The sequence below is a fragment of the Gymnogyps californianus genome, chromosome 3 (assembly GCF_018139145.2).
Source record: "Gymnogyps californianus isolate 813 chromosome 3, ASM1813914v2, whole genome shotgun sequence".
Lineage (NCBI taxonomy): Eukaryota > Metazoa > Chordata > Aves > Accipitriformes > Cathartidae > Gymnogyps > Gymnogyps californianus.
The window spans coordinates 35769642-35897737 of NC_059473.1; the positions used below are offsets into that span (position 1 = coordinate 35769642).

The 128096-nt window shown below is 40.8% G+C and overlaps 2 protein-coding genes across 2 annotated transcripts; one reads left to right on the forward strand and one right to left on the reverse strand.

Annotated features, from left to right (window-relative positions):
• Positions 1–3401: 3401 nt before the first annotated feature.
• On the forward strand, positions 3402–21794 carry FAM98A (family with sequence similarity 98 member A). Its single transcript, XM_050894987.1, has 8 exons — positions 3402–3458; positions 6531–6679; positions 8285–8419; positions 11290–11474; positions 13878–13958; positions 15337–15453; positions 18188–18355; positions 19912–21794. Exons 1-8 carry the CDS (start codon positions 3406–3408, stop codon positions 20671–20673), a joined length of 1650 nt encoding a protein of 549 aa, XP_050750944.1. The 5' UTR covers positions 3402–3405; the 3' UTR covers positions 20674–21794.
• Positions 21795–29417: 7623 nt separating this feature from the next.
• RASGRP3 (RAS guanyl releasing protein 3) lies at positions 29418–93392 on the reverse strand. The gene is made up of 17 exons (XM_050893918.1): positions 93349–93392; positions 61392–61582; positions 59763–59865; positions 59060–59122; positions 57739–57870; positions 56194–56341; positions 53351–53524; positions 52776–52892; positions 52194–52469; positions 45409–45486; positions 41234–41350; positions 38835–38950; positions 37717–37864; positions 34171–34207; positions 31583–31708; positions 30680–31044; positions 29418–30177 (listed from the first exon to the last, which is right to left on the reverse strand). Exons 2-17 carry the CDS (start codon positions 61459–61461, stop codon positions 30169–30171), a joined length of 2079 nt encoding a protein of 692 aa, XP_050749875.1. The 5' UTR covers positions 61462–61582; positions 93349–93392; the 3' UTR covers positions 29418–30168.
• Positions 93393–128096: the final 34704 nt, after the last annotated feature.

A 128096-nucleotide genomic window follows, 5' to 3' on the forward strand; every position in this document is an offset into this window, starting at 1 on the left:
CCATATACATCCACATCCCTCCAGGACTAGGGTGGGCTGGAAGGGGTTTACAGGGGTCCAATGGACAGGACAAGCAGCAGCCTGGGCTGGTTTGGTTCTTCCCATAGGGGAAATCTGTATTACACAGCTTTTCCAGTGCTGGCACAGTGTAGGGAGTCATGTACGGCTCCAGCCAGGACGCTGCAGTGAAGCTGCCTGAGGACCATGTAGACTCCCAGAGCTACAGCTCCAGGGAGAGAACAAAGACGAGGAGAGCTGAGCTCAGTTCTGCAGCTTGACAAGTCTTCTGCAGAGCCTTGGGTAGCCCGTGGAAATCAGCTACCTCAGTTACAGCCCTGGTGTGAGCTGGCAGCCCGAGTGGCTGCTACTCCCAGGAGTAACCATTCTGCAAAGCCATGGATGTCATTGCGCAACAGCAAACTGCGTGGGAGAAGATTAGTTTGTTTGAGAAGCACTTGTATGCAGAACAAAAACTAACTGTACAGTGTCCAAGTGAATTTCTTCTAGAGGGGCCAGGATGCTGCACAGTTGCCATTCACACCTCCCATGCCTCCAAAATTTGGGTGGTGAAAACCCCTACCTAGCTAAGAAAAAAAAAATCACAACTGACAAGACACAGAATGACAAAGCAAAGCTCTCTTCCCTGTCCTCAGGGGAAACTGTAGCTGCCTGCTCCAGGTTAGCATCACACCTCCCAACTGTTCTTCTCCCCAGCCATGAGATTCATATGGTTTTCAAGAAACCACTGGTTCCCGCAACACAGAAAGGAAAATAAGGCAGTTGTGGAACTGAGCGATACAGACTGGAGAGGATGCCTTCCATCTTGTCCCTACCCTGCCGTATTGCCATGACTGAATCAGAGAGAGAAATAAACAAAAGGCAGATGTCGTTAGCTGAGCACCAAGCTGAATACAACCCTTGTTCTGTGCCTACGCTTATCTGAATCATCTGAGTAGTGTCAATATAGAGTTTACCTGCAGTAAATGTAGGAGATGACAGCGTTTCCATGAAATTAGCACAAAATCCTTGCTTCTCAACATGTGCAGATTCACGAGTGGATACAGAAACAGTCTCCATATGAGAAAATGAGTTGTTTCATGTACTGCTTGCTACTATGAATGCTTTTAAACCCTACGTTTAGTCCTTGTCCGTGGGCAAGAAAAAAAGCAGAAGGTTCAGAAATAAGGGCTAAACATTATTGTGACCAGAAGCAGCAGCAACTGAGGAGCAGGGGCAGGCTGTGGACATACTGCCCCACTTTGTACACTTCCAGCTGTGCAAGCAAGCTGAACCCAACCCTTACATCAAAAAAAGTGTCACAAGCCTTCAGCTGCAGTGTTGAATTTGGGAGGAAAAAGCCCAATCCCCTAAACCCCCAACTTAGACTACCCACCCAGGGAAGGCTCCCTGGCAGAACACCTGAGATGCTTTGAATAAATCCAAAATGAATGGACTAAAGGAAAAGCAGGAAATTCTTATAGCCAAGTTTAGCCCAGCAGTGATAAGGCAGCTTGCCAGGAGCCTTAATCTGTTTTTGTTTTTTAAAAAATTGAAATAGCCTATGGGTACCCTTTACCAACCACTATACAACTAGAAGCAAATACACAAAGAAATAGGAATGCCCATATTATTCCTTTCACATTAAGTTTTTAGTCTTTAGGAGGTAATTTTCCCCTAAATGTGTAGATTGACCTGTCTTTAATAGCAGAACCGGTTACTGAGCTGTCTGTTAGTGAAGAATTTCTTCTTTATAGCCCTTCGAGGTACTGTTTCTTTGTCCTCCTACCTATCTTGAGGCTAGAAGATCCCTCCTTGTTTGACCACAGCTTTTCTTCTTTATGCCTGCCAAGGGCAATTTCATGAAGTACAGCCAGCCAGGACTCCTCTGCTGGAGCATCAACTCACTGCTGGTGACGGACTGGGATTATTTTTGGCACAAGCACTTTTGGCTTTCCCTGGCACGGCCTAGCCTTTACAACATACTCTGCTCTCTTATCCATGCTTCCTTTTTAGTACTGATGTGCTTTCTGCGGGACTGCTGCGTCCCAGGCAATACGGCAATGCTGCCTAAAAGAACTAGAAAAAGCAAGCAAAATTATCCCCTATAATCCTGTAATTGAGTTTTCCATTATTAATGATGCATCTTTATCCACGTGCATGGCTTTCCTTCCGAAGGTGCTGGCCACTGAGCAACTGAAAGAAGTGAACGGTGTTACACCCCTTCCCTGCCCCCCGAAGTTTAAAATCATTTTTCGAAAAGCTTTAAGGAGTTTCGCCGTCAGCACAAAGTCGGGCAGGCTCTGGCATGGCCAGCACTGCTTCAGCACCCTCAAAAGCCAGATCACCAGTAGGACACCGAGGCACCGCTGCAGCCAGCGCCGCCGGGGCACGGGACACAGGCCCCCGCGGCCTCCGGCCCCGCGGCCTCCCAGCCGCCTCGGCAAGGACAGGCCGTCACCCACCGGTTCGCGCAAACCCGCCCAGGGAGAAACGAGACCCGCGGAAGCAACGATTTCAATTTATTAATTTTATTTTCCCCCGGCAACCGCGCGACATCTGCCACAAGCCCCCGCCCCCATCCGCCGCCGGGCCTCACCCACCCCCGGGCCCCCGCGCTTCCCCGGCGGCCCCGGCCCCCCCAGGAACGGCGGGAGGCGGCCCTACGGCGGCCGCGAGGCGTCCTGCCCGGTACATGGCATGCTGGGATTTGTGGTCCCGGTGGCGCCGCGGGGGTCCTCCTCGGTGGGGAAGCGCTCGCTCACTGACGCAGTTTGATCCTTCTGCCGCCCCGTCCCCCTCCGCCTGTTGCCGCGACACCGCTCGCCACAGCACATTCCAGCGTGGGTTCCGCGGCGCGGAGGAGGGGTCCTTCCTCCGGGCCTGCCCCGGGTGCCGCCTGAACAGAAGCGTGGGATCCTTCGCTCGTCCCGGGCTCCCTCCCCACAGAAACACCCCGGCGTCCGTCCTGCCCCCCGCGTCTCCGTTTAGCAACGCTGCTTGGCGCGACGGGTAGGCGGAGACCGCCGCGGAAGGCGGCCGCGCCGATCAGGCACGGCGGCGGGGCGGCCCGAGGGAAGCCGGGTGAGGGGTCAGGCCGGGGACCTACTCCTCCCTCCCTCCCCACCCTGACATGCCAACCCGGCAGTCGGCGGCGCAGCAGCGTGCGAGCAGCGTACGTGCGGCCGCCGGGCGCGGGGGGGGGGGACGGGCGCGCGCGGGGGGCTCCGCGCTCCCCCCCCACCGCAAGGCGGGGGCGGGGTGCGACCGTTGAGCCCTCCCGTGGGGCCGGGCCGGGCAGGGCTGGGCTGAGGCTGGGGCGGGGGGGTCGGCGGGTGGCGGGACTGCGGGTACCGGGGGCGCTGAGTCCCGCTGTCGCGCAGGTTCGCCCCCGTGCACCGCCGCAGGATGGAGTTCGAGCTCCTGGAGAGCGACGTGCTGGAGTCGCTGGAGGACCTGGGGTAGGTGCCCGGGGCCGAGCGACGCCCTGTCCCGGGGCCGGCGCTGGCGGGGGGGGCGGGGGGGGGACGGGACGGACGCTTGGCGGCCGTTGGCGGGGCCGTGGCGTCGTCAGGCGGCCGGTCTGGGCCGGGAGCAGGAGGGCAGCCCCGGTGTGGGCCCCTGGCGTGGGGAGCGCCGCTGTCCACCCCGGAGGGCTGCGGCCCAGGGCAGAGCTGCGCCAGGGTCAGCACCTGGAACGGTCTCTTTTCATCAGAGCTGAGGTGCCGGCTCCGTAGCGGGGCTGGTGCCGGTGCCGGTGGGGCTTGAGAAAAGCACCAAGCCAAACGGGCAGTTTTTTAGCTGTACGGCCTTAGCAAACATTTTACCTCTTCGTGCATGCTGATCTCCTTGATTTTTGTGGTGCCGTCTCATCAGTAATCCTTCGGTTCAATAGAGCAGTCCTAGCTGAGGTTGGGGAAAGGAGAAAGAAACCTTTTAAGAGAAGTCAGAGGAGACGAAAACTTTTAGGCTTCGTATTTAGTGGAAAATAATAGCAAAAAAAATTGCAAATGGCAGTATTGTCAATGACAATGGCAACAATTGTAAATGACAAAAAAGTATTTTTCCCTTTTTTTTAATATAATACAGCACAAGAAACTTTTGTTGTTTAAACCTGTTGCTCTGTCAGAGTCAGTAAAGGTTATGTAAATATGAAAGGGAGAGCAAGGAGAACGTGCCATACTGTAAGCTTGCGTGTCTGTAAACTGTTGAGAGTTCAGACAAGAGGCAGTTACAATTTTACCGCTGCTGGTTCTATGCAAACAGCTGTATTTACTCACATTGGCCACGTTCCCGTAAATCACTTTGTGGCTAGAGTCATGGTGCTCCAACAAAGATTATCTTTCCAGGCTAAGTTGGTGATGATAGTTCCAAAGCTTGACAAATCGGTTTCTGTTTTGGCAGGTATTTCTCTGACTGAAAAGTGAAAAGGTTTCTGCCATGATGCACATACCATGATCGGCTTCTTTTTTCTGCCATATGTTTAAAAGGGTATTAGTGGCTTGAAGGAGTTGTGATTTGTGCTCCTTATCTGTGTAGTTATAGACAGAAAGCGTTGCTGTCAATTTTTGACATAAACAAATAAAGCAAACAATGAAAGCAGATTGAAAAATAAGTCATACCAACCAAGACTGGCAACAGTGATTGAGAAGAAAATTTGGAGGGTGAAAGACATGGGGCTTCAACAGTATTGGTAACAACTGGGAAAACTACTGCATGTGACTAAACGACTTCTGTTTCCTTGTGTCTGGATAGGCTGGGGTCTTTGAGGTTTTAACCTTTTGCAATAGCTCCATGATCCTTCACAGTTCAAGTTATTTTTTCTAACCAGATACTGAAGACATTTCTAATATATTACTTGATTTTTTTTTTTTTTAAAAATAGTATTGCACATCAAAGAGTTGTTTCTTTTTGGATTTGTGCTCAAATAGTGGCCTCTTACCTTGTAAGTCAGTTTGTTGAAGTATTGAAAAAGTAAACAAACCAGACACGTAATCTTACCAAAAGAGGAGTGTAGCTCTAGAACATGTGCCATTGGCAGGAATGGAAGGAAAAAGCTGCTTGCAGTCAGGAATCTGCAAGTTTGATTACTGGCCAAATAGATGTGTAGCTGAAGTCATAATTATCAGAGAGAACACAGTCAAGATGTCATATCTGTCAAAGAAAAATTCTAGAAAAGGGGCCTCTGACGTGACCAGTGCCTTAAATCCAGATCCTGCCAAAGCAAAAGGCTTGTCATCACTTCCCTTCTACTTTGATCTATAACTGGATGTTTCTATTCTGAGTCCCAGATGTTCCTATACATGTGTAGGTCTGAAATGTCTGTGGGACAGGACTTAAACTTGCTCTAATTAGCCAGTTGGAATTGTCTAGCCTACTGTGGTAATGTAGTAGCGTTGTAATACATCAGATTACAGCTTCCCACCAGCTGCTAGTAGATTAACTCTGTGTCGCTAATCAAGCTGCTCTGTGAGGTAAAAGTTATTTTTGAGTGTGGCTTCTTCATTTTGGTTGGACAAAGTAACAGGCTGTTACAGTGAAGACCAAATCTTTTATATGTGATGTTAAGCACAAGAACAAAGTGTGGAGAATAACATTTTAATTTGCTCTTTGAGAGTTTTTTTTTTTTTTACTTCTGAGGTTTGCCAAGAGTTGGCTGGACTCACTGGGTTGCTGTGACATAGTGGGTGACTTTACCTGGAAGTTCGAAAGAGGGATTTTGGTTGATTATGCTCACTCTTGGATGACTTTCTGTTTTGGGTGCAGTGTATCAAAATAATACTGTGCATTTTTTCTTAAATACTCTGGTAAGCTCTGACTTTGTGCTTCTACCTGGTTAATAAGGCAGTCTTCTCCGTACTCTTCCTCCTCCCCCTGACAGAGTATCAGTACACAGATGTCCTGAAAACTATGACTTCGAAGACCTGATCTGTAGACTCATGCTTTCTTACACTAGGCCCGATTTTGGCTTATTCTGTTTATTTTTCTTGTGCCCATTTAAGAAGGTAATTTTTCAAGAGAGGATACTGTTTTGCAGATCACTTTTGTAACATTTGTATCAAAGGCTTTGTTTTGCATGGCAACCCTTTAATACGTGATATGAAATGACAGAAAAGATGCATTAGTTCAGCAGTAATTATTCAACATACTGTAAAGCAATGCTCAAGAATGATACTTTGAAACTGCAATTGCCCTAAATAGGTATATTGTAAGTAACGTCTTCAAGAGAGTGAGTCAGAGAAGTTGCCGCTGTATGTGATAACATTCTCCAGGGTGAAACGTTTGATGATGATATTTTGTGACACAGTCTCTTTGGCAGTAAGCTAATGTGCATGGAAATGCTGAGTTTGCTCAGATGTTTTCAGTATGCTTTTTCTTACAGTTCAGTGCAGGAATCTTACCAGTTTAGATGTTCAGCATTGCAGATGTGATGAACGTGTAGCTCTCAATATGTATACAGCATAAAATAAATCTATCACAGGACATCAGTCATAGCAAACATTAATAAATTGTGCTTTTGTTTTACTTGTCAGTTACAAAGGTCCATTGTTAGATGACGGAGCGCTGGCTCAGGCAGTCTCTCGTGGAGCCAGTTCCCCTGAATTCACCAAACTCTGTGCTTGGTTGGTATCTGAGTTACGGCTATTCTGTAAACTAGAGGAAAATGTGCAGGCAACTAACAGTAAGTAGCCATAACTCTAGCACAAATGTGCACTTAATGTGTGTTCTTGCATGCCACAAAGATTTGGGCTGACAATTGCTAAATCTGTTGTACCAGGGAGCATTGTCTGCATGGTGTCAGATTTTGGATATTTTCCACCTCAAACATGCCTAATGAACGGCTAGTAGAGGTTGAAATAATAGTGAGGATCAAACAGTCTTTCTTCTGAAATTAGGTTTTTCTTTTAATTGTTCAACCATAGAGTTTTTTTAAAGTTCTTAGGTGAATTTAAGGAAACATTAGTGGTTTGGTTTTTTTTTAATTAGATCATGCAAATACTTTTATTTCAATGCTTCTGTTTGTAATTTTGATGTAAGGAATACCTACTGTTCAAGGAAACATTCTCATGACGACAATAACCATATTTTCTTTTTATTGTTGGTTACCTTAACTCTGTGTTTACTATGTATTTTTCCCTCTTTATGAAACACTCTGTGAGAAGGAGCCTGAAAATGTTTGTTTATTGTTTTGGTGGAGGAAGCAAACCTTAGTTTTCCAAAAATGTTATTTTTGGTCAACTAGTCATGACATTCTACAGATTAAATTGTTAAATTGGTATGATAACCTGTACTTCTGAATATCTAATGTATTAACTCATAGTGCCTTTATGAGCTTAACTTTCAATCTGCTCAGTGGCCAAAGATTGCTGCCTTTCACCTCAACGTCTGTTCTTTTCCTCTTTCTGGCTGTTTTTGACATGTCCATCCTTTCTTCTTTGAGTGTATTTGACTCCCTTTCTCTGTAACAATACAGCATCTCACCTCTTGTAGTAGTATAAGGTTCCTACGATACATTTTGTGTAAAAATACAATCCAGAAGTATTCTAACACCTATTTTAAATTCTCTAAACATAGTGATAGAAACATTTTATCTGTAGTACCATCAAGTCCTACCTTCATTTTGTGTGACTTGAGTTTATAAATAACAGACATTTTGGGTTGAAGTCCCTCTTCAAAAGAAGAAAAACTGTTACCTCTCATTAATCACTATTTTTTGCACAACTTGGCTTAAAAAATTCAGATTAGTTTCACTAATTTCTGACACAAATATCAGTCTAAGCTTTGGTTTACATGACTTAATTATTTTTAAAGGATATTGATATGAAATAAGATCAATTGACAAATGTGAGCTTACAGGGAGAAGTAGTAAAAACATGAGAGCTCATAAACCATATTATTCATGACTTTGTCAGAACTATCTAATACATTTGTAGTGGGAAGAGTTAGTTGATACTTAAAATACCCCTGTAAAATTCGTGATGTTTTTAATGTCACTTTTCAGTGTAAAAGTTACCAGTGGCTGGCTGTTGTAGCTGGGAAAATTAAAAATTATTGTAATTTTACAATAATGAGGAATATCATGGCTCCAAATAGGTTGTGCTGTGTCTTTGAGAAACCCAAAGAACGCATTTGGCTTTCATTAAAAGCAGGGGTTTAATGTTAAATAGCACCTGGAGCAAAGCATCTTTTTTTTAATTATTATTTTATTTTTTAATAGCTAATTAATTCTGATCACAGCCAGAGATATATATATTAGCTGTAAAGAAATTATTCTTTTCCTTCCAAGGTCCAAATGAAGCAGAAGAATTTCAACTCGAAATGAGTGGGTTGCTGGCTGAAATGAACTGTCCATATGCATCATTAACATCAGGAGATGTGACAAAACGCCTTCATAATCAAAAGAACTGTCTCTTGCTGCTTAGTAAGTTAAAAGGGTGCTTGCAAGCAAAGCTGTTTTTGTGCAAGAATCATAGTATTGTTTCTTACGCTTAATGAGATACTCTTTTGTTTATCACAGTGTATAAAAACAGTTACCTAAAAGTATGAATTATTTTTCCTTGTAATTTACAGTGTCAGAATATTATACTTTTGGGTCTCATAAACTTAGCAGTCACTCTAGCCAGTATATGATGGAAAATATTCCGAGTATTAACCTTTTTTACATTCACTAGCAAAAAGCCTGTCCTATTACTTCTCAAAAGGCACTCTGAAGAGGGAATAATTTGAAGACTTCTGCCAGGATTTAGCCACTGAACTTTGTTTAGAAGGGTTGTAAAAATGACCACTAACATCAGATGCATCATCATTTTGGAGCCCCCACCGTGATGACTTGCAAGGTGCAATAAGACTTGCATTTTCCTATACTCTGACAAGAATTGGAATTGTGAAAAAAAAGAAAATGTTTTATCCAAACTCTCAGTTATTTTGATCATCTCCCTTAGTAAATAGCTTCAATGTTGCTTTCTGCTGATTGAAAAGAAATTAGCAGTAGCAATGGTGATGTCTTCCCTTTACTTTTCCACCCAGCAGATCCTGCTTAGGAAACGTTAGAGGAGAAGTAGTACTTAAATTTGGAAAAAGTGTGTGATGTTGATTCACATTTAAAAAAAACCAAAAAAGCTGTTTACAAGTGTCAGAGTTAGAAATTGTAATACTAATTTTAAGCTGATCTTAAATTCAACATAAATTAATGTTTTATTTGCTTCTTCAGTTGCTGCTGATTCTTTTAACTTTTCAAAACAGATATTTAGTTCTGCCCTCAGCTGAGATGTAAGAAATGAATTACAGAGTAGGCTCCTGTATTTCAACAGTAGGAGAAAGATGAGTAGTAAGACTTAATCTGAATTTGTTTTGATAGTATGTTTAAAAATGTCAGATGAAGTGAGGTAATTATTGCATTTTAAATATTTTGTAGCTCAAACAATCTGCCCTTCAGCTTATTCTCTGTAAGCCAAGCCATTCAATTAATTTAGCTTGTCTGTGACACACAGTTTACCCCAGAGGTCATCTGTGATGTACATTTTGGTAATATAAGGCCATGTTCAGAAGCTGAACTCTGATATCCCATCTGGCAGGAATACTGTGTTTACTGTCAAATGTGGAATTGAAATAGATGTCAAACTCCTTTTTTGTGTACCATGATAGTTGCGTAGCTTTCTTTACCTACATCAAGCTAACTTATTAGGTATCCTGTTGTATGTGAGCCATAAAAGCAGATTTTTTCAGGCGAAACAGAATACCCTATTTAATGGAATGCCAGGTTATTTTACATTTTAACGAAATGCAGCACAGTTTATGTCAATTGGAAGATGTAACAGTATTGCTGGGAGAGGAAAGCACCAAATGAAAGTAAGTAGTTAGGATTGTCTTGGTGTTCAGCATCACTAGAATATGATATTAAGTACTGGCATCTGCAAAAATAAAAAGTACGAGAGTTTCACATTGGTTCAGAAAAGGTCTGCAAAAAAGAATCACTATCTGGAGAACATTTATGTCTTACAGTGATAGACTTAAAAATTTCAGTCTTTGTCAGAGGAGGTTGAAGGTAGCTTGAATGTCATCTCTGAATTCTTGAAACAAAATTCTGCTGCTAGTTTCTTTTTCAGGAGGTCCTAACGGGGTGTAAATAATTGAAAGTTGAGTACAAGAAAAATCTGTATAAAGTACCTTTGAAAGAAGTTACAAAGGATTCTTCACTGCTTTACATATTTTAAGAATTTTGTAATTTATAAGGTGTTCTGTGTCTTTAGCAGAAAACATTCTAGAGACCTAGAAGAACTTCTAGGGATCATTAAAATGCTTTGTTCTGTTCTTAATCTTTTGATCTGTCCCAATTTTATAGGTAGTAAGCTGCTTTTGTATAGCTATGGATTTACATCCTTGCTCACAAGTCTGTCTTTATCAGTGCAGTATCTATTTTTCAATCCTTATTTTTAGAAATAATTATTTATGTTACTGTTATGGTCACCCAGTGTGATTCATGATAAAAGTATTGTTAAACTTGTGCATTTTTTTCAGTTAAACTTTAAAGTTGTGACAATTGCAAGCAAAGGCTGTGTGCTAAATTTATATCACTGTAACCAACACCTAATGCTGAAATTTTGGGTATACCATGTTCAGAAATTGTGATTTTAATATTTTTTTTGTTTGATAAAGGAGTTACAATGTGATGGTAGGTTCTTGCAGTTCTGATACTGAAGAGCACTGCAGGCATTCTAGCTTCTATTTCATCAGTTACTGCCTTCCTTTCTGGAATTATTATAAACCTGAATTCTCAATAGTACTTCTAAAAGTGGTGTTTTTTTCCACTCTGCATCTTGCCTGGAGAAGTAGAGGAGATTCATCCAACATTTCATTTCTCTCTACTCATTTCCTTGCTTTGTTTCCTAGAGCCTCAAGGAGTGCTTGCTTGTCTAGCTTAAAGTGCATATCCCAGTCCCTCATCCTGCTTATTTCCATGTTCCTAGTCTCCTGTCTTTGCTGGGCAAAGCCTGAAGGAAGAGAGCTGTGCTCTGTTGAACTCTGTGATTAATACCTGTCAGAATCATAGGGATTTTTTTCCAGGCTTTAATTGGTTGTACTAAACCTTTCCCCTGTTTGTTGTGTTTCTAGCGTTGGGCTCAGTGATTATTAGAAATATGAGCGTTTTGTGGATACCAAAATTATAGCCCTAACTCTTTCTAAAACAGTCCATTTGCACATTTGTTGGTTGTAAGCACTTGAGTTCTCACTGGTTCTAAAATAATTTAACTCGGCTATATCTGATGCTGAAATCTAATTTTTCTTACCCAGCATACCTCATCTCAGAACTGGAAGCTGCCAGAATGCTGTGTGTGAACGCCCCTCCTAAAAAAGCACACGAAGGAGGTGGCAGTGAAGTCTTTCAGGAGCTAAAAGGCATATGTATTGCGTTAGGCATGTCCAAGCCTCCAGCCAACATAACGATGTTCCAGTTCTTCAGTGGAATTGAAAAAAAAGTAAGATCCAAAGGAACAAAACTAGACTATTTATGATGTTACTGTTTTGATGGAAAATAGTTCTGCTACCAGGGAGAGATTTGCCTCTTGTGAAACTCCAGTGTTTGAATTGTGAAGGAGAGTTAACATGGTTTACTGAGTATGCCAAGAGTCAGGATTTTGAAAATGAATTTAAAGGCTTTTTCCATGCCAAGGCACGAGGTCAGGGACTAGTGCTATCATGGCATTACGGGGTGAGGTATTTCTTACTCTGCTCTAGGTTTTAATGTCATCACCTGTTGCAGAAGACATGGAAAATGCTGAGCTTAGGCCTCGGGAAGAACGTTAAGGAGAAACGTATTCCAACAAATACACTTAAATTTTTACAGGAACCTACTGTTTTAAAAATATTTAGGTTAAAAGGTGTTGTAACTGAAGTCAAATTTACACCTTTTCCCTGAGGCTTCATCAGTTCTTGTGGTTCCATTTATTTTTGTTCCTTTACATGTATGTGTTCTCCAGGTTGTTGTGGTTTTTTTTTTAAGAAATTTACTTTTATTTGAGTAATTTTTATAAAGCAGAGAAATTAAGTGGAATGGACTGTCCAGTGCACAGACCAAAGGTGGGGGACAGAAAGTTTTTAAGTGGCATTAAATAACTTAACTTGCAGGATAGGGGAGAGCAAAACAGCAGAAGAGAACCTTCGTGAACTTTAAAGAACAGATATGATTACAAAGCTCCCCAAAATACTTTCAGAGAAGTTTTTTGACTAACCTTTTAGTTGCATTATACTTAAACAGATCCAAGCGACTGAAAGTAGTGCCTCATTTCTTTGCAAGAAATCAGTTTGGACTTGTTTAAGAGGAGGATGGTTTTCCAGCAGAAGTCCAAGGTGTAGAATGGAAGCAGTTTGTTTTCTGATTTTGGCATTGTCATGGGCATTAAATAGTTAGATATGTAAGAAAACTGTGCTTCCATTTTCTATAAAAGGTAGAAAATATTCGTAACAATGAACAATGTTAGCAAGCTTTGCTGGTGAAAGAGACCCTATAAAAATACAGAATACAAAGTAGATCAAAATCTTTTCAATCTGGGAATTCTGTTATGTTTTACTAATTGACTTTTCTTTTACATTGTCTTGCTTTAAAGTCAAACTTGCATACACCTTGCAAAATCATTAAGGTTAAATGGATGTTACCTCATTGATTTATATCCATAGGTGGTTATACTAAAAAAACCTTGAACAGTCCTTATCACTTAATAAAATACATCAGGAATTTCTAACCTACAGGTTTTTTTAGAAATCATATATAGCTGTGGTGCTTACAGTCTGAACACTTCAGATGTTGGTAGTATTTGAGAAGGAGAAAGTAAAGCTGACTAATAACTGAAAAACTTCTTTCACTTTGTAAATGAAAATACGTCACAAAGTTGAGCAAAATGTGAAAACTTAAATAACATAGAGTGAAAATTTTATTCTTGACTGTAAGATGATAGTTATAACGAGATCACCCTGAAGTTTTCTTGTTTTTAAAAAGTGAGTCTTAGAATGGCAATATTCTGATCTGGCATGTGAAAATCAAGCTACCTTTTTCTTCGCACATAGATAGTACAGTTTGGAGTAGGATCTTTGTATAATTGACTCTCTTTGTTAATGATCCACCACATTAAAAAAAGAAACTGCTGATACTTGAATGAACTGCTACCTCTGCTATTCTGAAAGCACTTGGTTTTAAAATCTTCAAGTTAAACTAATTGGGCTCAGCACTTTTGGAAAACCAGGTCACTGAATGTGTTAAATCAATTGCTGGAATGAACAGCCAAAGAAGTTGAAAAATGTGGTTTGCAGCAGTGGAAAAGTGAAGTTTCATAACTCCAACCTGCTTTGATCCAAGTTTTTGTTGCTGTTACTCCATTTCTTCCCCCTGAAGTCCTCAGAAATTTTGCGGTGGGAAAGATAACCTAAGTTGTGCCCAAACTTTTAAAATGCAAGTTAATTTAAATTTTTATATTGATGATTTTCTCCTTGTGATTGTAAAGAGGGGTCCTTCTTTAGGTCGTGTTATATTTCCCATAGTCTTAGTACAACTTTTTTCTGAATTAAAGAGATGATGTGTAGAATAATTCCTCTGTCTTCAAGGGGAGCTGTACCTCATGGAATCTCTATTTTAACTGTAGATCTACTCTATAGTCCCTTCTCTTAATTTTTAAATAATTATAGCTGAGACTACCAGAAGTATAAAAATAGTTGCTTTCCAAAAGAAGTGTGCTTGGTTCTCTGTCCCACAGAAAACAACTTGATATTGGAGGTTGCTCTGTCATGCCTATGACTGTCCAAGAGTCCTCTCCTGTAATTTGAATCTTGAAAAGCTAATTTTTTTTTTTTTTTAGCCGATGCTTATATTTTTATATGTCTCCTAACAGCTGAAGGAAACCCTAGCAAAGGTTCCACCTAATCATGTTGGAAAACCTTTATTGAAGAAACAACTGGGACCAGCTCACTGGGTAAGTAGTTGCAGGTGTTAGAGCCCATTTCCCTTTTTCAGGTATATAAAGTATTGATCTTCATTTTGCAACATTACACACAATCATTTTTCTCATCTCTTTCTGAAGATGAGAACACAATTTCTTGCAGTATTTAACATATATGTTGGTACAACAGATGTTCAGCAACTGATAAGATCTTAGGCTCATGAATCTGTATGTCCAGATTCAGGCAAAAGTTTTCCAAAATAAAGGAGATTTATGGTGGTGGTGCTGACCTGCATGCTTGTGCAGTAGCTTAAGCCTTCCTCTCCTGCCCCTTGCCAGCACTGTCTGTGTGACCTAGCCTTGCTGAGATGGTGTCACATCCCCTCCTGTGGCTTCTTTCCAGCTAACCTGTGGGTCTTCCCGTCATTTCCTCCACTCTTTCTGTCCTGCTGGAGTAGTCTGCTGCCTTCATAGCCTCTTCTCCAAGAAGCAGTGTGCAGGTGGAAGCTGGGAGAGGCTGTACACTCAGGTGGCAGAGGCACAATCATCTCCATGTGGGTTTTGTCACCTGCTGTTCTAGAAGGATGGTGCCTGTGTTAGATGCTGCTGCACCGGCACAAAGCTATGGCTACTGCTGCAAGACTGCGAGTCTCTCTTGTGTCTCTTGCTTAAGGTTGAAGCTCATCTACTCCCAACAGTCTGCTTCCTTCAGTGGTTGTATTGTTGAGGCTGAAAGTGGGCCCCACCGCCCCCCTCCAGCCAGGCTTCAGTCAATACACAAATCATTTCCTTAATGGTGCATATCTCAACTGTTTCTCTGACTAGACTAGTGTCTGCTGCCAGGTGTGTTTCTAGTGATGGCTCTTCCCCGTAGGGCACTGTGTTGTCTTGTCTGTATGCAGATTGCACCTTAATGAAGATCCTCTTACAGTACTTTACATCCTTTACATACTTTTAGTCCTCTATCTTTGCTCTGTCTTTGTCCTTAAGCTTACTACTTTTTAAGAAGGCAAGGACACCCTGGTCCCTAGGACTGATGTATGTCCTTGCATCTCCTTCAGCTTGTTGCATGTAGTATTTTCTCACTTTTGCTTCTCTGTCTTGGTGGTTGTTGAGAAATGCCTCAGCAGTGCATGCAGTTTTTATGTCCCTTCTGAAAAACAGACAGCTGTGCTGTTAGAAATGGTAGAAGGCTGAACGTGAGGATAACAGAGCCTCTGAAGCCTTCAGGAAAATAGTGTCAGCAGGCATAACTTGCTGTGAGCCCATTTGACAAGGTAGATAATTGCGGGCTGAAGCCCTGCTTAATATCTCTATGTGTCTTATTCTCTTCCATCCACATAGTTTATTATCTTAAGTAGAAACATTTTATCTATAATCTATAGGTTATGTTTGCAAATTTTTGTTTCAGGAAAAAATTGAAGCAATTAATCAAGCCATAGTCAACGAATACGAAGTCCGAAGAAAACTGTTAGTCAAACGTTTGGATGTTACTGTGCAGTCCTTTGGCTGGTCAGATAGAGCTAAGGTACAAACAACTTGCTGTGAAGTCCTGGTTGATGGGAATGCTTTATAATAAGTATCTCTGGAGAACTGCTTCATTGTTTCATCCTTCATGAGTAAGAAATAACACAGGAGTTGTCTGGTTTGGGTTTGAGTTTCTGAAGAAGTTTATGACAATGTAAGATGACTAAAAAGATTTTACTTGAAACTGATTTGTTGGGTTTTAAAACAGTATGTAAAATGAGAAGATAGACTGTGTATAACTATACACCAAAGCCAAAACATACAGTTGAACAGGCCACTAGAAAAAAATAGTAAGAGGAGATTACTGATCCAACCGTTTGCATTCGGAGTACCATAATGTGAATCATTAAGTGCTGTGTCTGTGTGATGGTAGAAAAGCATCTTCCTGTTGACGATCCCTTAACTTACTTTGTGCTGTCCACAGTGATCAGATTTCCTTAACTCAAAGTGTGTCTGCGAGCACAACTCCACAGATGCACATGAGAAAAGCTGCTAAGGCACTACTTGTTCTTACCTCATAGACAGGGTAATATTTTATGTGCTTCTTTTGTCTTTGAACCATGCAAGTGGCTGTGACATGACATCTGTTCTTTCTGAGTATGTGATACATATTCTGCTTTTAAAAATAATTACATGGTTTCCCTATTTCCTATATTTCATAGTGAAAAAGGAATGACAAGATTTAAAAAATAGTACATATCATTTATTTTCTAGGACTAAACCAGATCTGCTAACATGCTGTTAATTATGCTGCTGGCAGTGTTTGAGACTGAGTTATTAGTGATAAACTGTGACACGTGAATCAAGTGTTTTTTCTTGATAAATTATTTATTCAAAAAGCAACTGTATTTTAATAATAAACTGTGACCTCTCCCCTTTTCTCTTTCATCACCTGAGCGGGACTTCTACTGGTATACTATCTCTTAAACCTTGTATTCTTCAGGTTTTTTAGTAGATGATTGAAGAACTGTCTGATTGTTTGAATATTTTAGTAGTGAATGAAAATGAGCAAAAGTATGGATTAAGTTAAAAACCAGGGACTTCTGATTGTGTTATAGGTTTGGCATCCAAATCCATGTATGTTTGTTTTTTTCTGGGAGAATGCTCAGATGTTTTTGAACTTGACTAGCTACATTGAATCCTTTCACAAAACCCACAAATTGTATATATGCATTTATATCTACTGAAATGCAAGTCTAAATTTTTTAGGACCATAACAATACGAAATTGGAGAATGTGGCTATAGTATTCCAGACATGCAATACAGTTTGTTTTAACAGTAACTTTTAGCAGTGCTTTAATACATGATGGTAATTTTTTTTTTATTTTAAAATTTTAAAAGTATCAGAATACAGTAGTATAACTAAATAGTTACTTCTCCAGATAGTAGAAACACCAGTAAAAACTTTATAGTCTATTATTAGGAGTTTTTTAAGTTCAAAAATTTCAAGTTTCACCTAAAAGAATAATATCATAGCACCAAAATACTGTGTTCAGAACTCAGTCAAACTTGCAAGGGAAAAACATACTACTGCTCTGGTGAATACTGTTGCTTCTCCTGTCTTTAGCCAGCATCAGGTAAATGACATGCATGTTTTCCTTCATTTTGAATAAACCCTGTTCAACTTGTAATATAAAAGTAGAAACTTTTGGTTCTAAAAACTTATCACTGAGTCACTTGGAAATACATACTCTCAGTTCTTCCCAGTTCCAGTTTTCTGCCTTTAGATGGCAAATAGGATTTTAGGATTTTAAAATCTGCTCCTAAGTTCTTGCCCTGTCAAGAGATTTGTTGGCAAACCTGGTTTGCCTGTCCCCACTGCTGTCATCTGGGGTCCAGACAAAAAGCAGCCCTTTTGCCTGTGTGCAGATTGCAATCTGGTTTATCCTGACTGCATCACACATTATACTCTGTTGATAACTGAAGATAGATGTAACTCATGTTTTAACTCATGGCTGGTAGCACAGATTTCTCTTGTGTCTGTCAGTTGGAAAACTGCTGTCATACTTTTGAGGTGTTCAAAAAAAGCCAGTACCGTTAATGCCAAAAGGCAGTAGAGGAAGAGAGATTGCATACAAGGCAAATTTGAGCGTAGGATCGTAGGATCTCGTTTCTAGCTTGGGCACTACATATGTGAGACACAGGACTGAATTAGAACAAGCACTTGAGAGCTTTAGTTCTGCCAGTACCTCTTGTTGGCTTTCGTTTGTGAAGAAGCTTACTGGAATGAAGAGTGTGAAAGAGTTAACACAGCCTTTTTCTGCTGATACAGTGTTGGAGATAGGTGATGCTAGCCTAACTGGAATGGGTGTGGGTCAGGGTGCAGGCACAGAAGGGGGTCTGGAGGCTGGACACAGATGTGTTTCACTTTCGGTATCTTTTAGACATTAGCAGCAATTCGTATAACTGTATGACACACTTCTGTTCTGTGTTTGACTGCCTGAAAGTAATACAGTCTGCATGTATATATTGTTAAAATTGTCAGAAGATCAGTGTCTTGGCAGTTCAGTCAGAATAGTGTTTCCTATATTACTTAAGAAATTAATTTGACAAATGCTAGCTTTGTTGCAGTGATTCTTAGTTACAAAGTGATTCTCACTGGTTTTATATTGATTTTTGTTCTATTTGCAGTAGTGTTTTGTTCTTCAGTGTTGATTTGATTCTTTTGGTGAGGTGTCCCATTGCTTTCCTATTACTTTAGCTGACTGGGTTTTGTTTTTCTTCTCTCCAACAGAGTCAAACAGAAAAACTGGCTAAAGTCTACCAGCCAAAACGTGCCCTCTTATCTACTAAGTGCACTATTTCCATTGCAAATCTCTTGGCAGCTCGGCAGGATCTGTCAAAGATTATGAGAACAAGCAGTGGGTCCATCCGAGAGAAGACTGCATGTGCCATTAATAAGGTACCTTTGGTGACAAATGGCTTGTTCTGTTATGAATATTTAAGTAATTTGAATGTAGTAATAAATCCTGCCTTTTTTTAGGATTGTAAGTGGAATTTGGAAATAAAGAATAAGAAATTTGGTGTTTATGTACTCCAGATTATGCATCAGTGCATTATGAGAACTGCAATTTCACCTGCTTAGGTTCAGAGTGCCCCTTCTTAGGGGCAGTAAAAAATTCCTGAAATATCTTTGATTACTTTCAGTGGGAGTAGGCCTGCTCTGTCTTATGAGAATTACTGATGTCATTATGCTGCAGCTACCTAATTCTGTCACCGTGTCTAAAATAGCACCTCCATAGTAACTGTGTTTCTGGTCTGTGTAAATAGAATTTATTAAGATCACAAAGCAAGGATCTTGCAGGTTAGATTCCCCTGTGTACACAAATAAAAGAGATTATAATCAAGTGTGTAGTTTTAGTGATGACATAGTAGGAATATGATTTAGACTAAGCAATTTACCTTGTTTCAGAAATTATGATTTTACAGGAGTAGTAGTCTCACAGAAGTACATGTGCTGAACTTGAAGCTCAGTATCTGTGTACAGTAGTGTACTTGGTACTTGAAAATTTGTGGGTGTACATGCATGCTTTTCTGCCTTCTGGGTACCAACTGTATTTCAGGTAAAGTTCTAATTAATTTAGGATAGAATGGTGGTGTGCTGATTTAACCACACCCTCTCCACCCCAAATAATTTTTGCACCTTTTTAGTGTAGTTGGAGTGTGGAATGTAAGAAATTAAGTGGGAAGACAGGTGTGACTGTATCATCAGACCATATGTATGTTTTACTAGGAATGCAATACTGCCCTGCTGCCAATCCATATTCTGTTAACTTATCTCCATTATCAATATTAAATGTTTTCCAAGACAGTAACAAAAGTAACAAAGTAACTTGCTTCCATTGAAGTTTTTCTGTTACATCATTTTAAAACTTGAAGCAATGCAAATGTCCTGTCCCATTTTTAAGTCTTGCTAAATTTGTAATGTCACAGCATCCTTAGACAGCTGAAGACCTCTACAGTCTTAGTCAACTCTAATCAGTGCTGACACTTGTTTGTTGGTGTGTAAGTTCTTGTGTGACCTTACTGAAAAATAAAAATCTTTGCACTTCGTTTACCAAGCCAATGACTTCTACAGCAATTCAGAGCACTAGTTAGGAGACAGGCTGTGTTGCACTGTACTTGTGGTTGTTTGAGATTAGCAGTCTGCACTAGTAAACAGTTTAGTGAAAGACTGTATTGATGCTGCCTCTACTGGTGTGGCTGCTGTTTCAACAAAAACCCCAGGTCTCCTGACTTGTCTTGTTAGCAGTGCTTGGAGTACTAGATGATCCCTGTTTAATTTTTATTGATTGGAGACAAAGGTCTGTCACATTCAAACAGACAAAAGTTTGTCTTGATGAAATCCTCTGGGTGTAAGAACCCTTGAGGGGCTGCTGTTTGTAGTGTGTATCAGTAAATGTGACTCTTCTGTGAGGTGTTACAGCTCCTACGGCAGTTCTCCCTTTCCCTTTGCAGGTGCTAATGGGCAGAGTGCCTGACAGAGGAGGAAGGCCCAATGAAATTGAACCGCCACCTCCTGAGATGCCACCATGGCAGAAAAGACCAGAGGCTGGTCCGCAACAAGGCGGCGGCAGAGGAGGAAGAGGTGGCTACGAATCCTCGTATGGAGGGCGAGGAGGTTATGACCATGGGGGTCACGACCGAGGAGGAAGAGGAGGCTATGACTCATCATATGGAGGGCGAGGAGGTCATGAACAAGGAAGCCATGATCGAGGGGGCCGAGGAGGACGTGGTGGTTATGATCACGGTGGCAGAGGAGGCGGAAGAGGAAACAAGCTTCAGGGAGGTTGGACAGATGGTGGAGGTGGTGGCTACCAGGATGGCAGCTACAGGGAAAGCAACTACAGAGATGCAGGTTTTCAAACGGGTGGCTACCACGGTGGTGGCGGCGGTGGTGGTGGCTACCAAGGAGGAGGCTATGGTAACTACCAGTCGTCTTCATATTCAGGAAGTGGCTACCAAGGGGGTGGTGGCAGCAGCTACCAGCAGGACAACAGATATCAAGATGGTGGGTCCCACAGTGACCGAGGGGGTGGGCGTGGAGGAGGGAGGGGTGGCCGTGGCAGTCGGGGTGGCCGTGGAGGTCAAGGAGGAGGCTGGGGCGGCAGAGGTGGACAGAACTTTAATCAAGGCGGGCAGTTTGAACAGCACTTCCAGCATGGAGGTTATCAGTATAATCAATCTGGCTTTGGACAAGGAAGACACTTCACAAGCTGAGGCTGCTAAAAACTTTTGCTTCAGCAGAGCTCACATAATAGAAACCTGGTTTTAGAGGCCTGGCTTAATCGCTGCTTGAATTAGTACCGGTTTGTACATGGCAGGTAGAATCTCTTTGGGTGGAATGTTTTGCATTGAGCAAAGTACAACTTTCTGTAGACCTCTCCTCCCCTCCCTGCCCCCAACCTCTCTGAATTAAATGCATCATCACTGCACCCTAAACATCAACTAATAGCCGTGCTTTTTAGATGTTGGACGGGTTCCCCCTGCTCAAAACACTTTTGTTCTGAAACTACCTGCTGTGTTTGCCTTCTGCTTTGATTTAGAGAAATATCAAGACCTGTCTGGTCAAATTTGTGTATTGTAATACACAATAGAACTTCTGCATTTGTCCCCCTAATCATTGTTCAATTACATGTTCTAAAACCAGTTCTGAGTATTGCTTTTCGGCTTGCTGGCCTCTCATTTTAGTCACGAAGATGTTTCACACACGTGCGCACATGCACAGTGAACTCCCTCTGACAAACAGGTTTTTTGTCTATTATGTGAGCTCTACTGTGGATGCCATGTTCAGTAGCCTTATCTCCCGCTAAACAAAGTTTTCCCACCTGCTCAACTCTGAAGACTGACTGCCGCCAAAATCTGCAAAGATCATTAAAACTAAGCTAAATTGTGAACCGATAGTGTGTGTAGGCCTGTAGTTAGGTGTAGCAATTCAAACTGACCTGCATCCATCCAAAACAAGTTGCTCCTCCTCCAAACCTAATTTTTACTTGAAATCAGCTAGAAGAAATGACAAACTGAAATTGATTTTATTTGCAAGTTAATACCACTGGCTCAGCAAATCTAGGGCAATTTGTTTTGGGGGTTGTCTTTTTAAAGAAATGCACTACGGCCTGGGAAGATTAGTTCCTGCCTGGAGGAAGCCCTTTTATTATTGCTGCAGAAAACAAAGCCTGGCTGAGTTTGATGTTCTAACGTTTTGTTTTTTTCTTTACTGAAAGCCACATAATGCTTCTTGCTGGGTTTTTTGTGTACATAAACATTGTCAAGCTGTGAAAGAAAATGGCTGAAGGTGTGCTGTTGTATAAAAGGTGAGCAATAAAAGTGTCTGTATGTTCCCTTTGCTTTAGTTTCTTTTCCGTCTTGGTAAAAAGCAGTTGCTAAGTAGCTGGGAATTCGTGGGGATTTCTGTCTGCTTCATCTATTTTACATTTTAATCTATTTTAGATGTTGTAGTTGTCCTAGCCATGCTGTGCATTCTGCCCCCTGAGAAGCTGTCAGAACAGGAGCGGATGGGAGGAATTGATCTTTGTTACTCTGAGTTTTGTTCTGTTCCTCCCTCTGAACTGGTGTAGCAGCACGTAGTACACTCTCTTGGGGGTTGCTGTGTAAAGTTATTCTTAGGCTGTGTGAGCACCTGTCTCCCAGGTTATGCTCCTGTATGCCATGTGAACATGTTGTGCTGCTTCTGGGAACTCTCCTGATGCTCTCCAGCCTTGTGGAAAACGTAGGTTCCTGCTACTGTGCTCGGATCGGTGTAGCAGAGGCTATGCTGATGGCAGAGTCTCTGGCTACCTCAAGTGCCCTTGGGACTGAATCCAGGTTGATGCAGGCAGGAGGAGTTCCTTGGATTACAGAAATAACACGAGCATTTGAGAGAATCTGTGTAACGCTGGTGTTGCTGTAATTCAAGCTAATCATGTAAATAAGCTGATAAACATTGTTTAGAACTGATTTCCCTGTATTTCATTCCATGATCAACCTGAAAATCTCCTGTTTAATTTATTGCGGCCACTAGGTGCTGCTAGTGATTCACAGGTTGGAAGTGAGGGTCTCTGTGAAAGGCACTTGGGAATCTGACTTGATGTCTCTTCTCATTTTTAATGTTTCAAACAAATTTAACAAGCCTGATGAGGGAAAAGTTTTCTGTATTGAATCCAGGTCTTTGAGGATCACAGAAATAGATCTATCTCAGCATAATACAGTTCAAATTATGAACATCTAAAAATGAATGTTGCTGCTTCACAAAGGTATTGATGGTTTCTTACAGCGGGATGCTCCAGAGACGCTATCTCCATTGTGGGAGAGTAATACCTTGTCGTGAGCATTAGCTGGTGACTAGCTGCATTCATGCAAAAATAATTAGTGGGTTTTTTAAGAATTAAGATTCCTACAACTGGGTCAGTCCTGGACTGGTAAAGGTAGAGAGACTGACAGTGTTAAAGAGCCTTTTGCTGGGAATGTAATATCTTCAAGTTGACAGCTTCTGCTTTTCTTCACACCGCTCCTCACTGTAAAGACGCTGGTCTTTTCTGTCAGTGCATTAAAGTGCTGCAAACTTGTTCCTAGCAAGAGGGAACCCAGGAGGCTCTTCAGAGTGCCTCTGGTTGGGTTGAGTTGCATCAGCACCTTCAGAGACTTCTTTCTGTGCTAGAGCTGCCAGTTTCTCTGCAAGGCTATGACTGTTGCTGCAGTGCATAGTCTCGCTTTTGCACACTGTGACATGGTGAAATGATGCTGGGGCGGGGTAGGAGCACAGAGCTTCCCCTTCCCCCTTATTCCAGCTAGCTTTTTCTCCTCAAAATATGTTGCTTCTACTCCTCCCTCTTCCAGGACTTAGGGTAAGCTGAGTCCCACTTTATTGCTGTTTGAGGGGGAAAGTTTTTTTTAAAAAAAAAATTCAGAAGAAGGCAAAACAGGAGGCTTTACTCTTCCAACAGGAAAGAAAACACTTTGCTTCTGCCAGCTGTTGTTGTTTTTCCTTACTCTATTGTTTCCTCCTAGTGTGCTGTGACTTCTTTGTTCTCCAGAGAAAACAAGCTTTGTGTATGTGGAGAGAGCAGCTTTGATTAATGAAAGCAAAGAGCCGCTGCTTTGTTATTGTCTGTATGATGCTCCGATATTTACTGTTTTCCAAACATGATTCCCACTGCACTGGAAGTAATCTCTTAACTGGAAGCTGGGAGAGGAGCGATGGGTTGTAGAGATTATTAGGCTTGTGGTGGATTGGATATACATGCTCAATTTCATTGTGCATCATGATTGACAGCAGAACTCCAGCAGATCAAGACGGCAATTAAGTAAGCAAGCATTTATACAGGGGAACAAAGTGTTCTTCCTTTTAACCACGGTTGTTCTTGCCACTCTTCTTCCACAAGCTTTAGGCATCTTGTTCTGTTTTTCCATCTGCCTGCCTTTCTCTAGCAACTTCTGTTTCCTAAAGGCTTCGCTTGCATTGCCTTTCCATTCCATCTATTAGGATCACCCTCTCTCAAGTGTTGTCATTGTGCAGTAAAATAACTATGGGGAGCGGGGGACACACTTGCTTCCCACATCAAGCACATTAGTTTGTGACTTAGAATACCATCATCTATATGCACTGTGGTCGTGGTTGGGTTTTCCTTGCAGGTCTAAGGAATGGATAAAAATTTTTCCTTACTGTGTGCAAGACAGTAATGCAACAAGGGAAAGACCATAAAGGTGAGCCTTCACCATGCGTCACTCACCCCAGGAAGCCTTTTTGCTTGTAGCTGTTCCCTGAGTAGTTTATCATGTTTAGGATTCGTGTTGGCTGGTAATCCCTAGCTTGCTCGATGATATTCCTCTACTTCTCTAGTCAAACCCCTGAAGTGTGCAGCTTCATGGTGATGTGCCATTACAGCTGGTGGCCCCCAGGGGGGCTCCTTTAGCTACGGGTTAGACTTCTCAGCCAGAGCCTGTGGGTAACCTGCTTTAACGTGGTGGAGCCTTTGACTATGTGTCTCCATTAAACTGCTATTTGCATCTGAATTAATGAAAGTGGCAAGTGCCTCAACCAACCTCTGGCCTAACTAGAAACTAGACACTTACCAGCCAAGTACCTAAGATAGAACTGGGAAGAAGGGAAGCAAGATTAATGTCAGTAGATAGTTATGAGAAGTGGCTGGAGCTTGAAAAGTCCTGTGGCGTAAGAGTATTCCCTGTAATGGGTTATGCACCTGGGAAATGAAAATTAAACTGTGCTGAAGTGGGAAGAGTTGAGTGGGGAGTAAGAGGATTCTTACTAAGATCTGATGACTCTCTTGGGTATCCAAAAGGCTCGTGTGGGTTCTTAGAGTACTAGAAGTTAATTCAGCTCCCTGTTAGGTTAATGAAGGCTAGCACACAAAAGCCCTGAACTGTCTGCTCATCGCACATGATTTAATCTTAGTTCTGCCATATTTGGGACTGCAGTAGACAGTCTCGGTGTTGTTGCTGCTAAAGACTGTCAGGCTTGTGATCCTCTTTCCTCTCTGAACTTCTGATTTTCCTTGGACAACAGGGATGCTACAGAAGTATGTATGCATTTTTAACATGTTGAGCATGATTTAGCAGTCCTAAACAAGCTGGGTCATGCTAAACTGCAAGCTTTATCAGCCTCCTAGCATACCGTTAGGTTAGAGTCACATGAGGGTTGTGATCAGAGAGCAGTACACCAAGGTGGATGTGAACTTCTGTTTCCCCTGTGTAGGCTCTCAAAATACTCATGTGCTTGTTTGTTTCAGGTTATGTGTTTTCAAAGGGACACAAACTGAAAAAGCAAGTGCTGTTACCAGCTGTAAACATTGCCTTCTCCCCTCTTTGGCCAAAAATAAGTCACACCTCTAATGGCTTAACAAACAAGGGTAGAAGGGAAAAAATATTTTTCTTTTGTGTTTACTTTGTGCTTTTTACAGCTCTGAGTGTCAGTGTCATTGTTTCCCCTTTGTTGTCCAGTAATTTCCCCTCTTGTCCACGTGGGTCTTTCCCACAACAGAGGAGAGAAAAACAAGTACAAGAAGTAGGAAAACACTATTGTAAAACCAAAGAAAGAGGGAGTCTGCCTGTGCTGTGGGCAGGTGGAAGGTCATAACTCGTTTTCACACATGAAGCAGAGATGAAGGTGATAAGGACTCTCTAAACTTTCCGGCATTAGCTTAACTCATGGAAAAAGCAGACTTTTGGCTAAATTTCATACTGCCCTAGTGGTAGCCTTTTGCTGATGGCTTTTCTGTCTCCTAGGACCAGATTTTCAGCAGCTGTAAACAGCACTTTAGGGTTCAGCACACAGATTTTCCAATGAGTTTAGCCTGTTGGCTGCAGTGCTTATTTTAAAAATCCAGTTCAGATCAGTGCTGATAACTCAAAAACTCGTTCCAAAGTTACATCTATTTCTCCAGTGTCCCTGCGTGGGCCAACTATGTTGTCAAGACTCTCTTGAGAAGTACTTGGAGCTATTTTTTTGTGCTGTACAGAGGCCCATCAGTTAGCAGGCTGATGCTGAATGAAGCAAACCTTGGTTAGATTTTTTTGGCTACGACAATTGTGAAACAGCAAGCCCTTGTTTCTCGTGCCTCTTGTGTCTCCACAAAATCTGCATTCAGATCTCCTTCCTTCCTTCCTTCCTTCCTTCCTTCCCCTCTGCTCGGTCTCCGTTGGGATCCTCTTCCATTCTTGGTGTCACGTAGAGAGGGAGAGCTCTCTTAGTATGCTGCTTCCCACGCTTACTCCCCATCTGTCTGTTATTTGTTCTCCATTTTTTGGGGTTTTTTTCCACCTGTGTCCAGGATCCTTCACATGCAGCTATTTCCCGTACAGATGCCTAAAGCTTCTGGAACGAGTGTCCTAGGCTGTGAGGACCCTCCTGTGGCTGCTCAGGCTTCCCGTGAGGAAGACCTTGGGGGCTGCGTTAGGGCATGCTTTCACTTTGGCTTCCACAGAGGAGTCCCTGAGCAACAGTCCACAGAGGTGACAGCAGCCAGTCCACTCCATTTTGGAAAACATGGATTTTTAGGCAGCAGCTGCCCCTAAACTTGCTCTGCAGCTCAGCTTTTTATCTTCTGTATTGAAAGGAAAATGGCTCACCTTTCCCAGCTGGGGAAAATCCATGCCTCAGACTAGCTCTGGTCAGCAAGCATGTTACTGTCCCCCTACCTCCCCTCCCTCAGACTTCACTTGCCTGAGGAAGGTGCCTCTGAGAAGATAGCTTCTGTCTAGGAAGATGTTTCTTTGTAAAGCTGGGATTATTCTTTTAAAGCCCAAAAGCTGGGTAAGACTGGGGGGCAGAGGAGGGCAAGACTCTGAAGAGACCTAGAGCAGAGGAGAGAGAGCTGCAGTTCAAACCTGGTTTTGCATTTCACTCTGAGGGAGCCAGATGTCCCCTTGACTCCTTACGTAGCACTCAGTGCTACTCCATAAAGTTGACAGCAAAGCTGAAGCTCCCTTACTTGCAACACGAGGCTTTGCAGAGGTTTTACACAAGCACAGAAAGTCCTAGTGGGTTTGGCTCAAACAGCCAAATCATCTCTTACAGGGTCTATCCAAGCACTTGCATTTTTCACCTACTCTTGTCGCTTGTATTCTTTGGCATTTGCAGATCAGGCTGTAAATAAGTTTTGACATAATCTTCCTTCTTTCCACTGTGTGGTGTTTTTTTGTTTGGATTTTTTTTTTTAAACAACTGCTCCTTCTCCCCCCAGTTTCTTAAAAGATCCTGAGACAGGAAAGAATGGATGTGGTGGAAGTAGCCAGCATCATTTGGGGTTGTATCTCACTTCAGCTACTTCATTAATCCATTACTCTTGTCATTATGACACTTTTTCTCCTGGATGCTCTCCTGGAATTGCTCTGCTTCTAGCAGGCAGGATTTCACCAAGACCAGCAGAGGCACATAGCTCAGTTGGGAACTGTCATGGCTGATAAGTTTTGCCTTTTAAGTCAGGGGAGGCAAACAAGAAATTCTTTGTTGCTTTGCCTAGATTGAGGAACTAAAATTGTTTTTGTGAGGTGAGGAAAAGTTTTGCCCCTGTTCAGAAAAAGACATCAACTTGAAGTAAGGAAAGAAAAAGATTTTTTTTTAATTTCATGTATTCAGGCCTCCTCCAAGGTAAAGAGCTCATCTTATACCAACTTCTTAAAATGGTTGTTCATGCCCTGTCAGCTCTCCCCACTCAGGTGCTTGCTGTGGAACTAGAAGATTAGCGTTCGGCTGCAAACAGCCCGCTAACGTGCCTTTTTTTTTTAATTATTACATTGTCTATGAAGAGTCTATTCCTTTTTGTGGGGTGGGGGAGTGGTGAAAAAAGGCTGTATTTCTACCCAGCATCTTTTTCCCAACTTTTCCAATGGCCATGAACGCTTACTGCCAGCAACACACTGTCAATGTTCCCCTTCTTGAAATGCCTAAAGCAAAGGGTTTCCAGCAGGAGCAGGTGCTTGAAATTTTCACCTAGTGTGAGTCCTTCTCCTTGGATGCTGCAGTGTTTTGCTTAGAAGGATCAGCTGTGTGAGCCTGCAGTCTATGCTTGATCTGCAACTGCTGCTGAGGTAAGCACCTAGCTGACCAAAGTTACCAGGCTTGCAAGAGATGTATTGATGAAATCTCTATGGTGGGTTGAAACTTAAGCAGCCTAATTGCTAGCAGAATGGTCCCCCAGGAAGTGGGAGATTCTTCTGTAGAAGGCATCACTTTTCTTACTTAAATGTGAGTCTACGCCTTGATAACAGTATACATGGAAAAAAAAGTGTCCTTGAAATGGCCTTCCTCTGAAGAACATAGAGCACCTACCCTTTTAAACAGTTTAGGAAAGAAGCTTGTTAAGTATCTTGGGGAGTAGGTAAGTGAGAAGATAAGATTATGTACGAGAAACATTCTTGTCCAACAACGAAATGAAGACAGGCATGGTTTGTGGGCCTGATAGAAATAGGAAAGCAGGTACCTTTCAGAGCAAGAGCTACAACTAACTTTTAAAAGCCTGCAAGAAATGGCCTGAGGTCTACAGACTAAATGCTGGTTAAATCTCTTACGTGATGTTAAGAATGAAGTTGTGCATGAACATTTCATTTATAAAGCATTAAAAGGCTTATCTCAACAGATCCATCAACAGCCTGGATCATAACCAAGTTTCTCTATTCAAATTCTCTACCACATCATTTTCATTGTGTGCAAGCAGTACGCTGTAACGGTAGCTGTGCAGTCAGCCTGTTGTGACCTGTCACCTGACCCACCACAGGAAATAAAGACCATATTTTTGCTAATGCTTGTTCTTTGCCCACAGCAGTAAGAGCGAAGGATGCTTCTGGCCCTCATCCTAGCTTGGAAATCGGTGCTCTCTGCAGTGCTTATTCCTCTTGACTTTAAAACAGTAAGAGCATGTTCTTCCCCCCCCCCCCAGATTTACCAACATTACTAGTTGTGTTGGAAAACAAAGGAAACCTGCAGAATTCAAGATGTAAACCTGAGCAGGCATCATGTAGTCGCAGTGCAGATTACAGTCAAATTACCACAGAGGAGTGCAGCTGTCAGTTTTTGTTAGGGAAGTCTATGAAATTACTCTCTGGTCTTGAGGGCTTCTAACTTGATGAAGGGTGCAATAACTTGAATTTTGTAGGAAATCTTATAATTGGGTTGCTTTAATTGAGAGTGTATGCTCCCCACACACACCTATTTTTGTGGCGAGATTGGGTAAGAAGAATAATACGTGTATGCCAATTTGGAACGCACCTTTCAGGTTTGAGCTTTGTGCTGTTTTGTTTTGTTTTTCTCTCTTTTTCCAGATGAGGGCTGTGCTCCTTAAGTAACTTAATGATTCTGAGAAATGCCACTTCAAACCTGCTTCTCAGGCCATTACAAATTCAAGTGCTAGATCCTACATTAGCAAACAGCTAATGTAGAGGTTGCTCTTCAGTACATTTAATCTTAACATGTGCAGGTTGCTAACCAGAAAAAAACATTTCATGTACACATATATACACACACACTTAAAACTAAGGTGTTTATTACATGCTAATTTTACCATAATCAGTGCTGGCAGAGATGACCCCTCTCCATTGCGGTGTAACCAGACAAACGCATAGTGTCTTGGAATTCCTTCAGTCTCAGCCACATGCTGCCTATTTGAAGGATCCCCAGTCTGGGAACTGCTATCACTGTGCTGAACACCAATACGCTCACTGTAGCAATGTAAACATGGCCAAAATTCAAAACCCCAGGTGTGCAGAGAATTTCAGCACAGAGGACTTTGTGAAAGGTTGTTGTCTGAGATTTAATCAACATACACACCTACTTCTTTCCTTAAAAGATCATTACAAGCCTCTGGAAAAGGAGTGTTATCGAACAAACTTAGATGTTTGGCTTCTGTCCTCACCATTGTTGTTGCTGGCAGACATACCAAAATGATGCAGTATATTTAAAGGAGGCCAAATATATCCTTACTGGCATGTAGAGGAAGTTTCCACAAAAGTCATACAAGAGAAAACACCGAGCGCAGAGATCCGTTCTGCTGTGTCCGTGCAATGTTCATCCAAATGGCTTACTTGTGAGAAAATAAATAGTGCTTTATAACACCTTTCAGCTAAGAAAACAGGGCAATGGTTGAATTTAAAAGTACGAGGTACAGGAAAGCTTCTCATAGCCAAATGTGGTCTGTGACAGTCCATCAACGCTTGCTGTATTACTGTTGTCATCTTCATTTTTCTGTGCTTCAGGGTGAGCAATCAGCTATCCTGTGACCAAAAGAAAATAGGCACTTACATGCTAGCAAAGATGATCAATAAAAGCATGAGGAAGCATAAACTTTATGGGTGACAGCAACAGAAATCAGACCAATATCCTGCCCTAGTTGGGACTAGTATATTTATCAGAATGCTAGTTCTTGTGAATCTAACATGGAGCCCTGAACTGTGCATTGCAAGGGTACCACAGCACAGAATTCGGTCAGATATCCACCAGGCTATTTTAATGATTTTCATAAAGAAAAGTGCCCAACTCCTAAAAGCACATACTGACACCAAGAGCCAAACCTCCAGTTACAGTGTTACAGTAAACGCACACTGCAGTATAGAAAATAGGTATCTATGGATGATTTGGCATTCTTCTGAAAGTAACTCTTGTGCAAGAACCAAGGGCAAATTTGAATGAAAAAGTGTCCTGAAATTCATAAAATAACTTTACGAGACCTCAGACTCTAGCAGATTTTAAACTGTCTTGGCTTCTTCTGCAACTCACCTCAGCTTCTTGTCTTTCTGGGAGGGTTTCTATTCCGTTGTGATCCTGTATGTGTTGTGGGGCCTCGGCTTCTAGCTCTATATCAGCCTGCACGTTGGGTTTTTCGTTCTCCCATTTTGCAAAGCCTTTGTTCTTCCCCGCTTTGCCATGGAATTTGGACTTCATTTTGGGGAAAGTATGGGAACCTGAATCATTCCAGCCTGGCTCATGCCAGAGTGGCTCTGTCTGTGTTGCTTGGCTGGTGGTCGCCCTCTGCAGCCGCACTGAAATTTTCCGCGAAGAGCCAGTGACGAGGGTGATAGCTCTGCCATCAAGGTCCTGGTGTTCTGCAGCAACACTGGGAAATTCAAATACTTCATCTTGGACTGAAAGAGAGGGTGGAATTGTTTATTTTAAATATTCTACTTCAAGATCTTTACAAAAAGATAACTTAAGCCTGGGGCCAGGGGGAGGTAACCCCCTATATGAAGCAGTGGTATAACTAGCAATATCCATATGCTGCTTGGAAACTGATTCTGGCCTTGTGTGCGTACATTTCCTTCTCCCTCCATCGGCACGCTCAGGGGATAAGGCAGAGCTAGAATTGTGCCCTATGTCTCCCAGCACCTGCCCCTCAGTGACTTATAAGGAGAAGTACAATTTCCCTAATTATAATTTTATTTCTTTTCAGCAGGGATAGGGGTACCAGTATAGAGGATAGGGAGCGTCAGACAGGAGACTAAGGCCATCACTGCAGAAAGGGATGTTGTAATCTGAGCAATGAACACAAGCCACAGCACAGTGGAAAGTACAAGTGCTGCTCTGTGCATTGATACAAAGGAAAAATTAAAAATGGCAGCAAGGACACTGGCCATTAGAGATGATTCCAGAAATGGTTTAAAATAGGAACAAAAGTGCTCTCACCTGGAGGCAGAGACGGACTGCTAGGCAGAGAGCCATGGTTGCTGCCTACTGAGGTTCCTCTGGAAAATTTCCTACATGCCAGCACAAGCAGGTCTCTGCATTGCTTATGACAGTTGGCACCGCAATCTGTAAAGAAAGGAATTGTCAAGTCACCAAATGGAAAGCCACAACTATCTGGTAATCCCTCAGGGCTATTAGCAGACAGATACCAGGAGGGACGTTGAAGGTGTGAAGGGAGTTACAGAAATGGATCATTTGGTGTGAAGGGCGTTACAAAAAATGGATCATTTCCATGGCAGCCATTAATAGAAATCTGGCAGCAGAAGGGAAGAGGGGGATGATATTTTCATCAGAAATTAGTCTCAAGGAAGAGACCTGGAATTACTGGTATGATCCTGTGTATGCCATGCATAAAGCTTCTGCTCCACTGCATGAGTCTCCAAAAAAAGGTGTGGGTTTTTTTTTTTTATTTGACCCAGCAGGGCCCGTTATAGTAAACACACTTGGTCAGAAGACACTGGAGCGTCCATACTCTGAGCCTCTGGAAGGACAGCTGGAGGTCAGTGTAGACCACTGTAGGTTAACACTAGTCTAAGTAGCTCAGCAAGCAACATCAGCACGGAGCAAGCTCTGTGGACGTGTATCATCCACCTGGATGAAACTGGCTGAGTGCCTGCACACCTAGCCTCTGCTGGGCTTTGCATCGCTGCAGATGATACACTCACTAGGTACATTTATCTGAAGTGTGACTACAGTACGGATCTTATCTGCAAGAAAGGGCCAAAGGGTGGAGGATGTGTGCCCCAAACACAGGCTCTCTATCCTCTGTGTCCCTTGCCCTTGTTTGAAAAGTTCCGTCTCCCTTATTTCTCTGTTGCTGCTCCATGACCTAACATTTTGTTCTAGGTGAGCCATTGCCAAAGTGTTGTATTTATAACTCCCTGCTAAAAGAACCATTCCACTCAGGGCAGCAGCTCTAGCATGATGGGTGAGAGTTCTGTCTTCTCCCATCACTTTGTTCATATGACTAATACAGAAGTAGCTGCTGAGCTGTGGTTTTGTCTGCCTTAAACGTACACCGCCCCCCCTCCCCCCCCCCAATACGATAAAGATCTCTCTTGGCAGTGGAGAACCTCTTTCATCACTTGTAGACCACACAGTCTAGCTTTATCTCGTTATCCACAGTGCTGAGGTAAGCAGCAGACCTGAACAGATGAACTCCCTCCCTCCCCCCTGCTAGCACAGTGTCAGAGGTTCAAAACAGAAGATGACAGCTCTGTGCTCAACGGCAGAAATCATCCATAATGGGTGCAGCACTCTAGTGATGCTGGCATATGGAGCAGCTGGTAGCTGCTGCAACAAAGGGCAGGCACTAATGATGTTTGTTGACCACTTTAAGATCTGAGCAAGCAGCTCTACTCTTACTCTCATGCTCCATTGCCTATAATTTTGACTCTACAGAACCACTTTTGTTCTCTCTCCACTGGGCCACTGTTACAAGCAATGATGCAGGACAGAGCTCAGCTTTCAGATCTCAAGTTGAGTTTACAGGGCTGCTGTGACAAAACTCTATCTTCCTTCCCTCATCCTACCAGTAAAAGTATAGACAGCAACTAGCCCTTTCGAAGCTGCTCAGATGACAGTAATTAGGAATAGCTGGATTACATATGTTAGTTTAGCCATGGACATTTTCCCCGCCTCTCTCTGAGGAAGAGATGTTCATGGGTGGAGAGGGAAACAGGAATACGGTGTATCCTAAGAAACAATACTGCCAATTCTTCACCCTTCTCCTGGGAGCCAGTGTAAGACTAAGGGAAAAGACTGCATATAAATACAACTATGGAGCTCTAGCGTGAATGTTCCCCTGTGAATAACTGAGCTGCAACTACAACTGTGAAAATCAACAGTGCCCTTCAGCCAGAGCTGGACTGAGGAATAAATAGGTCCAGGACTTTAAAGCCAATGAGGACCACTACAATGTCATTCTTAGTCTGATCTGCTCAATATGGTGCAAGTACTGCATAAGAAATTAAAACATTTTATGAAAGCAACAGAGAGGGCTGTAAGAGCTCTAGGATTTTTTTAAGTTGAATGTCTGGAGAAGATCTTGCAATGAGATCTGCTGGGCAGTCTAGGAATTAAAGTCTATTTCTAGCTCAGCCACTATTGCATTGCAAGGCCAGTTAGGCTTCACTACAGGCATGCGGATGTACATGACAGACAGCATTGCCAGCAGACCTTTTCCTGACCCCAAGTCTCAGGAGATATATTTCAGGATGTCTTGGTGTTAGGATGAGGACACTTGGTTTTCCAAGATGCAAGGTCTTTGCTCGTAGAAAGTGACGCCTCATGGAGTCAGTGGCTGCTTTGGACCTTTAGCTCAAAGAACCTGGGTGTTCCTACTGGGTGCTATGGCCCTTAATGCAGTGAGACTTCATAGCATACCAGCAGACACTGTTCACAGACAGTACCAAGTGTAGAAGCAACATTTGGATGAACAGATGTCATTTTAGTAAAAAATACAGTTGACCTACTTGTGCTAAAACCCACCACCTATAGCTTGAAAAATCCATGCAATATTTATTTACCTTTGCATTTGTAGCCTTGTTTGATTATACCCCAGAGCTGCAAAGAAAGACAAAAGAACGTCAAGGAATCAGAAAAGAAAGCCGGAAGGAAAACAAGGTCACAATGAGGAAGTACCAATGGCTACAAAAGCACAAACAGGATACAACTGCTCTTAACACCCTTCCTGTTAGGCAGATCTCCCCCTCTAATTGTGATAAAACTTGTGTGGCTTCCCCCCTATTTCTACTTCTTACAGCAGGACTACCAGAGAAGGAGAGGCACAGATGACATTTGCTTCCAGGAACGGGTGAAAAATTGCCATCATATCAAGCTTACCAAAACCAGCAGAGTACATTCTGCTTCTAGACTCACTTAATGTTATCTGCGGGGGAATTTCCAGTGTACATCCATTCTCCAGATACATGAATGACCCATGCTGTTCAAACACAGCAGAAGAAAACACCACTGGGGATAAAAATTAGGTTCTTGGTTCCTATACTGGTCCCCAGCACACCCAGCCATAGCAATCTGATTTGTCCACCTGACTTTTTCCATTAAAAAAAAGGCTGAGGGCTGAAACAGGCAGAAAAGCCCCTAAATTCCACCTTTGCCTCCTCCCAGAAGCTGTCCTTGTTGACATACATAACAACCAAATGCTAAACTTCCAGGAGGCAGTGTGTGTGGTCCCACTTTTGGGAAGCTTTCACTGCAACATAATCAGGATTGCTTGGAAGTAGGAAAATTCCCTAGCAAATTGTTATCTATACACTCAGAAGCACTGTATCGACAGCCATGGCATTATAAAAACAAGCATTTTCACTCTGAGAGGCAGAGAAAGGAAGGGGCAGTTTTTCTAGCTCTAGCATTAAAGGAAAAAAATTGGGGACTCCAGTGTTTATTTATCCTGAACTCATTCAAAACATTACCAGGGAGGGTGAGCACACCCAGGCAGTTGAAATTGTATGTGGCTCCTCACCATATTTATAAGAATCCATGCACAGTGTGTAGGGAGTGAATAGGGTCATTAAAGAAATGTTCAAACGGAAGAGCTGGAGAACACTCAGAATACAAAGGAAAGAGTAAAATAAACAGAACAGGAAGATTCTGGGGGAAAAAATCCCATACACTGCACAAAAGAATTTGCAAGGAAAAATGGAGGCTTGGAGAAAGCAAAATAGATTAGACAAGGTGGAAGAACAGTCAATAAAGAACAGAAGGGACATCAGTGGAAGAAGGGTCCATGGAAAGCCTGCTGCTTGTTCTTTTCCTGCTAATGCTGTATATATGCACAGTGAATGCAGTTGCTGTGGTCAGGCAGCGACAGTGGAGCCCCCCAGCCCCTCTTGGAAGAGCAGCAATGAGTTTTTTTCCCAGGTCTCTTTGCCAGGATCACTGTAAGAGATATGGATTGTTATTTCTTTCATTTAAGCTCTAATCTGTTCCCACTGAAGAGCTTTCTCCTCACCTTCTTAGCTCTGTACCTTCCTCCTACTCAAATTCAGCACCACTGTTGTGGTTACACACAGCAGCGAAAGCTTAGCTGAAGTGCCATGTCATGAATTCTGACCTAAAGCTTTGAGTCTGTCTGACACAGCTTTGCTGCAAAGCTGGCTTGAGCCAGCTCCAAGGTAAGAGGATCTGTGCAAATTCAGATTATAAAGCTCAGCGGGATGGCTGGTCACCTACCGTGCCATGTGGTGCAACTCAAGCTGTGGGACGGAACTGTGACCAGCCATGGGCATATCAATTTCATGCTGCTTAATGGCATGAGGTTTTAGCTTGACCTTTAAAGTTCATATCGTTTAAATAACAGATATTGTATTGAATACTGTGTGCATTGCACTGTCATGTCAATTCATCCTGCTGCACTGTCAGTGCACATTATTTTGACTGTGAATCAGTGCATCAGTTTGAAATTAGGTTTCCACCCATGGATGAGCAGCACGGAAATGCAGAACAAATACGCAGCAGATTTTGTAGTTGGTTCCTGTCCTATCAGCCCAACTCATCCACAGGACAATGCCAATGACTCAGTGAGTTGACAGGAAAAATGGCCTTATTTCCATTTCCTGTACAACCCCTTACTCATTTGTATTCCTGGACTGGATGTAATCAGAGAGACGTGAAAAATCCAACAATGGCCAATTAGCAAACTGATGCAGGAGAAACATATCTGGTGGAGAGGGCATTGCAGGGCAGTCCTCGGGCCTTGCTTTGCTATGGAAGCCTTCCAAACATGAACCAAGTGTCACAAACGCAATGATGTCTTCCTGAGGCTGCAGGCAGCCTGAAACAATAGGCTCAGGCCAGTGACCGCCCCTGCCCCATCCGTCTGCTGGAGCTGTCAGCTCAAGAGCCCACCAGCACACTCCTGAATCAGCATTGACCATGTCGCCTCCGAGGTTTTTGCAGTTCTAGCGGAAATAGGTGGAATTCCTTCTTCCCCGTGGCCTTGATCAGCGGTTGCAATAGGGACCACGAGCATCTGAACAAGACCGACGTGTCGCAAAAGAAGCGAGCGGAAGATGGGAGCACGGACAAGAGCAGGAACACCAGAGCTGGTCTGAAAGGAGGCACATTTTTGCACTTGAGCAGTGCTGTTATTGTTACTTTCAACCACTAAGAAATATTACTTAGTGGAAAAGTTCATGTAGTACAAGCTGGAGATTTTGCCACTGATAGCAGAGGCAGATCTGTGCTGGAGAGTGGGGACGACGGTCTGAGTTTACACCCTGTACATGGGCCACACGTAAACAGAGGATGGGCCCTCTGCCCTTATCGCTTTAGCTGTCTAAATGTGGACATTTGATTTCAGCAGAGTATGTGTGTTAAAGTAACTTTTAAATCATAGTAATTCCTTTTTCTTTACTATACTTGGTTTGAAGTGGAAAAGTTGGAGGAGGTTTACATGCAGCACAAATGTTCACAAAACCAATCATTTCCCAGCTATGTACAGAGCACTCTAATAAGTGGCATCTGGTAAGTTATGGCTGAGAGAAAAAGCAAATTAAAAAAACCCCAACAAATAAATTTAAAAAATTCTTATTGTACAGAACTGCTGGAAGCACTTTTGATTTCTTGACCAAATTAGAAGATCTGTTAATTCAATAGAGAAAGGATTAAGGCTGTTATGGCCATTCAGAGAATTACGAACATAGCTATGTTGCCATGTGCAATTTCCTGAGAAAGAACGGCTTTTGCTTCATCTACATCCTCTGTTCCAGACACCCATTTTCCCTTGAGCTTGTTTACATGGGAAATCAAGCCAAATTAAAGAACTTAAGATAAACCAAGTAAAGCTATTCATATAGTCTCTAATATCCTTTAGCTAATATAATTTTATTTCCCCCCCCCGCAACAGTAATTCTTACAAATACCAATATTCAGGAACCACTAAAACAAAACTGGATAGCACAGCTACAACATGACTAAATGTTTTGTGCTTCTGAATGCAATGAGATATTTGGCCAAGAGAATTTAGCAATGCATGGAGCCAGTTTCACCCTGTCTACATTAAAGGGTAAAAAGTTGTGTTTAAGATATACTATTATTAAAAACATACTTACAAATCCTGCACAGTGTTCGCAGAAAGTTGGTTTAAGATAGGTCATCTCCTGAAAGTTATGAATAAACCCTGGTCCCATTTTACACTGGAACTGCGATTTAGCTCTCAGAAAGTAAGCCATCATTTCTTCTTTGCTTATAAGACCATCTCTGTTAGGGAAAAAAAAGTAGAGTAGATCTGTCACTGCTCACGGCACTGAACAATTCAGGATTTTCTCATTGCAAAAAGCACGCAGCACACAAAGCACATTCTTTGAAAGAGCTACAACAGTCCTGGCAGAAAAAAACCCTTAGAGCCTACTCGCTGGTGGGGTGGTGTGAGAAGCAGAAAAGGCCTTGACTCTGTGTAAGCACTGCTCAGCAATAACTAAAACATCCCTGTATTATCAACACTGTTTCCAGAACAAATCCAAAACATAGCCCATACTAGCTACTGTGAAGAAAATTAACTCTATCCCAGCCAAAACCAGCACAGTGGTTCTTATCCTTCATTAAACAGCAAACACTGAACTTATAGCATGGACCTTGGTTTCTCACCTGTTCATGGTATCAGAGCACAGACCAGGCCATTAAGTGAAGGATCTTGACTTACTGCTCACACAGACCAAGCGGTTATGCCCCTGGCTGACCACCAGCCTTGACAGTCAAAGAGATTCTAGACAACAAGAACTATCAAGCCCAACTGGCTAGGAAATATATATTATATATACCTCCTGGAATATTTGTTACCCTCTCTCTGCTACATACACTCATTTCCCCTGTCCCATACACAATTAATTTTTTTCATGTCTGATGCCTGGTCTGGATACAGCATCTCCACTGTAATTTGACAGTACTCTAGGGGTTTTGACTCAGTCCCAGCAGAAATTCCTCATTAAGGTATTACATAAATGATTTTTAAAGTACCAGGTAAAGCAGGACTCCAACCTGAGTGGGCTTATAGAACCAACTACAGCATACAAGTTAAATGAGAACAGAATTCAGCCTTCTGTGATCTTCAGTTTGTTAAGTGAGATGTCAGACACAAGAAACTTGGGAGAGCTGTTTCTTCAATATTTGGTTTTCAAGAGTTTTTAAATTGAGGAAAAGAAAAAAACCACAAAGAAATCTCCAAACTTACTGGTCTTTGTCCAGCACACAGAAGGAGTCCAAAAAGGGGAAGTTGGCAGCTACACTTTCGAAGTCTTCCTGCGAAATATAGCCATCGTGGTCATGATCGTAGTTCCTAAAGACAGACTGGAAAAAAAAAAAAGAAATTATTGTCCTAATATCCAGCTGAATTTATACCAGCTCTTCAACCTTATAATTACATGTAACTTAATGTTCAACATTACTAATCAGATGCTCTGCTGCCTTGTTTTATTCCTTTTATTCCTTCTTGGTACTTCAATATGCACCTTTATTGGACTGTAGAGGAAAAAATGGCTAATTTTTAAAGAAAACTTGACCTCAGTATTTATCTAGTGGTGGTCCTCCACACCTCTTCAGACATAATTAGTCTTGCTTTATTTTTCTTCTTTATTGGAAATGTCACTAAAATTCTGCCCCATGTGACATATTCCCTTTGCTTCACTAAGTATGCTTTTTCATCACAAAAAAAGAAATAAAACAAAAACAACCCAACAGCAGCTTTCCCATGAGTATTTCAGATGGTTTTGGCTTCACTTCTCTTTTAGTTGGTCACCTCTGCTCTGCCACAATACTGTTTCAATCTGATTTGTTTACTAAATACTTAGACATCCAGATCATGACCACTTTGTATCTAACAACCATTCCCTCCCATCAACCCACCCCAGCTCACCACTAAGTAAAAACAGACGTGGGATCAAATTTAAAAGGTCGCGTAAAGTGATGGAAGCCCTCCTTAGCTGCTAAGGAATTACTATATTCTGTCTTACTGATTGCAGAGATGTGCAAGGGGCGTTAAAGCTATGTGTGATGCTGATGGGAAAAACATGAGTGTCAAAGTCAACATGACTATCTGAAAGACACATATTGAAGCACAAACTCTCTCATTAGATTAAGATTTGGTTGACAAAGACAAGAATTTAATATACTGAGACCTCTGAAAGGTGTTTGCATTGTCCTTATTTTAAAGAGAACGTGATGAAGCCAGTTTCTAAGCACCTATCAAATGACCTGTAACTGATGACTGGCGGACCTCAAAAACACATCATCAAGAGGGAACCAATACGCAAACCCAAGTTGTATTCAACACTTTTAGTAATAAAAACAATGCCTTAAAGCACAACTCAAAGCAGCTAGTAAATGACAAAGATTGGCAAAACGAAGACAGCTGTACAGAGTGGTGTGGGCCTCTTGGTAAGCTGTATCCATAATAGCCCCAAAACATGTTTTAATCCTGTCAAACTCAAGATCATATGTCCTGAACCAGGCCAAAATTGTGGAATTGGGGACTGCATCTCCCCCACCCACAGGAACAAGAACAACCCCCCACCCAGCACATTCTGGAAGGATTAAGGAGTTGCGACAGACTTCCTATTTAAACAAGCTATCAAAGAGAGGTTTGGATGTGGAGTGATTTTTATCAACACATATGGCATTGACAAAAGCAATACAGGAACAGCATGTGCAGTTCTGGCATCCCACATTAAGAGAAAAATGAAACTTTTTTTAAAAAGAGCACGTACAAAAAGTAAACCACAAGACATATTTGAAGTCTGAGTGAGAGAACTGAACACTTTAAGTTATCTTAACAACATAACCCCAATTAATGACCTGTAACACAGACGAGGTCAGAATTTAATAGTTCCTCCCAGGCTTAGTTATTAATTTGCAAAAAGCAGAAGGAAATCTTGGTTCATTATCTACAACACATTCCTGGTTCCTCTGCATGCTGCTCACATCACTAAAAGTCCCTTATGCACCAACGCAACAGGGCTCAGTCTCTCCGAAGGAACCTGGTAGCATTTGGTTTTGTTTGCATTACCTAACACAACACCTTCCAAACTGAAGCTGCAAGATCCAAGCTATAATTCTCCGTGACCTCATGCCCACATTTTTAAGGTGATACCAAGACAGTGCTATCTTTACCATACATAATATGCTCTGGACAGTCAAATGACAGCAAGTTGAAAACCAGAAATAGGGTTTCCGGAAAACTTCTCTGGACCGAGTAATGTGTGAGTCTTTGTTTCTGAGTATTTTTGTTTCCAGCTGTCTGTTAGCAGACATAAACGGGGTGGCTAGAGCTGTGAGAACTCAGCTTTGCCCTCTGAATTTATATTTGCTAATCAAACCTATTGAACAGTAGCCAGGCTTTGGATGCTCCTGAAAGTTTGCTCCTTTGCATCCAGAAACCTGCTTACTAACCCCATTGCTGATTGCAGGAATAAAATAAGTATTTCTGAATGTATCAGTAAAGGCTCAAATTTGTTATTGGGTGTCTGAAATTCATCCTAACCATAACAATATCTTGAAAAGCTTGAAATTAATTATAATGATGACAATATCAAAGCTATTGTTCTCTTTGACCAGTATATTCTTCCAAATACTTACATCCACCAGCTTTCGTATGTGCTTGTTAATGACTGTAGGGTCAGGTTTTGGTACCACTCCAGATGCCCACTCCAGTGGCACTACTGGCTTGTTAGGGGTCGTTGGGGAGGTAGGCTGCTGAGAGATGGATTAGAACACAAAGATTTTCAAATCTGAATTATGAAGTTGAATTTCCTGTTAAAAGCAGCTCTATATGTCAGAGCTACAACCACAAACTACTGGAGTCCCTGTGCTGTAAAAATGTGCTTAGTAAAACATCAGGCAAGGTTTTAAAGGGTTGCTTGCCTCTGCTAACAGCTTCAGTTGGGCTCTCTGTGGCACCTCGCAGCTACGCCAACAGTGGCAGCAGCCAGTGAGCTCAGAAGCAAAACCAGGCAGACTTTCCTCACTGCCACCTCCAGAGGGTTCAACAGCAATGAGACTCGGAGGAAGAGGGAAGGAAGGAGGGTCTCTGGACACAGCGGGCAACAGAAATAGGTAAGCCCAGAAACCTGCTTTTCTCCTTCCCGGTAAAGCCCCTGAGGAACTCCTCACCACAACGCAGCCTGGCCCCAACGCCCTGCCGGAGGGACCGTGCCCAGGAGCCACGTGAGGGACTGCAGCAGCCTGAATAAGTTAACACTCCTGCTCTGTGCAGCACCAAGAAGAGAGCAGGATGCAGAAGCAGGGGCAGAATCGTGCTCAGCAATCCCACCGGTTTCCAGCCGAGATACGCCAGGATGCACAGCCTAATTCATCCAGGCGGCCTGAGCAGAAAGGGGTTAACCTTTGACTTGCTCTGCAGATAGCACCAGCCAGACTATCTTATTTTGAAAACAGCTTGGTCTTGACAAAATGGTAGCTGACAGCTCACTTCATGCACAGAGTACGCAACCCGACTCCCTCCACGCCACTACAGTGCTTTGGGAGAAGCTCTGGCACGCAGCTCAGCTTGTTCAAGTAGAAAATATAGGACAAACCCGAACACAGTTTCAGGTAAGGCTACAAAAATCACCAGTTAGCATGAAAAATGCCGCAAGGCGTACTGGCCTTCTCCTGCATCTGCCACTGGACATCTAGCAGGTGAAGCAGGTGAAAAAATTCAGCATGGTTTGGATCAGAAGGGAGATGGCCCACAGCCTCAGAAGGCCCCTGTATTAGCTGATGAGCAAGAAATCTGAGTCTCATCTGTCTCCCTTTAAATTGGTATGAGTTGAGAGGGAGATAATTAAACCATGTAAAGATGTTACAGTTATTATTGTGTATAATAAAGGTATTGTAGACCTTGACATTGAGATGAAAAATGGTCACAAGGTCATACTTTACTGTGTTTGGTAGGAAAAAAAAAGAAGGTTGTGTTAGTGGGTTGCCTTATTAATTTGGCTTTTGCTTATTCAGTTGTCAGAACAGCTTTTATCAGTTCCCCGTGGCTCTTGACTCATCATACAAATCTGCACAATTAAGTTTGGGAAGAAAAAAATCCCTATATCCACAGAATTCAATTTCAACAAGAAATACAGTGAACCTGGACATCCAGCTCTATATGCCAAAAGCACTTACAGAATGTTTTAATCCTAAAATTAATGTCACTACACAGTGATGGACCAACATGCTGGCAAGTGGTTTTGCTCTAAAAATATGCAGAAATGCAGCAATATCTTTTAAAGATGACATGTACATGATAACATGTAACATGCCAGTATTGTGATATTCTTACAGCTATGGTCAGAGAAGAAATTTGAAATGTGCCTTCTCTTAAAAAAATCTTAGACTAAAGGGACTCAAAGCATCAGCATCAAAGTGTCAGAGTGGTGCTAGACTACCAGGTCCTCACAGAGAGCTTTCAACTCCTGCTGGTCCGAGTGCAAAATGGCAGAAAGAGACAGAATCCACTGGAGCTTTCCTCTTTCTTCTGGGCTATTTCATTTGAAGCCTCATTCAATTTTTACATTTTTTGACAAGTTGCAACAAAACCTTCATGTTACTGCCCACTAGCCAAAGGGAAATGTGGGTTCCTCCTATTTCACTCATAGACTTGTATGAACAACCATAATTTTATTTATGTATTTGAAATGCATGCTATGAGGAAAGGTACCAACCAGTGTCCAGAGACTACCTAGCTGAATTTATTGAATGTTCAGAAACACTGTATCTGGTCATGCCATTTGTAATTCAGCCTGTATCTCCTGTCTGTTTCACCAGCACAGGGTTAATGGTACTGTAGACTGAAAAAGCATTTTCAGACGGATGCAAACATCTGCGTATTTTGGTGTTGAAATAAATTCTACTCAAAAGCAAAAAAATTATGTGTGTCTTCAGTGGCCTAACTGCACCAGGCAGAATTGTCTTCTAACCAACAGCTGTACTATTAAAAACTCCCAACAAGAAGATAACTAATGTGCAGGGAAAAGCAGGACAGTGTGACAGGGAGATGCTATACTACAACTGGAGGTCACTCTTCAGTATTTTTTTAGGCTGGTACACTGACTGAAGAGTCTCCTCCCAGTTTTAGCAGAATGAAAGTCTTGCTCAAGCCCTGTTGACAGCAGGCTCATATGCTAACAGATCAGCTCCACTTTTGCCTTGAAAACAACTGCAGCAGCCTGAGGCACTTCCTCCACAGTGCACCTGCACGGGAGTTGTACTCCTACAACAATAAATCAAGGAGCAGCTGAAATGATATAACTATGCTGTCACATTGCCTTTGACAAATTTTTCCACGTACAATAGCCCTACAGATTCTTTCCCCTCTAAAATATCTTGTGTGCTTTGGCACTCCATCAAAGAGAAGTATGGCTCAAACGGTCCGGCTTCTGTCAATTCAGCTGTAGCTTTCTACCCATCAGGGTGCTGCAACACCTCAATGTCACTGGTTATTCATTGATAGTTATGCAGAAGTCTCCCACAATTGCTGGGTAGTGTTAAAGTTCACAGCACCGTTTATATCGCTTTTGTCCTTCTTAAAGCTCAGGCTGGAGATCAAAGCAGCAACGTGATAATTTTCTTCATTTACAGTAAAGGCCCATTAGTCCTTCCACAACACAGAGCTGTAACAAATCAGCTTTGCTGGCAGTAATGGGAGCAAGAGGGAGCCAGAATGACTGCAATAAATGGGAACTGTTGTGGTCAAATCATATCCAACAAGGATGGGAGACTCTAATGAAATTCCAGGTATTCAAACTGAATTAGTGTTGACTATGGAAATATTCAATAGCTTCCTTACAATTGCTCATCATCCACCATTGAAAGCACACGCACAGAGTCCTCAAACTGGTCTCCAAGAGTGATAAACTATCTTAAAACCCAGAGAAGCCCTATACTTGGAAATTAAGGGGTTCTGCTTCCTTGCTTGTTTTTGAGAATACTTTAAAAACATAAAAAGCCCTGCAATGAGTCACCTCAGACTACTGGACTCTGCTCTCATGCCCCGCTAAACACTTCCAGCCACCCTTAGTTTCTGCTGGTGTCAGACTTGAGAGGGCTCAGCCTGAGAATCACATGCTGGATATGATAGGTAATAAGGATGTTAATGCACTGATTAAATGCTCAGAGGAAAGAGAAGTCCCCAAACTTTGGCAACAAAAGAGAGTAATGTTTTAAATGAAATTCAGCTATTAATTAGGAGATTTATCTGTATCCTCAGACTTGCAAAGCATAATGAAAAATGCATCAATGCAGCATTATCTTTAGTTGCACACACTAAAAAAAGAGTAATATCTATTCTGAAGTGTTTAAACATCGGTTGAAAGCCCAAGATACAGCCAATTCTACATAAGTAAACAGTTTTTAAAACACTACAGCTAATGCTGTGGCTTACCCAAAACAAATCTTTGGACTCAGTGTTGTTTTATATAAGTGCACCAGCATCCAGAAAATGAAGTAATGGTCACATAATAAATAATTGATGTAAACTTACAAAGGATATCTTCACATAAAGCAGAACTATGTTTTCCATGACTTGCAGAGGTTTTGTTGAAAAATAATTAATAATGAAATCTGGCACGTTTCACTATTTACCTCTCCCAATATGCACTAATACCTATAAATAGTGTCAGTGTTTACTATACAAGCCTACACACTAAAAGGCTTTAAGTGAATAGGAATAATGAAACTCATTAACTGTCATTTAAAAAATTTAATCAATTGCATGCAGACAAAATAAGCAATATGTGAAAATGCAGTAAAAGATGACCTACAGATTTGGAGTTCCTTGGTTCCAGCACCAGCGAGAGCTTGTAGATATCATCCTCAGTGTGATAGAGGTCCAGGGACAGCTATGTGTAAGAAAGAGAGAAAACCAGTAATATTTATTAATCTGGGTTGGTTACGACAGTCTTGTAAGCAGAGATACACCTCTCACTGAAGCTAAACAAAAAGTTTTGCTGCTCGAAGTTCAGGATACACACCGAAGCTGCTTCCAGCTGCTGGGAAAGCAGCTTTTCACAGAGCTAACATAACCCATGCTGGTGAGCACATGTTGCTGTTCACGCTTGTACTGGGCCGAGCAGGCGCTGTACTCGAGGGCTGTCACAAGCTGCATCCCAACATGTCAAGTGAGAGGGGCTGCGTGTTGACCTTCTCCAAAGAGGAACTTTGGTACCAAAGACCACCCTTATGCAAAAGACTTTCTTTTAGCAGCTCAATGGTCATGAGAGATCTCAGAGAAATAACCTGGTGAATACAAAAACTGCAGGAAAGAAGTTGTAAAGGGGCTAGGCTAGAAGGACTTCAGATTGTGTTCTGGTCAAATTTTGTTCCTGAAGAAGGGTCAGAGTACTGCAGCTCTTCTACAGAGATCAGCCCATGCAGCAAAAGCCTCTCTAGAAAGCTCTGGGCACTGACACAGGCCCGGGAGAGGCAAGCCAGGTTTGGCACCACTGTTGATGCAGCAAAGTGCTCCATGAAGAGCAATCCCAGTTACTTTAGCCCAGCTTGGCCTGTTCCCAATCCCCTCTCACCAAGTAAGGCAAATTCCTTTTCAGCTTCTGTATGAAAGATTTTTTCTTCCATGTACTCATTCTTTTCCATATAGGATTTACTGAGGGAAAAGAAGGGGCATAAATATGCTTAAAGTAAAATTTGTTTTTTTTTACTTTGGCAGCTGTGGTCTTGTGCCGATGCAGGTCTGCAGTAAATTCCTCCTCGCTTGGAGTGATGAAGGAGAAAAGTAATCAACACTGTGGCTAATGTTTTGCAATGAGAGGAAACAAACATTGCATGTTTCCTGTGATCACGTCCCTACATTAATTGGCTTTGGAGTAACTGACATGATTTGAAGTTATCATCTATCTTGCAAATCCCCAGTTAAGCTAGGATTGACTTAAAAAGATGTTTCCCAGCAGGCAGATAGAATTGCTACTGACTAAATGACTGTGACAGCAGGTTATTTTTAGAGAACCTGAAGTGCCTAATTAGTAACAAGCAGGACCAGCAACACCATACTGCAGAACCACCTCTAGGAACCACCTCCTTGTAGGCAGAATTTTGTGCAATGAGTACAAGACAGGAGTTGTGCCCGTTCCCAAGATAGGTACACAACCCAGAGCGAACACATGGTTTTAGAGATTTTGCATTATTCATTTTGTCTAGCTGTAACACTACGCTGATTTTTGCACTTCGTAATTTGGTTATGGGCACCAGTGAAAGCCTGAGCATCCTGCAGGTCCCTTCACCCAGCTGGCATGCTGCTCTCACAGAGGAATGTAAAGACCTGTCCTAAAGATAATGTAGAACCAGTAACTGCTGTAACAAATATCGTTCATGTACTTAGTTATTCAGTGACTGTATTCTTAGGTTCCTTGGTGGTACAAAATAAGCAGAACTCATTTGGAGCAAATGATATTATCAGGTCAGGCTGGGACTAACCGCAGAATTGCTAGTTCAAAAGGCTTTGCCCTGTTCCTACGAAAGAGCACAGTTTTCTCAGCAGGCCAGATGAGCAGGGTGTGGATTTGGGGATGGAAATGCATTAGTATTTACTTAGCAAGTTTGCATCATCTCCCCTCCCTGAATTATCTGACCTTATCATAAGCAGCAGTTATAACTTCATTAGGCACAATGTGTAAGCACACAGTGGACAAGGTATTGTCTAGTACAGAAGTTTTAAATACTAGCAAAAAAATTACAAGCATGATGACTATGCAGTTATATAAGCTGTCATTTTATATTTTATTTACAGTTTTTCTCTGACAGATAAAGTGTAATCAGAGTTTTCCTAGGACAACCTTTACAGCAAGTGGCAGTTTCCATTCTAATTTGACTTTCATTGCTGTCCTGTTTTTCCAAACAATTTGGGGGAGGATTGAGGAGGGTGGAGGAGGGACGAGAAAGGCATGGCTTTTTTTTTTTTGTAAGTGGAACTTACTGAACACAAGTTAGGGAGGGTGACTTTCAATTTGATTGTTTAGATATTTCTCATTCTCTTCACTAGACTGTACAAATGACTGGGACTTTCCAGTCATTTGCATATAGTCTCAGAACAGGTTAGATAAATAGCTGTTGAGACCTAAAAATAGGGGGGGAAAAATGGTGGCACCAAATAAGTTCTAACGCAGTTAGCATAAATATACTGTAGACTAGTTGAGAGACTGACATCCTCTTCCAATCCACAGAAAGTGATGAAACATTTACCCACAGGCTTTTATTCGTATTGTGAAATAAAAACAATGTGGAAATACTGCACAGCAGGTAAGGAAATCCCTTAAGCATCCTTACCAAATGTGAAGTTTTCTAATGGTGAAAATGTCATTAGAGCTATTATTCCTCTCTGGTGCACTGCCAAGGTCATGCTAGGTCCTCTTTTACTACTTCTACTTCTTAGCTCCAGGTTTTGGATGCCAGGGACCAGTACAGAACTGGGTAGAGAGTCAGTGGAGATGGAGTGAGTGTGGCCAGTAAGGCAGGAAAGGAGGAAGAACCACACAGACTAAGAGCAAGCATGCACTAAGATGTGAGTCTATCTTCGTGTAACACGCTCTGAGTCGTGGCACATTTACTTCTCTTGCCCATATAACTCAGACTCATTTACACATGTCCAAGTGAGGACTCCCATCACTAAAGCTCCCCCTCAGCTTTTGCAGTCTCCTATGCCAGTAAGCCTGGCATTTCTCTCACTGCCCTCCATACAACAAACCTATGCCTTATTTGTGGCATTTTAACTTCCATGCAAAATATTGGCTTCTTTCAGCTAGTTGTTCAAAGCTAAAATTCTGTGAGCTAGAAGCTGATTTTTTATGCTGACAATAAGATGGGGGGGGGGGAAGCAGACTTCTAAGTTTGTGTGCAGACATCTAAATCAAGAGAGAGCCCCAACTTTCCAAAATGCTGATCATCCAGCAGCTACTACTGAAACCACAAGGATTTAAGTTCTCTTGTTCCCCAATCACCCTTTAGGTCTATACACACAATAGCATCTGAAAAATGCCCATAAAGACCCTTGACCAGGTGGCCTGAAGTTTACTACCAAGCTCTTGCCCCAGCTTTTCAGCCAAGCTCTCACCTCATAGCTCTTAACACAGTCTCCCCAAACATCACCATTTCCAAACCACTTGAAGGTATCAGCTTCCCCAGAGCAGATAGCGCTCCACCACTGAGGAAAAGAAAGACCAGGGCAAATTCCCACATGCCCACTTAGTCCATGAAATACCCATTTTATCTTTTTGTGCAAGTTATTGGACTACCAAACCAGCACCCAGTGATTTACTTGTCAAACAAGCACAGGCCAGGCTGTTAGCACTTGCTAAGTGTGGTGTAAAAGGCAATACTGCAAGGAATGGAGGCCAGGCAAGAGATTTACACATTGCTTATCACGACAAAACACCTACTAAAAGCCTGCCTGGATAGAAGCAGCTTAATAGTAAAACAGCAGAAGTGAACAAATAGTTGGGTCAGCTGATCCACACGCAAATGAAAAGCACTCTATATGTTTATACACATTTACTAGTTTTGAAAGGGAGTTTCTCTAAGTAAATTAAAGATGAGAAAAATTTTTACAGTTTACATTAGAGAGGGAAGACCTAGCAATAAATAGAGTAGTTGTTTCTTCAGGCTCTGAAAACTGAGGATGACTGTGGCAGCAAGGGAGGCTAAATCTGCTAAAAGACCATTTGCACGTAGCAAGGTCAACTATTTTTAGTCAGTTCTTGTCAGCTTTGGGCTGCAATCCTAGCTTTCTTCTCCTCTTTCTCTGACCCCAGCCTATAATCTAAAACTTTGTTATTAACAAAAAGACTGACAAAAACATTTCACCTACTATATAAGTTCATTATTACTGTTTAAGAGACCACTGTAAAAAAAAGTACTGTAATGTATTCATATGTACAATTGAGGATGAAACCTACACACTGGAAGAAAAGTGAGAACATTCATAATATTATGAGATGTACCAAAATTCAGGTTCAGGAACCTTTTGTAGAAATTTGTTTTTATCCTTTCCAGGAGTCACCGTCTTAAATCAAAACTCCCACACTATCAAACCTACCTCACTCACAACTACACTTCCAGTGACTACTATGAAGATAGAATTACCCTCGAAAGGTTTTAGGATACCTACAGCTGTCTACCTAGGATACCTATGGTTGTCTCCATCATTACTGAAAGGTACCACCATGGAATCATTCTAACAGGTAAAAAGCAGCACAAGTTAATTTTAACCCATGATCAGGCCTGGAATCAACATTGCAGCATGCAGCTTCATTTATTTACAATCAGATTGGCTCAACTGTAACCAAAATCAACACAGTTATATTAGGAATTAATACATCAGAGCACAGTAAGCAAAAAGTACTTGTCAGGTACTCAGTTACTTCTCCTGGTAAATGAAATATACTGAATGAAATATGATGTAGATATAAATAAAATCCGTATCATTTTGCTAAAAACAAACAAACAAACAAAACAAGGAAAATATTTAAAAAATTGAAAAACAGATAAAATACATAAACTCAGGTTGATACAATGATGGGAATGAACCTGCAAGCTCTTAGAAAAATTTGAAGCTTTTTGCTCCTTTTGGAAAGCAGGCTGTCACCCAAAAGAGAGAACAGCTAATGAAAATGTCAGCAGTGGTTCAGCTTCCATCTCTCACTTCACATTGTCTAATTTCTGCCCTCTTGGGCTCAGTTTCTTATTGCTCAGTTCTCTAAAACCTGAGGTTCCACTTCCCCCTACTCACAGCCAAGCTTGTCAGAAACTATGAACTTTCAGAAATGAGCAGGGAGGGAAAGAGGGGCACGAGATAAGAAAGGGACTCTGAATCACAGATAAAACAAAACAAGGTAATAAATATCTGCCTTTATAGTCTAATATTTTAATTAGGTGGGTGTTGCAGTGGGCAATACACAGTACCTTCTCCTCCCTGTCCCACTAACCGTGATCAGGCCTTGTTCCCAGATTGCTCCATACAAAGTGCAATAGGACAAGGCTTTCCTGTTCCCCCAGACTTTCCCATTCTTCATTACAATAAAGCCACAGGTATATCCACACCATCTTGGTTGCTTCAAACTTAGGCTCATATTTGTCAGCCTCCCTGTACCTGATCAGTCCCAGCATAAATCCACCACAGACTACAACCTCTGCTTAATTTCTAGATATGCACATTTTTGAGCATTTTAAAGTAAACCATGAAAGGAAAAAATCCAAAGCTCCTGCCCAATAGCCCTCCAGTTAAGGCATTTACCTAGAACGAGCTAGGCAATGAGAGTCACCTAAAGTCTGTGACCTGACTGAGGAAAAGCTGGAACTTGGTTCCCATCTCCCCAGGGAGTAAATTCTGAGAAGTTCATGCTATCCAACAAAATAAACACTGGAAAAATTCTGAAATCTGACCTAGTTACACACAGACCTTGCTTACTTCTAAGTTTATTTTTTGAAGAATTCTATTGATTTAAGGAGAGCAAAGACATTCTCTTTCAGTCTGGATTAGAGATCTGAAAGACAAAGTTAAATAACAAGAAGAGAAACAGCATAAAATGATTACATATTAAGAGAGTCCTTTACCTAACATGACATATTTCAGACTACTCTCAGATGGCTTTTATTTGCTTGCAACATCAACTGGTTTACAACAAACAACATTCCTTTTTTTTCAAGTTTCACAGGTTCTATCCTTAATTCCAAGACACTGTTTTTTGCCCATGACCTGAACAAACTGTAGTGTTGGGTCAAACACTGCTGCAGTTAAGATCAGTGCTAAAATGACTAAATTTCAATAGAAACAGGATTTGGTCTGATGGTTCAGGCTCCACGCTTCAGTATGTTTTGAAATAAAGTGTAGTATTTATTAAAATGACAGTCATTGTCCACATATCAAAAAGGGGACTGAAAATTAATCCCTTTTAGCATTGTCAGTTGCAGCTTTTTAAAAAACATGTTTTATTCAGTCTTTTTGAAATCTTAGTTCCTTTGATTTGAAATGGGACATTCAAATCCTTATCTGTAATTTGTGTGTGCAAGTTTCAAACCTCCCAAAATGTAGCCACTGCCAAGCGGTAAGGAGAGGGGAAAGAGCAGGGGTTGCAGGGGCTCTTTAACACCATTCAAGAGCATTTTTATTTACTGGACAGGAATAGTACTGTGTCGCACACAAAGCACAAGGGAGCAAGAACAGTGTGATGGCCAAGTCGGAATTTCACTTGTGTGTCCATGTCAACACGTCACCCCATCTTTGCACAGGAGACATAAGCCTCAATTCTAAGTAGTCAGAACTTAAGTTTTTACTTCTCCTAACACAAATACAGGCCTCTTTCTGTCATCCTTAAAATAATTGATAACAATCCTGTTGCTGCTTCCAGCCATCACATACTACAGTAATGAAACTCTCTTTGACTTTATTCACACCTTGTTTCTGTTTTGTATTCTCCCCCTTTTCTTTTACAAAACTGTGATAACAATGTGCCCTTATCTCTATAGATATGAATGAATATTCCTACTGACATTCAATATCTGAATAACTGAAGTGAATTGAAACATGCTCAATACTTACAGTTAGCAGGTTAATTAAATCCATATTAGGCTCTAAATGATGAGAGGCAGTTTGCAGGGAAACCAGTTCACTCAAGGTGATGGAAAGCTGCTGCATTTTCACTATGTTAACTTTGTTCTCATCTATCCAGTCAGGAAAAATGACATGGACAGCAATCAAGTCTTTCAAATGAACTCCTAAAATAGGAATTTTGAAGCCAACACAGTCAGCAAAAGCCTTGCGGTAGTTGCAGTAGTTTCCATTGGAAGAGACCAGCTCTGTCATTTCGTTCCAGTCCTACAAATAGTCAGAGAAGCAAGTCTCTGTGAAAGCATTCATAGTATTTCCTTAATCTGTTTTAAATGAGCACAACTCATGTCAGGGTGTCAAGAGTGTTAATTTCCTCTCTGGCACAGGCAATCAAGCAGAGGATCTCCATGAGCTGATCCTTCTCCACCAAGAGGAATGCAAGCAGAGTGCGTTTTAGGATGCCCTGCCATGATCCAGCTATTGTGCTGCTGAGATACTTGCACTGCAGAATCCATCAGACCTCAAAGAGGTGATGTTCTGCTCAATATGTCTATATTCTGCAGTCCACCATACCTTTGTGACTTCTGAAGACAGATGAGAATGAGTTTCTTTCAGGCGAGAAATGGAGCTGTGGCTTAGACCTCCCACAACTGCCATCAGTGTGTTGAAGTTCTGGAGGTGAAGGAGCTTCTGCAGGAGAGATTGATCATGCATAATTAAAAATCAAGGAAATAATACATGTGGCAGCTATCCAGTGTCACACATGACAAGCGAAAGGAGACAACCTATCACTGGTAAAGCAGAAATCACTAAACCGGGGGACATAACAGAATGGTTCAGCATTTCTTTTTTTAATTAGCTTAGCTCCACAAGAAACACACAGTAATGACAGTTGTCAATGAGAATACAAAGAAAAATTATTTTATAGTTATGTCTACTAGTTAAAAAATGCAGACATACCACACCTGAACAAATAATGTGATGCTGAACAGGCTGTTCACTGAGGAAACATCCTTACAGTTTGATGTTACACAAGATGTGTGTGTAAGATGCTCTTACACAAAGAGCATCCAGTTCATTTGTTTACTGCAACGTCTATTTGTATTATTGCTTTATACTGGAGGAAAAGACTCATATGCAAGACTTACCTGTGCAACATTGATAAACTTTGTGATTACTTCTGCCCTTTGCTGGGGTGTTGGTTTGCTGAGAACCATGAGCTGGACCCATTTGGAGATACCATTAAATAAAGCAATAGATCTCTCCAAAGTAGGATTGTTCTCCAAGCAGCCATGGATCACATAGCTTTGGTAGTCTGTGAACTAACAGAGGAAAGGCATTTTCAGTAAAATGGTGGACAACTTAAGAATCAAATTGAAGCTTTGATAATTTTTTCCTTATAAAGCTCCTCTTGTTTAGAAAGTGACCAAGACTCAGGGTCAGCAGACCCTGCTGCACATCAGTTCTTTCTTAAAATTTTGTTGTTGTTGTTGTTGTTGGGTTTTTTATTACTTAAATGTCAACTTAAAACTTTTGTGTTTGTGTGTGAGGTAATACAGCAGCATGCATGATGAGCATGATTACTACTTCCATGGAATCACCTTTCCCATAACTTACTCAACACTTACAACGTTTTATTCTGTGTAGTTTTACTTGACATACTCATGGCATGATACTCGATAGGAATTATCTACTGCTACAAGCAAGAAGCATATAAATAAGAGCTTTCATCCCTCTCCAATATCCTGACCAACTGCATTGTTGATGTAAAGAGGGAAATCTTGGCCCCACTGAAATCAACAGGAGCTCTGTCACTCTTCATAGGAGCTTGGACTGCATCCCAAGAAGCTAACTATGCACCCATTTTCTTCCTCTTATGTCAAAAAAATTCCATAGCACAAGGAGCTACTTCTGCTAAATCTTGCTTCTTTTGATGTTATTGTTCAGTCCCTGTATGTTCATAGACATAGTTCTACATGGGAAAGATACTGCTCCCAAGAATTAGATTTCCCTAAATGTTTGGAAAATATTTTTTAGCTGTCCCTTTAAGACGAATTTTCAGAAGCTTATGACATAACTTTAGCTTGTGCAGGGAGCTGACAGCAATGCCAGCCACCACAGGCTTCTTGGTCTTAGCTGATCAAAAATTGCCTGCTAGAAGACTATATGATGGCATATGCTCTTCCACAGCTGATGCTCATCTCAGAGCTGCAGATAAACAGTATCTCAGTGTTCAGATACTTTTAAATGTTTTCTGTTATAGTTAACACTGCCTTTCCTTCTCCCCCACATTTTTTTAAATAGATAAAACCAAAGACAGGATTCAGACTAATCATCTTTTACAACTACATAGCTTTGAGATAACACTTTCGTCTACCTTGCAAAAATAAGTGGCACTCTTACATTTCTGAATAGTTTACAGCAAATCACCTGGTCTCACTGACATCTCCAAATAAATGCTAGTTGTTTCTCTGTAGCAGTTCTCAATTGTTCTTTAAATTAGATTAGCGATACTGGGCTCGTTTGTCAACCTTTATGTTTTGAGGTGTGCCCTTCACTTTATTTCCTGGAAATGTACCATTCTACAACTTTTTGGTTACCAGTCTCATATAAACAAGCAATACATCTTTCAAACCTTTTCATTGCATTACATGATAGCATAAGATTAATTAACTCTAATTGGTTGCAAAGAAACATCTGAGATGATAGACAGCAAAATTCAAGCCGAAGAATTAACAGACAAATTAGAAACAGCAAGGAAAAAAGAAAATTCATTGCAGGTCTGAGTTTTCTTTCTAGAATTCCCAAAGGAATTAAAATATATCTTAAGTCTAGTTAGAAATCCATCCCTTTTTTCTTGTCCCTCCCTCCTTCTTTGAGGTTAGCATTGCACAGATCACGGTAGGGTGTTTTCCCATGATTTGAAGTCTGGAGTAATAAACCTTTGAACGTTATTAAATGACGTCAAAAGCGATTCTATTTAGACTGGTCTCAGCTCCTCATTGATCTCTTTTTCCTTCCTCTCTTGAAACAAACAAGAAACCTCATATATTTTTCTTAGTTTTGGAGTTTGATTTCTTTCATGCTCCTAAACACTTTTTTAAAAGTCTCATTTTTTTGCTGAAGAGAACTTGTCATCTTGAGAACTTACTGCTTCCATTTGCCACCAGATACAGCGGCATCATGTGACCTTTTCATATGGATATTTGCCAGCAGAAATCAGCATTTCTTTTGGCATTTGGGTTACTCATTTGTTTTGCTTTAGTGTCTACTTTCATTTTCATCCATTTTTGCCTCTTGTTCAGGTACAATCCTGTGTGAAAAGAAGCAACTGTATCTGAATTTTCCTCAGTGCCAATAAGGGAGAAGGAGGAAACAGAAGTTGTGCTGTCTCTGTTCTTGCAGGTTTTCAAGACCCAGCTGGCTAAGTCCCTGAGGAACATGATCTACCACAGAGCTGACCCTGCTTTGGGCAGGGGGTTGGCCTAGAGGCCTCCTGAGATCCCTGAATTATCTTCTGATCCTAAGTTGGCAAAGAAAGGACAGTCTCTGAAGAAGTGGTCGGGAGTGAACGGAGGCCATGGAAGGACTATATCTATTTCAGTCTCTTAAAAAACTATTCATTGCAAAGACTCTGATGTTTCCTGAAAAGTAATTAACTATTTTCCTCAGACGAAAAAAAAAACACCTGAAGATTTTGAACAATAACATATTAGTTTAATCAATTGCTGCAACACATGGCTGCAGTAGCTTTTAGCAGTAATTTTTGCCCAGAATTTCTCCACAAAATTAACTTCAGTCACTAAAAGCATCAATCATGAAAAAGATCAAGGAAGTGCTGGTGCAGCCATGGCTATGTACATCATATGAAGGATTATAAAGATTTACTACACTGAAATTTCAAGGGAAAAAAGTCACAAATGTTAAACCGTGTGAACACTCTTTAAGGACAGGCTCCTAATTGCAAGTGACAAAGTTGTAGGCTTCTTACAGAAATTCTCCTGAAAGATTTATGCTCCAGAAAAGTGAGATGTTCAGCTAGCTCAATGGGCTCCAGATGGTCAAACAGCAGGCAGGCTTTTCCTTTCTTGGAAATCCTCTTCCTCTGTGTAACTCTTCTCATCCAGTCATAGGAAGGACTGCAACAGAAAATAGGTACAATTCTCATTTATGTTTGGGTACATGTGAGTGTAGCCCACAGTTTGCACACATAGTATAAAATTACCAAGAGACAGATCATGAGTTTTCTGATCTGTGACATCCAGCACATAATAAACACTCAGAGTAAGACCCGTTCAGTTGCATAACAGAAGATAAGAGTTTTGGAGGTGCTATTGCAAATGATAAATAATAGCAGGTTTCTATCAGAACAAAAGGACACGTACTCTTCTCTATGATACAGGAGGCCATAATTAAAAAATGCCTTGGGAATAGAAGAAAAACAGGTCACACCAAATTCGGATACAGAATAAAAAAAGACTTGAATAACTTCAAGGATTAATTTTTACTCTGTAAGACCACAGGTCCATGAAATAATGGAACAGCAGAAACAGTCAGTCAAACAGCTAACAAAGCAGTAAGAAGTGGGTGGACAAAAGGGCAAATCATTTGCTTGCAAGCAATGGAATAATTCCTACCCATACACAGTAAAAGCACTTCAGAGAGCAGAAAGAGGTTGCTAACAATATTTTAAAATGAAGATTTAAGAGACAATATTCATGTGATTTCACTGGTACTGTTCTTGCAGGAAGTCTTGCAACCTCCATTGAGATTAGTAGTGCTGTCCTTCCAGGTTACTATGACATTTTTAAATAAGGAAAAGTCACTATGCATATGCCATATTTTAAAAGAAAATCTACAATATCAGGTGAGATAAGACTACTAAATGTATAAAAATAAACAAAATTGGAGCAGCAAAGGCTGGAGATAACAGGGAACCATCCTCGATATGGTGCCAACAGGCCTTCTTCTTTGATATTTTTGATCTGGTGATGTTTAAAAGGTAATTTTCATTTGAACATGTCAAGGAAATACTAGTGTAATCATTTTGATGCAATAAAACTACAAATGTGATGCTAAAGATTACCCAGTTATATCATAGAAAAGAAGTACACAGAAAGCCATTAGAAAAAATGAACAGGTTACTGATGAGAGAACAACAAAGCTTCCCTGAGAAAATGCAAAATTTACACAACATGCCAGTCACTGCATTGCTTGCCATTCTGTATGAAAAATTATAGGAAAAAAGTAATATTAATCACTTAATTGGCACTAGCTTTGTCAGGAAAACTATTTCTTTCCCATTTATATTAAAAACTTACATACAGATAAGAATGTTCTCTTTACCATGACACTACAACTAGAATTTCAAATTTTTAGTAACTTCAAATTTAGAAGACAATATAATCTTTTTGTAACTGCTTTTTTGCTCTCTCAAGATCAAGATGGCCCTTAATGTTTTTATATTTTGCAGAGAACTAGAATTCTGCTGTTACAGAGACAGAGAGAAAGATGTTGAAGCTCATAACATCCTTACATGCTGGAGATATCAATGAGATGGATGTGATCCTCATATCCGAGCTGGCTGGCTACTTCTCGAAACTCTTCAGTCAAACGAATCAGCCCAAGATCCAAGTTAAACTCCGCAGGGAATTCCAAAATCCAGTATCTGAAATCCACAGTCAGCGGTTCAGAGATGCCCAGGGATTCAGGTGTAACATTCAGTGGCTGCACATATATACTCACATTTTATTCAATAGGACTTATAAATATTTCAGACCCAATGGCTTTTGCGCAGAGAGGGTGGACTACCCCAACTTGTTGCTGCTGTGATTATCTGTGACACTGAAGTGGCAAAAGCCACTTTATCATATAATTTCCTTTGGTTAACTCACCACAGCACAACACAGCAGCATTCTATTGAAATGCAAAATTAAAGTTATGCCTCAGGTGACACACACAAAAGGCACATACATGTGTCCTGACTCACGCTGCCAGGACACCCAAATGACACTTGCACTTACCCCTTGTCTAAGTGAGACACTTTATCTGCTCAGAAGAGATTTTTCAATGAAAATGAAAATGTGAATTTGAGTGGCAGTTCTACCATGATAACCATGTAAACGAGATGTCTCTTCTGTTATTTAAGGGGGTATGGAAAAGGCTTTATCAGTCCTGCTTTCAATATCTCCCTCCCTTTCTTCACAGTGATATAACTTAGTCCAGAGGAAGAAAGAAAAAGCATTTGTTTGAGGGAAGTAGGTTATATCATGTTATCTTAAAAATTCATGCTTTCTCTTTTAGAGAGATGTTCCTACACAAGAACAGCCTAACCCATGAAAGCTTTCCCACAGAAACAAGGTCAGAGACAGTCGGTGCAAGGATCAGAACATACTCGACCTATAATAGCTTTGGCATCACCAACACACTCCTGTTGTCATAAATTATGTAGGGATTGCGTGAACTGAAGCCGACAGCCCAGGGACAATCTTCCTCTACCACACTAGATTACATCTTGAAGCAAAATATGTCCCTCCTCTTGTGTGTCACTGAACTAGTCTCCCTCTAAGAGATGTCACACTCAAACACCAGGTAAATCATAGCACAAGTTTTTAATCAGCTTTTTAGCTCAATGCAGTTAAGCGTCTTAAAGGCTGGATGGCTCAACCTAAACAATTGTTTTCAAAGCACAAAAATTCACTCATCACTATGGACTGGAGATCAAGTAAAAAAAAAAAAAAAAAAAGAAAAGCTTTATATTTCCATGGTTTAGTTTTAATCTTTACAAAAAGAAATCACAGTGATAGTATTCACAGAAGCATAAAAACAAAATACTAGAGGACCAGAAGCATGCTTACCTCATGAAATAGCAGATTTTTAATCTGAATTCATTGCAGTTCTCCCCATTGGCATCTCTATATGTATGCTAGTTAAAGAAAGCTTTGTGTGCCTTGATTCAGTAATGTTTTTATCCACAGAAGACTCTGACACTAGAACAGCTGAATAAAAAACAGTATCAAACTTTTCTTCTAGAGATAACCACAGTATGCTCTGATATTTCATTCACTTTCACAGCATCTTAGGGGACAAAGACCATCTCCCGGCTGCCACTTTGGTTTTTGCCCTAGCAAAAATGCCTCTATTATACTATTCTGAATATTCTGCTGAACGGTTTCTTGTCAGCTCTGGCTAACCAAATATGATAATTCTTATCATTACTGAATTCTTTAAGAGGTATAAATGACATGTAGGTGCTTTGCTACCACTGAAAGTTCATAGTAGTCAAAGGCCAGCCCGCCGTGATACATCTGAAAAGTTATCTTGGCCATATATTTCCACTTATTCAAAGTTAATGCAAAGTATGCCTCAGTATGCTTGTACATATGGAAAAAGTCCACAAGCAGTAGCATAAAGGAGCTCACAGACTTCCATCTTTTAGGCTGAAAAAAATTCACCTCTAAACCTTGTCACTAATTAATTGACACATTTTTACATACAATCACAGAAACAATCTGCTTTTGACGTTGTAGTGTCTATTTGCAAGACTTTGTGAAAGGATATGTGGACAGAAGTTTGCCAGCCAGCTCTGTGGAAGGCAGATACCACCGGTGCATTAAGAGAAAGGTTCTTGGCAAATGGCTGGAGCATTGATTTCCTTTGTCATCTGCAAAAGAGAAACAATGAGTTAACCACATTATTCATGATCAGAGAGAAGCTTTTATTCTTCAGGCAGTCAGACAGAAAGGATCAAAAGTGGAAATGTTGGCTCATTATCTACCAAATAGGTAGGAAACAAAACCAAAGCACAAAAATGGTCCTTTAATGATAACTATTGCTAGATGTAGTGCTATGTATTTAAAGGGAAAAAAACCCCAAACCAGTGTAGATAACAGGCCATAGCTAAAAAATGGGGCATGGACGGCACTATGCTAAACGTTATACAAAGACACTGCCAGTAATCCAAAGAACAAATCCAAAATTAGTCCACCAGAAGGGTGGGGAGATGATTTATGTACAACCACTTCCCATATTTGTTTTATTGCAGCTTTATAGCTTTGTGTCAACAATTAGATTGTTAAAAAAGTGATCTGCCTCAAGGAATTCAATGTCAAAGCAGCACCTCACATCTGTGCCCAGGGTCCCATCTCCAGCTGCCGTACAGACCCTTGTGTCTTAGCAATGTAGCCACTGAAACTACAGAGAGTTATTCCCTGGCAGGCTGGCTGACCATCAGTCTTCCTCAACATCTGCAATCTTAGATTATTCTCTGTCTGTCACTCTTTTAAAAGACAGCAGACAATATGCACGTATGAAACGGGAACCACACAGGGACTACACTTGTCAAGACAGTGTGTATACAAGGAAGAGAGGCATGATTTCCAACAGACAAGTATATGGGCTCTGCTAATACTTTCATTTGGTTTTAGAACAACAGATTTGATGGTGGTCTACAGAAATGGATATATGGGGATTCACTACAGTCAGTAGCAAGATCCGTCTGTTCCTCAATTATTTAATACTCTCTCACCTTTAGATACTTGTTTCTCTCCACAAGGGAAAAAAATTAATACCTCATTCCAACCAAAAGCTGTCCTGCATTTCAAGAGAATCTAAATGTACTTTGTGAATTAAGGCCCCATTTCAAAGCATTTAAGCCCATCCATGAACTCATCTGACTGCAATGCGACATATGTCATGATTAATGGTGTTATGGATCAAGGTCTATTTCATCACTTCTTTCCCTCAGACCTGGTACATCACATTTTAATAAGAGTAAAAAGATTACATGAGCTTTAAGTCATATTCTTGCCAATTATTGCATGATGATTCAGAAAACCTTTCAAAAAAATGACTGGTCAGAAATGCAGCTGTGTAACCACTCAAGACAAAGATCAATGCCAGAAATAACTCCTTGAATAATTCAACTAAACACTTCTCTTGGTGAAGGCCAGCATTTTAAAAACCACTATACGCACCATTGTGCATTATCTGTATTAAGAAAATTTAATACAGTATGCATGTGATTAAAATTCTGGCCTGTGTGATTCTGGGCCAAAATGAAACATGGAAAATTTTACAGAACAGAAATGTTGTTTGCCAAGGGAAAGACTGGCTAAATCAGAGAACAGCAGGGGTTATATTATAAGATGAATTTCAAGAACAGCAAAGTAAAATATGGAAAAAGCATACCAAACATTTCAATACAAGTGTTCAAAAGTTCATCTAATGTTGCAGCCTTCCCAAGTGTGTTTGACCCCATTGTCCTTTAATTGTTGTCAAAAAATAAGAGGCATTTTCACCAAGTAGAAGGATGCTTCTTCAGCTGCACAGCTTTTTCACTTTATTGTTGGTTGCATTCTTAGCTGGACTTCAAGGAAAATCTGAAGAAAGTAAAACAAATCATAATTATATGACTATATGGAAGACTTATCAGGATGCAATGTTTACAGTTCAACTCATCTTTTCTATAAACTATTTTTTCCCCACACGATACAGAGCACCTGAAAGACTGCCGTAAGCTTTTCTGACAATACAGCTTGTATTTTTAAGTGTTGTCCAATTGTTTGTCCACTAGCACAAAATAAATCCATAGCTAGGGTCATAAACGAGAAACCAGATGGTAGATGAGGGCATGCATGTACAATGACGCACATTTTGTTCAGGTCATTTTATTTACACTTGATAAGTCACTTTTTGTTAATAACCCTGCTTTTATGTTTTTAAGCATAACCATTTTTTTTTCCCTAACATTACTGTTTCATGGTAATGTTAATGGTCTTAATTGGCACAGACTGCATAAAATGTTTAATGAAGTTCATAGCAAACATTAAACTAGGAGGCAATTTTTCAAAGAACCTTAAGATCAGTCCCTACAGCTTTTTTAAATAAATCTTTCCACGGTAGCTGAACGCTCACAGAAAGCTGAATAGATACAGAAACTTCTAAATCATACCATATATCTACTACACATTTAATTATCAAATATCGATTTACCTGAAAGATGCACAAAATACTCTGTTACAAGTTCTCAGAAATAATTTTACAGGTTATATTTAAAGAAAAGAAGAAATCAGTATTTTATTGTCTATCTGTGTCTAAGCCCCACTACTACCTGACCATAACAAGTGTCTGAAATGTGACAAACAATAATAAAGTATATCCAGCAACTTTTCTAGAAAAAAGCCGAGAGGAGAGCTGAAACAGTCCTTGAAGAAAAACAATGCAGGAATTTGGGAAATTTCTTTTTAGAAGTTGTTGCACATAACATAACTTTTTAAAGTTGGTCATGCAAAGCACTGATGAACTATATACCTGCTTTAATTCACCCACAAATACCAAGTTTTTCAAACCTACCATATCACAGACCTCGTACTGCAAACTCAGTCCTGGTAGGACTGGCATCCTTCACCCTTTTTACTAATCCACCCTGACGCCCTCCCAAATGCCACTGTTACAATGAGCACAGAGCGCTCTGAGCTAGGTCCCTGTGAGCTTGCAGCCCTGCAGATGTCATCATGGGCCAGCCACCCAAGGGACACGAGGCAGTGGCAGCTTTGCTGGCCCTGCTGGTGCCACCTCAGACAGCCAGCTCACACCCATGGAGCGGGCAGGTATGCTCCTTCCTCAGCAAAAGGCAGGGCCAATGTATCCTGACACAACTCCCACTTCCCAGAAAGAGAAGAAAATGCTGCTCATTCAGGCTAGGTCTGCACTACTGAACAGACCATGCCCAGATGGGCACCCAGGTGCCAAAGCCAACTAGGAGAGGTTGGCCTTTATCTACATTAGTGAAGCCTCTCAACCTCCCAAATAGAGTTGGCACATGCAAGCTGCTCGTTGCTGGCCTATGCTAACTCCTACCTGCACCTCAGATCCACTTTGGAGACCACTGACTGGTCAGGGACCCTCTAGCAGCACAGCGCATTGCATCCCAAAACGTGCAAAAGTGTCCGGCACTGGATAATTCTCTATAGACCTGGCTTCAGAGTCCTGCAGGGCCCAGGCTGCTCTAAGCATGCAGCAGTGTTTTCCTTGGAAGACCTTCAAAATATACGCTCAGCCAAAGATACTATTATTTTTAGATGTGTGCCTACAGCCAGGTTCTTTCTGGTCCCATCCAACAAAGGATTTAGACATGACACACTTTTCCCTGAAGCTGAGAGAAGAAGACTGCAGGAAACAAGCACAGCTCACTGAGCAGGGAGTTTCTACAAGTCAGTGCACACACGATGCTGCAGCAGCCCAGGTCAGCCAACAGGAAACATGAGTAGAGAGGTGCAAACATCAGTCCTGCCCCGCCAGTGCCTTCCTCCTAGCTGGAAGAAAGCACTTTCTTCCGTTTGAGTTTGGTGGTGCAGAACCCCCTCTTGAAGGAACACACATCTGTTTTTCCAGGAATCAAGCAGAGCTCCTATTTGCAACAAATAATTGGGGGAAAACTACTCCATTCACGCAACAGTAAGCAGCCAGAGCACTCACCTAAGAAAAAGGGGAAGGTGGGTACGCAGTGGTCCTTGGCTTTGAACCCACGCTTGGCATTGTAGAAGGTGGCATCCTAACAGTTAGGTCTGGGGCTAGGCTGGGCAGCCTCAACCCTTCCTGCTGAACCTGTGTCATCGCACAAAAACCAAAGTTGTCTGAAGTGGACCACAGAGAGAATACAGGGAGATATGTGGCTCTCTAACCTGCTGGTCAGGCCACACATGAGCCAGGGTCACTCTAGGTTCAGTCTTTCTTCCCAAGACTGTTTATGTATTTAAAGGGAAAAAACAAAGTAGAGTATTTGCTTGGTTTACTTGCTTTGAGAGTTAGCCAGCAGCTGAGCAGTGTTTTTCAAGATCACAATTTTGTACTTTGGCACCTTACTTTTGCTAGAATCCCATTTTGGGCATGTTTGTCCTTTTTGACTATCCCAAAATCCTTCTCTAAGTGCTTAAATTACTGGCTTGATTTTTCACAGAGCCGGCTAGCTAGCTCTTCCAACTTCATCTGACTAGGTTTTTTTTTTCAAGACGACAAAAATAAAATAATTTTTACATTGGCTATTTCAAAATACTTTTTAGTTAGCTCTTTAAAAAAATAGAATTGAGAAAAGCTATTGCATGTTCTGCCTATCCCTTGAAAACTGCTGAGCATGAAATGTAGGAGGGGAAGAGATTTGATCTGCTTTTTCAGTTTTATTAGTATTACCATCCTTTATAATATATAGCATAGGAGAGTATCATTCCTATCTTCTGTTGGCAACAGAATTAAGGCAGCCATATAGTAACAAATAATTCTCCGTGTAAAATTGCAGGATTGTTTTTTAATTACATTACACCTACTTAACCAGTAGCTACCTAGATCCTGATGTTACAGTACCACCCCCCAAACAGCCTATCTGACCACTAAATGGTTTTATTCTCATAATGCTTCTAAAAGAAGAATAAAACATTTCCACTGGAGGAAGAACTGGCTGACTGGGGCTAAGCCACACATCCACAGCTGAGCCAAAACCTGATATCACATCTTTTGACTGCAGACTCCAACAACCACAACCATTACATCATTATTTGTGTGATCAAGCACTGCGGTTCTACTAGAACAATAAATGTCTTGTCTACATCATGTCACAATGGTATCCAACCACACCAACACCTCTAGAGATGGACGAGTAAAATACAACTATAAATTTCTTCTACATAAATTAAATAAATTATATTTTGATAGTCAATGGCTCAACACGAGAAGCACAGAAAAATCATACATGCAATAATACATGTATATAATGTATATATATACATGTATAATAATGTGTATATATAAAATTATATATGTATATAATACATATATATAATACATGTAACGAATTAAAAACTTTGAAATAAGTGGTTACTACTAAAAAATTAATTGCCAAAGGTGCAGTTGGACTTCCAAATAAAGATAACCTAGAGAATCCCTGCCCCCAGGTGCTTCCTAATGTAATTCTGAGACCTCTCATTGCCATCCAGCTGTTTCAGGAGGATTCAGGAAAGCTGGATAAGAAAAACAGAGCTCACTCAAAGAGATCACACAGTTAGTGAATGATTGCATACTACAATGAAACTAAAAAAATATATTTTTGCCTTATAATGGAATTACAAATCCTATTGTGTTTACTGTGGTTAACAGAGGCTACTAAGGACACAGGAGGCACACAATCCTCCACAGCTATCCATTCTCTTTTCTTAATCAGGTCACTTGAAATGGCAGACTCCACTACAAATCTTGCTGGGAACCTGCCACATGCTGGGAAGGGACTTCAGGGCAATAGTCAGGACTGGGTGAAGGACGCTAGGAAAATAATCAATATAAGCCTTAGTGTTCCCTGAAAGCCTATAGCTTTGTCTAAAGGACCCCCTTCATTTAGGTAATAGATACAACCATAATATTCCTATGAACCAAGTCATGGTATCAGGCATGTCATGCTTTATTTCATGAAATATTACCATTACGGGATGCACACTTCCGACTTAGAGGGAAAGCAGGAACATCTGCAGTGATGTGCCCAGAGGCTGGAAGTCCCTGATGGACTGAACTACAAGACACAGAGTCCCTTCCAAGTCTTGCCGTCACCCCAACTGCCACATGTACACAGACAGTTACTTTGAACATATGTCTTTCCTTAGCACTCTCGTGCAGTGTAATTGCATTTTGTGTTCAATGTTTGGAAGTCTTGAGATGGTGCTATTATGGACTGTCTTGATAGATGTATTTAAAACCAATGTGTAAGCTGTGAGCTCCTGAGACAGATGTGGTCAGGTGTAATACATTAGTTTTTAAAAGAAACAGGATACCCTGCCAGTAAACTTGTGGTCTTATGCAAAAGCACCAAATGGTGTGAACAGAGTGGGCAGCATGCAGTCAAGTTTTAAATGTTGGCTACCGTCATTAGTAAAACCAAAAGACATCACTTTTACTGCTGGAGGCTACTAAGGGGAGGTCCACACCTACAAGTTACAGCAGTTTAAGTAATATTAAAATGTAAAGCCAGCACAAATCCCTGTGTGGGCACTTTCACATGGATTTCAAGCAAGTTATATTGGTTACAGGTGCAAGCTAAACCAATAAGTCAGGTTTAAATAGGCTTAAATTTGACATACAGAGTAATATTTATTTAGCTAAATGAAACTTAAAACAGCTTTTTAGCCAAGCCAAAGTAAATGTACATGTAGCATTTTCCCCATTAATTAAAAGTGGGCTATTTTCCTTCTACTTAGGGACAATAAATGAGCCACACGCAAACAGTTCAACTTTGACACAGAGGCACCTCTATGGGTCTCAGTTTACCATAAACTTTCCAGAGGCCTGCACACAGGAGACTCATATTCTTTACAAGATTAGGACATTCTTGGGGGTTTAAGTAAGCCAGACCTCCCCTCATCTCCCTCTCCTCCAAGCCTACACAACACAACACTTGCATTAAACAGCTTCCACCTGGCTGCTGGAGAAACAGTGCTAAATGCGAGCAGCTGGAACAGGGAAATAGAATCAGTAGCAGTATGCAGAAAAAGAAGCCAAGAAGAAATGGAGAGCCTCATGAGAAGGTTGAACAGTAACTTCCCTTGCTACACCTTTTCCTTTATCCTGTCGTGCTCGTGTACAGGGCAAGCTCTTCAGGACAGAGTTCATCTGCTACCCTGTAGATGTAGTGGAGGATCTCGCAATGAGGCCCTTTCTTGTGATTAGTCTCCACACATATTAGTGTAATTACCATAATAAGAATCCCAGCTGGGACACATAATGGCTGCACCTTTGCCTACACAGATGCAATCAAGACATCTGTTTGGGCTCAAGTCAACACAGGTCTTAGGTTGCCCAATGCATGGTTCCTGAAGTTTTTCCTCTCCAAGTAGTTAAATATTTCTTGTAGGTGGTCAGTACCAGTTTATTTACTACAGTACATACAAGTCCATTTCTAGAAAACTCTGAGCAAGTGACATACGTGGTCAGGTTTCTCCAGCATCTGACACGTGTCAAAGCTGTGCTAGGCAGGAAAGGGCAGTGATGCTGGGCTGTCAGGCAGCCTAATGACACCACTCCTGTCCCAGTCCATGACCTCAACCGTCACATGCAGCTGGCTGCAGGATAGCACATCTGGCTTACCGATGACGTTTGTCAAGTGGAGTGAGGACACAGAACAAGGGAGAGATTGTGGTACTGCCCCATGAATGAAAGATACAAGCCTTGCTGGGGGCAGGGGAGGAATGAAAATGAAATATGAGAGTCTTGGGCTCATCTGATGTGACTCACCAGTACTCATTCACCTTTGCTACACACCTTCAGACAGTAGTTACACCATAAACCACAGTAACTGTCTGCACCCTGTTACTTTGACTCACTCTTTTTCTGGATCAAAGGGGAACTTCAAAAGACACTAAACAGAGTGGGACGTCCGTGTCTGAAAAGGGGAGAGGACCAGGGGATGGTTAAGTGTACACTGCTGGTGGATGGCTAAAGCCAAACCTCATATTAACAACAGACACTGCACAGGGGATGTTAGTAGCTCCACAGCTCTACAGACTCCACGGGATAAAGTTTCACCTACTCCATTTCATTCGCCTACCCCAAACCAGTGTAATCTCTGTAAAACTTAATTCATTGCCAATTAACATAAATATTTTTAATTACTGATTTGAGTATTGGGAAACAAAGAAGACAAACATTAAAACGCCTTTCCTCCCACTTTCCCAGGCTCAGCTTCACTCCAGACACCTCTCCTTCCCCTTGTTATTGCTGCAGGTTACACCCAGTCCCTTCAGTGAGGCAACGAGCAGTGCAGGAGGTCAGAGTCAGTACACAGCAGTTTCCCTCTGCTGCTCCTTCCTTCTCACTCTTGTCCTATGCTCCAGCATGAGTCCTCTATGGGCTACAGTCCCTTCACAGAAGTACCTGCTCTGCCACGGAGCACTTCCTCGTCCTCTGACTTTGTTATTCCCTCCGTTCTTCCCTCCTCCTCTCCATTCCCTTGTTCTCTCCATGTTCCCTCCCCCTCAGTGTTTTCCGCCTTTTCTTAAGTATGTTCTCACAGAGGTGCCACCAACTTGGCTGATGGACTCAGCTGTGGCCTGCAATGGGTCCCTTGCAAAGACAGCTGGAAGCGGCTGTGTCCGACACAGGGCAGCCCCGGCCTCCTCCCACAGAGGCCATGTCCACAGCCCCCCTGCTGCCAAAACCTTGCCATTTACATCCAATATAGCCTCTAAGCGATGAGCATTTGTTGCCTTAGCACCAAAGTATTTAAGTTACAAATTGTCAAAACGTATTTCATTATGCTTAATTTTGAGAGAAGAGTCCACTGAGCTAAATATTTACTTTCAAGTCATCACAGGTCACCCAATTAACATAGAAGGGTATTATAAATGATTTCAGTGCCTAGACATTTACTCTTCTATAGGAACAGAGGTTAAATGAATAGGACTATAGGTAAGAAACCAAGTGGATATATGGATCCACTCATATGCACTACCAAACTATTAGTTCAGAGCCACATAATGCCTTGTGGAAATTCATAAATTAGCATATGGGGTACAACACATGCTGACCTAACATAAAGGAGAAGCTTACAGAAATCATGAGGAATGGTAATGGACAGTCACACAACCAATACTTTCAGTAATCAGAAAGTCACTTGATTAAGGCTTAAGCTGCTTAGACAGCATTTTGTTTAGCATTCTTATCTCTTTCTGTGAAATATAACCAAGGTGATTTCTGAGACAACAGAAAAAAACCCAGGTTTCCTCACTTATAAACCCCCTAAAATAATGGATAACTTGATAACTGGATTTGTAAAAACAACAAAGGTTTCATTCTCAATTGCAATTCTAGCATTTTATGGAACTGGTTATCTACCATACTTCAGCTTTGTCCCATCCACTTCTATATTTGTTTCCTCAATTTACCATGTTGGCATTTGCCTCTATAACTGTAACTTCAGCTAATAATGGCAGTAAAGTCTGAACATACATCCTTGAGTTATTCCATGTCCTATGATGATGACATTTTACTTCCACTTTCCACGGGTCAAGGTAGTACAATTACCCAGAATGCATCAGGTTAAAAGGAAGAGCTAAAGGAAGACTTCAGTTTGTCTTCAAAAAGAGGACAAATTTCAGCCACACTTCTCAGTAGATTTGTCAAAAAAATTGTTTTGCTATTCCCAGTAAAGCAAAAATAAAATTACAAATATCAGACATTTGATTAATGTGTATGATGCCAGGGGACGCAGCTCTTCTGAGAATCTTTGCCCTTCAGACATGTTAGAGATCGCCAACACCAAAGTACAACCCATCGGGAGAGGACAGCTAACAGCAATAAGAGTTCACATACTCTAACTCAATCATTTTTCCAAAACCAAATCAATACACTGTCAATACCTCTTACAAGTTATACTACTGCCTGTAAGCCTTCAGAGAAACTCTTGGCAATTACCTCTGCTATTCACAGACTTGCGTACAGCTCTTTGCAGTCCTTCATGAATAAGTCTGCTTTGTTAACCTAGTCACATAGGTCAAGTCAGGGGAAAAAAACACCTTATCAGCATATATGCTTGACTGGTTCCACTGTTACATGCCTTTAATGAGACTGCACCAGCCCAAGAAAAAGATTTTTTTAGTTATTTTAAAAGACATATGGGAAAATAATCAACCCTTCATTTCAGAAAGACAAAGACCCAGTATATTTATTATCATATATCTGTTACAAAATATTTTAATATTATTATTATTTACCTTTGCCAGCTATATTGTCTTAAAGCCAAGCTAGAAAAATCACACTTATTTATTAATTAGATTACTAAGAAATCCTAGGCCCTATTTACCTAGACCTTCTGATATGTTCAGCTTGGAGATCTACACTTTACCCCACAAAGCTTATTTTGCCTTATTTTTAACTAAGCCAAAATTCTTCTATAGTAGCATAGTTCTTGCATAGTGTCTTTTTTGAACCTGTTAAATCTTCCAAGAGTTATGGCAGTTTTAAGAGTCGGCACTGCTTTCAGTTTCACACCACTTTTCAATCAATTTTAAGGCAAAGAGGAACCATAAGAGCCTCTAACTTGTATTAAAATTCAGTAAGTTTGGTATCAAAGTTCTTGTCTGATAAACCCTGGCTTCCAAATCAATTTTCCCTTGGAAGAAGCTTTTTTACTCCATATAATTCTGTAATTTCCAGTTATTTCCCACTGTAGACTAACTGCTCATGGCACAATACTTTCTAGGCCCATACTGGCAGACAGCCACATTGCAAACATCTGTGCCACACATTATAATGATGCCACAGGAATTACAGACATGTATGGAGCTTCTCAAGCACGTCAAGCTCTACAGGCTCGTGCTGATTACCCAAACAGCAGAGATTATAGCTAACTGTCCCAAAAAACAAGATGTTAAAACAGATCCCCTCTTCCCTTTTCCATCTCTGCAGCTAAGTTGTATCAAGATAAAATAAAATGGTTATCTGCAGTCACAGATAGCAGTGAAGGGAGACTTCAACACCTCCTACCTACCTGCTATCATTTCCAGCATTGATGACCATATCTGATTTCTCACTCCTTCTGGTTTCCGGCGTTCCCCAAGCTGAAGAACAACTGCAGTTACTTTACATCTAATAAAAGCAAGGGTATCACCTTGTGAAGAGGGGAGGTTAAGTGCGTGTTTGTTTTTTCTTCTTCGGCCCCGTTATCCCATACATTACCTCACATCTCTCCCCACGAATTCACAGCCTATACCTATCCTGGTGTGAGGAGTGGCCTCCCTGTGTAGCAAGAGCAGTTTTGTTGCTGACCTTTCCTCCTGTGACTACAATCAAAACATGGGTCGGCTTCAGAAATATCTTGACCACACATTTACAGCCTGGGAAGTACTTATCAGTGCAGTAAATTGAAGGCAGCAACTGGCAAAACAATAAAGGCAGGAAGAGGCTTTCACAGACTTAAGTAATGGGAAGCTGAATGTCTGAGATGGAGCAAGACAGAGTTAAAAGGACAGAGGGGCAGGACAGAACTTTGGCTCCTTTTGCTCATTTGGCTGTTACGGTGCATTTCTAATGGAATCATTCTTTGTTTTCCCTTTGATGAATGTAGAAAATGGTTCACATGTATCTGCTGTTTCCCCACAGATGTGCTAATAGGTCCCAGACAAGGAGAGAGACTGGACCAGTTGCTAACGGCCAGTAACCCTTCTCACTCCCTGGTGGCAGCTTCCCATTCATTTGAGAGCAGTCGCTCTTTAAAGAGAGAATGCAAATTAAAATGGCACGCTAGAAAACACTGACAGACACACATGACAGTAGACAGACCTGCTGTGTGATCCTAGGAAGTCATGCAAATTGCTGTCTCCTGTACACTTACATGAATCAGGGATGCCTGCCTTGTGCAATGCTACGGTTTTGCATCTGCAGAAGTCACTGATGACTCACAACTCACAGGCAAGCAGGCATGCAAAAAAGCTGGTAGAGTAAAAACACAGCCTGGAGGTCAGGAGAGATCCAGCATCTTTCTTTGTGAAATTCTGTCAGCAGATGCTGGACATCAAAATACATGAGCAGTTCCTTACATCTAGTTATTTTCTATGAGTTTCCCTTGGGAAGATGGGTGAAACAATGGCAGCTTCAGATTTCTTAATGATGCAAAGAGAGTATTTTAAACACAGGCATACAGTGTTTCTTAAGCCAGTTCATAGGTTTTTAAAATAGCAAGCCTCCAACAGAGAAGAGCAGGGAAGAGATTATTTGCTCTTTCTAGCGTGTCTGACTAGATTTTGTACTTTTTTTCAGAGGTAACAAAGCAACCGTCAGGCAGCTGACTAAACCTTGTTTCCTTACTAAGCAGTCTACTAAGGAACACACACTGGTTAGTAGGACCATATGAAGACACACAGCAAACATCTAAAACTGTTTACGATACAAGAAGAAGTCTACAGAGTACAGGATACGAGAACAGTGTCACCACAGTTGATTCCTATATCCAAGCTTTTGGAACAGAGTGAGTTTTATTAATAACCAAATACCTTCCTAACAATAAGACAGTTTGCAGCCAACAAGTTAAATGCCTTCTTTAAAAAGAGAATAATGGCAACACAGAAATTTGTCATCAAAAGACTTGAAACACAAACACAAGCTCATCTGAAGAAGGTGCTATATATAAAAATATACAGAACACCAAGACAATTAGAAAAAGGGGAAGGAGCAGTGTAAAAAAAAATCTCAAAGAAAAAAAGAGGAAAAGCATCTTACAGCTCCTGCCTTAATAAGTAATACATTAAATAAGCAACTTTGATCTTTAGTTTGCTAATATTATTTCGGTAGTTAAATATTCATTGTATGAAAAAATATTTAACACAAGATTGCAGCTACACAAATATCCCACTTCCACAACCACAGAACACATTGCTACAACAGGACTTCAGAGAAACAAGCCTTGCCAAAACCCATGGGTTAAGTTTGCAATGCTCATGTCTTAAGATACGACACTGTAATTCTCTAAAGCTCATGTATTTGTAGTGCAACCTGTATTTTCTGCCTAAAAGAGTAAGATCTGTAGAAAATCCCCAAATGCATACTTTGTAGAGATGCTATGCCAAAGATTCACCATTATCTGAAAAGCAACAAGAGCAGTTGCTGTAGCTGTCACAGCTGAGAATCACATACTCCACCAAGTAACTTCTTGGCTGTGTGGATAAAAACCCTTCAGTTAATTGGCAGTATAATGCCTTTGCAGTGGCTGGTTCAGGCCATACCAAACACCTGTCACCCTCACGAGTAACTTGGAAGACACTTACTAAATTCACCCAAGCCTGTTTGCTTTGTATTATAGAGGAAACTCATGACTATTTACTCCTTTAGCATATATTTATCACATTTAAGGAGCTTATTAGAATTTCTTGAAGAGTCTGCTTAACTCCAATAATGATTAAAAAAAAAAATTCTGTGGCTATGTGGTAAAGCTAATATGAAGTGAAAAAAGTGGTCAAGTAAGGGGAGGAAATTAAAGGGCAGGAGGTGTTAGGAAGATCTTAATTTAGAAGCTGAGAGAGGCTTAGGGACTTGTTTTCCCTCCCCCAGTATTCAGCATTGAAAGACTGAATGCTATTGCAGTCAGGTTTTCAAAACAGCTCACTCCTTTTCAAGATTACTTACAGGAACAATTATATTTCTATAAGCACTAGTATACCAGATAACCATGCCCAAGTCAGAGTTTACACCAATTTCTGAATCGATATAGTTAAATCAGTGCACGAATTCCAAAAGGAGCAGATTTTGAAACACAGACATGAAGCAAATTGCAAAAGAGCCTTTACTTAAGATACATTAATGTGAAAACCACCTCTCTTACTTTGGTTCCGCAATGTGAGCTGAGAACTAGATCCAAAAGAAGGATTAAGCGCCCAAATCCTGGCTCCCTTTCACTTCCAGGGCCTGACTCCAGGGGTGTGATTCTCAGCCTGGTCTCTCACTTCTCACATCCTCACCCCAGAAAAGTGACTGCCTAGAGCTTTTAACCTCTTTCTGCATTTTCAATATTAAAGTCCCCAAATGCCCAACCGTGGGCTTCGAGAAGCCTATCAGAGTCAACACCACCAAGAAGCTCCCTGCTTAGGTCAGTCCCAAATCCTTTTGGGATCTGTACACCAGAAACTCCTCTGCCTTGCCTGTGTTAAGCATCCTCTGGTCACACCTAGCATATCACTCCCATACTAGATAGGTGCAGCCGTGATGCCCAAGCTCTTTATCCAAGACCTCTGAACACTCCTTAAAGCTGTGAGAGATACAGGATCAATTCTTCCCATTAGTGGAAGGATTGTAAATCTCCCACTGTCTTGGCTGAGACTACAGAGCAGGTTTACCAGCCCCAGAACATCAATGAAATTCCATATTAAATGAAATAATGAAGTTTCTTCGGGCTGCAGGGAGAAAGAAAGCAAGAGCATGACTGTAAAATTTAAGGGGAAGAGCACTCACTCAAGAAGAGGGGAAAAAAAGTGAATTCTAGTTCCTGCCCCCCTGCCTACTTAAGATAAAAATACATGGACAGTCATTAGGGCAGGGCCTGGAAACGAAGAGTTTTAGGAAGGGTGGCAGCCGTTCCAGGAAGTATGTGTTCATTAATTCGGTAAAGCAGAGCATGAGTAAGCAAGCTAAAGTAGGCAAGACATCTTTAGCAGAGGAGATTATTATTAGTCTTTTAAGGAAGCTATCTCATGAACAGTGTGATAAGGCTGGAATGTCATGGCTATTCTGATTCGGATGACAAAAATCACTATATATCCAGACAGTCAGTTGACTCAAGCCCTAGTTCAGCAAAGATTTTCTGATGTAATTTGCCCCACTGGTAATCAGTTACATATTTGCATAAACTGATTTTTTTACTTCCCACTAGCAACACCAGAAATTTCCAAACAAGCTCTGGGGTCAAACACTGCATCTCTGCAAAACAAACAGGACTTACCAAGGCATGCCATATGAACCAGCACCAAGATTATGGATTGGGTGGACCTAGGTGAATTACGGGTTATGAACAGAAGCTATCTGTAATAATGCTATTTCAGATTAAGGAAATTCAATTTGGTGAGACCAAAGTTTAAGCTGGAGAAATGTTACGTCTTTTCAAAGAATATGAAAAAGAATACAGCATCATGACAAAGAATATATGCAACCTTGGGTCATGTGTCAAAGGCAGCTTCATCAACATGTTTAGCAAGCATGCAAATATACCCAATATAAGTCATATTCAATCTATTTGACCATATCATGTATGACTTACTTAAGTACTAACCTCTAAGACTGATTTCTACATTGAAAACCATCGATCTGTTTCAGGCACGGGGAGCAAAATATACTTCAAAAGGAATGGAAAATCCTTGTTCATCTCGGAGATCCTGTTCCTGCACACACTTCCTGCGCTCCAGACTCTCTCACACAAGCCCACCACTACTCTGAGTGGAACATCTGTTTCCATAGTAGGGGTTGAAAAGAGAGGCAGTTTTAGCAGTAGTGGAAGGAGTTGTATATGGAAATGTATTGATATACGTAACACGTAATATCAATATATATTAGCTACTGGTATATTAAGCTTGGTATGACCTTTGTGGTAGTCCAAAGCAGACATACTGCTGAATCACTAATATTAAATTTGTGTTAATTTAAGATTATATGGTTATTTTCTGTTTGCAGGAACTAAATATATAAAGTATCTGAACAAGAATAGCTCAGGTTTCACTAATTTTGCACAGATTACTATGCCTGGCAGGTTCTTGAGATGTTGAAGCCTTCTCCCCTTGCCTGAGAAACTCCAGATCACTAGTAAAAAGCATATGCGTAAATCACAGGTGGGAGAGTACAATGTAGAGAGAGTCAAACCATTTCACCTATTTGAATGTGGTCAGAGGACACTGCAGCAAGGGGAGCAGTTACTCAAAGAAGTAAGACAGCAGATGGCCACCAAAACAACCAAAGTAATTCTCAGGGGTAATTGTATTTTCTGCTGAGCTGTAAACATCAGTCGTGTGGGTATTTCCACACGCCCACACTTTGATCCTGACCCCATACACACTTAGAGGTAAGCTGAACTTTCTGATGGGACCACTCATGAGTTCAGCTCAGCAAATACCTATGCATTTGCAGGATTAGCCTTTGTATCTGAACTGGACTCACCAAATCTGTTTTATTGGTATTGCCAGCGCTTGTAGCTGATATTCTTTTACCTTCATTACAAGAGAAGAGTTCTCCCCTGTCCCAACACCTCTAATCTGGTGGTCAGGTGTTTTTTAAATGTTATACCAATAAGCAAACCTATTAATGAAAAAGTACTACTGCACTGGCTATTCACATCGAATAGAAAGAACGCAGAGAAAAGCAATGAACAGCAAAAATCAGAAGACCTAGAATTTGTTTCAGCTTTTTTATTCAAACACTCAGGTATAAGACATTGCCATTCCTGCCTTAAAAGAAAGGGCCAAAGTGAAAACATGTCTATCAAATTTAGCAGTGAAAAGTGATTATACCACAAATATGTTACTGGAAAACATTCTGTGCAAGTTGTTTAGAGTACCTGTACAAATGTTCTGTAGCCAGGCCCAGACAGCTTAGGAAAAAAAGAAAACCACACAAGTATGCCTTCAGTATTTTTAAAAGTAGTTTCCTCTCTTTATTCAGGAACATCCTGGGAGTGGCTCCTCTGTATAATGGCATTTTCAACTAGAGAGAGGGGCTGACAAAACTGCGATTACTCTTCAGCTAGATGTTTTGCTACAGAGCAGAAATATGTCGATTCAGAGAGGTGTAAGGCTGCCCTGATCATTTCCTCAGAGTAAAGGAAAAGGATTTAACAGGAACTTTACAAGGTTCTCAGTGATATGAGTATGCACTGAGCTTCTACAGAGGGACAGCAATGGTCACACTGTTACCAAATCTCCTCTACTATGCAATAAAAAAAATTCCAGGATGAACAATTTCTGTTAGGTATTGGACTTTCTGGAGATGCATCAATGGGAAATGCAAGTGCTGAGCACTTCCCCAAACAAAGCATGCTGAAATTTAACTCATGTACTTCATGCCTATGCAGACCTGCCTTGACTTTACATGAACATAATGGGGGGGCATATTCAAAAAGCTGAGCACGTGTTTTCGTGAGATCAGGATATTATAAAATAATACAAAAGAGTGGTGGTACAGAGGTTGTGTCTTCTGCTCAAATGCAAAATCAGCGTGTGCCCCAGTGGTGTTCCATGACTGGTGCTGCAGTAACAGATGCTGCAGTTGGAATTAATCAGAAAAGCCATAAAGTAAGGAGACCCTGAAGACTGCAATACTCGTTTCTCAAAGTACACTGTGTTTAACAGTAAGTACCCTACCAAAATGGGTTGGTGATAAGGACTGAAACAACTGCACCCTTGAGAATCTTGTAATGTTGATCAAGTTTTCTTTGTTTTGTGGACAGAGGATTTAAAAGGCTAGTCATGAGTCTAGAATTTCATTCAAAATAAGATACAGTAATGACAGCTGGAAGCTGTAAATAAAGCAGGGTTGTTTACCTTAAATTTTGCAGATCCAAGTGATGAGTTGTTCTCCTTTATTGTAAATGACCTTAATAATCAATACCATAGAGGCACAAAACTGAGCTCTCCCACCACATTTCTTCGAGACAATTCAGAGACCACTGTGACAACATGTTTTCAGACATTATTACCTGAAGGAGAGCTCAGCAGTGCAGTTATCTAATGTTTACTATGCAATCATCACTAGTTCCCTTTTATACTACACTTAATTCCCACGGGTGCCTGAGAATAAAATCAGTTGCATGAGGCACATACAGCTGGCTCGTAATCCAGTTGATGCAGAACCATATGGCTTTACATCAGTCTTCTGCACTAACCCTGGCATAGCGGTTGTGCCAGAGATAGGGAAGAAGAAGGTAGAGCAGGAACAGTCTGAGCTCTTATCTATCTTCTGGTGGACTTGGGGTTTAACTTAGGTTCAAAGCATGGCCCTTCAACAGTCCGTTTCATCTGACTGGGCAGTTTGCTTAACAGAGAATATTCATCGCAAACATACAATACAATGTCTGGAAACAAGCACACCATGGCACAGCCTTACCCAAAATGAAGAATTCCTACAATTCTGAAGAAAAAGAATGTTATTCTGGGATCAGAATAAAAAAAGTGAGAGCAGACCAGTTATTCTCCCTGTGCCACATGGGATGGAGACCTGGACAGGCCTGAGGGGCCCCATTGCAGCCAAGGTTCCCAGGGGACTAGGGGCTCCTGAGTGCAAAGCCAGGCACCTCAGCGCCCGGTGGGCCTGCTGCATTCATGGCGCTGCGTGCCATCTGCGTGGGAGGGCTGCAGTGTAACTGTAGCCTGATAGTACTTCAGCTCTTGGTTCAAAGGCAGTCTACCCTTGGAGACGCGAACAGGCAGGAAGCCAGGCAGACTTCTGGTTTTGTGAACAATTGAAACTGATTGACATTTTCCTATAAAATTTCCAGTTAACTGGCAAAGCCATGAACTATGGTTTAAAAGAAGAATAAAAGTCTTCAGGGAGAAATAAATAAAGTTTTCTTTCTTACATGAGAAGTCTTTGAATAAGGATTATTCTCCCCATCTTTAAAGGAAGGACCACATGATTCACTAAACCTGCCAGTGTTTACCCTTGGTCCTGTTCTGAAATTCAGGCTTTTTGACTTGATGTACACCTTCCTCAACAGGACTCCACTGCTCTCTACCTCTGCCCCTCTTTAACCTTCCCCAAAGCACCTGGCATCCCTCAGTCTCATCATATATCAAGCTCCATCACCCATTCATTTGTTCCCATTCCTCCTAAGTCTTCCTCCAAAAAACCTAATTCATCTCTATGTAAATAATTGATCAAAAATTCCTTTATATATATCCTATACTCCAGTTCTTGTGTTTTAAAGCAGAATTTCAGACCGTAACAGTCAAAAATTGTCAGATAGGGAAATCAATCATTCATGAAGCAATACCATAAAAAATGCAAGTATCCAAAAATAAATTGAATTAAAAACTTGGAGATATTTAGGAGACTCGCTCCCTGTTTTTAGGGAGGATTTTTTCAATCTTCGCAACCTAATTATGCATTATTATCCAGAATGACTCAATTATATCTTAATCAGTGCACCTTCACTGTCTTCCTGTATTTCCCTGCTTCTACCTTTTTCTTTCAAAAAAATGTCTGCATTCACCTCCAAAAAGTAACCAGTTACAAGCAACTTTCTTCAGATCGATCACACTCTTTTGAGGTGGTACCTCTGTCAATTCCTTACATGAGTACTTTTAAGCCAAATACTGAAATTGCTCTATACTCAAGTTGCATCATTACCTATTGACTAGCTCTACAGCGAAAGGAAAATACGTTCATCATAAACAACCTCTTCACTCCATCATCTGAGTAAATAAACACCATTTTCCCTCCCCGGCTAGTATGAGGACAAAACACTGTACCTGTCTTGCTCCCGCAAAGGCAAAAACAACGCTATTGTTAATCACAGGTCAGAAAAATATAGGCATTCTGAGCATGAATGACTACTTATCAATGAAGTGACAAAAATACGCCTCACCCTTAAATGTTTTCACGAAAGGTCTAGGATGAAAATAGGAAAGCAGTGGCAGTTTAGAAAAAAAAACCCACAAAACAAAAACACGGAAAAACACTTACTGTACTTGGTTCTGCAGAGGTATTCAACACAAACATCACCCTTCCTTGTCCAGCTGCCAAGTGCTAAAGCATGAAATGAGCAGCTGTTTCCTTCAAGCTGGGGCTGTGTGTCTTAACTAGTCACATGCCCCTCCTGATAAATCTCACTGCCGTGCCAGGAGGTCAGAATCTGAAGATCATTATTCCCCTTATTAGAAAATCCTTTTCATAACAGCAGCCTTTGCTAAAGCATTTGACTGGAACGTGGCGCTATGTGCTCCATAGCTACTTCTTTTTTTTTTTTTTTAATGACTAACACCCAACAGTAGATAAGCCTTAATCGACAGTAGGGGCAGCACAAATGGAAAGTTAAACACATCCCTGTTGATCACTTCAGGTTTGTTTCTGACTTCACAATTTGCTGTGTTTAAATTGAGGAATTTAAACCATCAGGAACAGGACAATTTAAAATGCTGTGGTATTCACAGCATCTTTAAGACCCGGCCACTCCACAGATGATGCAAAATATGTGAACAATCCCAGTTTTGGGGATTAGTTGTACTTAAGGGGCAACATCACTACCTTTCGTGTTTGGATAGTAGAGTGATGAGTGCCTTATTAACACAGGAGATCATTTTAATTTTGGTATCTAGCATTTTACACCACGGATTATGGGGCTGCATTGTGCCAGACATTGTCTAGTCAGACTGTGACAGCCCCTTTGAGGTGGGGACTATCAGTCTAAGCAGAGAGAGCAAAATGGGAAACAAAAGCATCCTTATCCCCATGTTCCCAGATGCAGGACAAAAGAAGAAGAAACACTGAAGTCAAGAAATAAACAGATTCTGATGGAATTTTCCAGGGTGATATGTAGCCATACGTCACTGAAACTGAACTGAGACTGTGCCTAATTCCTTTTAGCTTGGTCACATATTTAAAGGTATTTAGGCATTTAAGGACAAAGGCATACTGTCAATGGGATTTTGAGGGTGAGATGCAAAACACCGTTTTCTGAAATGCTTAATTCCCATCCCACTTATAGGATATACTGTGCTGAAACTCTGGCAGTACTTTAAATTGAAAAGACTGACAGAACACAGGCAATTGCCATACCTCAGTATAGGATGTGGTACTGGTATATCATTGTTTGGTAAGCAATCCAGATCTTGCAAGATTGCACAGTGGATTATAAAGGGCATTATAGGGCATTTTTCTGAAATACAACCTGCATCAATAGTTAGTACTGCAACTGAGATTTGAACCAATTCAAGGAATTGCTCAGAGCCAGATGATAGGTGCCTGTTGTTAAAATTATTACATTATAATAGCGTATCTAGCTGGCACATTTGTCAGAAACCAATGAAAGCCTGCAAATCACTGAAGATGAGGGCTGCAGCAAAAAAGGGTAACTCAGGTTGCTTCCTTTGACCTTACCCAACTCTTCATATTATATAAACTCGCACATGGTTATGAAACCATGCAGCCATCAGCGCTGCCAGCACAGCCTGGAGCAGGGAAGAAGCTCTCATGCTAATTGCCCATGCCTTTGTGGGTCTCTCGTTTTCTCGGTATCGCAGGGAACTGCTGGGTTTCCTTGACAAGTTTTCATAGAAAAAAACCTCCTGCGTTACATGGACTCTCATAACCCAGCCAGACGTGGGTGTACCCAGCCCGTCCGAGGACCTCGTCGGCAGCCTGGGAGGGGAAGGGGCCCCCAGTACCGGCGGCCGGGGCCCCAGTGAGGGGCCTCCTGCCCGCACCCCGAACCCCTGACCTTTCCCTGGTGACGCGGCAGGGTTTGGCGCCTTGTTTGTCCTCGTCTACCTCTGCGCCCACACCCTGATAACGTATGCAAACAATAAATAACCGAGAAGGAAGCGTCAGTTGAAAGTCTCTTCAGTTTATGGCCGGGGAGGCTCGCTCCTGCTTTTGCCCGAGAGGACGAGCCCGGCGCGACAGCCTCCCTCCCCTCGCCAGCGGTGGGGCAGAGCCGCTGGCGCGCGCCCCGCCAGCCGTTAGGACCGTTAAGACCCTCACAGAGGGCACGGCGACGCCCTTAGCGGCGGCACTTCTAAGAGAATTCGCCCTTTCGGCCAGACGTTTCAAAGGGCACAAGCGCACCAGGCGCGAAAGGCGACGGACGGGAGCCCCTGGATGTCACCCAGGGCCCGAGTTCCCGGCCCAGGGCCGGGGTTGAGGGGCACCCGGCGCCGGCGGTGAGCCCGAGAGGCGCTGCGGGGAGGCCCCACAGCAGCCCCCAGCGGCCTGAGGCCCCCGGTGCAGCCGCCTCAGACCCCTCACCTCGGAGGCCTGAGATGTGGGTTCGTGCTTGAAACGCTTGAGCGTAGTATGATGCCAGGCCTCTGTTCTGCATTGGTAAATGGGGTAAGTAAGTGCAGCGCAAGGAGGAATGCTTCTGAAATAGTAGGTTAACGGCTAGGCAAACAGCAAACGTTTGCTGCAGATGTGCAGCATAATTTTGTCCCAGTGCGCAGTCAGGCTTGGCAACACGTCAACAACTTGCTCCTCTTGGCCGTGCTGGGAGGCTGCATTGAGGAAGCCTCCCCAAGCTTCCTTGGGAACTTTCATCAGGCCTCTAAAGAGGGTGTCCCAGTGCATGGGGCTGTGTGACCCTGGGGCCTTCTGAGCTGCTGAGGAGGCTTTAAAAGAGGGGTAGAGGAGATGATTGTAAAAACTATGAATTTAAAAATCAGAAGTAAGCCCATTAGGGATGAGTTCATTTAAGTTTAGGACACTGGCAGGATGATAATTTCAAGGAGGGACTGAGAGCTGCCCCTGCAGAACTGAGTTGGAAGCTCCTGCAGACCCTGGCCATGGATGGCTGCTCACAGAGCTGGGCGTAAAATACCAGGCCTTGCTCAGAGAAAGCAGGAAGCACTCACTATGCTTTAGGGCATGGCCCATTCACCAAATGAGTTATAGTTGATAAATGCCATTTCATTTCCCCTAAAAGGCATTTTCATTTGAGATCAAGGGTAACAGAACTTTATATGCAGCTTTAAAATTAATCCTAAATTTCTTTACAAACTTTGTTACAAAATTACTCCCTGCTGATACTGAAGAAAACGTGATTGCAATGTGTTCCACAATAGTCTACCAGTCCACAAATGCTATTAATATTACTTTGTCCATTTCTCCAATTATGCAATATCAATCACACTCTTTTACATTTATCAAGACCCTCTGATATCATTGATTAAATACTGGTAGTACCTGGGCCATTTGAAATAGCACACAGAACAGAGTCATCACTCTGCATTGAATAGCTGCCTATTTTTATTTCATAGTCATGCTCCACACAGGAACATAATTTGATGATAATGACTGAGTGGCAATATTCCACAAACAACTTGGGATGCACTCCCTAAAAAGAAAAGGAGCCTTTGTACTTTCTGAAATGAGTAGACAAATAAATGATTTTTTTATGGCTCAGTAAAAAATGCTATAAACTCTGACTGCAGTTTATGCGGGGAAAAGTTTATCAGTTCCTCATGCTAGATGGACAGATTTAAGTCATCATGAACCAGAACAGAGAAATAATTTGGGTATAATTCCTGAAAATAGAAGTCTCAAAAAAATTGTGGAGGGTTTCTTTTTTTTCTGTTCTTTCCTTTTTTGAAGAAATACCAACATACAAAAAAAATAAGGTAGCTAATGCAGACACAATGAATATAACGTTGTATTCTTATATCTATCAGATGGCATCTTCTAGATGACAAAAGCTTTGCTGTTTGTTACACTATGATATATTAGCTTCTCTTTCTGTTCAGAAAACAACTCAAGACTGGATTGAAAATGGTATTTTCTCTGTATCCACATTTTTCTCTGTGGACATTGATGCCTCAAATAAGAACCAAGAAATAAACATAGATTTCTCAGACATGCTATGAGAAACACTGAACAGGAACAACAAAAAATGAGTACAGTTAGCACTGAATTGTGATAGGGATGGGTGCATGTAAGGTTAAAATTTTAATGTCAAATAGTATGGATAACTTTTAGAAAAGTCACAAAGAACTGAAGAATGAAACTTGCCCATTTTGGTTCAGTTTGAGATCAGGAAGTCGTTTGCTTTTATTGATTCTGGATAAATGGATCCAGAGCCTCTCCTTACTGTAGGAGAGACTTTATTTCATGGCTTGTTTTTAACTATTGTTTCTCTTATCTTTTTAGACATACTTGGCTATGTCTTGCTTATGTGTCATTTAATTAACTGTAGGTCCATTCATTTATAAATTGATCACTGATAAAGAGCTTATCTCAGCATCAGTGCTTTGATACTGTGCAAAATTTTGGAATATAGAGTTATTTTCTGAATATGGCAATTATGGATGGCTGTTTTGTGGGTTGCCTGAAAATGTCTTTTTCTGTTAACGTGTTCTTCTGGAGTTTATGTAACAGGACGTAAGACTCTCAGTGGACATAATGTCAGATTATACTAACTGCAAGTCTGTGTTACTACATTTGTTTCCTAAATGATTGCACTATGATTTGACTGCAGGCTTTTAGAATATGTGGAATCCATAACTAATAAACAGTGCCTGGTTTGCTGGTCTGCCTCACTGCCTCAGATATTATATAGCCTTCACTATCAGCAGAAGTGAATGAAAACAGACCATGGAAGCCTTCACTAGACAGGATGTTTTGTAAATACCTAAGTGCAATTAAAAAGTCTGCTATAAATAGTCCAACAGCTCTTACACTAAGCTGCCAGCTAAAGGGCATCTGAAGGACATAATGGAAAGGAAATTTTGCTGAAAATACTGTATATAAGTCTCTCAACCTTGCATTACATTAAAACAGTTTTAAACATCTATAGGCTATGCTGTATCCCTAGCAATCGAAGTCAATTTCAAGTTCTTCAATGTAATGCTCTAGGGGGCACAGGAGTACTGCAAATGTACTGTGTACCTCCCCTTTCATACCCAAGGGTACACCCAATAGTCATGTTATGGCTAAGAAAGCAAGAGCTGAGAAGATAAGGTATCATCAAATTAGGTCATCCTTAGGTATGGCCCTTGAAATCAGTCCTTTCTTTATATCAGCAATTATATGTCATAGGTGGAGCCTATAGCAATGCCTAGAGTTAAGGTTGCTAGTTGCTTTCCATTGGAAAAAAAATGCTTTTGAGTGATTTTCAGTATATGAGAATATAGTAATTTAAACTGCAATTTGATATGCTGTGTACCTGCCTGAAATTTGGAGCTCATGAATTAAGCTAAAATATCTGATAATCCCATTCTCAGAAATAATGGAGGGAAAAAAATTGTTGTGCTCTGTTAAACATTTCTTTCAAGTGTGGCATTGAAAAACACCACCACTTCTAGGCTCTGAAGTACAGACTTGCCTTTTGACAGATCAGTTGCATCATGGCAGGCAGTGGGGGATTTTTTTGTTGACCTAGTAAACATTCAGCCCAGTTGTAAGCTTCTGACTGATGTTTTCACTTGCTCAGTAGAGATGTGGGTGTTTCTAACTGTGGCTGCTGAATTCTCTGGGGATTAAGCCACTCTGCCAATGGTCCATGCCCTCAGTGCTTCTCATGCCATGTTCCAGAGCGGCTCCTACCCATCCTCCGGCGATCTTCCCACCACTTTTGGATGGCTCTTAGTTTTCTCCTAAGCACTTGGTCTGCATAGTGGAAAACCCAGAAGCAGTATGCCTGGAATGGAGGGGAATGTGGAGAAGAGGTTATTGGAGTGGAGAAGAGGTTATTGGAGTTAGGAGGAGGGAAGTGCAGTGAAGGTGCTAAGGTGCAGAAGAGGTAGAGAGGAGAGAAATTAGAACAGAACAGAATAGAATAGAATAGAATAGAATAGAATAGAATAGAATAGAATATTTCAGTTGGAAGGGACCTACAATGATCATCTAGTCCAACTGTGAAGCACAGACGTATAATAGTAAAGGAGAGAGGATCCAGGAGGTAGAGGTGGGAGGTGGAAGAATGAAGTTTGACGATAAGGGTGGATTGTATAAGAGTAGTGGGAATAGCATGACAAATCATGACCAAATCACTTAAGGCAACCTTTTCACTCATGTACATTACTAGTGGCTCCTCTCTCCTTTTCCTTCTTTCCTCTTGATATCCAGCTTAGAATCCGTGCTCTGGCTTGTGCAAATGCTGTGCACTCACAGCTGTAATTTAATGATAATTGTGCCTTAACTCATGTAGTATTTTCTCTGAAGAAGTATAGGGAGATACTAGATTTTAGGGATTACAAATTTGGCATGAAAAATAGGAGATGATAGTCTTAATTTTTCTGTACCTGTGGTCCTCAGATTTAGAAAGGGGATGACAATGACTAATGGGGTGAATGAAAACCTCAAACCTACTCAAACAAAAACCAAATCCACAAAACCAACTCTCCTCCTCCCTTATTCCCTCCCTCGCAAAGCCCATAGTATTCACAGAGAAGCTGGCCATTTATAGTTCCTTCCTTATATCCACATATGTAAGAAATTTTAATTATTAAAATTGTTACTATTATTGTAAAACTACAATGTTTTTTATTTTCAGTTCATTTTACTTGGTTCCATTTCACAGAGAGAGGTCATAATTCTTGTTTTTGTATTTGTCTTGTTGCAGGACATGTTTGTAAGTGGAAACACCTTGTCGAAAGCGTGCAGCATAAATTGAGCACTAACGGGCTGTTGTAGTGAAAAGGCTGTGGTGGAAAGGAAGTTTTTTTTAAAAGTAGTATTAAGACCCTCATCATATTAAGATCCTCAGTATTATTTAATTATTTTAGATGATGTGTGGGTGAGCCAATAAATTTGTCTTTTATCCAGTGTATTGTCTTCAAACATGGAATTGCATCAAAAACATCTCTTGATGTTCAGTCAAGGTGCTTGGGTAGACCAGGATGAGGAATTCCTTATGTCTTGAAAGACACCAAGTGACCAACAGTATGCAGCATGAGGCATTTCTGTTTCAAGTTTCTCAGTGCTTTCAGCAACTTTTTCTTGTTTAATAGATTCTTAGTTGTTTGATGACAAGGTTGCATGCTGCTTGTGAGTTTATCCATGATGCTTCTCATTCAATACTGCGACTTCCATTTTTACAAAAGCAGCAGTTCAGGAAATAGCTGATCCAAAGCAACTGATAGATTAATGTGTATGTACTTCTCACACTGTCAGTTATTGAAATGGAATTTGTTTCTTTTAGAAAGAATTTGTTTCTTTTAGAAACAAATGAGAAATTTTCTCTTGTAATCCTTGAAGTACAGAGATGGACTGACAAATGTAAATTGTTCTACACTGTGAATGCTAAAGGGTAGTGGCATTGCGTTTGCTAAGGGACAGGGTGAAATTGTGCCGTGCAGTCAAAGCAGGTGATAAGGACCTGTTCGGTAGCAACAACAATACACTCATGATTGTTTAAAAAAAACAACAAAACAAAGCAACAAAAGCTCTTCACTGTCTATTACCAACTAAATTGAATAGTTATATTCTACAGGGTGGATATGCTCATTTCAGAAAAAGAGCTTGAAGAGTGCGTTCCTGTAATTCTAGACCTAGATGCAGTAGCACCACTAAGCACAAAACCAAATCTGTCATAAAGGGTGTTTTTTCCAATACTACCTTGATTGTTCTGAAGTTGAAGATTTCTAAACAGACTTGAGCATTTAGAAGAGATTTGTTTTCTAGGTTTCTCCAGCCATCCTCATTGTGAATGTCGTCCTGAACAAGGATGGGGCATTGCTGCAATGTTGAATGTACAGCGGCTCTCAGTTTTTGTTGTCTTTTCTGCGTCTAGTAAGTTTGAGTTAATCAGCAGTTCCTTTACCATTTAAAAATCTTTAACAAGTATGTTTTTTCCCACAATTGATGCAAATGAGTACAAGTGAACAGGAGTATGACATCAGCGCTTTTTTCAGAGCTCTTCATTACATCCTCTCTCAGACATGAAGTGGAATGATAGTTGCACAAAAAGTTTTCAAGTCAGTGAACGTATGTTTTATAATGCATTTATTTCTGTTTTACAGAAAGTACCTAGCTTTCTGGGACTTTTGTATTTTACTTGTCTCTCCTATTGTAAGTTTAACTACTTTCAGCTTTGTCTTGTATAAATCACCTCTGAGTATGCTTTTCAGTCAAAATGTGCATCAGAGAGAATGTTATTCTGCCAATTTTGCATTATACATAAGTAGTGAAAAATGTTTTTTCTGTTTTGATGTACATGTTGCCACCACTGATGTCACAGTGGTTCTTGGTTCAGTAAGTCAGTCTCTTCTCAGTGAGGCAGCACGAGCTGGTACTGAGTATCTGAGTATCAGCCTGAAGCAATACATCCCACCTTGCAGCTTGACATAGTCCATTTGCATTGACTTTACAAGAGTGGAAACAATGGAGTCTAGTAACAGACCCAGAAAAGAGCAAAAAACCAAGCCTGTTTCCTTCCTCTCCCTAGAAGAAAACTGAACAATTTTTTTTAACAGTTTCTGTCAAAATATTAAAAACTAATGCACCACTCCCTTGTAAACAATAGCACTTTAAGCTTGTGCTTGCACTGTAAAATGAGGCATGGATCACAAATGCCTAACCTGGTAGAACTGGCAGGCAGGGTCTCCACTAAGTCCAACACACAGCATGTTTATCAGTTAGAATATGTTATCCAGCAACCTGTCTGAGATCTGCTGCGTTGCATGCAAACATCTCGGGGTTCATGCTTCCAAACTTACTGCAAGATGAGTGAATTTGGATCCATCTGTGCCCTCTATGTACTCTATGAAGTACCCAGTGCAAAGATGAGAGAGGCTATTGCTTCCATGCTCATCAGTTGTGAGGAGATTTGCTTATTATAGTCACAGCACTTAATATTTTTGTATGCCAGAGCCCCTTGGGGCCAAGGTCTCTGTATATATAACTACTGTATTTATTACACTTGTTTGAATCTGGGCCTTTCTCTGTTGCTAATGTTCCAGTTTCATGTCTCTTAATGGTACGAGGACGCTAGCCTACTTTTTTATCTTATTTCTGCTTTTAATTATTGCTTAAGACAGTTACTCACCCTCCTACTCTAATAGAATAGATGTGAATGAATAGAATAGAACTATAATAGAATGATATGCTGTGTGCAGAATTCCATATAGGCTGTCTTGCAGTATAAAACCACAGCATTATATGAAGGCAGTATGGAGGTTCCTTGTTTTAAGAGAGAAAGAAGACACTAGTCATGACTGGGAGGAAGGTCAAGCAGCTTGGAAGAATTCAGCATTAGTCCACTCCCCTCCCTTGCCTCTTCCCATTTCTGGAATTATAAAGAATACTTTGTAGTTCAGTTGAGATTGAATGCTATTTCAGTTTTCCTTTTCCCTTTAGTAATGAGCCGGCTGATCTTTGAAGATTTATCTTTGTCTCCAGCCCCCTAAGATAATTGTGGTATGGTAATAATCTAAAATAACAATGAAACACTGTGTTGGAAAAATAAAGTATGTTAGGACATGAAGGATTCTAAGAATGCTGAGCTATCTAAACAGAGATGTTGGTACACATTAATTTTTGTTCTAACTGAAGTGACCCTCAGCTTTATAATGTAAACTATGATGAATTAATTAGTGGGACAATGCCAGTGGGACAATTTTTGTTCAAATAATAAGTCTTTTTAAACTGTCTATGTGTGTTCAAGTGATGATATTTGACAATTTCATTTTTGCTGTTATGTCTCCATTTGGTTAATACTTCTATGTCTCATCTGCTTCTGAAGAGTGGCTCCTTATTTTGTACCACAGTTTACACATGGTCTGTGGGAAATGAGAGAACTGAAGGCAAAAAATATAGCTGCATTTTGGCATGAAGATTGACTTGTAAAGCAGCTTTTTCATTCATCCTTGCTTATGCAACAGTACTTCTCTAGTCCACTAGAAGAGTAGGAAAGCAACCAAAGTAAAGTTAATGGCTTTTTCTGATAGCACATAGACTTCTGGGAGAAACAGTCCATCTTCCATACACACATTGACCTTCACCCTTGTGCAATAAGCTGGTACAAAGCCTGTGCAACATTTCATTCCCATCTGAGCTAAGGGATTTGTGTCAACTTGAACAATTCTCACTGTAGTGAGTCGCTGCTCATGCATGTAGAACATCATGGTCTTCCCCTTAAACTTTTATCTTGAACATACTATATCCATATGTTCTGTTGTAAGCAGGCAAGCTTTTGGGTTTTGGACAAGAGGAATGGTAAAATTAGCATGCTGTGTTTGAAGTCAGACTAGATGATCTAATGACTCTGCCTGGCTTTAAATTTTATCAGCCTGTTGAAATAATTTTGCTTGAAATCAATGGGACTACTCATATGCTTAAATTTAAGCACCTGTATAAACATTTGCACGAGTCAGGATGTTATTCAGCACATAGTTATAAGCTGGGTTTTTTAGACATTATCAAAGAAATTATTTTTTAGCACTGACATTTCTGTTGTGTTGAGCAGCTGCTTCTCTTTGTAGAACTGTTTTGATGCTGTCCAATATTGAACTTTGATTTCTTAATGTGTTTTAGCTGGGTTTCTTTTTATGTTCCCTCTCCCCCTGTTCTGCTTTTTGAGTGAGACTACTGTAGACTGTACATGTGTTCTCAAAAAATCTTGCTTTGACTGCCCAAACAGACACACTGGTACTTCTAAGTCTCTGCTCTTTTTTTCCTGTAATGTTAGCGGGCTTGACTGTGACTTGGAGCACAAAGCTCCCTTGTAAGAGCGTCTGGTATAGTGGAATAGGGGCTTAGGGAGAAATTAAGATACTTACACTGGAGCAATTGCATGAGGAATAATAAATCCTACTAAACCTGAGCTAGCTTTGCATGAAAGCATGGCATATTTTGTCTGTCACCCGAAGTGCATTATTTTTTAAGTCATGTGATTTTTCTTTAAGTCAGTCAGCTTTCCTGGAACCAGAAACCCATGCTGCCCACACAGTACTGACAGTTGACTGAAGTATTTATGTGACAACCCTAGACTTCTTTATATCTCCTGGCAAAATAATGGCAGGGTAGAAAGCATGTGAACCTCCACTTCCTTCTGGTATATCAAATTCTCCTATTTAATTTTTAGCTTGGAGTCTTAATAATTGCAACCCTGTTAGTACTTGTGAACACTCAGAAGTGTTTATATACAAAGAATCTCCTGCAGAGTAGTTAGACCCTAGCAGGTAGTAAGATTTTATAAGGTGCAGGGGTGTAAATTTCATTCTGAGGCCTTCTGGAATTATTGTATCTTCAGGACAAAACTCTCAGTTTGCAAACTTTGAACTCATGAACTTGTGAACTCGTGCTGTTTTGAAACAAACCTTTTTATGCATCTGGTTTTTTTCCCCCTAAAACTGCTACTTCTGTGATTATGTGACTATGTAAGGCAGTTTCCATTTTTTAAACTAGGGTTACTAACTCTTGCTGTTACAGAGACAAGTTTGAAAACACTAGCCCTAAGTTCTCGAAGATAGAAAACCTAACTAATTTCTAAGCCGGGTTTTTTCTAAAATAATCTGTCTTATTTGGAAACAGTATAGTATGTTTTGAGCACCACTAGCCATACTGCTGACACATTTTCCCCAATCCTGAGTTGCTTTGAGCCTGTCCTAGATGCTAAAATGGGAGAAGGGATTGAAGGAAGAGTAGGGTAGCTTCAAGCTACTGCCATGTTCCCCATACAGCATACTATAAGAAACAGAAACTAGTTGAGTAGCCAGTGGAGTAGGTTGTCCTTACCTTCAGAACAAAAAACTCTGTTCTCAGTGGTGTGAGCAACTCTCTTGGCTTCAGTGGGTTTGCATCTGTGCCTCTCATCAGAATTTGTTCTGTTAATTCTTCATTAAGGATATGAATTTATTAAGAGTATTAATTAGGCAATTTCTAAGTACCATCTCTAATATCTTTTCCGCAGATAAATGCAAAAGTGCATCAGTACATTTTTTTATTACCTCTTCCTGTATAATTACATTGTAACTGGCTGATTTGCAAATGATCTTCTTATACCTAAGCAGTGGTCTCTGTTTTGCTACGGTCATGCAGGGATACCGAGCTTTAAAATAATGTTGTGGTGAGTGTTGCAGACCTGAATAAATCTGAATAATCCAGTGTTCGCTGTTCAGTTGTATTGCAATAGCTGTGCAACTGACATCTCACGGAAATGACTGCATTTGTTTAACAGCAGAAATTGCAAAGCTTCTTTGCTTAGGTGAGTATTTATCTGCAGATTTGCCTCCATTCCTTCCCCCCATCCTATGAGTTTTAGCAAAGCTTATCTAGTGTAATGGTAGTTACATAGCTTCATCTTACATTTTTAAATTAAAACCCTTTTTTTGGTTTCTGCTCAGTCTTTGTGCAGGGGAATCAGTTACTGAAATTGAAAGCAAGGAGTGTTACCTGAATGAGAGCATGCTGTGCTAGTTACTCAAATTGCAGTCTAAAGAGCTTTCTCTTGCAAATATCTGTACAGGCTTCTATTTTTACTCCCATTACAAGTGTTTTATTCTTCACAAGATCAGGCTTATAACCTCTTGGAAATGAGAATTACTGTAAATAACTGAGTACTTTGAAATCAGACAAAGAAAAGCCTGATCCTTTCTATGAGCACTGACTAACATCTGCTTCTTTGGAATTGCTGCTTGGCACCTCCCCGGATCAGATTTTCAGCTGACTGCTGCTGTTTACAATTGTCCTATCGCTGCTTTTCACCTACATGGATGACATCCTGCCTTGCTATCTTTACAATAACAGACTCTAAACATAATAGCATCCTACGGGGATACAGTAAAATAACAACACATCACACTTCCTTTTTACTCACCAGCAACTTTTTACAATAAACCACTAATCCTAAGCAACATCTGAATAACGAATAATCTGAATGGCGTATGCATAGAGGTAATGTGTTAACACAAGTGAGACTAATACAAAGGTTATTCTCATAGATTGTTCAAAGAAGATGAAAATCGCATGATGAAATCCTGAATCTAGTATTCTACAGCTTCTATCCTCCTGCCTTCAAATAACAACAGCATTTCCTTTGTTAGAAGAGCAAAGGACATGTTGGAAATCGAAGAAATCAAGTACAATCTTAAAATAACTTCTCATTTTTCCCTCTTAAAAGTCTGTCTTGTTGATGCTAATTCAATGAATTAATATGGTCTGTACACTGGTATGTCTTAAAATGGAGCTTTTTACACATGCAGTCATGATAGTATAACTCTGTGTATAGTATCTGAAAATAAGCAGATTAAAAATTTCCACTCACATTCTACTGTCAGTTTAAATTAGACCTCAGAATGGCAACTACGTGGTATTGCAATGCAAACCACAATGAATAATATATATCAATATCTATACATAGTATATTTTTATGTATGCACATGTGTGCGCGTGCGCGCACACACACGCGCGCACACACACACACACATTACCTGCCATAATAAATCTAAAACTATAGAAACTTTCAGGTGCTTTAATTCTGGCTAAGTTCCTACCTTCATATGTACCTCATGAGTATAAGACTAAATTCTCACAAAACTTCAGTTATAAATTATATACATTTTGATACGTTTATGTATTCTAAATTAACACATCTTGTATAAATATATATTACATATACTTCTCCCTCCCTCCCTCTGTCTCTAAATCTGTATGTTTAACCTAATGCAGAGTTGACTTCATTATTTTTATTTGGGGCATCAAATTTCTCTAGTACTTAATCGCAGATTATAAGATGAACATGACACAGGTGAGGAAAACAGCTAAGTTATCTTATGGACATATGGCAAAGGCTTCTTTTGCTTAAGGAAAGTTCTGAAGAATCCGTAACTGAATTCACATTTCTTTATCTAAAAATCAGACATCCTGCCAAGCCTTTATCTAAAAATCAGATACAGTTCCGTCTCCAAAGCTCATTCTGTTTTCATTTACCAGTCTGGCCACATCTGAAGAGACATGGAGAATGCAGCAAGCAGAAATGCCAGAAGGAGACACTTACCTTAATTTGATAGGTATCTAACTTTCAGCACACTCCTGTTTTTAAAGGGTTCTCATGGTGTTGAGATTCTGAGATTATATGCTGCCCAGCAGTGTCCTGTACATGAGACTCACGCTCAGCAGCCCTGGCAGGGCCCTAGAGAGAGAAGCAGGATTGTGCTCTGTTCACTCCCAGCAGCTTCAATGAGGCTGGGACTCTTTTGAGCTCAATTAGTTCTAGATTGTTTGGCTAAATGGCAGCCACACTTCCTTCTATTCTTTCCCAACTTAGTTTTCCTGCCTCCAGTGGTGCTTTTTCCTTTCTTTGGACTATAAATAGGCCTGCCACAACACAGTCTATAGCAGTAAGGAAGGCAGGAAATGCATTTAAACAAAGGAAAGATCTTAAGTTTTTTTGCCCTCCCCTGCCAATATAAGTAAAAGAATTTGATAAAGATTGCTCTGCAGACACGGTTCTCTTGCATGAGGAAAACACTTGTTCAAAAACATGCTAGGATGTCATCTTTTGTACTCTACAAAAAATGAGGAGACACAGTAGCGCTAGGCCTTTTGACCTTAGTCTCTTGAGTAATTATCACTTCCCTTAACTACTTAATTTTGATTAAATCTTTGAAATTGTTTGAGTCTGGAGAGTTGGAACAAAGATTTTCTTTGGCTTAGAAAAGAGGACAAAGATGGTTAACGTGTTTTAGGATGGCAAAATATGTGTTATAGGAGGTGCAGATCTTGCATGCTTAAGAATGATGTTTAAAGTCTGTGAGTCATCATTTCATCTGAGTGCTTTCTTCCTCAGTGAAACTTACCCTGCAGCCTCAAGCCAGAGACTAAGAGGTTGGAAGCGTTTAAGCAAACTAAGTGCACAGGGAAACAGAATTGTTGTGTGTGTATTCAATGAGGACGGCTGTGCAGCTATAGCTCTTGAATAGCAACTATGTTAAAATCCTCAAATATGTTTTATGAATTAATTTGAGATAGAGAATTATTTTGACGGGGCTTGGGTCAGTTTTTTTGATCAGATGCTTTCCAATTTTAATTATTTTCAGCTTAGTGGTTTTAAAAATACATACCAAGCTTCCAAGGCCCTGTCAAGCTTAAAAAAAAAAATTAACCGTTTTCACATTGTAGTCAATTAAGATGATAATATAGTACTGTACATACCTGGCTCTTTATCTCTTCTCCCTATTTCCACTTTTTCTGCTGTCTGAGGTACATGCCTTTCCTTCAATTTATGCATATTAGGTAAATTGCTGTAAAAAAGCTTTCCACTTGTCTTTACAGTGGTAGTTTCATGTTAGAATAGCAGCGTGCTTGTTGAAGATAGTTAAGACTGTAATGCATGGTTTGGGATTGGTGATTATTTGAGTGGGAAGGTAGAGACTTAAAACATAGATGTTGCTATGTGAACAAGTAATTTTTCTTCTGTTTAAGATTTGTATGTGAAATATACACATTCAAGTCCTGGTGAAAGTGGCAAGAGTTAAGGACTTCTGGCATTTGAGGAATTTGGAAAACGTTAAACCTTTTGTTTCAGTCATATTAGGTAGGCAATGGTCATGACTGTTAGCTAGTATAGTGTTTTATGTATGAATTTGCAAATCTGTGTTAGCTTTAGGTAGACTACATGATGCCAGAGCAGTTTATATAAAAATCAAGAGCATCTTCAGGAAAGTGCCTGCCTTGTTGAGAACTTTGCAAAGATCTTGTTTCTCATGACAAGAATGTGATTATTTATGAAAAAAGAAGAGACATAGAAGAGGTGGGTGAATAAACATTTTTGTTGACTTCTTGAAAATTAATAACTCAAGACCAAGATTTTCCTTGAAAGTACTTTTTTATAAAGTTAAACCAAAATGGAATGCTTCAAGTGAAACTCCTCTCAAAATCAATAATTTAATTTATAGAAGGAAATTATATTTGTGATATTTTTTCTTGTGTTAATATTGGTAATTAGCAGACAGGTTTAAAGTCTTAGGAAGACGTTGATCTTTGCAGATCACGTACTACAAATCTGACGAAGAGGAATATAATTCTTTGTTGTGAACAGTGGATCAAATAGTGACTTCAGCTGAAGCACGGAACCAGTTTTAGCTGAGAAGATTCTGTCATGCAGATGACTGAAGGCAAGCTGCAGTCTTTGTGGCTCTTTCAGACCTTAGACCAAGGCTGAAGGACTGGCAATGTGTAAAAGTTGATTGAATTCATTATTATGAAACAGCTGTGGAACAGGCCTAACTAACCCTGTTTCTGCAAAGTTGATCACAATATAACAGCACTGAAATGCAAAGCTGCTTAGCAGTATTTCACTTGTGCATACTTTATTCAAATGTAGTTTAGTTTAAATCTTAAATCTGCTCAATGAGTTGCTAGTGATTACAGACTTGGATTTGCATCACACATTCTCTGTGTGCTGTGGTGCAGTTAGCACCAAGCACTGCCAGAGCCCTGGAGAGGCTTAGTCTTGAATAGCTGCTTGCCTTGTGTCAGCACGGTGCCAGTAGAGCCCAATTGTCAGAGCCTGCTTGCACTGATTTTGCTGGTAGCCTTTCTTTCAAACACACACATCTTTTCTCAATGTCATTCAAAACATCTCCAAACATTAAAAATAGAATGCAAGGTTAAAGCAGGATTTCTCTCCTCTGTCATTCCAACGTTGCACACTGGAAGAAATTCTTACCCAGTGTGCAAACTTTTTCACTCCCACTTCTCAGTTGCAGTCTTGAGGAGAGTCTGTCTTGAGAGAGGTCTTCAGAGTTTCCACTTCAGAGTTTCCTTTGGGGGTCGATCAGGTAGCTGGTGGAGCCACAAGAGAGCTAGGAGCAGGGTGAGAAAGAGTTGCTGAGGGCAGATGCTTGTAAGGTGCAGTTAAATTTTTCTGTGTCAAAGCCCCACTTTTACTCATCTGTGTTACGCATTAGCCTCTAGGACAAACAATGGCTGCATGAGCAGATGCAGAGTAACACTGTGGTGCCCAGAACTCATGGGGATGTTTTTGGTCCCCTGGAATTCAAAGCATCTCGTCGTCACAGTTCATTTACACTCTGTGCCCTGAAAATACATGCATGTGTGCATGTGTTAAGGGTGTAAGCAAACTCTTTCTTTCCAGTGAGTTCCTGTGTGCAGAGTCAGCTTGTTCATGTAAAGAGAATTGTGAATTCTTCACCACAGAAAACTTAGACTGAGCTATCCCATGGCAGCATGACAAAGACACTGCTTTTTGCTGGACACCTCAAGGGGGCTTTGCACAAATAATTTTGATTTCTACCGATGAGCCACAAAACATGAATCTAGATGCTTTGATATGGTTTCTCCCCTAGTGCTGATTACTGAGTTAGTTCTAGCTCTGCATCTGGCTTTTCACAATTAGAATGGTAAAAATGGTATCCTAATTCCCATGAAATTTGAATATGGAGGCTTTTTATAACAGCTTCCAAAATACAAAGCTGAACTACCTGAACCTTCTCCTCTGCTTTTATGCTGCCCCTCCCTTGTGCTGCTGAGCAGCATTGTGTTACGCCACTCTTTCCACTGCCATCAGTGGGAATGGGTTTAACAAAAAGTCAGCATGAGCAGGGCAGCACACTCTAGTTTGTCATGCCTATAATGCATTAAATACCTTGAATTCTTTATAGTGTTATTCCTGTCCCTCTTCTCTCCTCAGTTGTCTCCTTCTTGCCTTCACATTTCATTGCCTCATGGAGTATGTTGCAAGAAATTACATAACTTTCCCTGGTAAAGCTATACTGAGGAAGAAACAATAAATGGGTTTTTATCTCCTATTGCTCTTGTTTAGTCTACCTGACTTAACACCATGGAAATCACTTGTCTCAGTAGTACTGAGTAAATTATAAGGACACAGACTTTCCTTTTGGTTTCGAGTCCTGTTAAGACAGATGGTCTTTCTGGACTGCAGTGCAGGCTATGGGCCAGATCCCTAGCTTCTACTAATTGGTGTTGCTTCATCAGCTTCAGTGGAGTGACACTGATTTGAGCTGTCTGGGGAATCTGGCCAATTGGTTTTAATGGATCTGTGCCAGTTTATAGCAGCTGAGGAGCTGTGAGTTTAAGGGCCTTTCTAATTGTAGCTTATGTTCACTGCATAGAAAATGTATTGTTTTCCTCCTCTCCACCACTGAAGAAAATTATCAAAACATAGAAATATCCCAACAGATCTGCTGCTTACAGCTATGGGGCAAGCTGAAGAACAGTTCATTGTGATCTTAAAAAAAGAAGTCAGGGAAAACCGCAGGTCAGGCTCAAGCTGTGAGTCAACATACATGTGGAAGATAATGTGCTGGTTGTCTGCCCTGTGTGTTTGTGGCCTCATGAGGTTAGCACAGTTGTGGTCTGTAACCCCTCATGCCATAAACTATCTCTGTGTGTTTTAGATCGGTTGTGTGGTAATGAAGGGAGAACATGAATAGAAGTCTAATTTGTTTTTCACCTTCTTGCTTACCAAAACACAATGTGTATTTTTTTTCTCTGTACCTTAAACAAAGAACATGCATTAACCCTGATGGCAACATAATAGTGAAGATTAAAGCTTCATTTACAAAATGTTAACAGTTCTTAAGGCCCAAACCTTCTGTACATCCCTGTCTCTTCCCTGTGATTGATTTCTGTACAGACAACCAGGAGTTTAAAGCTTTTAGGGAGGTGGTGACAGCAGGAAACTTTATCTCCATGGTATTGATGAGGAAGTAGAGTAACTTGCCAAAGGTCTCACAGGAAGTAATACTTATCTGGAAAGCTCATTTCTGGTCGTTTCTGCTTTTCATCTTTCCCCCCCCCCTTGTATTTTACTTGTCTCCTATTCCTTTTTCTTACATCTTTGTATTCAAGGTTCTTTGCATTCTATTTCTGTCCTGCTTAGTGTGTGCGTAATTTAGTCTAGCAGAGTTGATCTTTGCTTCCAGCCAGCTCACGAATTCACCTTATGTTCCCACTTGTAAAATTTTCATGCAATCACCCTTGTGTTTTCTCCCCCACTTGTGAGAAGCTGCTATAAACAACTGCAACATTACTTCACTGTTCTTCTGCAAAACTCTCCTTTGTCCCACGTCCTCCAAAAATGTCAACACTGTTGCTGCAGGGCGGCAGGTGGTGGTTTGTTCCAGGAAGGTAAAAGGGTCTACTTAAAATTTCAACAGGTTCTTGAACTGTCAGAAATTATCTCCAACAAGTTCTTCTTCTGGTGCTGCCCATCTTTGTGGGTGGCTTCCCTGCTCTCCTGGCTGCTCAGGATGCCATGTCAGAAGTCCCCATTCCTGACTGCATGCCTTGTTCGTACAGGGTGGGCAGCTGCTCTTGCTATTACTAGCATTGTCTCATTATTTCCTTGTATACTTTTTCCACCTGTATCCATCTTATTTTGTCATCTTCTACCTCTGTTGAGAGGAAGCCTTTTTTACAGCACTTGGCACAACAAGATGTCCATTTTTGACTCCCATGCACTGACTCAAATGTATTGTAATGGATAGAAGACCTCAGGCATTATAGTCCTGCACTTCAGCCTTCAGATGTTTGATCTCAAAAGCCCACTTTTCTACTCTTGTATTTATTTTAATGTGTGTCTTTTAGAATTGAAGTTTCCAAGAAAAAAAGTGAGAAAACATCTAGCAGTGACAAATTGTTTCCTCCTTTGTGTATAATGTACTAATAAAAGAAGAGCAATAATGTGTTTTACAGGTAATGCATCTCTAGCAAAAAGATTTCCCTACAGGAGTCTGTTAACTTTTTCATGGTTGCTAGAAGGTGGGTGCACACCATTTTACTTATCCCTCATAGCCAGGTGTAGATTAGGAAAGAAAATATTTAAAAATGGTTAAGATCCATCTGCTTTTTGTTAGGCTGATGGGGTTAGGTTCTGATTTACACTAGTTTCCCCTTGCTGTAATTCACTGACCAAGATGAGTTACTTTCCCCATATGTCAGTGAGAATTTATTCTCCTGTAGTTTCCTTTGCCACTATTCCAAGGGGCTTCCATTTGCTGACCAAACATTTCTGGATTTCAGGGTGTTGCTTTCCTGTATCTGCCAAAACAGGGGAGGCAGGTTAAGTTGTGCTAAACGCTGTTGTGTCTGCTTATGGAAGACACTAGTCCAAGCCCCTTTGCTGCAATTTGAGGTAGGGCAGTCTGTACTACATGGCTTTTTGGGGTATAGCTACACAGGTCTCTGTTGGAGTCTGGGTCATACTGACAAACGTGCTCTTCTGCTGGAGCGGTGAATTGAACACCATAAATCATACCAGAACACAGACCTTTTTTCTGGCACATGCGCTGGGAGGGGAGGTGACTGATTTGCCCTGCCGCAAGGTGACATCTCTTCAGTGCCAAATCTCTGTTGCCTGCACCTGTCTTGAGAGCAGCTGACTGCCGCAATCTCCTCTTTTAAAAGGAAGAGGAAGAGTTGCTCCTTCACAGTTCCTGTCAGGTGCTGTGATAGCATGTCACCTCCTGGCTGACAGTAATCGGGCTTTTGAGAGGCCCCAGGGGACAGGAATAGCAACGTGCACAGTGAGACTCCCTAACCATGAGGTTTCTCCAGTGACTTCAAAGGGACAAGGATCACGCAGTGGCTATCTGTTTTGTTGTGTTGGGAAGATGAGTGTCTGTCTGTGGTTTTTTTTCCCTGCATTCCTAGGAATTGTTCCAGTGCAGTTAATGCTTTCCCTATCTCCTTGACCTGCATGTATGAGCTAGCTTTACATAAGCTAGACCAGCTGCTCACAGCCTGGGGTAGGAATTTTGTTGTGCCGAGAGATTAAATAGTTTATTTCTCATGCATCAGGAAGAGTCCTCAGAGTGTTAGTCAGCTGGGCTTTTTAGGTGACAGCTTTTACCTTAGGCTAATGGGTGTTTTAAAAATAGCCATTGTTAGGCTCTAATTGCTCTGCAGGAACCTTTAAACTTCTAGCATGCTTTTACTCTGATTTTGGGTCCAGGCTTTTCGGTTGCTGCTGTGTTCTTCTTTTTCTGAGGCTTTACATTTCACATTTCTCCCACTGCAGAAACACAGACTCTGTCTTGGAGCTGTTTCTTAAGACCGCTGTTTGCCTCTTAAGAGTTGTGGATTTTCTTATCGTTCCTTAAACGAGAACAATGTGGCACTTCAGATGCTGTGCTGACCTCTAGTGACAAAGGCAGGAGAAAAAGTTATCTTTGCTGTTAAAACCCGAGAACGGCAGGCTTCCCCGGAGCTCTCCTCTTTTCTGCAGTTTTCAGCCCAAATTCTTAGGGCTTAATCTCTCCTAGTGTATCTCCAGGTCTTTATGATATTTGCTTATATTTCTGTCCAGTTGTTGAGCAGCTGGTGCTGGATTCAGATCTTCTGCTGGTTGTGCAATGGGAAAATTATATTAACTTTTATTAATATTTATTAATGATAAAATTAATAAATTTTGCAAGCTGCTGATACTTCATCCCATTTATGATCCTATAATAAAATGCTTTATATAGATAACTTAAACCCCAAACCCCAGAGTTTAAAAAGTTTGGTTTGACTCTTACTATTTGCCCTTTAATTACAAGTACATTTTATGTTGTTTCATGTTTCATGTTGCCAACAGGGGAGTTGGAAGGGTTCAGTGAGATACTACTTGTTTTAAAACATAGAAAAAAATTTATAATTAGCAAATTTCTCCAGCATTGCTAAATCTCTTTCAAAAGGTTTTAAACACTTCATTCCTCACAGTTTTGAATTGTTTTATTTTTTGAAATTTTGAAGTGTTAGAAAATTGCTGTGGTTCTTTATATATTGGGAGCACAGTTAGTCCCTGGTGTGAGTCACTGAAGTCAGTGGAGTTGCACCAAAATTAGGTGGGAAAATGTTAATATAGTGATATTAACAGATACTGTCAATTGCACTTGTACAGAAGAATGAAGAGATGACAGTGGAAATCACAGAGAACTAAAACCAGAGACATTAGAAGTATAAGGGAATCACAGTGAGAGAGCACTGCTGCAGGGACCTTTTGTTTGGTCTGCCCTGGAGGCTGGTAGACCATGTACAAGGAGCTCTTGCTCAAGGTCCTTGCCCTTGAGCCCTGTATGCTGCTGAGTCTCTTGGAGCTGTTTGAGTTAAGTGTTTAGACAAGGAAAATACCTATAGTGCTAGATTTTCCTAGACTATCATCTTCCTTGTGGTACACATTTGCAAGTGTTTTGTTAGGTCTAGTATGTGGTAGATGTAATGTTTTTAGCAAACACTCAAACATAAACCAAGTTTTACTGGATGAAGTAAGGGCCGGCTTGGCTAAAAATAGTTATTGCTGCCTTCTGGTGGAATAACCCAATACCAGAACTATTACCAGATGTGAAATTAATATATATGTCTGGATGCACTATGTATTGTTTCATTCAATAGTGAAACCCTCAAAAGCTCCCTATCATCTGCTTTGTTTTATATTCAATGTACTGAAATGAACTAACATTGCAATGAGTAATATAGTTAATGTAGTTCCTTTTTTTTTCTTTTCAGCTTAAGGGAATTTTAAAATAATAATTCTCTATTTTTCTTTAGTTTTTGGAAAAAATCACATCTAAGCATGAGCAAATGTGACTGAAAATTCCGTGTTCATTGAGCTCGCTGTTGTGCAAATCAAAGGATTTCCCTTTCCTGTTTTATTTTTGAAACTTCCTTATTCCATGTTTGCTATTCATCTCAGTTTGGTGATGCTGCAGGCCAAAGAAGAATAGATTCATTGCTAAAAGCATACTTGAAATTTCTTGCCTATGGTAAAAGAAGGAAAATGAACACGCCACATTTCTGTGGGTAGTTTTGGGAAGAATACAAAGTTGCCTTGGTGGTGGTGCCTTCTATTTTTGTGAGGAGAGAGATCGCTGTGACGGATGTGATCGGTTTACCTTGGCTGAAGATTTTTCTAAGTACCGGATAGTAGCTATCAGTTTCACTACATGCCAAATCTGTATTTAGAGACTGAAAACTACTTTGTGGAGTCCAGTGCCAATGAGCAGGAAGGAATGGGTGCATGGGATGCTGAGGCTTTGGGTCATGAGCAAATGACAGGATGTGCTGGAGGTGAAAAGCAGAAGCAGGACTGCAGTGAGGACTGGCCCTGGAAAGGGGTATCGAATGGGACAAAAAGTGGGGAATGCCCTTGTGGCCAGAGGTGAGCTGGATGGCTCCCTGCAGCAGGAAGGGGAGGTGTGGATCCTGAGAATGGTGCCCACTCACAAAGTGACAGGGACCATTTAGATGACAGGAAAGTTTAATTTAGTTGTAGGTGGAAACAGACGATATCCTGCTGGGGATTTTGGAACAGGTCCTACCCACCCTTCTGGGCAGTTACCTCCTGGATGAGAAGTGGCAGAAATTAAACTTTTAATGTGAAAGAAATAAAAAATCTGCTTAGCTGTACTCAAAACTTTTCTGCCAGAGACATTCCTCATTAAACACACATGGTGGGATTTTTCAAAAGAGCTTGGCACAGCCTTTGCTTTGCTCCCACTGGAATCCATGGAGGTGCCACAGGTTTTGGTGGGAGGAGAGCTAAATCAATAGGGAGTGCTTTGGAAAAATCCAGCCCAGAATGGATCCTGGCAGCGTAAGTAGATAGGGATTGGAGGTGATGCTGAAATTGTCACGTAGAAATTTTCCATGCTGGCTAGCAGTATCCTCTCCATCCCCCTTGGTTCAGAGCTAATGGAAAGCAGTGTGTGGCAAAGCATGACTTGAGGGGAAGGGAAAGTCAGTGTAGGAAGAAATAAGACTATCCTAATTTCCTCCCTCCTCTGTGTCTTTTGTCGGGACAAAAACTTTACTGCAGAACTTCCCTTCTACCTGAGGTTGCCACTTAACTCTTCAAGAACACATTGGTCGATAGCAAGCAACAGTGCACATTGTGCATAATGCTCCTTCTGGATGGGATTCTCCTGAGATAAGCTGAGCAGATTGGTGTTCTGTTTTCTCCAAAGTGAAAGGCATGCTCCTGGCACATGCTCAGGTGTGGGAGAAGAAGGGGAAGGGGTCACGCCCCCTCTGTCAGGTTCCCTGTCTCACATAAGGATAGGGAGCAGAGGCTGTGTCAGGTCACAGCCTTCTCTCGTGGAAAAATGTAGCTTGGAAGAGACCTCTGGAGGTCCCTAGTGCAATCTCCTGCTTTGGGCAGGGCAAACTTCAAAGTTCAGTGAGGTTGCTCAGCTGCTGAGGCACAGAGGTATCTTCCCAGCCCTACAGCTTGAGAGGGAGATGAACAGAGCAGTCACAGGCCCCAGACACAGCTGGGACAGAACATGCAGCCTGAAGACTTCCATTAGGAGTCTGAGTCAAAATATGTATCTGGTGATTCAGTGGTCTTGAAGGAAATCTGACATGGCTGACATCCTGCATTTCTTTGGTTTATGTCATTCTTTTCCCACCAGATAGTAGAATCACTTATTAATGCAGGTCGTCACAGGATAATCCTGTTTCAACACATGTTCTCTTTTTGGTACATGAGCACTCAAATGGTAAAGGTTGGTGGGGGTGTGGTGGGGTTGGGGTTCAAGCTCTTTCACAGCTTGGTGTGCAAACACAGCCTGTGCCAGCTGTAGCGGTGGTGCCCCAGGAGGGTCCAAATTTTCTACTTCTCCTGCTGCGTGAGATTATTCCTGCAGGTGAATGCAGTGACTGTAGCCCAGTCCTTGGCATTCTCCCAAAGAATGCTGTTACTCTCTCACAAGCTGACATTGTCAGTCATTGGGAAGCCTTCAGCAAATGGCTGATTTTCCTCCTTCACTCACTCTTAGTTATTCTGCTTCTCTTTTGGACACATCGCTTAGCTTCCTTAGGTAAATTTCAGATCTTCTGATAGAAAAAGCTATATAAATACCAAATAATGATCTCAGAAGTGAGCAGTAGCCTCTGTGACACACAGCAATTCACCTCTTCTTTGCTTGAATGGCTCCTTAATAGCTCCCTTGGCCTGCTTGGTGTTAGCAGAGTCCCCAGCAAGTACAAACTACTCTTCAAAGTGGGTGGCATTATTAAAAGAACAATACAGCAGTTTCTTCTAGAGGCAGCAGTGGGGTTTTTAAGTTTGCTGTGCACTTTGAAGGAATGCACTGTGGTTTAATTGCTGGCCAGATCAGGCCTGTGACATGCTCTAATGGGGTCTGTCACCTTTCCTTTTGAGAAGTTAGGAAAAAGTGCCAAAGCCAGGAGCCCCTCTGCTGCCAAACTCAGATTCAAACCCCCATGAGGGTAAGGATCACTGTGAGCTAATAGGTCATGACAACCACTTTGGTGCCTTTAGCATTTTAGGACTTCTCTTAGTTGGGAATTTATTTGAGTGTGTCAGTTGCCACTGACTAGCTGAATATTTGTCATGACTGCCAGTTTTGTCTCTTGGATTGAAATGATCTATCCAGCTGTGACTGTTTTTTCCCAAGGACTGTTAGTGCTTACTTTGAATAGTTTTAACATTGGCTAATTTTTCACTGAACAGCATCCCAACATGAAAGTATCTATTCATATCAAATGTCTTTCTAGCTGAAATGTGTGTACCTCTAGTTCTGTAGTGACTTCATTCTCATTAACACAGCAGCATTATAAGGGAACTAGCAGAATTCAGTTCTACCATGTCAGCAATTTTATTTTTTGTAGCAAGGAAATGGCTGGCTGAAAAAGGACTAATTTTTTTTTTAAAGGGTCCATATGGTTGTAAAAAGTATTGGTGCCGTTTGGTATAAATTGTAATCAGTTCCAGACTCTGCTGCACTCAGAAACTTGAATCATGGAATTGTACGTGGTGGTTTCTGTATTTTCAGGGCTCTCACCTAAACCGCAGCTCTTGTAACAAGTAAATGGCTACATCCACGGTGTCCAATCCCTTGTCTTAATGATGTTAAGAAAATGTTTGTTTAACTATGAATCAAAACTGTATTCCTAGGCCCTGCAGCTTTTCAGGTGAAATGACAGAACCAGCCTTACTACACTGGGGCAAAGTAGGTGGGCTCCAGAGGCTGAGGTTAGATGGGCTGAATTTCCCTTAATTCCTTCAATTGTGGTTCCTTTGTTAAAGCATTTCTGAAGGCCTGGAGCCAGGCAACGTGGAATACTAAGCACTGGGACGTAAGTGGAGTTTAGGCTGTTTGGTCTGCTTTTGGCTCCCTGTGTGTGTTTTAAGGCATATTAGAGGTAAGAAGAGGCAAAAGGGAGAGGCAGAAGCATGCACAAAGTATGTTGTTTGCTTATATAGCATCTGTAATAGCAGAGTGCGGCCATGATGAGGACAAGGCTATTGAACCAGAAGAATGTTTTCAAGCTTCATTCAGGGCTTGGGTCAACTGCTGCCCCCTTGAATCAGGCAGGCGAGATGGAAGGTGGCTAGACACACCAAAACCTCTTTTGTGAATTGCTGGTAACAGAAATTGATAGGGCAAGGGGCCACTTAGGCTTAGATTTGCTGGTTGGTTTGTTTTCTGTGGAACCAGAGCCAGTGTATGCTGTCTCTCTGAACCTACTGGTAGCTTTTAACCCTGTGACCAATTTCAACCATGTGTGTAAGGCAAATGAGATGAAGAGGCCAGTACAATCTGAGCTCTGAAGTTTGATGAACAGCTAGAGACAAGTGACCCAACTAACCCTCCCTGCTGAGAGCATGGACAACATTTGGTTTCGCAGCAGTTGTGTCAATGCATCTGCATCCGTCACCCTGTCCTGGCACCCACAGCTGCAGATGGGTGCTGCCTGTGCTTGTTGAGAGTGGCAAACATGCAGGAAGCTGGAGTTAGTCTGCTGAGGAGAGTTACAAGGAAAGGTTACAGGAATTCAGGCTTCATTTTAGTTTTGTTGCTCATGGAACAGCTTGGGTTTGGGTTGGTTTTTTTGTCTGAAATAACACAAAGTAAGGGGGTCAGAGTGTATATTGTCTGAGAATGGCAAAGTCCCAGGCTATTCTAAACTTGTTGTTTTAAAAAGATGTAATAAATCAGCAAGGAGCCAATCTTGTGGCTCAGAATTACATGTTCAGTACAGTGTTTGTCCCCAAGCAAAGACTTCTAAGGGTACTGAAGTTTTGAGTGTTATTTCCTCAGCTGTCATACTGGTGTACTCCCAGGAAAAGCAGAGACTCATACTGCCATTTTAACTCCCTAGCTGGGGAAGGATTGAAGGAGTACTGGGATGTCGAAAATCTGAGGCTGTGGTGCTGATTGCAATGGCAGCTTTGGGGCCTAGTATGTATTTCAGAGGTGAACACAGCCAGTTTCTGAAGCAGGAGGAGGCCGTCTGGAGGTGGGAGTCGGGGGAGCACTGTCTTGTCTATGAATTTTCATGACAGCTGAAAGCAGACCAGAGCTCATCTTCACTCCAGTGAAAGGTTGTAACTGTGACTTTGGTTTTTATTAAGATCGTAGGATTAACCTTAAGCAGGACAACTAAGAGCTCTTTAGTTACGGAATTCCCTAGTAAGACCAGACCTTCCTTCCTTCTTCCTTAACCACAGCAGGTAAGCAAGAACTAATTTTTTTTTTTTGTAATTATAGACCAGCTCTAGTGTTTGTAGTCTGCCTGTTTTGACTGAGAAGAGCGACTGGCCCTCCACCCCTCTCCAGCTTAATTCTAGAAAAGTCAAGGGAGTTGAGCACTTTACAAAGAGTCTCTGCATTAAAGATCCCTCCCCCCACAGTTTTATTCAGACGTTTTTCTTGCATTTTAACATACAATCAGATCTTAAATGTACAATATCTTCACTAGTCCTAGTGTCAAATTCCAGCAGATAGAGAGGAGGGGCCCTGGGAAGGACAGATGCTTCTGCACATTAACAGGCACATGGGCTTTAATGAGATCTACTGAATGCACAGTACTGAAAGGAATACAACTTACGATATTTTTGGTTCAGTGGCTGACCTAAATATTGGAAAAGAAATTTGATTCAGAACCAAAACAAGTATTTCTTTTTTTGGTGAAATGAGAAATAAAAATCTAATTTTTGGACAATTGGACCCAATTTGACTCACTTTTTAAAGTCTCATGTTATCCTTTTCCTTTTAATGCAGGGCCGGTCTAAAAGACACAGCAAAAATGTTTCATTTGGAAAATATCAAAAGGACCTGTTTCGAGATTTCCAAAGCAAACTCTTTCACTCTGGAGAAGGTCAAAGTGAAACATCTGTCAGTCTCCTAATCTCCTTCTCTCCTTCCACTGAAAAACAGAGCTGATGGGAAGGTACAGTTCATCAAGAAAAGGAAATTCTCCCCCTTCTCTTCAGTATTTTCTGAAAACCAGGCCATCATACTGAAGAGCCTTATTTGCAGATTTAGTGGGAAACATGCCTAAACCAGGAAAGAAGAAAAATTCCATGGGAATCACCTTCCAAGTCAAACAGTTTCTGTAGGTCTGTGTTTGAAATCTTCCCTCTGGAAGCCTAACTTCAGGCATTAACTAATTCAGATTCTGGTCTTATTAAAACAGCATGAGAAGGAAAAACCAGCCAGACAACTCCCTATAACTATTGTAATGTAAATTAATTATAGTACTGTAAACACCCGAGGGGTTGATTCTTGTAACGTAAACACCAATAAAAGAACAAAAATGCCTACAATTAGTAAATAGCTTTTTTCTAAAAAAAAGGTGATTTTATTGAGTTTTAATATACAGCTTTAATATGTTAGGGTAATCGTACAAGATCTCTCTTGTGTTCAATTTACACATTACAATACAGACATGAGCTAAAATCTTTTGTTTTAATGTACAAAAGGAATCCAATGTTGTCCACTAGCAGCTTTGAACTTGGCAAGAAAGGTTCTAAAGACTTTAAGTGCAGTAACAACCATACAGAATACAAAATGAATATAAGGACTTTTCGCCAAGGTATATAAACATTTGAAAACAAATGGTGCCTGCTCCACAGGGCAGACAACTAGCGAATTAAAAAAAGTCACTGACCAATGTTCCAGAGAAGGAGGAGCATTACCCTGTGTAACAGTTCTTATAAAATGGCCTAAGAATATCTGTATCATAGAATTTGTACTGATCAGAAAAAAGGTCTGAAAAGAAACAGTAGGCAAGGAACTGAACAATCAAAAAATGACATAGTAATATAAAATATTTCCATCACTATTTAAATGCCAAATTAATCAAGCAATAGTAAAAAAAAACAAACCAAAAAACCAAAGCTCTTCTGTTTAAAATAACAGCACTGTTTTTGCTTATTTTCAAAGATTTTTTTTTTCTTATGAACACACTATATACTTGATTGTTTCTTTCATACAGAGTAATGTGTCCATTTGGTCTGTCACTTCAGTGAAGCTGATATACAATCAGCCCATCATGTCTCACCTTTGACACATTTTAATGCTTTTCTCCCCTTACGTTTGCTACTCCGGTGCCTTCTCTTCTCAAGTTAAATACTTTTCTTCCTTTTCTTTATACAGTGCAGAGTATATGGGCTTAGGATATGGAGATTTTCCTCTACTCCAGTTCACTGTCTAGTTCTGAGTTCAGTGGTGTGCAGTAGTTTGGCTTGTCTGAAGGTACGTACCCTGGGAGACACAAACACTTGTACGAACCTTCCGTGTTAATGCATTTGGCATTCTTGCAGAGAGACATCCTGTTGTTCAGCTCGTTGCACTCATTCACATCTGCAAAAAGGGGACATCAAAAGACATGTACTTAAGTCTGGTGTGTAAGTAAAACATTTATTTCCAGCACTGTCAGGAGTAGAACATGCTGTATGAATATACTGAGAACTTTATTTTCAGTTCAGATCACGTGGAACTAGGCTCGGTCAAAAGCTGTAACAGATGAGTTGGGAAGGGGTGGAAGTTATAGGAAATCAATAGTGTATTAAATGGCCTTAAACTGTTAGATTACCAAGTCCAAATTCAGCCTAAGCTGCAAAACAAAAATTTAATAACCACTCACAGATTTTTATCTGATGACTGAAAAGTGGCTTATAAGAAAGAAGCTCCAAGTTCTTAGTATAATAGCTGTATTTTAAAAAAATCAAATACTTTAGGAGCTGTTGGTCTTGTCAGCTAAATAGTTGTGAACAGCAAACTACCTGCACTCAATATTGTGCAGCATTGGCCTGAAATACACAGGAGCTACATCTTTTCTCACTGAGGCCAGCTTGCCATAAAGTCCTGAAGATTACAAGGCATGCAGGCAGCTTATCATGATACAGCTGGGAGACCTCAGCTGTGGGTGACAAAGCGTAATGCTAAGCAAGGTTAGTATAGACCTTAAACTGAAATACCCACGCATGGTCTCTACTAGGCTTCTACACTGAGGGGTGTTGTTTTGCTTCATCTTCTCACTGACACTTGCCATTCCCATGTTTTATTGGTTTAATTGAAGACATAGTCATCAGGTGTCGTGGTTAGTAGTTGTGCAGATTTACTAGTTTTGAGTGTGAGAGGAATAGTTGAGTCTGTTGACTGTTGAAATCAGTGAGAATCAGGGGCCACACCCCGGCAAGTGGTTATCTGCATATTTAGGTGATTCAACCACTCTAAAAAGCTGCTCCTAAAATCACTCTTCTGCTCTGGATCCAGTTCCATCCTCTTAGCTCACTAAAGCCTTTGAAAAATATTTGTTCTGTATATTAGTGTTAAATTATTGATATAAGTTTAAGCTTCATTACACAAAGGTGTGTCTGCTCATTTCTAGGCTCTTAATTGAACACAGCTGTAATGACCAAGATGAACGGAGGAACACCAACATAGTTATTTCATATTTACTGGCCTTTGCAGTAAATCAAACAAAGTTGGCATCCTTAATACAATTCAGGTGATCATCTCTAACCCCTTTGTTCCAGCCCCTCCTTAGGTGAAGTGACTGAGCAAACTGGCAGACTAACAGAAGATGAAGTAATACGCTGTCCTCACCAACACAAGTCATTTTGGCCATGTCCAGGTGATAACCGTCAAAGCAGTCACAGGTGTAGCCTTCCTGGACTCTTACACATCGGCCATTTTCACATCCATTCAGAATACCACATTCCTCTGCTTGTAACTCCTCAAAGCTGTTCAGAAAACCTGGGTGGAGAAAGAATCGCAAACAAGTAAGTTACAGAGCTGTTGAATCAGTATACCCAAAGGTATAGTGAGAGTCTGAAATTCTCTCTGAAGTTTACTGAAATGTGACTGGACTTTGCAGAAAATAGGTCAGCTTTAGCAGATCTGCACCATCTGGAGTTTTACATGCACTAGAAAAGTGCTGTGATATGTTTCAAGATGAAAACTTAATAACTTTGCAAAGTCTCAAGTTTTTAATTTGTGTTAAAAATCTGTGATTTTTTTTGTAAAGGAAACTGCAAAATTTGACAGTATATTTTTTAAAGGATAAATCAGTGTTTTCTAAATAGCACCTTTTATTTGAATTGTTATGTGTATCAACCTTTATGGAAACAAAGGTAAGAAGTGGTAGTGCAGTTTGGGGTAAAAGTTCCTTAAAACTATTCTAGAAAAATAAGGTGTGTGTAGGGGGAAAGAGATGCATTCTAATTTATCTAGAAGAAAACATATTAAGAAAAAATCCATCTCAACTGCTTTAAAAAAAGTAAGAAGAAATCAGACACTGCTTTCCTGTTGTGGTTTTGGTTAACAACCCTTTGGCTGGTACTTCAGCAACTGGTGCCAGTCCAAATACCTATAATCTACCAATTGCTCCTTGTCATAATTCTGGATGGTGAGTAGTCAGAGCTAAAGAGTTGTCTTTGTATTCAGTGGTTTATACAATGCCTTTTGTGCTCCCTGTCTTAGGGCTTTTTTGACAGTTATGCTTTTATGTATAAGGAAGGATTATACTTAAAAAAAATTATTTGACATTTTTACGTGTTCAGAGATTCTCTCTAGGACTTAATTGCTCCTGTTAGTCCTGCACAAGTTTTTTCACTAGCTTTCTATTTGTGGAGCAGTGATGTAGCAGGACTGCAGATGGCAGCCCATCACATCAAAAAGACTTTTGAGGAAAAAGTTGAGAACATTTGAGAGTCGTAAGTTTACCAGCATAATGAATATATAGCGTAGAAATGGAGGGGAAATTGGAGCTGGAGTGGAATAGAGTAGGATACATCTCCCCATCTGCCCAATGACATATAATTAATATAGTGACTCCACAAACAAACCATTGGTTTATCTAAAACCTGTTTACTGATTTATATTTTTGCAACAGTTGTGATACATAGATTTGCAAAGCTACCCAGGAATACGAATTTCTCCCTTTCCTTGTGCTTGTTCTCCCATCTTTTTATAGTTACTCCATCCTGTCTTGGTTCTTGAGACCCTCTTTTCTCTTATCCTGCTTTGCCTTTCCTACTCTGCCCTTTCTGTATCATCCTCCGTTTAACTTCTGTACTGTCATTGCCACTCCCCCTCTCTTTGACTACATCCATTGTTTCTATCCTGGATTTTCTCTAGCACGGTGGGATTCTTAGTAAGGATCATGCCGGTCAGTCAAACACTGAATAAATTCTGGAGACACTGAACACATAATGTAACATAAGTACTTGCTGACATACGCCACATCTCAAGAACATATATAATACATAGGATGTATACAAGTGTACACTAAGTGGGAAACATTACAATCTTTTCCACGAACCTAGTAAATCACATCTCAGTGCAATAGTACTGAGGATATTGAGCAGACTGTCGTGATGTATGGTAACAATGTAGTAAGAAACTTGACCAAGTTTCATTATGTTCTCAAGTCCTCTAATAGAGCTTGCCAAGGGCTCATGAGGGTCCTTTAAAGTGAAGATCTTTGCTAATTTAGAAAACAAACAGTGCCAAGAAAGGGAAAGGTGCCCCCCCAACACATAGATATTTTTTAAATAAAGAAAAGGCACCATTTATTTGACATATAGTATATATGTACATATATATGCACATACATAGACATATGTACACACATATATACCTATTTTTTTCTCTCCCTCTCTCTTTCATAAATACAGTATGTTGTAATTTTAACTAGCTGAAACCAAAATATTTATCGGTCACAGCAAGTTCTACTTCACAAAATATTCTACTGCAAAACAGCTGGATGGGACCTGGGTTGTAATTCTAATATGTGTATTTGGTTCTGTAGAAGTTGATTGCACACAGGTGACAAATATTACATTGAAGTACATGGCCCTGCCACGGGCTGGGAGGTATTGTCATATTCCTCATACAGAGCGCAGCAGGATTGTGACCTTGAAGTCTTTGATGCCCTAAACATGTGGCAACTGTATTTGTCAGGGAATATGCCTCTGATCAGGACAGAGTCACACAGCTGTGTGTTTTGGGGTTTCGTATGCATTTGCTTGCCACTGTATCTGATTCAATGATAGGATGGCAGCAAGAGACATGAGCTCTTAAGCCCCTCTGTCTCTAAGACAGTGGAGGCAGCTGTGGATTCAAAACTGTCCACAATTTTATCGTATTTATTCACCACTGCTTATAACTTGCAAAGTGCTTCTTTCCCACTCAGTATTTTATCTATCACATTGGTTACCCAATCATCTTTCTGGGCTTTTCATTGTGTTTGGTAGTTATCATCTGTGTGACATTTCAATTAGACATCAACACTCAGTACTGTTAATTAAAGTCATCTGGATATAAAGAAATAAGACATTTTACAATTCTGTGTAGAGCTAGAAGGTCATTTAGATGCTAAATAGAAATGAACTCATTAACCTGATTTGTGTAGTTCTGTATAAATTATAAAGTGCAATGTGCGCAAGAAATGCATATCACCCTTCTAATAGTGTGCTGTAATCCTCCTGCCCTGTTTTGACCTATTACCGTTACTTTAAAAATAACTCCTTGTACAGGAGAAGCACTTTGGGAAAGAGCGTAGTGGCAACTTGTAGGCCATGGGAAGTTACCAGTTCCTTCTGATACCTCCACTTTTCTTCTCTAAAACGGTGACGAAATATGCTGGACCTGCAAAGGGTGGCTGATTTTGAGGAAGATGCTGAGATCTGTAAGCATTCCTCTCCCACAAGTCTTAACAGTGAGCTGGGCCAGACCCGTAAAGAACCCTGATACTGCTGAAGTGCAGCTGAGATGCTGTATACAATCCCTCACACCCTGCTTGACAGGCCATTCCATCTAGCCTGAAGGCTATATGCATGCATACTCTCTGATCATACTGTGCTGTACACTTTCTCTGTTGAGTGAGAACGACTTGCATGCTTTCCATTTCCCCTATATAAATTCTGCTGGAAAATCATGGAAAGCTGGCGTGAAGCGATTTTTTTTTTTTTTTTTTTTTTTTGGTCTTTTAAACTAAATGCATTCCGAAGAAATCTGTCCCATGATCCAAAGGAAAATTAATTTGTGAGAAGGAAAACTGGCAAACCTTTTGACCTTTAGCTGTAAATCTGTTGGTAAATACAAACTTAGTACACTTGGCACAAACTATTTCACTATATTAAAAATTAGTATTGTACTCTGAGCCCAACTGGACACTTATACAACACTGGCTCTTGAACCAGAACACCTGACTGAAATGTAGTGTCATAGGAATAACTAAAACAAAAATAGGCCACATTACTCAGAAGCAAACAGAAGAACGAAGCCAGCTACAGGGAAATAATCCAAGTTACAACCCTCATTTCAAGTATTTTACATAACAGAGAAACTTGCTTACGGTCTTCAACAAAGTATGGATTAGTTTCTGGAGTGTAGTGCTCCTCGAAGTCAACCAAAGCATCTTGTCCATATGGCCGTCGAGATCCTGGAACAGGAATGTTGCACAGCTGGGCATAATCCTCTGAGGGGGGAAAGAAAATAGGATATAAAACTAATCACACTTGTAACACAGGCTGCATTACATTAGTCCCAGTGAGCTGTGGTTCATATTAGCTGGAAATAAACTTATCTTCCTAGAAACACCATAAATCTGCAATTTCCACAAAGCATTCTCTCTTCAAGAAGAATGTCATTAAAATGTTAATGAGCCAAATACAGACTATTAAGTCATAATAGGGATAACACCAGGGATAGATTTGAGTCAATAACTGTACAAAGAGTTATGGGTCACATTCTTCTGGCCTGCATGCGAAGCAAGAGCAGAGGGATGCTGTGTATCCTGCTGCCACTGCACCCCTCTCCAGGGCTATCTATGGTTACACTCCTCATTCTGGTGGAACAAAGGCTATCCCAGACCATGGCGGCCGCTAGCAGAAGCCACCCCAAAGGAAGCAAACTGGAGCAGGTGGGGCCATACTTCTGGCACTGTCAGTCAACCTACAGAAATCACAGAACGAAAAATCCTTCTCAAATAGCCCACACTCATCTGCAAACTGCATCTTCAAACCACAGGCTCAAGTATGAGTGCTGTTCGAAGTCTCCTTGGCTGTGAACCTCAAAGGGCAAGGGCAAATGCACAGGAGAAATTGTTATACTCTGATTTTCTGCCTCTCTCCAATAGCTACACTACACAAGTTGAAGCAGACCAAAGCAGCTCTTCATTTTAGGTGTCAGAGTCCATGGCTGAAATGCTGATGCAGAGTTTGATTTTTTAATTTGATTTATTGTGTCACCTCTGTTTCCATGACCATTTACTAAAATATATACAAGACATTTTATTTGAAAATAGAAACGTTGTTAAAATACGGCAATCCAGGTGCTCCTTTACTGTTGCTACAGACTATTTAGCATCTGTTTCTGTGAAGATTGCCTGGTGTTCTGAGAATCAGGCAGAGTAAGGACGGGAAAGAAAACCACCAAAAGAGAGAGAGGAAAAAAAGCTCTAAGCAGATACAAAATCCAAGAATCGCAGATGGTTACAGAGCCAGAAACCTCATGCTGTGTAGAACTGTCCCAGACAGCAAATAGTTGGATAAATCCAGACTGCTTCTAGACAGTGCAGAGCACAGCCTCACTTGCTGCCCAGCATTGTAATTTTATTTTCACAGGTAGTATCTCCTCCACCTGGAACGGTTTAATTTTGTACTGAAAACAACAAAGTGTTCAAAAAGTCTGTTTGAATTCTGTGGTCAACAACTTGGCTCTTTGAGAGCATAAGACCATACAGTACAGGCAAAGCTTGTCTGTGCACATCCAGAACTGTCATGGGTGCCAGTCCGAGTCTGCAGAATGAACTCCCCAGAGAACTTACAAAGCATTGTAAATCTCACCACCTTCTGCTTCAAGTGCAAGGTGATTTCCTCTGATGTGCATCCTCCAGAATATATACAGCAATAATTATATTCAAACAACCCTCTCCTCTCCCAGATGAAAAAGTACACTGCCCAAGAGAGACATCCCATGGCACATGAAACAAAGCCAGCATGAGAAAATAAACAGCATATAGCAAATGTTACTTACATCCCTCAATGCACAGCTTCCCACTGAGATACTATGATAATGAACATAGTTTTAAGAGCTGTCAGAGGACCAGAAACACCCTATTCTTCCTTCCCCGCATCTAACCCCAGATAACATCCACATATGGGAACAGCCAGGTTATCATCTCAGACTGACTCCTTCATTGTTTTGTGTTGAGCTACTCATTATGCCCAAGGGCTCTGATACGTACACAGAGAAAAGCTGTGCAGAAGTGTAAAAGCACTTTCTCACAGATGCACACAAATGTTCTTGGCAAAGGAAATCTATGCTCTACCGCAGAATACTAATTCATCTGGCCTGTGTGGAAGAAACCACCACACAAAAACAGTCAGTGAACGGCAAGGGGACAAGGCAAGCAGGTCTGAGGGGTCAGTGCTTCTTCCACATGAATGTAATCCGATGGAAAGGATTGAACAGAATCTGGACATTGGCTTCTCAGATGACTCAGTGCTAATTTTGCACTCAGTGATACTGGTAGTAGAAACAATGTTTTTCTTCTTAACGAAGCAGTCGGAACATTTGAAAATCCATAGAGCTGGAGCTCTCACGTACATGACAGTTGGGTAGTTCGAAGATTGTGCAAGACTATTTTATATTGCACGTTTTCCAACGCAAAGTTGTTTGTTATCTAAAGAAGAATAAAGAAATGCTGACAATAGAAACTTGTTTCCTGCCACGCTGGTCCTTCGCCAGTCAAGTTCTGGATGTCTGCATTTTTAGGTCTCATTATAAGTAAATAAGTGGCTACAAAATGATGAAGAGCTGTTTTAGGACATACTGTAAACTTGATATTTGTTACAAGGAGTTGTAACTATATCAAGGTCTTCTACAAGGCTATACACAACTGTAATAATCTGTTAACCTCTTGAAGTCTATTATGCTTAACCATTTGTTAATACACTCTAATCTTTTAATAATTTATACATTATTTGTATATAGAGCTTTAATACAAAAGCTGACAGAGCATTTAAATAGTCTTAAGTCACTTTAGAATGTATACACCTATCCTCCTTACATATAATTTATATAATTGTTTTGATACACACTGTGATGATTTGGCATTACCTATAATACTCTCTTAATACTGTATGTTCTATTTCATTGTCCAAGTAGTGTAGACTTTATCTCGTCTTTTGTAGTGTGTTGATTCAGTTACTAGGTGCTGAGGAGATAAACCCAAGGAGAGCAACAGCAACCCACCTAAGAAACCAACAGTAGAAATTCAGGACCAATAACAATGGCAAGTTATCTATGCCACCTTGCTGAGCTTGTCTTTTTTTTCCAGGGAAGAAAAGGGTGGGCAGAGAGGAGAGTACAAAGACTGAAAGGTATTCGGGGGGCCACATTCTGGGAAGATCACGAGAACCAGCATTTTGAAATAAGGTAAACTAGAGACTTGGATGCCCTAGAAAAATGAACCCATCAGAGTCCCCCTCTGGAGGACAGAACAAGTTAAGGCAGGACAGATGTGTATGTACAGTTTCTGTTGTTTTAAACTTTTTCCCTTGCTATGCTATGTTCCTACAGTTCAAATTAAAGATAGTATATTTCAGGTCACTGTGCTGTATGCTGGTCACAGTTTTCCAGGGAAGGGAACTAAATGAACAGAGTGCCGTAAGATTTGTGGGTAAAAGCAAGGCTGGCACACAGAAAGTTGCAGCAAGTACACAAATGAGAGAACAGCATGATACTGCCCTAGGGAGATGACAGTAGGAGACGGAGATAAAGAAGGCGGTAAGGGGGCAGAGAGCAAGGGAAAATGTATAACTACCCCTGAATGACAAAAACATTTTAGTTGCCACAGAAATTAATGCTCACTTTCAAAATAACCTTTCATGTAAGTAAAAAAAAAAAAAAAAAAAATTCATTTTCTGTAATTCACAATCAACAATAAAACCTTTTTCTGTGTGGATTTATTTTCTCTGCTCACTTATCTCCTGGCTGTGATCAGGGACAATACAACTGCAGTTCAAGAGGAAAAAGACTTGTGTTTTTAATACAATTTAGTCTACATTGCTTCATGTGTTCCTAAGTTTTTCTCATAACTTGCAAATGAAGCATTGAGACAGCTTGTTGTATGACTTAGGATAGCTATTATAAAAGGAAGCTGATGTATGCTTCCAAAAATGTAAAGGACATTTTTTAAGTCAGATGTGTACATATAAAAGAAGCGTGTTAGGGGATTACAGCTAGATGCACATGCGTACTGGGACAAATGTTAGCAGTAATTGGTGATGAAAGCTAGGCTGACAGAGACAATGCAACATAAATTGGATGGACTGACTGGCTTTTAGGTACGTTAACACAAGTGCAGCTGTGCAAATGTGCATCTAATTTGCATATACAGTTGTTGTAACTGCACAAGCCTGTGTGGGCCTTATTTGTACCTGGAGGCCTAAAAATCCTAAATTCTTTAGTCAGAAAAATTATTCCATATTTCATGTATTTAAAGCAAAATATTATATAAAAAAGCTTTTCATGGCATAACCATGAAACAACTGCACCACAGCCAATCCTAGCTCCTGCCCATAAAGCAAGCTTTATTTCTGTTCCAGCTCCTCAGAATTGTCACCATCACACACACAAAAAAGGAGCCAAAGCTATCAACGCCAAGGTAGTTCCTTAAAATTATTTAAGAATGCAACAGTTTTGCCATGGAAGAAATCATTGGAGCGAAGGACAAAGCCAAGAAAGCATTTATTACATGTCATATATGTCCCTTCCCAACCAGAGGTTCTGGACATCGGTCTGAATTGGTTAAGTTTATGCGCTCTCAGGAGATTGCATCATCTGTGAACCAAAGCTGAAGATATTTCTGCTCTACATTTAGCTTGTGCTATTTGACAATTTAGATAATTTCACTGACATCTTCCATGAACAGATCCTGAGGTTTGTGGTGGACAGCATTCACATATATTCTACAACTCTTGGTGCTAAAGAAAAAGGGAAGGGTACCAGTCTTAAAGGATTTTTTTCATGAGTTAAGAAGGATATTCATATCCTCACATGGAGATACGCTAAATGAAATTGCTGAGGAAAAGCTCACAGTGGATGTAAAGCTCTTGTTAAAATTCAAGTAATTACCAACCTGATTATTTCAAAATCTCTTGGTAGTCGCCTTTTGTTCCTCACCTAAGGCTGCTCAAATTTCCTAAAACAATCTTCTCTCTCCTACTGCTCAAGGTAGATTGTTAAAAGTTGTAGTAACAGTCAGGTTGTTTCTGCCACAACTTTGCAAATGGCTTTCTGACTCCTTGCTGACTCCCATGTACACTTGGAATGTGAGGTTCCATGAGGAAAACCCTTCCAAGGCTATTCTGCATGTTTCTCCTAAACTTCAGAAAAAGCACTGAAAATCTTCATCAACAGAAATGAAAGCAGCCAAAAATCTGCACAACTGAGCATAAGACTTTGAATATTCAAGGCCAAATCACTGTAATATTTGGGGCTCAAAAGATAATCCATTTGTCCGGAGTCCTTACCAGAAAGGAAGGAGGCACAATGCCATCCTACATGGAAAGATGAACGATGGTCTCCAGAAATGAATCGAGTGCCTCCCTGCTGATCTTTACCATCTCAAAAGAGGACAGATGGAAACTCATCCTTTACACATATCGGTTTTCCCTGTACTTCCAGATCTTCATGAGTGACATTAGCCAGAACTTGAAGGGAACACCATGTTCTCATAATATGGAAGCTCAGCCCAGAACTAACTCAATGTTTACAAAGGATACACAGAGTTCCTTGCAACAAAAATGCAATCCAAACAATCTGTTCTGCCAGAAGGGGTAGAATTCAACAACTACATGTAGGCATCTCCAAGGGTCTGCACCTGAATTACTCATCCAGTGTCCCTTTTTAGTCCATGGAAAGACAAAACCACTTCTAGGACACCATCTCATCCTAAAGTAGATGTCTAGAACAGGTCAGAGGAATCTAACACTCAAGGTGCCTATTTCTCTTTCCTCACGGAAGGGGAAACTGGTAGGACCAGCACAGATGTGGGTTTCTCTATTAAAAAAACCCATGTGAAATTGGCCAAGAGAAATCCTACATTATACAACACCCCAGATGATTCACGTTACCGACTACCCTCAGTGTTGTCCTAGACTGGGCTTTGCAAATGCTAAGGTGGAGATAAAGAGAAACTTCAAGTACAACATAAGTCTTCAGCAGTTCTTTATGCAACTTCTGGTCTCACAGAACATCTGTAACATCTACTGACCATTGTTCTACCATTGCCCTTTCTGCAGATCTTCTAACCATAAAGTGGTTCCATAAAACCCCACAAACTACTAGAATTTAAAACTTACAGTAAAAGAGTAAAAGGTATGTATAAGGTTACACAAATAAGGCTGATAAACTGAATGCTGGTGTCCTTTATAGTTGCCTAAGAATGTGTTCATGACATTATCTTAGTAGTCAGACCACCAACAAGTTCTTAGTTATAGATGTAGTAATGTACCCCCACCCTCAATAAATAGTTATTAAAACATCTGTTAAAACTGCAGAGTCCCAGTCCTACCTTACCCCCTTTTTCTATATTAAAACTTCTCCAGGCAGCCAGCTACAGAAGGAGAAAGCACCCTCCTTAACAGACCGGCATATCTTTAGTTCAGGGGCACACAATTCCACCATCCTAGCATCCTAAGGTGTTACTGAAGCAAAGGTGGTACTGCACTGCAATAACAGACTCCAAGAAGATCATTTTACAAATACAAAAATAGGCAGTCTCCCTAAATTAAACACTGACCCCGGCACACCACCTTACGCAACATTTTCTAGCTGTTACTTCTATCTCCTCCCTTCAAATTTCCTGTACCCTGTAACAATACACCTTGCCTAAAATCCACTCCAGTCCCATAAGGGTCTCACAGGAGCTTGTGGAGGCTCAGCAGGTTTATAATTCAGGTGCTACATGTTCAGGTTAACATGAGGTGTATATGGCCTTATTTTAGATTCCAGATTTTTTCAGTCTTGGCCAGTTGCTCTATTTTCTGGCACGGATGCTTTGACCCAGCTGCTAAACCCATTGGTGCCTGTCCTGCTGCCAGTTACTAGGGCATGGACTCTGGATGGAGACAGTTGGGCCTTAGGGCACTAACAGTAAATTGACCGAGGAAGCAGAACTTCTGAAGGCAGGTCATCCAACAGGTTTTTTTGGGGGGTGGGTGCAATGAAGAAAGGATGTTTTGCTTTTGTTATCTAAAACAAAAGTATCCAATTTTCTAATTTTCCTCAATTGGTCAATTATTACAGATTGCAAATGACAAACCTCAAATAACACAGAGGTTTCTTAAGGATAATTACTAAAAGTTCTTTGGGCAAGTACAGGCTAACACCACAATGAGCCCAGAGAGAATACATTTCAGTAGTTAACATTTTGGTATTGGATGCAATCTGTGAAAGCCTTCATCTGTAATATGACGATATCATAAGATCATAATGTTAGAACCAATGTAATTGAAAACAATCTCTCTCTGCTTCCTTTGTTTAGTGACAAGAAGGCCTGTCCCACAAAATTGTTTGTACAAGAAAGATGTACTCAATGACATCACTACAGTTCATGTTTGCACTATTTTGATCAGGACTTTGAACTAGCATTTTGAGTTTGTTCCTTGATGTTGTCATCAAAATACTTATCAGTCCTACTGTTGTTAAGATGTTGCTGTTCAGCTGCAATATGTCAACAGGTGCTACTTGTTTTCGTCTCGGGCTCTGAATGTTTAGTGTCATTTTCAGTGGGGTTTGTTTGATCAAGCACCCATTAGCAGTTTTTAGAAATCTTAGCAACTACATAAATTCTGTTTTCATGCTGATGAAAGGCTGGATTTCTTTTTCATTTATATGGATCAATTCTTATAGAAGTTCTCTATCTTCCTGCTGGTTTTATGCTGGATCCTACTTAAACAGGACATTTAAATCTTGGCATGAAAAATGGAAGTGCTTTCAAGACAAGCTGGGACACAAAAGTTAGAGGTTATTTTTATTAAAGCATGAATTTGTTTTAGAAGGGACTTGCAAATGTATCACTTGTGGTAGGCCTGTATTTCCTTCTTTCTAAATGCAGCATCTAGATCCTCAAATACAAGGGGAGTATAAACAAGGTAAAAGGAAACCACAGATCAGTGAATGATCCGTTCTATGATCGAACCCATTTCATGGTGAAAATCTTCCAGTGATAACGCTTTTCACATCCCCAGGTCTTCTTTAACATGTGTTACAAATCTTCAGAATGCCCCTAACCTGGGAAATAAGCAAACACCTTCAGTAGTAAATCTGGCCAACACAATACACAAGTATTTAAAAATGGAGAAATTCCAAGTTCCCCAGCCAGGACTTGAACCTGTGACCTGCTGGCCCAGAGGTGTGAAAGCACTCTCTCGAGCCAATGATATCACTTCAAGTACTACAGACTGAAGACATGTCAAATGAATCATTTATTCAGTTCAGTCAGCTTTAAATTTTTCTTGGTAAATGTTCCTGAAAACAGAGAAAGGCTTCCAGGTTTCTGTGTGGGTGCGTGCGTGTGTGCGAGGACACATGAGCATATACCACCTCCACTAAGAAATGTAAGCCTGAATGCTTGTTCTGACATAATAAAGATTCAATATGCTTTTATTTTTTTTAACTATCTATATACCAATCTATAAGGATGATTTAAAGTATTTAGGATCAAAGTATGCCTTGTATTTTCAGTTAAAGCAGATACTTTTCAATGCATATTAAACTTGACATAAAAATTATCTTATGTCTGGAGGGAGAAACATTTTATGATCCAACATAATGCTCTTCAGCTTTGACTGAGGGTCATCCAAATGACGTTTAGCATATTATCCATCAGGAACCTTCATGTCATTTTTTTAATGAATTCTCAAGTTTCTTCATAGAGCTAGTTGGGATCTGCACCCCACTGTCGTCACAGGATTGCTGCTCCAGAATCCTGTGGTCTTAATGATGAAAATCCATCTAATTTCAAGCCTAAATATGTTCAGACTGAACTTGTTCCAATTTTTTCCTCACATCAGCACTGTTGTTTAATTTAAAAGCTTGTGGGAATCCTCCATGATTGTGCTGCAGTGGAGAGTCTTACCATTTGCAGCCTTTGTTCTGCATCTAGGTTTGGCTTTTTTCATCTTCCCTTATAAAACAGGTTCTCCATTCCCTGACTATCTTGGTAGTCCTTCTCTGTTCCTTTTCAGATTTATCCTGCTTTAAATGTAACTAGCTAGAAATCTTCAGAAGCAAGTCTCGTACCTACCTGAACTCTCTACCAGGAACAGCTTTCCTTCCTTCTCTCAGGACTGCATGCTTGCATGACACAGATGGGTCACTGTCACCATGCGATGAACTTTGTACAAAGAAAAAACTCCTTTATTCTGCTCTATCTTTCCACCTGAGGAGCTCCAGGTCATAGCAACAATTCTTGCTATTAGCTATTGCCCTGTATTTTTTTTACTATTACATTTCATTCCATTGTAATTGTTATTCTAGCAGGTGTAGTAATTCAATGCCTGGGAATGTGCTCCTATAAGATTTGTTCTGACAAAGACATTTCAGAGATTTTCATATCTTATAAATCAAGCTGCTGTCATGCCCTGTTTTTCTTCTTCAGTCTCTTTCTGGGGTAAACATCAGCCAGCAGTTACTCCAGCCAACATCATCAAAATCAGGCACTTTTTTCAGTTGCTGCACTTCCAAAGCAAACTCAAACAAGTAAAGATATATAAGAACAGGTTCAGGGACCTTGCAAGTAAATTATAAAAACATAAAACCCAAGCAGACACAAACAACCACATTAATGCTTCACTGAGCTTCTCTATGTAGTTTTAACTCCAGGGTTCTTGCTACAAGTAAAACATGTACTGCTTTAGCCATAACATTATTGTTAGAGTAACACAAGCCCAAGTAAAAATCCAGGTATGACCAGAATAAAATGCTTAACTAGTGTAGCATGGTATTCCTAGACAGAAAACAATATTACTGGAAGACACATTTGTAGTAAGAAAACTACATCCAAACTAGGCCTTGGAATAGTTTGTATGGGGGAAGAAGTTAGTATGGTACCAGACTATATATACCAGGGCTGACATATCTCAGGCACAGCATGACGTATACCTGTGCTGCTTCCACTGATCTCGTCTCCAGTCCCCAGTCCTCAGAAATAAGTCTGTGTGTCAATGACAACATTTCTCTCTATATCCAGTTAGCTTTTGTAGTCACCACAAGAAGAGGCTTCTACCTGAAACACCTTGGAACAATGCCTAATTTCTAAACACGTAAACAAAATAGAGTCTCTTAAAAATATGACTGTTAGTCAGCTTTCTTTAACATTAAGTTATATTCCCTGGAAATTCTTCAGTCCTTATTGGTACTCCATTTCCCTTATCTATCTTAAATTGCTCATCCATACATTTCATAATATCTGAGCATATAACCATATAATAACAACTCATTCTTTGATAGGTTTAGTGATTCTAAACCACAACTTACCAGATCCTTATCAAGCAAACACACCTAACTGCAGCCAGTCTGGCAGAGTATCACACTGCAAAATACATCTCAATGTATAATACCAGCAACAAAAATCCAAACCAGTTATGTAATCTGTTGAGTATCATGCGTGTGTGTGCACATGAACTGCATCTGTATTTTCATAGATGGTTTTTAATTTGTCAGTCATGTTAAGGAACTCTGCTACCCTTAAAATCTCCTCCTGTTTCCACTAAGGTTCTAAATTGCCAATCACTGATAGTTCCACCTGAAGGAAACGAGTCCTGTAAGTGCCAAAAAATAAGAGCAGCTACCTTTTCAGAATCTAGACTGTAATGATTTCCCCTTAATTAATGAGAAAATTTTCCATTAGTTCTTGAAAGGTTAGGTTTTTTTGTTCTTTCTTATGTTATTAGTCCATGTATAAATGCAAGGGATTAAACTGATTAAGTATTTCTGATTTCATTCCAAGAATCGACATGTACATTTCCTTACCTGACTCTTTCATAGGACACAGCGCGCACTGCATGCCCCAGGCTTCACCGTATAGGCAACAACACTCAGTATATGTAGTCTGCTTTCCAACCAGAGGTCGACTACAAACAAAATCATCACTTAGATGCTGCCAGCAAAGATCTTGGTAGACCTCAGTTTCTTCAGTTTGTTCTGATGGAGAAGACAGTATTAGATCATCATCGCAGCACTGTTATTTAAAAAAGATACTGGCATAATGCAGAATTTTCTAAACTTAGATTAGAAAAATAACCTAGCTTTACAGACTTTGCTGAATACAAATTTAAGCTTAGAAGTCATGACCATTTTTAAGTGCCTGAGGTGGCTCATCCCTTGAGTGTTCAGCTTTGCAAAAATCATAAAAGGTTCTGATCTGGCACTATTAGGCCAATTTAAAAGCACATTGGGTTGGGCACCCAAGAAATAAAACTTCCTAAATCAGTAGTCATTGCTGAAAGCTTAACACTGACTCAGCTCTGCTCTCATGGAATTTAACAGAGCTTGACAAAAACCAGTGTTAGGACAGAGGTGAATATTTGGGGAACTCCATCTACAGAATGATTCTTTAAAAGTTGTTATTTTGCTTTTCTTATATTGCTGTCAATGGCATCTGAAAGAACTTTTACAGCTAGGGCAGAGCCAAACAAAAATTTTACATGGGCTCAACGGGAGACTGGACAAATACTTGGAAGAGAGTCACATTAACTAAACAGACAAACTACATCAGGCTTAGGAAATCCCCTGAGCCGAAAATAGCTGGAGGCTGGGAGAGTGCTGGGGAGGGTGAGGAGAAGTATTGTTTATCTGCTCTTCTGGTTCCTAATCATCCACTTACAGCTATTGTTAGAGACAGAATACTGCTGTGAACTACTGTCACATTCTTATGAACATTAAGAAAAACATGTAGTTTTGTCAAAGCTGGAATATTTCAGAGGCATACTAGTTCTGACAAAGATCTCAGTAGGAACAATTCCTAGTCCTAGCAATCTCTGATCACTGCTGATCGGAGGGAGAGGAACTGTAAACTTAATCTTCCACTTGGAATGTACAAACCTCAGCACAATTGTTTTGTAAAGACATCTGTAAGGTTTTGATTTTGTTCCAACACAGAGTGAGAAATAAGTGTTGTCACAAACCAAGGTTCTGTTTTGTCTGTGCGTATCTATTTACTACATTTTTACATGATGCACTGGTGCATGGGAGAGTATAGAATTGAAACCTAGCTCAGGAGTAAAATAGTGAGTTCTGAAAGTGCAAAGGTGATCAGCATTTAGATACCTATTCTACTAGGAACTTGCCAGAACACGCAGTGAAGAGCAGCAGTGGGTCTCTGCAACCAACTCCAAATTCTGCTGGCAGCAAAGGAACCAGCCTGCCCCCTCCTCCTCTGCGTTAGGGAGGACATTGCCAGTAGGGATACAAGGCCTGAGCGCTTTGTGCTGGGTGAGAAGATCATTGCTGTGTCAGCCCCAATGTTGCATGACGGAAGACCCTTTGGGCCCTTGCATTCTCTTCACATCCTAGATGAACCCAAAGGACAATCCTGCTCTTGGTTTGTTTAACTGAAGATTGAACAATAGAAATGCTGTGGTTCTTTCACTGTTTCAGGCAAGAGGATGACCACATTACTCCTCAAAAGTAGCAGTCTTATAATTTGGAGTGACTAAAGCAGGCATTCAATCTGTATTCCCATTTCCTTTCACAGAAGCATCTTAGGAAAATTCATTGCAAGTTGCAGGCACCAGAGGTCTGGATTTATGGCTACAGAGCGCCAATATTAATCAAACCCATTGTAACATTTCTTTCAAAGATGTGTGTGGCATAGACAAAGCTGTGCAGACTGCATAATGCTCTGGATTTCTGAGACGTTTCTAAGAATCTCATAACATCTAACATTTCTTCTGAAATCAGTGTCTACTGAAATTAAAAGAACATGCAAAAACCTTACTTTAACAGTGATGCTGCAGCCTATAGCTTGAAAACGTGAGCTCGATGTACCCTCAATATTAATCAATTGAAAGCACAGATACAATTTCAACTATTTCCTCCTATATCCTGTTATTCCTGGTTTTATTCCTTGCTTTCGTAGAAGCAGTCACTCACTCCAAACTGAATCTCCAGAGTTAGCCCACAGCCAAACCCCAGCCTTAGTGAGACAGCAAGCAGGCTGTGCCTCATTACCTACAAGGCTGGACGAGGCAGATGCAGAGCTGGTGAACTGGGGGGCTGAAGAGCCCCCAGCCCAAGCCTAATCTCATTAATACTTCCAGCAATCTCCTGTCTGCACTGGCAAAGTGGAACCCTGTGGAGTCCTACATCATGATGCCTTCTGGATCAACAGATGATGGTCCAAGCATTGCCTTCCAAAATCCTCCAAAAGAGCAGGCTCATCCAAGCGTGACCCAGTCTAAGCTTACTGGGTTCTGTAGCCATGTCAGCACCACCTCATAGAGGTGTACTCACTTCAGTAATATGTATAATGGATCATACCACTTGAATCTGCTGGTCTGATGCATCGCTTTTCTGTTGCGTCCAGAACCATTGGGTGTGTACAGAAACAGTTGTAAGATCCTTCTGTGTTAATGCACTGGCCATCAATACAGCTGTTTGGGTCCTGACATTCATCCGTGTCTTTAAAATGGAAGGAAATGTATCAAGGAGAGCCAGCACAAAGTAGTCGCATTGTGTTAATCCATGTTTATATTTCCTACATTAAGAGCAGATTTCCCTGCATGCCTTCTGTTAATTACCACAAATACCAATTGCTGGCAGCAAAATCCTGCCTGTGCCCATGGAGAAGGACAGACAGATCAGCAGGATGCTGACCTCTAATCCTCAAGTACTAGGGAGCATCTGGATGAGGAGGCTTGCTGGGGGGGTTGGAGTGCCCGGCGTACCCTGCATCCAGCACAGCTGCAGCTGCTTCCCACGTTCCTGTCCCTTTAGGACAGTACCAGCAGGCCTTAGAGGTGGGCATACTCTCTGAGATTCTTCATGAGCTGGTCAGGAGAAGGGATCACCTTACCTAGCCACAGTAGATCTATTCCTTAGTTTGTCTTGGAGACAAAAAGCAGAAATTTAGCTCAAAGGGAAGAGCAGGCCATTTTACTTCAAATAAATTACATTAAATCAGCAAAAAAACCACCCTTTGTAAAGAACAATCACTGAATCCCAAGGTGAAAGGCTCTCTCACTGCGGTTGCAAAAATTACTTCCTTTCATTATGCTATTCTGCATATTATACATGGTTTTCTGCTTACAAAGCAAAACCCAGGGTCACGGTTATGAGTAATTTTCAGTTGAATACCACAACTGAAGGAGTACAAGGTTGTGCAGACTAAAATGGGCTTATCCATGACCTGAACTGTAATTTCACATTGCATATTAACTCCTTGCAGAAAATATCTGTCCTTGGGAGGAAAAAAAAAAATCTGTGTTAACTTGATTTATTACAG

Bases quoted from the DNA above. Each gene is read 5' to 3' on its own strand.
- FAM98A (XM_050894987.1), top strand. From the start codon at position 3,406: ATGGAGTTCGAGCTCCTGGAGAGCGACGTGCTGGAGTCGCTGGAGGAC. The intron at 13,959-15,336 runs GTAAGTAGTTGC...TTTTTGTTTCAG, and splicing joins AACTGGGACCAGCTCACTGG to GAAAAAATTGAAGCAATTAA. The intron at 15,454-18,187 runs GTACAAACAACT...TCTCTCCAACAG, and splicing joins GCTGGTCAGATAGAGCTAAG to AGTCAAACAGAAAAACTGGC.
- RASGRP3 (XM_050893918.1), bottom strand. From the start codon at position 61,461: ATGGGGTCAAACACACTTGGGAAGGCTGCAACATTAGATGAACTTTTG. The intron at 57,871-59,059 runs GTAAGCATGCTT...TGTGGATTTCAG, and splicing joins AAAATCTGCTATTTCATGAG to ATACTGGATTTTGGAATTCC. The intron at 45,487-52,193 runs GTAAGTATTGAG...TCTTACACATAG, and splicing joins ATTTAATTAACCTGCTAACT to CTGTCCCTGGACCTCTATCA.